The 144,179-nt window shown below is 40.8% G+C and overlaps 2 protein-coding genes across 8 annotated transcripts; one reads left to right on the top strand and one right to left on the bottom strand.

The window, feature by feature from the left end:
• Positions 1 to 16,417: 16,417 nt before the first annotated feature.
• CRYL1 (crystallin lambda 1) lies at positions 16,418 to 81,309 on the bottom strand. The gene is made up of 8 exons (XM_086481805.1): positions 81,278 to 81,309; positions 78,386 to 78,493; positions 64,100 to 64,226; positions 50,605 to 50,766; positions 46,354 to 46,548; positions 36,374 to 36,479; positions 18,566 to 18,672; positions 16,418 to 16,531 (listed from the first exon to the last, which is right to left on the bottom strand). Exons 1-8 carry the CDS (start codon positions 81,307 to 81,309, stop codon positions 16,418 to 16,420), a joined length of 951 nt encoding a protein of 316 aa, XP_086337931.1.
• Positions 81,310 to 90,402: 9,093 nt separating this feature from the next.
• IFT88 (intraflagellar transport 88) lies at positions 90,403 to 141,132 on the top strand. 7 transcript variants are annotated; one of them, XM_086481806.1, is made up of 26 exons: positions 90,403 to 90,428; positions 90,603 to 90,696; positions 91,726 to 91,788; positions 92,521 to 92,577; positions 94,342 to 94,395; positions 96,278 to 96,341; positions 96,418 to 96,487; positions 97,496 to 97,586; positions 102,048 to 102,152; positions 103,348 to 103,450; positions 104,122 to 104,236; positions 104,336 to 104,567; positions 106,178 to 106,248; positions 106,704 to 106,790; positions 109,335 to 109,434; positions 113,948 to 114,034; positions 114,674 to 114,860; positions 115,445 to 115,553; positions 116,978 to 117,128; positions 118,292 to 118,407; positions 121,827 to 121,879; positions 123,734 to 123,799; positions 125,599 to 125,705; positions 131,353 to 131,407; positions 140,403 to 140,498; positions 141,011 to 141,132. In XM_086481806.1, the coding sequence occupies exons 1-26, from the start codon at positions 90,403 to 90,405 to the stop codon at positions 141,130 to 141,132; spliced, it is 2,481 nt and encodes an 826-aa protein (XP_086337932.1). The 7 variants fall into 7 exon arrangements, with proteins under 7 accessions (XP_086337932.1, XP_009946028.1, XP_009946029.1 ...); XM_009947726.2 differs by lacking the exon at positions 90,403 to 90,428 and adding an exon at positions 139,882 to 139,892 and having other exon boundaries at positions 90,607 to 90,696; positions 131,353 to 131,417; XM_009947727.2 differs by lacking the exon at positions 90,403 to 90,428 and having other exon boundaries at positions 90,607 to 90,696; positions 131,353 to 131,413.
• The last annotated feature ends 3,047 nt before the right edge of the window (positions 141,133 to 144,179 follow it).

Here is a 144,179-nt window from a genome sequence, read left to right on the forward strand (position 1 = left end):
TGTGGCAGCGGGCAGTGGGTGCGGTGGCTGCCCCCCCGGCACCAGCCAGCCCTTCGGGGGGGGTTACATAAAGGCAGTCAAACACGTCTGTTCAGGGCGCAGGCAATGAGGCACGGGAAGAGCGGATGACTAATGGCCCCAGACTGGCCTAGTTGGTGCCAGGGCGGCTTTGCTACGTGACGCCCTGGCCGGTCCCCACAGGGACGGAGAACAGCAGAGAAGGGCCACTTCTTGCTGGAGTGGAGAGCAGGGTGAGGAAAGCCTCCCCTCCCGCGGAGGTGCTGAGTGGGAGTCTCCCCTCCCCTTCACACGTGGGGAGGGCTTAGGTTTTGCATAGGAAAGAAAGAACCGGAAAATACCATTGCAGCATGAGAACTGGCCCTTCTTCTTGCACAGCACCTTCATACAGAACTGTCTCAAAATTATTAACAAATGCCAAGCAGAGGCCAAGGCACAGCTGTGCGATGCTGTTCATGTGTTTGCAAGATTTTACAAGTGTTGGCTGATGAGATTCTTTCTTTGAAAAGCCAGGGCTGCTCGGGTCACCTGGAGTATGTGAAAATCTCTGCAAACACCACAAGCAATCAGAAGATGTCAAATCAAAACCAGCTCCCACAGTACTTTTATAATCCTGTGGATTGTGGCTAGAAGAAACATAAAGTCATCTTAAAGTAGCTAAGTGCTCTAATAAAAATAATTAATTAAAAAAAAACCTAATGACAACTAACGAAAAGTGTTCCTGACAATAAAAACCCATGTGATTTTTACACCAGGCTCCTGATTGTTTGATGCCCCTGAGCTGGCAGTACCGGAGTGGTGCCAGGGTGTGTGCACCCGCCTTCCGATTGCACAGCAACTGCAGCGCAGCCCGGGCAGGGTCCGTCCTGCCCCACGCGCAGCTCGAGCGGGGACAGGCACCGGTGGAGAGCATCTCTCAGTGGACAGCTTGCAGGTTTGAGAGGGAACTCCCAGTGGAATGCTATGGCCAGAGACGTGTTGTATTTAACACTTAAAAGCTAAATTGTTATTTAACACTTGAAAGCTGAAAGCAGAGGCCAACTCCTCAGTTGGCCTCTACTTTCAGCTCCGTGCCTTTGATATTAATGCAACTGTCAGTAAAATGAAGTAGTGTGTTTAAGCTTTCTGTGCTATTATCCAGGCCAGAAACAGTACCTTTCTGTGGGTTTGTAAGTGCCCACACTGCAGATCCATGCTATCTCAGCTCTCCATCAGGTATGACAATGATTGCTGCTTTCCTTCAGATTTTTTTGACCCATTTTTAATGGGTGACACAGAGGAGAGCAGGTCTCATCTGCCAGAAAAATGGGAAGGGAGCATTGCTGCAAATGGGGCCCTGTCTGTGCATCAGCGGCGGATATGCGCAGTGAGGGAAGGTTTTTTTCCCCCACAAGCATGGGGCCGAGGCCTTGGCCATAGCTTGCATCCAGTGGGGAGCACACAGCTCCCAGCTCGGAGAGCAAGCAGGAGAGGAGGGTGACTCACAGCCCAGCCCAGGCTTCCCTCCGTGCCGGCCACAAGAGAGGAGGAGGCCAAAGCCACTTATCATCCGCTCCCTGCCCTCCACCCATTTGCTCTCTGCTCATCTAGACAGGGCTGAAAATAACAGCGTGCAAGAGCAAGGGCGATAGGTGCAGGCAGCCTGGGCAGGAGGTCTGTGTGAACCAGAGTTTGGCTGGGATCACCACCGAGGCCGGCATGGGTTGCCCTGGCATGGCAGCAAATGGGTCTGAGAAGGTCTGGGAGAACACAAGTGTTGTCTTCACTCCTCTAACACAGGAGTGAGCATCTATTTGGTGTGATTTAATATACACTAAGACCTTTAAATGAATTAACTGGAGTGCTGGGTCCCGGTCTGGGTATGGTGCTTGCAGACCTGGACAAAGTGAGGACCATTCAAAGAGCACAAGAGTTATATAGACCAAGGGATTTAAAAGGAAAAACTGGGGAACTTGGCTCATTTAGTCCAAGAAAATAGTATTAGGAACAAAGATGGAAACAATCCTCTAACACATAAAACCTTCTTGAGGAGATGATCATTTTATACTACCCGTAGACATGAAGACAGTTTTGACTGGCTACTAGGGAACACTTACAAGATGTACAAGGCGTGGAGCGTGGGGAGAGGCTGGAGAATCCAGAGAGATTTTGCAGGAGTCCTTAGACAAAACTTCCCATGGTCTTGCCCTGTGCCGAGGGTGCCTGTGGGCAGGGGTCCGGCAGGGCTCCCTGGCAGGTGGAGGGTGCCTCAGTGCAGAGGGGGGACCCAGTGATCCCACCAGGTCCCTTCCTGGTTTGCACTTCATCGCCTGAAACGTGGCATTAAGTATTCTTGGCAAGAGTCATAACTTGGCTTGAACAAGCATTTGAAAAGATCCATGAAGCTAAACACCAATTACTGCTCTATAAGAAAGTGTTGAGCACCAAGTATGCCCCACTTTCTATGATCTAAACCACGTTAATTCTCTAAGAGCAATTCATAACACATCTGGAGCCAACTATTTCCATCTACTTACGGACAATGTTAAATGAGGTACTGTTTTAATTCTGCTGAGCCAGACAGAGATAATATCCCCAGGAAACAGATTAAGTCTGTGAAAAATAAAAAGGACAGCATAGGTTGCTAAGTGATAACGATTCGCAAAACATAAATATACAAATGAAAAGGAAGTGATTAATTCAGGACGTTCTTTACATATCACCTCTATAATCTTTTCAGCTGTAGCCCATTATGTACCTTTATCTCACAGCATACTCTCTTTATTTCTCTTACAACCAATTATTTTAATCTGTGTGGCTTTTTCAAACATACATCTCTAATTTATTCAGTTGCTGCAGCCATCCTCACTCTGTGGAATAACACCCATGGACCCATCGCACAGATTTGCACTTCGACACCAAAGAAAGGTTTGAAGAATGGTTCCATGTACCAGTGTCTGTTCAACACGGGTGGCTGAGCCACATCTCCATTTGCCGTTATCCAGGGAGGAGTTAGTGGTGTGGAGTCCAGCTCCTGTGAATGTGGCGCCAACCTGTTCTTTATTAATTCCTGCTCCTGCACAGCAACATTTTGCCCAGTGCCTTAGATGAAGACCTTGAAGATAAATGGCTATAAATCCAAGCTGGCAAAAATGATATTTGCAGGGCGATGGAGAGTGTTGTCACTAATATAAATATGACTGCTATTTATACTATGTTACCTACAGTGACCAAGGAACAGCATTCAGATGTTCCACAGGAATACCTCTCCCAGCCCCAAAATGCCAAACATTTGCTCACAAAAATGGTGACAAGCACAGGAGCTCCACAACTCCTTGGCTGCCATTAGCGCTTGAGCTCAAATAGTGGCCTAAAGGTTTGCCAATTCTTGGAAAACTGCAATCACATCATTTTTTTTTAATGACAGCATTGTCTTTTGAGTGTCTGCATGATTTATTGCTTTCCCTGTAAGGTGCTGCATCCTGAAGCAGATGCCTCCTGCAAGGAAAGAGTACGACCAGCCCATGGCATCCCCAGCTCCCTGCTTGGATCTTGGGGGTGACTGGCTCTTCCTTGCTTCACTGCTGCCTTTAGACTGATGTGAATCCACAGACAGCCACTTTCAGCAAGGCTTCTTTCAATACCAACTCCCATCATGCCCCTAAGGAAGCGTTGAGCTGACCCTCCACAAAATCAGGAAAGTGCAGTGAAACCTGCCAGTTGGTACCTCTTTGCACTCTGCCTGGTTTGGGAGATCTTTTCTGGTATTTCGGTGGCCTTTTCCCACTAGCTGTGCAGCCATGTCCTGCTCTGCAGCTGTTTCCCTCATCTGTTCCCTCAATCTGTCGCAGCCTCAGTTTTGACACCGATCCCTCCCGACAAGCTCCCTGGTTATTTCAACACACCGGTGCTTATGTTGGGATGCACTGTATGGTTCAGTCCTTCACCTGAATGCACCTTCACCTGAATGCACTCCCTGGACCTTCACAGCATTTGTTCCCTTATGACTAGTGTTACTGACCTACATTCATGTGTCTTAACTTTATTTCCCATTTCCTTCATGACTTCCCCTTCCTAAAAGGTATGAGTATCCACTCTTGGTGATTTCTTCATTACTTTGTGCAATGGCGATGTCTCAGCAGCCCTGGCTTATTCATACCTTTCGGGGAATTATTTTATTGTATTGCTTGCACAGGTTTACCATATTTGCTTACTCCTTTCTGTGAAACCTACCACCATGCTATCTTGGATCGCTTCCTTGAATATTTATCCTGTGGTTTCCAGAGAGCTTTTTTTTTTTTTTTTTCTTATGATCTAAAATGCTACCAAAATATCTCTTTGGAAACCAGCTTCTCAGAGTTGGAAATGACCTTCTCAGAGCTAGCCTTTACTTATTTTGATCAAGCGTCACCCCACCTTCTTCTTTCTTTTCCTCTTGGCCTCTCTGTCAGATAAACTAATTGTTGGCTGCATGAGCAGTGGGTGTATGGTTTTAGTAAGCATTGGGCAATGTTGTATATTTTAATTGTTTTTAATTTGCATGCTTATAGGGATGAAGGGTTTCTGATTTGTACTAAGTGTATCTGCATCATCTCCAAGAGATGTGTATCTAACCTTCCCTCAAAGAACTCAAAGACCTTTGCAACTGCTCTAAATAGCCTGTTTAGTTGCTTAACTGACACTTAGGAAGACTTTTTAAAAAAATCTAAGATGTGGATCAAACTCTCTTTGATGCTTGTATTTTCACCTAGGATGAACTTTGTACAACCTTGTAAAAGCTTGAAAAATATTTTTAAATTTATTTCATGAGCAGTGAGCCCAAATGTACATAAGCATGTGAAGACAGTCTCCATGCCCACAGAAAGGAACAAAGCTCATGACCGAGTGGACAGTTAAAATAACTGCCAGCCAAAATCGTGGGCATTAGAAGGAGGTGTGGAAGTACGAGCAGCAGGTGATAAATGTGCTTGGCTTATCGCTGCCTTAGGGTGACAGGGGTTCAGCCCCCAGTCAGGCTTTTCTGACTTGCCACGCTCAGGGCTGAGACCCTCAGATCAGGCTCCTGGGCAGCCCTCAAGCAGTTCCCTCTGCTGTCTCCAACCCGCTTCCCCTGGGAGGGCAGATGACCCAGATGGTCGCTGGCCTCCACTGAGAGCTGCTGCACTGGACAGGAAACAGGAATGCAAAGAGGCAGTTGAGCAGTGAGTGGGTAGCTGAAGAATTAGGGAGATTGTAAGGGACCCCCAAACAGGCATGGATTAAAAAAAAAGAAAAAGATGGGGTAGTAGGGCAGGAACTGTATACAGCCACAAATGCAAAAAAAGGGCTGCTAGGGGAAAGCACACTGTGTGGGAGCAAATGGTGGAAAGAAACAACGACGGTGGGCAAGGACCATTGCCCATCTTCCTGGGCAGTGAAGGGGGATGCTGACATGGACCTGAGGATGACACAGGGCACGCTCCCACCGTCCTGGGCTGTGCTCGGGCTGTTTGGCCCTGTGCTATCTGCTGTGCTGCCTGTTAGCTTACTGACAAAGGTGAGAATGTACTGTCATAAGATTCTCCCTAATAAATCTACCTTAATTAAATCATCTTGCAATTTAGTCGTGGAGACTATACTTTCTCCACCCAGCTACCGTGGTTTTCCCAGGCACGTGAGCTGGGTATTTAAACCAAGGATGGAGTTTGTGTGACTGTAGCAGGTTCCATATCCGGACTGAGGAAAAAGTAGAAGCATGTATCAAGCATTTCATAATGTCCCCACAAAAGGAATAAAAAAAAAAGGAACAGGTGTCATGGATTTGCTAAAGATAATTTTCACCAGGGGAAATTGAAGGATATACCACAAAACCGACATGAAAATAATAGTTCAAGTGAACAAAAGAGGAAGGACCTCCTGAGGAAAATCATGTTTGGAAGGACAGTATTCCCTGAACAGGCCTGGAAAGCAGCAAAAATGTATCTCATGGATGGAGAATGTAAAGAAAGAATATGAAGTGTGAGCTGGAGGGAACAGAGGCTCAGAGAAGCTGCACCAGTAAGAGTGATAAAAGCCAGGGCAGTGAGCAGCAGCATGGTGAGTCCACCACACGTGCCACCTGCGGAGGGGTCTCTGCTGCTCAGGGAGGACATAAGGAGTTGAAAAGGCAACTAACAGGAGCCAGAGGGTGGAAGAGCTGCCCTGGGAGCCTAAAAAGGGGACATAACATCCCCCATTACAGGGACCATGCTTGCCACCAGGGTCCTGCTTTTACCACCCTGTGCCTTCTAGGTCCAAACATAAAAACTCTGTGGTACAAAAAGGCCTTCTGCCAATAACTTAGTTTTAAGGCTCACAGATCTGTTGATCACCAATGATCTCAGCAGGCACCGAGTCGACAGATAAGTACTGAGTCAGCCATAAAATAGGGAGCTTCATCTTGGAACATATGATGAGATTGAATCAGAGAAGTCAAACATCACTGTCAACAGAGAGGATTATGAAAAGGCTGTGTTTGGCTCTCCACCACCAGCAGCACACGGCACTGTCTTGTGAGGAACATGAGTCAAAGGAGTTGCTGCCAATGGGCAGCTGGGCTGTGCATGGGGAACTGCAATGTGCTGCTGGGGAACAATCAAAACAGGCCCTTGAGGCATCAACGATGATCTAGCAGGGTCCAGATGGCCAGAGGTTCGTGTTTGGATCCCATCTATTGAGTGAAAAAACATCAGTTGTCACCACAAACTTCATTTGCCTGTAGAGGCTGAAGTGGCAGGTGGGTACAACATCTGGGTGGTAATCAGTGTGTACCTTTGAAATGAAAGATGATCCTCTGAGCAGCTGAGAAACATCAATAATAAACAAAAGGGTCATCAAAGGAGACTAATGTGGAAACAGAGGTGGGTAGTAAATAGTGAATGGACAATTCAAAGGTTTAAAATAAAGGAAAAAGAAGAAATATAAAGAAGCACGATATATAACCATATGGCATATGAGCTTGGAAATCATGCAAAGGATCACATATTAAAACAGAGGTGGAAAATACAAGGTCCTGCTTCCCTCAGAGAAACTTCTCGAGGAAACGTACCCCAAAAGAAGCAGTTATGAGAAGCAACCAGAGTAACGCAGTTCCAGTGCCACCATTGAAAACAAACTCACCAAGTGTTACCAAAAGTAAGAGACAGCTATGGACGTAATGCTAGCCAAACCAGTCTTCCCATGGCAGCTGAGTTTTATTAGTTTGGGTCTTTGTGCTTTCCTACTATAAACAAGGTGATCATGTATTGTTCTCAAAGTCTCTCAACACTGCCTTAATTAGGCAGCTTCCAAATGATCTCTGTTGTTTATGCCATATTATTCATAAATCATGACCATGGTCATATTCAAGCCCTTATTGTAGGCTCTAACATCCAGTGGTGATCACCTCTGCCTTTTAATACAGGTTTCTGAGCCTTTGATATGACCATCTGAAGAAGGTCCTACAACATGTGTTGGCAAAAGAGCCAAATGCTGCTAAGATGAGCATTTGTCTCATGGCAAGTTCTCAAGCCTTCCTCGCACTGAAGTAATGCCATCAGATGGGTGGCAGCTGGTGGTAACCTGCGTTAGGGAAAATCAGAAAAGCTGCAGCAGGGATCATGGAGCAGAGAGCCTGGACCAGCACAGAGCTGGAGCAGATGGACCCTACTTAGCTTTGGCGGGTAAATTATCTTGGAAGGAAAAAATTGATTTTACATGTGAATAGTCCAAGCTTTTTAGCCTGGAAGACAGTGAATGAGGAAGAGCTGTTAACATCTGTTTCTACCTATGTAACAGGCTTCCTATGAGCTGGACTGGGCAGACTGGTCTATTTAAACATTAGAACCAGAACACCTTTGCTACAGAAAGAGGGCAGCAAGCCAGGCAGGATGCCAACACATATATCTGGCCTAAAAAATGGAGCAAAACCCCAGACTGTGAGCAAGGCTGCTCACATTGCCTGTTTACTGACCTGCACCAGCACGGCCAGGAGCTGGGTGTTGGAGGAAGGTCCTTTTGTTGACATTCAAGAAACTCATCGGCAGGTTACAGGAGAGGTGGCAGCTGGAAATTACACTTTCTTTTGCTCTGCATACACGTGGGGATGGGATTGGGAACAGGGTGGCCATGGCAGTGACTACCTGATGCCACCATCACGGCAGGTTTTATGTCAGCCAGTGCGATGAGTTGCTGGGGCAGCGCTCTCCCGAGGCAGCACTCTGCAGCGGAGCCTGGACTGTAATTTTTCTAAGAAGAGACTTGAAACCAAAAGCTATAGCCAGACACAATAAGCACTGTTCACACAGTGTACCGGGGCAATACTAAAAAACACATGGCTCGCTTTACTGATGGTTAAATACAATTGGATTAATCACTATCTAATGGTTTTCCTTATAACAAACTATTCAGATACTAAGGTCAGATTAAAACATAAGATCAGGTTATTACTTAATGAAACAGGTTTGTATTTGTAGTAATATAAATAATACCTGCATCTTGTTAGAAAATTTATATTTTATATTTTTCTCTGCTGTCATATCCTTATTTTTAATAGCTTTTCTTTTGTAAATGACAGACTAGAGAAGTATGCTGTTGTCTCATTCAGCAACAGAAGCTATATTCAAATTAAAAATCAATCAGACTTCTGTAATCACCCTTTACTATGAACTGATACAGATTTTCATGGGGATGATGTTAGTAATTAACTTTTCTTCTTAAAAAAGGAAAACCAAATGCAAATGCAAGAAATGTTTCTGGTTTACAAAATTACACAGTGCGACTTTGCGCTACTCCATCAGCTTCTGTACGATACGATCAGGCACAGGCACTGCCCGTTTGGGTAAATTGCCTGGTTATGCAATTCGCTCTTCCCACTACCCCATAGGTTTGAAATGGCACAATTACATCTTTCCATTACTGCATGGGTTTGAAATGACACTGATGAGTAATATCAGAAAATCTGTTTTTGTGGTCATAAGGTGCTGTGGAATGTGGAAACTCCGCACTTCTTGATCTGCCGCCTTTGTGTTACAGTGATAATTCCAATAATTGGTTTCTTACTGCACAGAAATACTTTCTGTATTACTGCTAAGAGCTCACTATACTGACAGATTGCACCCCATTAAGTTTTTAAGTAGAGCTTAAGAAGAAAAGACAAGCTCCACAGCAACACAGCTGGGAGTAATGCTGACCAGTAGCTTTGCTATACGAGTGCTGCTGCTGCTGCTGCATGTCGGAGCAATGCACGCATTATGAACGCATCCGTGCTGCATGGAAATGGCCAAGGTGTTCACTGGGGCAGCTGCTGGAGTGAAGCACAAGGCAATGGTAAACCATTTCCACTGGTAGTGCCAGGTTTAATTTATGTATAAATGCTTACTGAGCAAGACAAGGGGAAAAAAAAATCCACAAAAAAAAAAAGATTTCTCTTTCAGAAGAACCAGTTATGTCATGACAGTTCCCAGAACTCCAGAGTGACAGAGAGGATTTTGCAGCCTCATCACTTTCTCCCTGTGCTGCAAAAATTGCCTCCATTGTACTCCTTAGGTCTATTACCTGTTAAAGCCGACCAAGAACAAGCAACTGTGCCTTCATATGGAAAGTATGTACTGTTATGATATTGGAAAAATTACTGCAAGACCTGATGTTAAAGTTTAAACACTGAATGCAAAGGAAGGTTTTCACAATGTTTTAAATTACAGAGGCTTTTTAATGTCTTCTGTTGGAAAACATCTCCGTTTGTTGTGCCAACACAGAGGTGTTGGACCCTTATGGAGGCCTTGGGCAGTACGTTAACACTATAACAGTAGTCATCATCTATGCTTAAGCTAAACAGATCAAGCATCCAATTTAGGGCAAATTTACAGCTCTATGTTATAGAATCTTTTAAAAAGTAAGTTCAGCTTCTGCACAAAGCTTTCCTATATCTACATGCAAGTATGGGCTCTTGACCTTTACATGTTAGACTACATTTTGCTCACAGATAAAAGAAAACAAGTTTCTGGATGATTCCGCATCTTACACATCTCCACTTCTTGTGAATGCAGGTCTGAAATCCAAGCAGCTGGAAGAAGTCTACAAAGTGATGTGTTCAAATCCCCATTCCACACTCGGGTTCAAGAAGAACCCTCATGCACGCCAAGTGACATTTTATTCCAAGCGTCCCTCCATTTCAGTGTTTGGTGAAGGGCAGTCCATCCTCGCTGAAGGAACAAAAACCCTCAGAGAGAGAAGGGAAAATGCTGAGGGATGTGCAACCCCACAGAGCATTTATTTGAATATACATTAAGAAAATAAGTCACACAGTTTTCTAGCAAACTAGAAAACAAAGTGGTTTGATGTATTTCAAAGGTCCACTGAATTTTGTGGAAACAGTGTGTACTTACAAACAGCTCTCCTTGAAATTTGCTCCGCTCCCATAGGAGTGGTGCAGGCTTTTCCCTTCAGCCACAAAGATGCTGGACCAATTTTTGATGAGCTTTTGTACATGGCTTCACTTGCAGCTGGCTTGCAGTCGGAGACAGCTGAAACCATCCTCGGAGTGTTTCACAACCAGGTATCAGCACGTGCAAACCGGAGCTTCAGAGCAAATTCGAGGGGAGAACAAACACTCAAGGTTGCCTTGTTTTGCCTCAAAAGGGCACTCTAGCATCTTTCTTCCCCAATTCTTATGAAACTCTTGATACAACAGCATTTCCTATTTAAATTGCTAGTTTATTTTTTGACCTCCCATTTATAAAAGCCTGTGCAGCCATGGCTTTGTGCCTTATGGCATCACATGCAGCCATGGAGGATGCGGGCACTCACTTTTCCCAATGGATAGCTTTGTATGGACATAGCAGTGAGGAATCAACCTTTCTACTGGTGTGCTCCCAGCACATGCCGTAAGTAACATTTAAGCCTTTGTGAGTATTAAGATATGCAGCTAAATCTTGCCATTTGAATGTTGCTTTTGTATGATTAAATGTACACATGCAAATGAATACACCAGATTTAAGCTCCTGTCTCTCTGCTATTCCTTATTATAAAAAATCAGTATTTATCATTATTCATATATGAATATTAGCTTGTATTCGATGGTCAAATGACTCTTCCAAATTAAATTTGTACAACAAACGAAAAAACTCAGAGGGGAAAAGAAAGTTCTACCTGAAAAATGAACGATATGAAATACCAATCAATGGGTAACTCTCTAAGCAGTGTGCTCTAAGCTGCATCACCCCTGAACTCTGAGTAACACGCTGAAGGGAGGAATTCCTTTCTCTTTCTGAAATCACAGAAAAGAACGGAAAGAAATCTTTGGCTGTCGGCTTGAGACAAAGCCTTACCAAATCAAATGTGCATTTTCCCCTGGGCTCAGTTTTTGTCTTTCCACTGACTTTGACTGATTTGCAATAGTGCTCGCACGTGCGTGCACACACACGAAAAATGGAAGGCATGGGCGAGTGGAGGCTGCCCTGCCAGCATGACTGGAGCTGGGGGGAACGGGAGCAGATGAGCAGGCAGCTAGAGCAAAAGTATTCCTTTACACTTGTTTACTTTAACTGGATCCAAATTAATTTGTGGAACATTCCCTTTGGGCCTGGTAGGCTCTTGAAAGCAAAAGACCATTTGTTTTTCCTACTGACACACTAACTGCTAGGTTCGCATCTGCTGGGCTTCTCTTCTCATGGAGGGCTCCCATCCTCTGTATCTCCATCTCTGCAAGGGTACCACAGCTACATGTTCTCAAAGATTTTATAACTCCATACTATGGCAATGCAATCCTGACATCTAACTATAGAAGCACTGGCAGCATATCTCATCAACTGAGACTGACAATGACATCATTTTGTCTCAAAAGGATTTTTTCTGTTTTTATAACAACCACCACAAGCATGATCTTGCTTCCCAAACAAGGCATAGTTCATTTTTTGCCTAAAAGATGGTATAGATAGAATAACACGATTTCGTAACACCATGCCAAGTAGATAATATGGCAATGAGAAAATACTCACATTTTAACTTTAAAAATATCATCATGAATAAACAGAAGAATAACTACAGAGTAGGGAAAGTAAATTCACATGGCTGCTTTACAAGCTGCAGACTACTTCCATTACACTCAGAGATTTATGAAACAGAGATATTGGACTTCCCTCGGGCAGGCAAGTGAGTATTTTACTGCATCTGCCCTTTCTTCCTCATCTTACACATAACAGGCGGTTTGATTTCCAATAGCATTAAATCGAAGGCTTTGGTATGAACACATGGGACTCTGCTTCCAATACGCAGCAGTAACTAATAGTAAAGCACATGAAATAAGGAAAACAATAAATATTCCTAAAACAGAGAAAAACGCAGTGCAACAAAGACAGGGATTTAGAAAATTCTATAGGTGTACCTTGATTAAAATAAGACAAGGTTTTAAAATATGCAATTATGTAAAAAAGACACTACAAGATAAATTCTTCCAAAATATCTCATAGTTTACCATAAAATAGTTGCTTGAATATTCATATTGCTTTTTCTCCTGAAAAAACAATCAAACAAAATAAAAATTTGACCATATCTGCAATAGGTCTGCAACTTTGTAGGACTGCTGGTGCTAATTCCAAGAGCCCTCTCTTTCAGGTGCAGTCTATCACAGGATGTCTATTGCATTTGAGGGAAAAATGTAATGGGATAAAAGCAGTAAGACAAATTTGAAGAAAATAATTAAACCAATTAATTCAACAGAACTGGAATTTGTTTGTATCTTACAAGCTCTGACAAGTTGCTCCCCACAAGGGATCCTTCACTGTCCAGTTAGCAAACCTATTAGCAGTTCTGTCCAAATTGTCAGCTAATTACCCTGGAGGAAGTCAGTGATGGCCTATTACGAGAACCAAGAGGGAAAAGTAATGCAAAAAAAATGAAAAGGGAGAGAGAGAGAGGGGGGAACCTTCCCCTCCTGGCAAACCCTGCTCCTGCCAGCAGCCACAAGCAGTGAGATGCTGAACAAGGTGAATGCAGCATTTGTTCATCGTCAGGAGGGGTGGATCCTGGGCACCAACAACATGGGATTTGTGGTGGCTCAGACTTTTCTATAAGGAATTCTTTATATGTGAAAAGTTGTGACAGTTTAATGACATGTTAATCTGCCCAGGAAAATGCATGGAAAAACCTGAATGCAGATTTATTTACACCTGTTCATACCATCCTAAATCTCATTTATGATTTAGGTTAAAAGTTGTCTTGACAATTTGAACTAACCTATATACATTCTTTGGAGTTAATTGTCTTAAGCCAGAGCAACATTTCTGATACAAAATAGGCCAAAATCAAACAGAACTTGGAATCAGGCTAATGCAGGTCATGAGGGAGCTCAGGAGGTCCTTGGTGCAACCTCCTGCTCAGAGCAGGCTCAGCTCTGGGGTCAGACCAGGCCACTCAGGGCTTTATCCAGTCAGGGCTTGAAGACCTCCAAGGATGGAGACTGCACCACCTCTGTGGACACCCCGTGCCTCTGCCTGACTGTCCTCATGGGGAAAAAAGTGTCTCCTTACATCCAGACGGAAACTCATGTTTCAGCTTATGTCGATTGTCTCTTATCCTCTCACCCAACCCAGTCTGGCTCTGTCTCTTTGATGACCTCCCCCAGGCACTGAGGGTGCTCGTAGGTCCCCCCGAAGCCATCTCTGCTCCAGGCTGGACAAGCCCAGCTCCCCCAGCCTCTCCTCGCAGGACCAGTGCTCCAGCCTCACCATCTCAAGGGCCTCCCCTACCATTTGTCCAGTGTCTTTCTTGTAGCCCCAAGCTGGGCACAGGATTCAGACACAGTCTAACAACAGATGAGTAAAGGGGGTTAATTGTGAACAGGGTACAGGTCCCTGGGATGAGGACAACCCATCTCATTCCTTTAGCTACCTTTTCCTAATGCTGTCCAGTTGTTGTTGCATCTACCAACTAACAACTTTGTGTGCTTCAAACCCTAAGCAAACGCCAGCTAAAATACATTTTTTCGTCAAGCATCTGCCCCGCAACTTGTAGCTGTGAACCTGGATGAGAACTGATGCTCCAAGGCGAGCTTTGTTGTACGCCAGACCCTGCGGAGGAGTGCTCACAGCACAGAAGTGCTCCGACTCTCCAGAGCGCTTCTCCCCCCACAGAAGGCCATTCCCCTACAGCAGGGCCCCACATCTGCAGCAACTGGTCACCAACACATGAACTAGAGGAGAGTGCACATTATTGCTTGTCTATTTACTCCCACAAATTATTCTACCAGGGCACTGGTTTCTAAAGACGTATTATGTAGTGCTACCAATAGAGCATCACACTGGAGCATAGAAGTTAGTATCTTCCTCATTAAAATATTTTATTCATAAGCAAATAATAAAAGTGGCAGCAAATATTTGGTGACATGATTGAGTTTTAAAATATCTCAGAATAAACAGAAGCAATGCGAGCTAATTGGTTATGACAATGTCATATGCTTATAGCAAAACACGTCTCATCCTGAAATTGGAACCTCCTACGGCCTAGTCTGAAATACAAATACATACATAAAATGAGGAAATCGGCCCCATGTTTAGTTTACTATTGTTTAATAAGGCATCGGGAGTGAGAACGGACCTTCCCAACTTCAGATGTCTAAATGCAGGTTGAGCCAGTCACTGTGGCAATAAAAAGCAACAGAAGGAACTGACAATTCTAGGTCTATATTGGGATAAAATAAACTGAGCTTACAAATTTTCCTTTTTCTCCACTGATACAAAGAAGCATAGGACAACCTCTGCATTATGCCTCCCATCCCGTATTTCACATCCAGAGGTGTGTTCTTCGCCCACCACTTGTGTCAAGCAACACAATTTACCTTAGGTCTCTTTTACTGTGACCTAAGCAGAAATAAGTGGTATTGGTATGTTCATGCAGACATTTCTGCTGTTCAGCTCAAAATGGGAACTATCTCAGTTGCAGTAACCTGTTTGTGTGCTGCATGCTCTGTGAAAAACAAGAGCATTAGCAAAATGACAGCTTAAAACTTCTGCATCTGTGCTGTGACTGAAGTTGCATGACCAGTTAGCACAAATTCAGAAATGCTTAACTCAAGCAGGGTGCGTGCAATGCACTGTTTCAAGTTACTCTTACTACCCATGTAACAATAATGCCCCAAGGTTCCAGCTAAGATCAAAGGCCAGCGATATTACAGGGTGCCTACCTTCATAAGAACACTTTGTCTGCTGTGGACCAAAACAGGCCACTGCAGCACCTGAGGATATTACTGCTTCCAGGTGCACACTGCATCCTTGAGGTGGGGAGATGTGGTGTCTCCTGTAGGAAGGGGAGCAGTAGAGCACAAATGCTACATCTAAGCCACTGCATCTTTCCCTCTGTAGGGCAGCAAAATAGCAGATACCTGGGGTCCCTTCAGCTACAGCTGTTAATTTCACTACAGATGAATCCCAAAGAAGCAGTTCTTGCTTCAGATAACGTACAAAATAGACATGGCAACAGAGCGGTGAACTGGCTTCCCAAGATCACTCAGATGGTCAGGGAGTAGCCTGGGAGAAAATCCAGACCGATCCACTACACCATACAGTCTCCCAAACTAGCTACTAAATCAAAATCTTGTATTTCTCATAGACAAGTCTTAAAATGGGGCACATATTTATGCAGCAATGCCAATGGCCAGCATCAAACATCTAACCTAAGTTGGGGGCAAAGCCATGGTGTATCAAGTGCATGGTCTTAAAGACCGAGTAGGTCTCTGAAAAGTCTTACAGAACCAGGGGTAGGGGATGAGGGGGGAATTCTGCTCTATTTTCTCATACTTAGATCATCAAACAGGTACAGAAGTGCCAAAGGGAGGGAAAGGGGGAGTAATTCTCTCCCCTACATTGTGCAACAGTTACAGATATAAGGTGAAGTGACCCTTACTGCTGTTGAGGTCTCAGCTCACCAGCCAGTGAATCTACTCTTTGCTCAACACAACCTTCTCCTATCTACAGTCACTGCTTTACAAATTAACCTCGCTGTCGCAGCGACTGGCGGGTGAGGGCTTATTTTCTCCACCGACAAACAACTGATGTTTGCCTATTTCAGATCCCTGCATAAGCAAATATTGTTTAAGCGCTGAATTCCTAAGCAAGCTGAAAAATGCATTATTTAAAAAATGATTGTGTTCCAGCATTGCACAATGTTCATATTGCTAAAGCTACTTAATGCTTACACATCTAATGCATATATGTAGTAATTTGATACATTTTAACTGAACTTTTTAATAACTATTTCCAGTTATTCGTGAATTATACCACGACAAACTTGGACCAAGTGTTTCATTGGTCTCTACATTTGTGCATATCATTGGTTGCACATTCAGTCTCCTCTTCTGTGCACTCAAAAATTTCTACTTTTTATGAAGATCTGCTCTTCATGTGGTCTCTCCTGCTAGACAAGGTGCACCTCAGTCAGACTTCATTTGCTTTTTCAGTTTGGCAAGACCAGTGAGACATTCATCTCTCCATTTTCTCCTGGCATCCAGGGCTTTTGGAACAACTGGAATTTTTTCAGACATTGCCTGGAACAGAAAATTTAAGATGATTAAATCTCATGTTTTGAGTAGAAAGTTTCTCACCAACACTGTTTTTCTGCTTTCCCTGCATCGGACCATGTAACCATCCACACAAACTGTAATTTAGTCTGTTAAGTCACAAGTAATAGGCCACTAATTCTTTACATGGGTGACTGGAAACGACCTAATCTGTATGAGAAGAAAAGTGCTCGCACTTGGAGAACGCTGGCCTGAATATGGCAATGAAGGTGCCTACAGAAACAACAAAGCATCAGCCTCTTCTCTCGGCTTGCCCCACACAATCACTCTCTAGTCTCTTTGATAATAACCTTTGATAATTAAGGAGGAAGGAGGCAACCTGGCCATTTATGCTGCTGAAAATGTGCTCTAAACCAAATTCCTCTGTGTGTGTGTTCAAAGCTGTGATCACTCTTCTGGCTCCTAATAAACGTAATGAGGGATACCATGTTTATTAAAAACATTTTGTCTTAGGAGTGACAGTTACAATCAAAATGACAGGGGAAGACACATAAAAAACCCAGAATCATTATTTTTTTGTTTATTGGAATATGGTGAAGAGAAAGTACAGTACTACTTGAGGACACAAAAAGTTACCATGCAAAAATGATATTGAAAACAAAATGTGGAAAATTTCTGAGTGCACAATCGAAGTTGTTTTAGAAGTGCCAGTTAAATGTATCACTGAAAGAAGGAGAGGTAGTAAGCTCTGGCCAGGTAGTACATTGTAACAGATTTTCTTTCAAAGAAAAACAGCTGTTTTGAGAGTGCAGGTAGAGATCACAAGGTTATCTTTGCCAAAATAGCACCTGAGATCTTAGGTTTAAAAGGCAAGTGCTGAGAAACTGGGTAAAACCTGGACCTGCTACCAATGACTGGCAAGCTGCAGTCACTCCAGAAAAAAATCAAAGGGAGGGACAGAGGAGTAAGATAAGAAATGTTTAATGTTTTACTCTTAAGAGAGGATTCTTGCAAGCCCATCTTTGGTATTGAAGACTGAAGATAAGAAAGAGACAGAGAAACAGATGTTGAAGTGGAATCCAGCTTTCTATAAAGAAAACCAGACTGTTTCATATCAATTAAAAACTTCTAATCGTGAATAATTCCACAATTATTATTGGTTGTTATTATAAGCAGTCTATGTTGTTTAACCATAAAGGAATCTCCTTCCCTTTTAACATAGCTGATGTTGCACTACCATAAATAGGAACAAAAATGCTATCTTCCAGACAGACTGCCTCCATATTTGGAATTAATCTCTGACAGCCGATCTGGAACAATTCAACACATACATGTGTTCTTTAGTGAAGCATTAAACAAGGCAACTATGAAAAGGCAGGGTTAGGAAATCACAATACTTCAGTTAATACCTATGGTTGTACAAAATAGCCTATAAAGTGAGTATAAACAAATTCTGGGCTTAGAAATGTTAATAGACAAAACTAGGTCCCAATCCAGCATAGCACTTAAACACATCCTATCTTTAAACATGCAAGTAACCTTACCAGACTGCTCACGTGCTTAACTTAAACATGTATCTGCGTGCATTACAGACTGGAGCTCCAGTTTGTAAGTACACAAAACCAAGAAAAAGAACAGCAAGAAGAAAGAAGCTACAGGGTTTATGCAGGAAGATGGAGTAGGATGAAGACACAGGGAGAAAAGTCATGTAGGAAAGGAAGCCTGGAGCTCTGCGTATTACGTTAGAGGACACAGGACAGAAATGGTAAGAAATACCACAAAAGATTTCATGTCAACAACCCATAGTTGTTAGCAGTTGACTCCTCTGCCTAGTAATAATGTTACTCAGCTGCTAGATCACTTTCCCTTGATGTATGTCAAAGTGCTTTGAAAAGGGACTTACATGCATTCTGTACCGATCTTTTAATTTAAAGTACACAGTCACACAAGAAATACAGACTATGAGCACCTCTAACAGTAAACTGAAGCAGTACAAATATTAAAATAAAAGCTAACGTTCTTTGTTCTGAATGTCACTGCATTTATCAACTCCGTATTTACCTGACTGATTTTCTGCTCAATTCCACCCGAAAATTCTGGAACTGGTCCAAAGGCATTCAGAACAAGTCTCATACCTTCACGGTATCTTTCACAATAATTTGAAATACCTAAAAATAAGAGCGAAAAATTACATTTCAACAGAAATTCCTACTCAAGTTCAGTAAGGTTTACTGTGCTTAAGCACTATCTTAAATCAGAGTCCAAAAAAAAAAAGGTGCGCTCTTGTGCTTAAGACACCCAATTGTCATCAAAGGAAAACGGATTCTACCCACCACATTTCCATTAAGGTTAATGGAAAAATCATTTAAGATATGCCCTCATTGCGAAGCCAATTAATGTCACATACGAACCAGCAATGCTACGTCATGAGGGGCGTAGTGCACAACCATGGATATACTTTGCTTTGTTACTTGAGACCAGAAAGCTTCCCCAGCCAGTGTCCACGAGGCAAGTGCTCTCACCTCTCCTCTCCTCCTGTTTCATATGTGTCATATCAGTTGAAGCATTCCTGTTGTTACTTTTATTTATTGACCTGGAGTGTATCAAAAGCCCAGGGGGAAAGGGTCAAAGGCATGGAGACCCAGGTGGCCCCCAGTGAATGAGGAACGGATGGATCTTGCAGGTCAATACCTTGTATTGCAACTGGGGTTAACAGCAGGGATTTGTTTTTTATGACCACAGGACCCTCTTTGACAGTTGAGCACTGCTAGGGGGAGAAGAGATCCACCTGACAAAGTGGAGAAAAAGCATCTTTGTCCAAAACCTGGCCAATCTGGTGAGAAAAGCTTCATATTAGGAACACTGGAAAAGTGAGACTGTAACCTGTAGTCCAAGTGAGGAAGGGTTGCACAGGGGTGGAAAGAAAAGAATGAAGGGTAACAGGTACACGAGAAACCTCAAGAAAGTGTAAAAAAAAGGCAGAAGTCCATGTCCAGTGTATGGGCGCAAATGCATGCAGCCTGGGAAACAAGCAGGGGAAATAAGAGCTCCATGTGTGGCCACACAACTACAACATTGTTGGAGCAACTGAGGTGTGGTGGGATGGCTCGTGCAACTGAGTGCTGCAGCGGACAGATACAGACTTCAGGAAAGACAAGGAGGTAGTGTGCTTTCTGTCAAGAAGCAGCTCAGATGCACGGAGCTATTCTATGGGACGGGTGACTGGCTGGGTGAGAGCCTGAGGGTCAGCACCAGTGGAGAGGCCAGTAATGGACAGCATTCTCCAAGGGCAAGAACAGTCCATCCTGATATTCAGGAAGACAAGTAAACGTATCAGAAGATCAGCTTGGATGAGCTCCAGTGCAAAAAGGCAGCATACAGGAGGTGGAAGCAGGGACAGGCTGTAAATGAGAAATTTAAAAACACTGCCTAGGCATGTAGGGCTGCTGCCAGGAAAGCCAAAGCTCCAGTTGAGACTTGCAAGGATGTCAAGGGAACAAGAAAGATTTCTGCTGTTACCTTAGTAATAGAAGGCTGAACAAGGAAAGTGTGTTGCTGAATGGGTGGCTGGTTTAGCGACAGGAGAAACAAGTAAAGTGGAGTTACTTATTGCTTTCTTTGCTTCATTGACAAGGTCTCCTATGCCTCTACGCTTAGAGGCAGGGTTCAAGGAGAAGAGCTATCAGTAGTAGATGACAATTCAGTCAGTGACTATCTGCAATAACTCATCCCCACCGGAGACCATGGGATGAGACAGATCGTATCCAAGGATATGAGAGAAATGGCCCATGCCCTTGCAAGGCTGCATTCTGTCCTAGTTTAAAAACCATGCCAGTCAATGCATCAGTGCCATCATTTGAGATGCCCAGACAACTGAAGGCAAATATTGCACCCATCTTCAGAAAAAGTTGAAAGAACAATCTGGGGTACTATAGGCCAATCAATCTCACTTCTGTCCCTGAGTAAATCAAGGAGCAAGTCCTCTTGAAACAAATTCCTGGGCACAGGAATAAGAAGAAAGTGGTCGTGAGAGCCAGCAGGTCATCACCAATGGGTACACCATGGTGTAAATCATGTCTGATTGACCTTGTTGCCTTCTGTGATAAAATCATTTGATTTATGGAAATTAGGAAAGTAGTGGATATCATTCACCTCAACTTTTGAAAGGCATTTGACACTGTCTCCCATGATATACTTTTATCAAAGTTAGGACATTAAGGTCTGCATACTTGGACAACAGGTTGGATACTCAGATTCAGAGGTAGCGGTTAATGGGTTGTAATCTACCTGGAGGCCAGTAAAAGTGGAGTATTGCAGGAATCTATCCTGAGACCTCTACTGCTTAACAGCACTTGCTCACAAAGTTTGTGAATGATACCAAATTGGGCGGGGGTGGGAGGGGCAGGGGCGTAGACCAGCTGATACATTGGAGGACCAGGCTACCGTCAGGCTGGAGGAATGAGCCAATACAAAACCTAAAAACAATTCAACAAGGACAAATGCAAGGTCCTGCACCGCAGAAGAAAGAGCTCCTTGCAACAACACAGGCTTGTGAACACCAAGAATTTCTGGTCCTGGTAGGCAGCAAGCTGAAGGTGAACCAACAGTGTGCCCTGGCAGCAAAGAGGGCCAACAGCACCCCGGGCTATGTTAACAGCACAACCAGCAGACTGAAGGAAGTGATTACCCTCTTTTACTCAGCACTCACTAGACTGCATCCAGAATACTGCATTCAGTTTGGGATCCCCCAATACAAGAAAGACACTGACAAACTGGAGCAACTTCAGCAGAGGCAACCAAAATGGTGGGGGCTGGAGCATTTGCCCTGTGAGGAGAGGTTGGGGGAGCTGGGCTTGTTCAGCCTGGAGCAGAGATGGCTTTGAGGGGACCTGACAGCAGCTCCTCAGTGCCTACAGAGAGGTCACTGAACAGACAGAGCTGGGCTCTTTACAGTTGTTGCATGGCAGGAGGACAAGAGAAAATAGGCACTATTTGAAATGAGAGGTTCAGACTGGATACTCCAGCACTGGCACAGGTTGCCCACAGAATCTTCATCCCTGGGGGTTTTCAAGACTGGATGAAACCCTGAGCAGCTTGGTCTGACCTCAGAGCTGTCCCTGCTGTGAACATCTTAAAAACCATGTGGTCAGAGAACCTGAGAACCAGCTAACTGGTAATAATGGGTAAAACAGCAGTCAAGTACCTTGGCTGAATTAGGGAAAGGTCCAACTTCCATCAGCTCAAGTAGGAATCTAAAAAAAATTACTGTTGAGGCACTAGAGAGTAACTGGAATGATAAATGCACCAAAAAGAGAAATTGGTCATTTAGTCAGACACATACATCTAGCAGACTTTTTAATGCTATTAACTACCACATAATCAAGAAAGGGTAAGGCAGCCTTTCCCACTGTACATCAATCAAGAAGTCATGAGCTGCATCACAGCAGTAAATGAGCAATGCTTGTCTGGCAGTATGAGTGTGAATATCCTGATGAACACCCTAGATCTGAGAAGAGAAGTTCTGAATATCCACTAAAAGCTGGTGACAATCTTCCTTTCCTGAGAACCAGAGAGACTGAAGAATTTCCATCCTTAACTCATTAGCTAATTATTAAAGCAAAGAGGAGAAAGCTGCAGAAGACAAAGGCAAGCAGTTACAGTCACCAACTCTTTCACAAAGGCTCAGGAGATCTTATAGACTGAGTATCATGAACCTGAACTGCTCACGGTCTTATCCAACCACAAAATGCAGGAAATGTAAGTGGGGTGGCCTGACTACCACACAAAAGAATGCAACTCAGGTCAAGAGTCATTAAGCAGTCTCTTTCCTGAACAGCTTGTAGACAGTTCCCTGGAATGCAATACTGTGTGATATCAATACCGTAGAAATCACACCTGTCTAACCCTAAATGGCTGAGGTTGAAAGGTGGATGAAGGAACAGAAACCTCTGATTACTGGCAACTATGAATCATAACTACACCACTTATACTGCTCAACATGCCTGAAATCGCTGAAGTAAAGGTTTTCCAAAAGGCTTCTGAGGTCAGTAAGACTATGGAGAATACTCTTGTTTCTGGACCAAAGACAGAAGAACTTTCAAAGGACAGACGCTTAAGGAAGTATTAAATTTCCCTGAAGAAATCAGCACTCTGAAGTCACAATGACCACCAGATAAACAACTGAAAGGACACAACGGGAGAACATGTCCATTGCATGACAGCAACGTGGAGAGATTTGAGTGTATTCAACTCTCTTAAAAAACAGACTAGAAACATTCTCCAGTATCTGAAAGAAGGAGGTGCTGAGAAAAACATCAGCCTTGTTAAGTAGCTCAAACCTATATTTGGTGCCAAGAGTGTGCCAATCAGCATTCAGTCAGCCTGTTTCCTTGTGTTATCTACCCATGGAGCACATGTGTTCCTAGAACACACTCTGGGGTGTTCTGGCCTTCTCCAATGCAAAAAGGGAGGTCTGCTGGACATACAGGTATATTGGTGCTCCAATGATATGAAAATTTACTATTTTGCTCAATTTTCTTGATTGACACACAGCCAGAAATGTTAAATTGCCTGGTGGGTTCCAAAACACCATTGGCAGGAAGTGAGATTCAGGAAGAGCATCGTTACTGTGGGATGTGGAACAGGCTGTGATACAATTCTATCACTTTGTTGATGGAGTAAGCAGAGACCATCCTCCTCTGTAAACACTCTGGAAAGGACCACTGGTTATCAGGGTTTACTGACGATACCCTGACATTAGCATAACTGCTTGCCTGTTACATGTTAACACCTGGGCTCACAGACTTTGGCACCTGAAGCCAACCCAGATCAACCTACAGGGGATATGCTATCCACACGAGCAACCTTGGGAACACAAGACAATTCTGGAAGAGGATCATGCACCAACCACAAGACAATATTTACATTTCACGTTGCTCATGTGAGCTTTTTCTTCTAACAGTGAGGAGTCTAGGCAAAAAGTTTGCCCCCACATCACACAACATCATCGAAAGTTCCCAGATGTAGAAGTAGAAACAACTGACGCTGAAGAGTGCAGAACTATATGGACTTGGGTACACCTTGCTAACTCACAACTGCTGGCAGCAGCTGTTGCCAGCTGGACAATCACAAAATCAAAAATAGCAATTCAGTCAAATATGGAAATTCAGTCAAATACGGCAACTCAAGCAAATCCACATGAGCAATTGGTGACTGAAGGAATGGTAAACAGAGCAGTGTCAGTTACCAGTTATTCTGGTGCTTATCTAGCTGACTCAGGTCTATGACATCTAGATCAGTGCTGAATAATTCAGCTTTGGTACTTGTCCAAAAGTCAAGGAGAACCTCTCAACCACCTCGTAAGCTTGTGTTATAATACCATATATCTGAGTAGTTTTGATTCTGGTACAGTCAGGAGAAGGTAGAAGAGACAACTGTGTGCCAGAAATCTTTTCCATGAGCCTCAATCTAAAGAGATAACATTAGTATCCTGGGAAAGCTGAATGCTTGGACACAGCTGATCCATTTACCTGGCGAATGTGAACTCCTGAGCTGGAGATGGCCTTCATAGCTCACTCAGCCAGCTAGTCCTGGAAACTGAGTTCCTACTGGAAGCTCACCTACAACTTGAATGAATCAGAACCATTTCTGGGTGGGTGTAGCTCACCAATGCATCAGAGACATGCCAAACACAGGCTAGGTAATACAGTTCACTCACTGCATGCTATGTATGAATGAAAAGAAGCCTTATGCAAAGTCAGCAAAATAGGAAGAGGTTAAAAAAAGTTACGAGTCTGGAGAAGAGCAGCAGCATTAGCATAGTTGATCTCAACATTGTGATTGAAAGGGCAACATGCAAGCATGTATCCTGCATGCCAAGCAGAGGGTAGACACTGCAAAAAAGAGTCTCAAGTGAAGGAAATACACCGAAAGTTAGAATACACAGATGGTCTCACTCTAAGATTAAAAAAAAAAAAAGTTTCAAAATAGCTAACTCAAGATAGCACTCCCACTGTGAAATGTTGGTGGAGACCAGTGCAATCTTTAACTTGGTTTAAGTAATCAAGATCAACCCTATGCTGCCAGCTTCAAGAAGGCACTTGAGCAATGGTGAATATTGCTAGAAAAATCACTTTGCTTTTCAACTGCAAACTCAAAACTGGCAAATATTTGACTCCAGGCCTTTAGACTTAGGAGTCCTTTGGTTCAAAGGTCAGGGCTATTGGAAAGGTGGATGAGAAGAGCACTTGACTGGAGCACAGGGACAAGAAGATGGAAAACAAGTGTGACAGAATCCCTTTAACTTTAATCCTTGTTGATACTGCCCGGGGAGCAGCTTAAGCTGGAAGAATTAGCATCTGTAAACAGTGTGAAACAGACAGGGCAGCACCTAGGAGCAGGAGAAACAGGAAGATGATGGCAAATGGTGCTATTAAAAACAATCAACATCTCTCCTTGCATGCAGTTGCTGTGCCCACACTGTGCCCCACTATCTCCAACTGGAGAAAAAGAATGAAAGATGCAACTGCGACAGAGAAAGAGGGGAATCCACTCACAGCACAGGACTGACAACAGTTTCCTCTTGTCTATGTGGTTTGTTGGCTCTCTGTCTAAACATCCATCTTCCTTGTGCACTCACCTCATCAGTGTTGGAGGGAAGGGGCTGTGGGAGAAAGCAGATGTTGTAGCAGGCACCTCAGAACCATGAACACAGAACTGAAATACCTCCAGGGAAGACAGGAGTTCCCTGAATCTTCCTTCCACCTCATGTTTACAACTATGGTGGAAAGTGGAAGAAGAGGAATGAATAATAAAATGTTCTAAGGCAGTAGTGGATACAGGATTATAGAGATGAAAAGGGGAATAGTCTATCTTCCTTGATAGTCCCAAACCCACCCAGCATTTCTGGCCTGTACAGTATAGTTACAGACACATGTTATCGCAATCTAGATGAGGGCATTGATCCAAAGCTTTTCAGCTGCCTGTATGTATCTAAGAAATGCAAGGCTCTTTATACTGCCAATGAAGGAAGAATAAGCTGCTGCTTATTTAGCTTCAATTAGAGTCCAGGCAGTTTCCAAAATAGCTGAAGAACTGTCCCACAAGAATTTGTTCACATAACTACACTTTGGGTTTGCAGGCCCTTACCTGAAGGACTTGCACTGCTGTGGTGCGAACATGGGTATCGGTGAAATGCCTCTAGTTGCATCATCAAGATGAACAGGGCATTGATAAAGGAAAAGGAACTCAGGACAGATATTTAGCTTAGAAGTACACGTAACACGCTTCAGTGCCCTGAAAAGACCTCTTTACAAGTGAGGTTCATAAGCATAAAGGTGATGGTAGTAGTAGGAAAAAGGAAGGGAAAACATGACAGTACAAAATGTGGTCCGTTCATGCATTATAGAATGTAAGCATCTTCAGGTATCTTAGCTTCTTCTATGTTAAGTCTCATTCCTTCCTCTTCATAAGAAAAGACAACAGGCATGAGGGCTGAAGGATGCAAAGCAGGCAAACTTGGTAAACCAGTCTGGCAAGGACACTACACATGGGGCAAAACAAGGAAGGTACCAAGATATTTATGACAGAAAACAAGAGACAGGAGCAAGTGTTACTAGCAAGGACAGGGAACACACCAAAGATAGAGGGTGCCTTATGTACCTAGTATTAACTTGATGACTTTGAACCTGAGGAACAGCATAATAAGATACTGTAATGACTCAAAAAGAGTAGGCGAGATGGTCAAGCCACTGATGTAATAGCATCAACAATTTGAAGAGACCAGGGTGGGGCTGATTTTAGCAGGTAAAATCTAAGGAGAGGCTGCACTTGGTAAGAATGAAGATGACTATGGATGAGAACAGAAACGAAGAGGCATATTTCAGGAACATCATGGAGGAATCTGTCAAGGATAAGTTACGTTCAGAGAAAAAAAAAAGTCCCGACCTCTTTGTTTCACTGATAGAGAGATGACATTTCTAGACATCACAGCTCCAAGGAAATCTTTCTAAATGTAACCCTATCTTCATCAAGGGTGTGTCTGAACACAGATGCATGCTCTTAGTTAGGGTGTGAATTCACAGGACACTGGCTACTCTGTATTAATTCCCATATGAATTCACTTAGACTGTAGTTGCATGAATACTTTCAACTACCCTAATACAGTGGTAGCACCAAAAATTTGTGCAGGACTGCTGTGAGCTGGATCAAGGAATTAAACTGAGTTAATATGAACCACTTCTTCTGTTAGATCAGTTTCAAATCTGTGAAGAATTCCTCAGTCTGACCACTTGGTGACCACACATATTCTTCATCAGCCCAAGGGAGAAGGATGCATCAAGAGATGTTCTTTAAAACACATCTATAATGGCTTGAGCAATAAAGAATCACAGAATCATAGAATGCTTTGGATCAGAAGAGACTTTAAAGATCATCCAGTTCCAACCCCCCTGTCACAGGCAGGGACATCCTCCACCAGACCAGATTGCTCAAAGCCCCATCCAGCCTGGCCTTGAACACTGCCAGGGAGGGGGCAGCCACAGCTTCTCTGGACAACTTGTGCCAGTGCCTCACCACCCTCACAGTGAAGAATTTCTTCCTAATATCTAATCTAAATCTTTCAGTTTAAAGCCATCACCTCTTGTCCTATCATTACATGCCCTTGTAAAAAGTCCCTCCCCACCTTTCCTGTAGACCCCCTTTAGGTACTGGAAGGCCGCTAGAAGATGGCCCCAGAGCCTTCTCTTCTCCAGGCTGAACAACCCCAGCTCTCTCAGCCTGTCCTCACAGGGGAGGTGCTCCAGCCCCCTGATCACTTCGTGACCCTCCTCTGGACCTGCTCGAGCAGGTCCATGTCTTTGTTGTGCTGGGGGCCCCAGTGCTGGACACAGTACTGCAGGTGGGGTCTCACCAGAGCAGAGTAGAGGGGCAGAATCACCTCCCCCCACCTGCTGGCCACACTTCTCTTGATGCAGCCCAGGATGCAATTGGCTTTCTGGGCTGCAAGTGCACATTGCTGGCTCATACTCAGTTTTTCATCCACCAGCACCCCCAAGTCCTTCTCCACAGGGCTGCTCTCGAGCCATCCATCACCCAGCCTGTATCTGTGCTTGGGATTGCCCCGACCCAGGTGCAGGACCTTGCACTTGGCCTTGTGGAACTTCATGAGGTTTACACGGGCCCATCTCTCCAGCCTGTGCAGGTCCTTCTGGATGGCCTCCCTTCCCTCCAGCGTGTTGACCGCATCTCACAGCTTGGTGTCATTGACAAATTGCTGAGGGTGCACTCAATCCCACTGTCCATGTTGCTGACAAAGATGTTAAATAGCACCGGTCCCAATACTGACCCTTGAGGAACATCACTCATCACCAGTCTCCACTTGGACATCGAGCTGTTGACTGTGACTCTTTGAGTGCAACCATCCAGCCAATTCCTCATCCACCAAGAGGTCCATCTGTAAAATCCGTGTCTCTCCAGGTTAGAGACAAGGATATCATGTGGGATAGTGTTGAATGCTTTGAACAAGTCCAGGTAGATGATGTCAGTGGCTCTTCCCTTATCCACCAATGCTGTAACCCTGTCATTGAAGGCCACCAAATTTGTCAGGCACAATTTGCCTTTGGTGAAGCCATGTTGGCTGTCACCAGTCACCTCATTATTTTCCGTATGCCCTAGCATAGTTTCCAGGAGGATCCACTCCATGACCTCACTGGGCACAGAGGTGAGACTGACTGGCCTGTAACTCCCCAGGTCTTATTTTTTTCCTCTTTTTAAAAATAGGGGTCATGTTTCCCCTTTTGCAGTCAGCAGGAACTTTGCCGGACTGCCACAACTTCTCAAATATGATGGATAGTGTCTTAGCCACTTCATCCACCAGTTCCCTCAGGACCCACGGATGCACCTCATCAGGTCCCATGGACTTGTGCGCCTTCAGGTTCCTCAGACGGTCTCGAACTTTATCCTCTCCTATAGTGGGAGGTTCTTCGTTCTGCCAGTCCCTGCCTTTGCTTTCTGCGACTTGGGCAGTGTGGCTGGAGCACTTGCCAGTGAAGACTGAGGCAAAAAAGACATTGAGTACCTAAGCTTTCTCCATAGCCCAGGTAGTTAGGTCTCCCATTTCCTTCTGGAGAGGGGTCACATTATCTCTGATCTTCCTTTTATCACTAACGTACCTATAGAAGTTTTTCTTGTTGCCCTTGATGTCCCTCGCCAGTCTTAACTGATCAGGGCCCTGGCTTTCCTAACCTGATCCCTGGCTGCTCGGACAATTTCTCTGTATTCCTCCCAGGTTACCTGTCCTTGCTTCTACCCTCTGTAGACTTCCTTTTTTTGTTTGAGTTTGTCCAGGAGCAGCTTGTTCATCCACGCAGGCCCCTGGTTCTTTTGCCTGACTTCTTTGTCAGGATGCATCACTCCTGCAGTTGGAGGAGGTGATCCTTGAATACTGACCAGCTATCTTGGGCCCCTCTTCCCTCCAGGGCTGTATCCCACACTACTCTGCCAAGCAGTTCCCTGAAGAGGCCAAAGTCTGCTCTCCTGAAGTCCAGGCTAGTGAGCTTGCTGTGCACCCTCCTCGTTGCCCTAAGGATCTTGAACTCCACCATCTCATGGTCACTGCAACCAAGGCTGCCTTTTAGCTTCAGGTCCTCCACCAGCACCTCTGTGTTGATGAGAATAAGGTCCAGCATAGCACCTCTCCTCGTTGGCTGCTCTACTACTTGGAGAAGGAAGTTATCATCAATGCATTCCAGGAACCTCCTGGATTGCTTGTGCCCTGCTGTGTTGTCCCTCCAACACAAGGACCAGGGCTTGTGAAAGTGACGCTGCCCCTATCTGCCTATAGAGGGCGTCATCCGCTCGGTCTTGCTGGTTGGGCAGCCTGTAGCAGAGCCCCACTATAATGTCACCTGTCCCTGCCCTCCCTTTAATCCCGACCCATAAGCTCTCAGTCGGTTCCTCTTCCATCTCCAGGCAGAGCTCCATGCACTCCAGCTGGTCATTGACATAAAGGGTGACACCCCCTCATCTCCCTTGCCTGTCCTTCCTGAAGAGCTTGTATCCTTCCATTCCAACACTCCAGTCATAGGAGCCATCTCACCACATAAGATCAATAAGATCATAGCCCTGCAGGCGTGCGCACGTCTCTAATGCCTCTTGTTTGTTCCCCATGCTATGTGTGTGCGCATAGAGGCATTTAATTTGGGCCCCCAATGAAGCTGACTTACTGGCTGGAATTTTTTTGTGCTGCTCTTCAGGTGCTCTCCTGCTGACCTGAGATCCCTCTCCAGGCTCTGGGCATCTATTGCTGGCATTGGCATCTGACTGCTAGGAGTGGGGTGGATTGAGGTTCCCCTCCCACAGTGACTTTAGATTAAAGCATTAAGAATTCCTGTGCAAGTCATGTGCTTCTTTCAGAAGGTGGAGGGAACCACTTTACACCTAAGAGTCCGTAGAAGGAAACTGGTGCGCAGCAGCCAACAGGCTGAAAAATTCACACCTCTGCTTACTGCATGCAAACTTCTTCATATAGAAAAGCCCTGCAGCTGCATAGAGGCAAACAGCAGTTCTAGAAGGACTACAAACTGCTTTCTTCAGCCTATTAGGAAGTGAATTGAATGTGTATAAACATGTACAAAATAACTGGTGGGTTCATGAAAGAAGAGGGTTTTGTACGATTATGTACCACTGTGATATTTCATCACAGTAGTACCCTCTTACAATTACTCCTCAATTAAGTCGAGATATTGTCCTAAAATGTAACACGCGGGTTGGACAGAAATGGAGGTAATCTTTCTTTTCTTAGATTACACTACCTTAACTTAGAGATTCTCACACCTTTTGCTTACTAGCTTGTGGTGCAAAAAGCTCCTGAACTGGGTTAGAACTTCGATTGCTCCCTATGTGGCGGCGTTAAAGCAGCGGCCGTAGCAATGGAAATAATCTCTGCCTTTGAACAAGCCACCATGCCTGCCTACAGTAATTGTTAACACACATGCTTGGCTATGTTATGCCTAGCCAGACAAGAAAAATTTCCTTCTTTTGAACTATGCCTTATGATTCCCCCCTTTTCCTTTCCATGTTTTGTGCTTTTCATACAGCACAACCATTCTGCTCCTATCATCCAAAACCAATTAATCTGGCAAGTGCTTCCAAGACAAGCAAGCATTCCAACTTCCAGCAAGAGAAACACAATGTTGACCATGAAGACTCATTCCTAGCTTATCAGATATCTGCACTTATATTATAGGGGCTGTACATCAGCCCAAATTTCCACACAACTCCTGTAGACACCTGTATGAATACCACAGTGAGTGACAGGTAGAATACGATCCTGGAACTGTGTTTTTATAAATGCAGGCAACAAACTAGCAACCGAGATCCCTCAGCCTCCCCCTGTCCAGCTCTTCTGCCAGTATTAGCAGCTTAGATCAAGATTACATTCCAACTATATCTCACTAAATAAACCACTAATAAAGTAACTGATCCAAGACACCCAAACGTGAAATCCATACGAAGAACTTTTGCTGCAAATATGTAAACGGGTAAAATTACTCTAGTGAAGTCTATTGATGTTCCTGGTAACAGACAACAGCATGTGCTGTTGTGATGCTGCCATATGAAATCATAAGATGACAAACTCAAAAGACAGAGCTTACTGAAACTGCAATCAACATTAATTTTATTTACTGAAACCACCAATCAACCCCAAAGGGTTTTCCTTCCTGTCTGTTGCAATTCAGTTCTCAAATTGCTGTAGCTGCTTCTGCTCCCCTTAGTGACTTGATGCTGTCAGTTTATTCCATGTTCAAGGCTGTTGGCTCACTGCCATATATTCAAAATTCCTAATATTCATGCATGGATTAATGAGTTATCTAAAGTGGCCTAGATAATAGCTTTTGATAGGACCATTTATGAATACAGAGGAAAGGATGTAAGAACTAACACAGGGGACACCTGGCATTAGCACATAGGAAGTTCCTGGGAGGAGCTTGATGTATGCATCCCACAGAGAAAGACATAATACTGATCTCATAAAAAAAATAAATAATTCAAATAATATTCTTTCTTGAAAACCAAACAAAAATATCACATCACCCTTACAAAAACAAACGAACAAACTCTCAAACCCAAAACTTCTCCATCTTCCAGGACCTCCCACAAATAACACTATTTTTCTTTCATACGCTTCCTCCATCCCCAATATCTTTCCTTACCGATTAGGAGAGAGTTTAAGATCGTGGCTGTATCTTACGGCTGTAAAGAAAGGCAGCTGCTGCGGAGTTGGCGAAGCTGCTAGACAGGCTAACGAACAAGGAAGAGGGGGCTTCAATGTCTACCTCCACTTCCCTCTACTGATAAAAACCAGACACTATTAGTACAATGCATCAGAGTGGGTTGTCCTGGGCAATCAAGAGGAGGTCCCCACTATGTGAAGTAATACTGGTCAACCAAAGAGAAGTTGGCACAGGTATGGAGCTGTGACCATAAAGCCATCACATGTCCTGACATAAGCAATTTTGATATAAACTGTCTCTGATGAGAGCAATAGCCTGACTCAACCTGCCAGCACACAAACAGGAGCAGTTCTAGACTCATCTGCAAGATTGGGAATGAAGCAATACAACTCATGAACCAAGTTACTGAACAAAGCAACAAGGTTCTTTTGTGTAAGTGGCCCAGTCCACAAGTGTACTAATTATGTTATTTTGGAGTTGATTTTAATTGAGAATATTATATAATGTTAAAATAACTCCACAGGTATATTCTGATTTTGTATCTTGCAAGCACACCACAAGACTACTCTTCTGGTTTATCAGTCTCTTGGATTATACTTCATAATTGTTCTTCCTCTGATTGGAATACTAAAATTCCTAACAGAAGGTAGCATTAAACCTAGAATCTGGATAACCTCTGCCATGAATAAGCAACCTACCAGTTGCATATGTTACCTAAAACTGGTTTGAGATGGGAAATTTCAGAAATGTTTTTGTAACAATGACTACTGCCTGATGGGAGGAAGGAAGCTAAGCTGGATCATGATGGAACATCAAATGCCAGAGGGCACTCCAGGAAGAGCATAAAACCAACCCAGATGACTTATATGATTCCACTCACGTCAAGTAAACATTATTTTAAAATCAAGAAGTCTAAAACATGGATTAAAGAAAAGCATTCACAAATATGATGTGAGCTCTAAAAAGGATTAATTTTTTTTTTGGTATTCACAAACATTTTGTTTTGGTTTTATGTTTTAGCAGAGGCAGTTCAGCATGCTACTCAGACAGAAGAGCTTGTGCATGGATGGTTCCTGCAGAAGATGGCATGGCAGCTTAGTGGAGTGGTGGGGGCAAGATGGGACAATCCTGGCCTGAAAGACTCCAGGTAGATTGCTGTGCTTAAGGCTAGTACTACGTGCATCTGTTCAGTTCTATACAAAGAATGTATATGGTTTACGGTGAGTAAGTCTAAATTCACTAGAGAGGTCTGGAAACTGCCAGATATTAATAGATCAGAAGAGGGAAACTTTTAGGAAGGTGCCTCTATTTAGAGAATGGATGCTGTTTACCTAACAGTGCACAAAAGCAAACACTTTGTGACATTTAATTTACTTATATACAACCAAAGTGACAAGCTGAAAGACTGGCAGAAGATCCACAACTCCACATTCATGCCAAAATTGTTTAGTTAGCCTTAAGATATGCAAGTTTCTGCCAAGTAACTAACCAACAGGTAGACATAAAATAACACTTTAGTTGTGCACTGTATTTTATGATCTTTGTTTCTTATTTTTATTTTATTATTGTATTATTAGGAATTGTAGGAGTGCCTACAAGATCCAGTAACAGAGCAGCGACCTACCATGTTAGGGACAGCACAAAACCAGAACAAAGACACAGCCCATAATATAAAAGGCTAAAAATGTATTTAGTTGATAGTCACTTCTTGAAGTTTTCACATTTTCTTAAATTAATTGCTATGTAATATTTATTTCATTTTATGCAATTCACTTTTATTTAGCTGGGATTCATGTATACTATTTCAAAAACATCTAAAAACCTGTCTTGATTATGCAAGACATGTCGAACAGCTACTTGACTGCTTTGTCAAGCCAACTTTGTACGCACAGTATTTTGCGGACGGAAGCAATTTTACTTCACTCAGGATCTAAGCCAATTTAAAGCAAGCAACCTCCAGCAACATTTACAATGAGATTTTGCTACAAATTCTGAGGGGAGGGAGAAAAAAAAAATTAAAAATGGCACTCATCTATGAAAAGTGAGTTTCTGTTGACACTGGATTATTAGACAAACTTTTTTAATACTTTCTTTTCCTGACACTCAACATAGTCCTGAACTATGGGTACAGCACCATTTGCAAAGTACTGGAAAAAACACTGGAAAAAAGGAAGTACACAGCTAGTGTTTCAATGATTTGTCATCTTTCATCTGATCACTTACAATAGGATAGTCAATATCCATTTCCTTCCACATGACCTCAAGTTTTAGATAAGTTTTCCTTTTCTTATCATTACAGTAAAGAGAGACACGAGTCATAGCTGCAGAAATCCTAACCTGGTTTGTTATATAGCTTTTCTTGAGTCTTCTGCAACATAAGCCTTCCCTTCATCTCACAGAAGCACATCATATCATACAATGGTTTGGGTTGGGAGGGACCTCAAAGACCATCTAGTTCCAACCCCCCCTGCCATAGGCAGGGACATCTCCCACCAGACCAGGTTGCTCAAAGCCCCATCCAGCCTGGCCTTGAACACTGCCAGGGAGGGGGCAGCCACAGCTTCTCTGGGCAACCTGTGCCAGTGCCTCACCACCCTCACAGTGAAGAACTTCTTCCTAATATCTAATCTAAATCTCCCCTCTTTCAGTTTGAAACCGTTACCCCTCATCCTATCACTGCACTCCCTGACAGAGTCCCTCCCCACCTTTCCTGTAGGTCCTCTTTAAGCGCTGGAAGGCCACTGTAATGTCTCCCCAGAGCCTTCTCTTCTCCAGGCTGAACAAGCCCAACTCTCTCAGCCTGTCCTCACAGGGGAGGTGCTCCAGCCCCTGATCATCTTCGTGGCCCTCCTCTGGAACAGCTTGAGCAGGTCCATGTTCTTCTTAGGCTGGCAGCTGCAGAGTTGGATGCAGTACTGCAGGTGGGATCTCACCAGAGCAGAGTACAGAGGGAGAATCACAGAATGGTAGGAGTTGGAAGGGACCTCTGGAGATCATCTAGTCCAACCCCCCTGCCAGAGCAGGTTTGCCTAGAGCAGGTCGCACAGGATCACATCCAGGCAGGTTGTGAATATCTCCAGGGAAGGAGACTCCACAACCTCCCTGGGCAGCCTGTTCCAGGGCTCTGTCACCCTCAAAGTAAAGCAGTTCCTCCTCATGTTCAAGCGGAACTTCCTGTGCTCCAGTTTGTGCACATTGCCCCTTGTCCTGTCACTGGGCATCACTGAAAAAAGCCTGGCCCTGTCCTCTTGACACCCACCCTTTAGATATTTATAAGTGTTGATAAGGTTCCTCTCAGTCTTCTTCATGCTAGAGCCCCAGGTCTCTCAGCCTTATAGGAGAGATGCTCCAGTCCCCTCATCATCTTCACAGCCCTCTACTGGACTCTCTCCAGTAACTCCCTGTCCTTCTTGAACTGGGGGGCCCAGAACTGGACACAGTACTCCAGATGTGGCCTCACCAGGGCAGAGTAGAGGTGGAGGAGAATCTCCCTCGACCTGCTGGTGACACTCTTCTTAATGCACCCCAGGACACCATTTGCCTTCTTGGCCACAAGGGCACATTGCTGGCTCATGGTCAACTTCTTGTCTACTAGAACTTACAGGTCTTTCTCCACAGAGCTGCTCTCCAGCAGGTCGACCCCCAGCCTGTACTGGTGCATGGGGTTACTGCTCCCCAGGTGCAGGACCCTACACTTGCCCTTATTGAACCTCATTGGCTTCCTCCCTGCCCAACTCTCCAGCCTGTCCAAGTGTCACTGAATGGCAGCACAGCCTTCTGCCATGTCAGCCACTCCTCCCAGTTTTGTATCGTTGGCAAACCTGCTGAGGGCGCACTCTGTCCCTTCAACCAGGTCGTTGATGAATATGTTGAATAAGACTGGACCCAGTACTGACCCCTGGGGAACACCACCAACTACAGGCCTCCAGCCGGACTCCGCGCCACTGATCACAACTCTCTGAGCTCTGCCCTTCAGTCAGTTCTCAACCCACCTCACTGTCCACTCATCTATCCCACACTTCCTAAGCTTACCTGTGAGGATGTGATGGGAGACAGTGTAAAAAGCGTTGCTGAAGTCAAGGTAGTCAACATTCACTGCTTTCACCTCATCCACCCAGTCAGCCATGCCATCATAGAAGGCTATTAGGTTGGTCAGGCATGATTTCCCCTTGATGAATCCATGCTGACTACACCTGATAATCTTTTCCTCCACATGCTTAGAGATAATAGCCAGAATGACCTCCCTCGACCTGTTGGCCACACTTCTCTTGATGCAGCCCAGGATGCAATTGGCTTTCTGGGCTGCAAGTGCACATTGCTGGCTCATACTCAGTTTTTCATCCACCAGCACCCCCAAGTCCTTCTCCACAGGGCTGCTCTCGAGCCATCCATCACCCAGCCTGTATCTGTGCTTGGGATTGCCCCGACCCAGGTGCAGGACCTTGCACTTGGCCTTGTGGAACTTCATGAGGTTTACATGGGCCCACCTCTCCAGCCTGTGCAGGTCCCTCTGGATGGCCTCCCTTCCCTCCAGCGTGTTGACCACACTACACAGCTTGGTGTCATTGACAAATTGCTGAGGGTGCACTCTATCCCACTGTCCATGTTGCCAACAAATTCATATCAGTTTACCTACCTTCTGCATTAAGATGCATGGTTTCCAGAGGTCCAATAAATGCGTATCGCATTCCCAATCCATCAGACATCACAAGGTCTAAATCAGTAGGAGATACTACTCCTTCCTAAGTAGCAAAAGTAGGACAGGAAGAAAGATTTGTGAATGTTTGGTTTCAATACAAACCTTTTTTTTTTTTTTTTAAAAAAAAATGCTTTCTGTACATAATTAAAAAATTGAAGTGGGAATAAAAAGTAAGGCTAGGAATAGCAGTTAGCTTGCAAACAGAAACACAATTGTTTGCCAGAAATGCCCAGCTATTATGCAAGCCTTCCTATGGTTCAGTATAAACACTCATTCACATCTCTAAGATTGCTGTACTTCGTAATCCAAACACACTTTGACAGTATCTTATTTTTAAATGTATAAATTAATACATTTCTTCACACAATATGTATTATTTGTCCATACTAGTTTGCCTGATACTTATTATTTAAAATAATTCACGTACCAAAATTAAACCGAGCTGTTTATGTTAACCACTATACTTTTTACTCAGAAAATGAGAATCCGAGAACTCGGAGCAAATGTGACACTTTTAATAGCACATGACTAAAAGAGTTTATATGAAATCCAAGTACTATACCAGCCCTTTTAAATACAGGAGTTTTGGCTAAATCTTACACCTCCCTTGATATTCTCTTAGTGCTGGATTTTTGGGCAGAGTCACAATTGGCAGAACGGGGGTGCAGCAGTGGTTACTACTGCTGAAGCCACTTGCAAAAAAACCTGGGACCAAACACGCAGGCAATGCAGCTGCCACTCCCTCCCACAAAACTCACTGAACACTCAGCCTATCCAGCCTCAACCTGCCCAGGTTCTCGAGTTCATTGCCAGCCTTGCATCTCTGAGCTGGCAGGATATGGAGCATGCAAAACGAAGCATTTCTTCTGTTAAAAGGTGAGCACTGCTGTTCCACCCACATGGTAGCACATATGGGAAAGCCAACGCCCCCATCAGGTTAGGGCAAGCTCACGAAGGCTTGGGAAAAAAAAAAAAAAAAAAAAAAAAGACTTAACAGTTCATTACCTTAACAGATTTACTTGAGAAGAATAATATTTATTATACGAGGTTGTTTTCCACCTACTAGAAAGACAGGAATTAACTAAGACATGTTCTAACTACTTCCATCAGATAAAGCTTGGTTTCAAGAACTTGCCGCCTTTATTCCCATAGACAGCAGGACATTTCCTTCTAGTTAAGAAGGTGGAAGAGGCGCTGAACTGCTTCTAATCTGTCTCCTCACCCTACCCTGAGATGTTCTCCCCACTCAGTGCCTCTTTCTCCACAAGCCCTTTGAGCTGCAGAACACAAGTATGTATACTCATCTGCTTGGCCAAAGACACGTCTTTTTCTGTTAAATTTCCCTCTCGCAGGGCCCTGTCTGAATGCTCCTTCATATCACACAGTGATCAGCTAGAGTTACGGGCATGCAGGACAGCTCTCCTGACCTGTTGTAGACATCGACATCTGAGCTAGACATCTAGACTCTCTTTATAATCACTAGGGAGAAAAAGGAAATCAGCATCCTAAAGCACACATCTAGAATAGGTAAGATGAGTTGTGTCCTAAAAGGGCCTAATTCTCCTCACTGACTGAAAGATGAGTAAGGAGCTTGGATGTCAGTGTCTACATTGTAGAAATCCCATCTTAAGTGAGCTGAATCCCACCCACTGTCTTCCCGTGTTCACCAACTATATCATCTACTGTTACTTTAAAAGGAAGTTACAAGCCAAGGACCAACATAACTTCTACAGCTGGCCACAGACATCAAGTTTCATCATTTCAGGCTTAAATAGAGCCTTTCATAAGACTCAGCCTCAAGTCTCGATCTGTTAGCAGGCATTGCTCCTATCAAAAATAAGCCTGGCTGAATCCCTGTTGCAGGTGGATTTTGAACTCTGTCTTGAAAAGGAAACAATAACGTAACTATGAAGATCTACCCATCATACATGGAACACACAGCTCTGGTAACAATTTAATCAGACATAAAATGAAAGGGATGAGGAAGCATTATTTTTTTCAACTTAAAGGTACGGCATAGGCATGGTAAAGTAACACACCTAGAGGGAGAGAGGAAGGTCTGCATAAAGACAGGACTAAACTAAACCTCAGACAGCATTCGGACTACAGACCAGCATCAGTGTAACTAACACAGGCACTATACATTCTGTGAAAGTTTTTTCCCCTGACATGGCAACACAACTTCTCTGAACGACATCAGCAAAGTCAACAAAAGCACTCTCCTGTCGGGAGTGCTTCATCCAAACAATGGGTTGTGCTGGTAAAGCTGTGCTTGACGACTGAATTTTTTTTTCCTGGTTGACACGGATTTGTGGACAAAAGATTAACCACAAGTTCCAGACAAGCATTTGAACCACAGCGGCAGTTAAAAACTGTAAACATAACGTTTAAGAGCTAACGGGCTCTTGAAACGCTTCAGAATCATTGCAATTAATTTTCAAATTAAAACCCCATTTATTTCTTTTGATACCACAGTCCTCAGCTTCGGTACTGACATTTGAAGACCAAGTGCCCTCAGAACCATGAGATGAGTGCTTTGCTCTGGGCCTTCTGTCTATAGCTGTAATTTTATGGTTACAGCTGCTAAAAGGCAAAAATAGCTGCTACCAGAAGGAAAACATGACAGATCCCTCCAGCTGAGGGATGCATTATTCTATACATACGAGCTCTGTTTCTCCTCAGCACACAGACCCTCTTAAAGAAAAGCCTTTTACTTTTTCTCTTCAGAAATGAGAAACACATAAATGAGAAACAAGCTAGACCATCCTCCCCTGGGAAATAACCCTACTCCTCCTTAAGGAGATCGGTGGAATGATTCAGCAGGGTGGGTGCAAGGTCAGCAAGGTGTCTTCCACAAGGATCGGGGTTCATGCTAAGAAGTAAACAAGAAAGAGTTCCAACCCAGTTTCATTAAGTCTAGGTGTGAAACAATCTTCTCAAGGGGATTTTTCATCCTCTTCATCCTGGGTAATCCTTCTTGTAAGCCTTCCCCTCAAGCACTTGTCAGAGGGAAAAGGAAGCGTGTTAGAGTTCACCAGAAGCTTTCGCAGCTACAGAATTAAAATCTTCATTTAAAATAAACCCCACCAAAATCCTCAGTGACCCCAATAGCCAGTCAAATTTCAAGATTTAGACTAGCTCAGGATCCTCCACGCTCCTTGTGACACTATTTATACACCACCATCTCATCTTCCTGGAGATTTTGATCTCCTGGGATGCCGCAGTATTGTGCTAATGCTCCTCTGGTATTTTATTAGTGCTTCTCACTATGCAGGGACCCTTTTCTGCTTTCCAAAAACCTGTGGGGGTTCTGTAGCCTCCACCTTTAGGCCCTGACCCAACCTGCTTGGTTTTAATCAACAGTCTTTACATCTGTGAGTCACATCCACATTGCAACTTCTGTCACTGACTTGATTTGTAATCGTATTAAATGTGACATGGCCAGAAAAACAGTATTACTTTTTCTCATACTAACGACAGATCACGTTCTCCTACTCACTCCAGTCTGTCTATAGAGTCATTTTGGACTACACTCTGGCCTGGACCACATACTTTCTTGTCTCCAAATTTGCCACTTCATCGTCCTTACCTCCCAAATTCAGTTGTTTTTTTTTTCTGATTGCCACTAAAATATGCATTCTCTCTCAGCAGCACTTGTTAACACCCTTTTCTTCACTATCACTTTAATCAAGTCACTTCAATCCACATCCTGATGAGATCTTTTTCCAGTCCTGTCATTTTGAACATACGACGTTTCTCCTAGATGCCTCTACCAGCTCCATCTCATCATGTTTGAGAAACTTGTTATCCTACACCCTTCACACCTCCTTACTTTGCTGGACTTTATCTTCCTTCTGCCATGGCACCCTCACTCACCTTACCCTGTAAGAAACACTTAGTATCAACACTATTTTTCTCCCTGGCCCTTTAAATGTCCTTTTATGATATCCCCCCTTTTATGGGGCACTGTAACTAGATGTTTAACACTCTACCTTATCTTTGATCTTTTGGAAAGGTCCTCTGGATAACACTACAACACAATTATTAATAATAAGGAATTTGGAATTTAAAAAGTCTTGCCAGCATGTAAGGACTGCCAAGCTAGTCACCTGAGAAGGGAGAGGTCCATAAATTAGGGACTGAAGCCAATGCGCCTGATTGCTGTGAAAATGAACTAAAATGGACACATAGCCAAATCATGACTACTTATTTTCCAAAAGATTAACAAAAATGGCAGGGTTGCCCATTCTTCTCATCTTACAATGACTATAACCTAAAAGAAAACCCACTTTTAAAGAAAAAAATTAAGACAGTATCAAAAGCTCATAAAGAGAAAAATACAGACTCTAAAGACACTTATCATAAGATCCATCACACAAAATAGTTTTAGCAGGTTCTTAAAAGCAGCTGAAATTCCTAAATTAGATCAGGGCTGAAAAACTGCCATGTTCTACTCACTATCTCTGCTGCTGTATTTCATGACCTCCTTGCAAATTGCAGGTGACGCTTAGAAAAATGTTTCACCAAGATAAGCTTTCACTCAGTAATCCACTCAGTAAAAAGACCGTGCTAGATGTTCAGAGTAAGGTTTGAGACTTCTCAGTTAAAGCATTGGTGAAACTGTTTGGTAGTTATTTTCTGGATGAAGTCAACCAAAACTTTACCTTTGGAACAAGACTAAGTCAAGCTAGTTAACTAACATTCTTTTGCAACATAATCCCAAGCTACCGTAGAATGTATTAGTACCGGTAAAAGTACAAAAGTAATAATGTCAGCAGTACACAGGGTTCCAAACTTACAATATCAAAGTTCAGGCTTGAGAAGAAAGGAATAAGGATCTTCAATGTCAACATCTCACAGTACATCTTTTATACTCTCATCATAATGAGCTTTGTAACACTTCTACCAGAGACCTAAGAATTTAAAACATAAACAAGAAACCAAAAAGAACATCTCTCACACATGTTGTATGGTTCTACAGAAAGTTCTCAGATTTTTCTCAGTTATATGACCCTAAAGAGACAGACTGGAGTGGTCCCAGTATCTGCATTTTCATTGAATAAATGTGGAGCATCGGCAGACAGAGCTAACTGATGCAAAAAGTTCCTACGACAAACACCTGCATTGCCCAAGTGCTCATGACTTGCAAGTCAAAACAATGTTCAAAAAGACATCTTGTCACACAGACTAACTCAGACCCAAAATGAAACATCTCATTGTTGCACTCTGCCTCAAAGGTGAGCTCTTGTTCAAATTCCTTCTTTTAGGCCCATAAATGAATTGACGGTCTTTGCTTCTAATTCTTGTAAAGTCAAACTTACGGATCCTTAAATCCACGTTCCTAATTATCCACATCGCCAAAGTTCTCAGCACCCAATTGTATGTCCCCAAATGAATTTTCATTCTCCTGCTTTCCATCAAATCAGGATCTCAACCTTCAGGCCTCCTAATTTTTCACCACCTTAGCTCTGCACTTCCCACTCCCAGTCCTGCATTCACAGCACTCATTTTGTGCTCAGCTTCAAAATCGTAGCCTCCCTGTGTATGCTCCTGGGGACCCAAGCACCTTTGGCAAAGACAAACTGTATCCCAATATCCACATTTCTCATTGCTACTTTCATCACTTTGCCCTGAATTATGCTTCTCTCTCTGCTCTAGCATTGATGCCCATATACAATTTGAGCACCATGTGGAGTCTGAGCCTGAACCCAACCTGCTGGCACGGCCTTACCTCAGATTCCTGGCTGCGTTATAGCCTCTGCTACTTTTGGACCCACACGGTGGAAGCTGATGAGCCCCACACATCATCCAGCAAGCAGCTATATTTCCCACATTGCTTTCCATAGAGCCCCATGGTCACGTTCATGCTCTGTAACAGAGCCCTTCTCCCATTGAATGATCCCTGTCCACACCCAACACAGCACTGCTGAAGTAAAAAGAGACACTGGCAGGTCATCAGCTGCCAAGCTACAACTAGGAACTAAAATGTATCCTGCAAGGTGTTCAGTCCATTTGTGATAAAGTTTTCCAGATAAATGTTAGTACACCGGTAGCTGCATGTCTGTCCCAATGCATTTTTTAACAGCACATTAATACTTCCACCAGAGAAGCTTCCGCTACTTTCTTGAATGAAATAAGCAACTGACTGAAAAAACAAACCAAAACAAAAAAGACGGTCCATGCAAAGGTGTCTGAACTTGGACTTTGGTAACAGTATATGTGTACATGAGTGCATGTATAAGATCACTTTGCTGCCATTACTATAAATATTTTTGAGGTGATGACACAGATGAGAACTTTCAAGCTTGCATCTCAGCAGAGTCCTCAAAAAACAAGACAGTTGTTTACAAAAAGGGGCTTTTAAGTTTTAAGATGATTTCAAGGGGCTTCAAAACACTTGGAGACTGCTGCTATGCTTCTCTCCTGGTTCACACATAGCGTTTATATCTGGAATATTTATGTCCTTGTTATGTAGCAGTGAGCTGATACACTGCACTGCAAATACAACAGTCCAGCAACAACACAGATTTTTGTCAAGCACTCACCATGTTAAAACTAAACAAAACTTATAACAGAAATAGGAGCACTGATTGGTTTATGACATGTAACAGCAGGCATACAAAGATACTTGTTCAGACCTTTACAACCACCAACAAAACAAGTAAGCTTGAAATTATGTTTTATAGTTCTGTCTCATTGTTCTTTTACAATAGTCAAAAGCAATATACAATTATTAGCATAATAATACCACAATGTTCATAAGTAATTCCATAAGAACATCTGTGTTCTGCATCCACACTGACTTGGATTGCCTCATCCAATACATGCAATTTACATATCTAACCACAAAAGGATTAAAGCAGTCATTTTGGACAGGAAAGCTTTATTAATATGTCCCTCCTAATATTTATATGTTCTCTTCCACTCCCAGTGCTTCTTAGGGTACTGAAAACTTTTATTACCAGAAGGAATCAATGTGAGTAAAAGTTAATTTTTAGGATACTCTCAGACTGCGAAGTGGGGAGGCTGACGCTTTCAGTATTTTAACCCTCAACAATCAAGGACTGAAAAGTGACTTAAAAATCAGAAGCAAGAAGTATTTTTTCCCCAGTTTGAAAGTGGAAAACACCAAAAGAAAATAAATAAAAGGCAATAAAAATTACTAAGTTGGCAGCACAACAGTAGAAACACAGAAACTGCCCCAGGCCTGCAGCTCTCGCCTATGTGTAGTGATTCTCCTCCCATCAGAGGCAGCGTGTTGCCTGAAGTCACACAGCTGACACTGCACACCTTTGATACCCGCTATTTGTCCAGGCTTTTGGAATGGAAATACAGCCATCAAAGCTGTTAAGAGTTTAAATCAAGTACATATACATTTGAAACACAATGAAATTATACAAAACCAAAACAACTTGGAAACTTTGATGATGCACAATGAAAGCAACTTTCATTACCCTGGTGAGGCCACAGCTGGAGTACTGTGTCCAGTTCTGGGCCCCTCAGTTCAAGGGACACAGGGAACTACTGGAGAGAGTCCAGAGGAGGGCTGTGAAGATGATGAGGGGACTGGAGCATCTCCCCTACGAGGAAAGGCTGAGAGACCTGGGGCTCTTTAGCCTGGAGGAGATAAGACTGAGTGGGGACCTTACCAACACTTACAAATATCTAAAGGGCGGGTGTCAAGAGGATGGGGCCAGGCTCTTTTCAGTGGTGCCCAGTGACAGGACAAGGGGCAACGGGCACAAACTGGAGCACAGGGAGTTCCACCTGAACATGGGAAAAAACTTTACTCTGAGGGTGACAGAGCACTGGAACAGGCTGCCCAGGGAGGTTGTGGAGTCTCCTTCCCTGCAGATATTAAAACCTGCCTGGATGCAGTCCTGTGTGACCTGCTCCAGGTGAACCTGCTTTGGCAGGGGGGTTGGACAGATGATCTCCAGAGGTCCCTTCCAACCCCTGCCATTCTGTGATTCTGTGATCTGTCAGTGCTTCGAGCACTATTTTAACACTATTCACATACCACCACCCACACAAAAGCATCCACACAGGTTCATCCTAAAGGTTCACCTCAAATCAATACCTCTTTTCCAACAGTAGCCCATGAAGGGTTCTTACACTCTTTCCATAACCAAAGACCAAATAGAGACCGATACTTTCAATGATATGTACTGCCTCAGCTCCCAGCAGTCCAGTCTTTTGAGACTTCAACAGCTGGAGGTTGCTTCTGCACGGTCTTCCTCCAACAAGAATGTGTCTAAGTGTTCCCTGATCCCATTCATATTTTTAGCATTCTAGGTTTCTATGGCAGAGACTTCCACAATTCAGTTTACGCCTCTCAGAGACACGAAAGAAGCCTAGCAGATTTTTGAGGCATTACTTCCCTGGCTACCTGTGCTGACCAAGGCTATTGTATCAATATGCCTATTCGTCATCACACTCACTGGTCCACAACAACTTTTTGAACTCTTTTAAAAGAGCTAAGGTGTAAGTGCTAACTTCCATTTCTGCAGTATTATGCTAGTTGGTGTGTAAAAAAGGTGCTTAAATCAATATTTCATCAATATGATATGAGTTTTGGGATTCTTGGATAAGTTTCACTTCTCCTTCACAGTCCGTCATTACTCATTTACTCCTTCCTCCTCCAAAAATCTTGTTCTTAGCACAACTTGTTCTACTTCCACATTAGTTCCCTTTCTTTCAAGGAAAGGTTACGGTGTGGAAAACCTCCTTAGCAGTGAACATCGCAGTTCAGCTAGCTTTTTCCCCACGAACTTACCTTCCTTGTTCACATTTTTAGTAGTTGTTTTTACATTTTTATTCTCAAAAATCTTTTAATCAGTGTTATTACAGTTTTAAAAGTAATTTAGAGGTTACTATACTTTCTATCCTGTGTCTTTCAACATGACTACAGCTTTCTGAAGGGGTTTTTCTTATCATATATTTCAGACTTCATATTAACTTTTTTAATAACAGAAACCTTTTTTTTTTTAAATTTAAAGAAACATCTCCAGTAGAAGATCAGCTCCTTCCTAATAACATTGTTCTACTTATTATTCACCACCTCCTTCATATTGTTGTATTGTGTTGCTAGTGGAAGCTGACTACAGGTAAGTAAAATCATTCAGCAACTATGTTCAGATACTGCTTTGGAAAAAGAGTTGCTTTGTTTACGATAGGTTAATATCACTACCTTAGTTTTATGATCTTTACTTATATTTGTGTGCATGGTTGTTTTAAACAGCTCGAAAAATCAAAACACTCTCCATGACAAAAAAGTAAGACCTACTCAAACCCAGCTGAATCTCTTCTCAACAGAATAGCAATAGACTCATAATTCACCTCTTCCTGATGAAAGATCAGACTTTGCAGCGCAGAACAGGTAACTGTGGGAAAAGCTGAAGGGACACAAACAAATGATTCTCAGCTAGAAGACTGAATGGGTAGGAGGAGAAGAAATCTGTCTTTACCGACAAGTATCAAATAACTGTTGAACCTATGAGTGCAATTCCTGAAAGGCCAAAGAGAAAACCATTTAAAATATTGTCATAACCACTGCACAGTACAGCAACATTCAGAAAACAAGAGGAAATGATGAGACAACCTAAAAAAAGAAAAATCAATATTTTGAATTCGGTGCTTTTAAGACTGTTCTTTTGATTGTCCTGAAAATGACAGTATTCTGCAAAGAAAGCAGGACAAAGTATAGTGGTTATGATCATATCACCTTGTTTTTGTCAGTCTTTGCTATTTATAACTGACATTACTTCTTACTCTTTTTAATTTATATGTTAATATATATTTCACATTCATAAGGGACAGTTTAACAAAGATGACAGAAATTTAAATATACGATCTTGCTTGTCACATCTACGAAACTGTCAGTGTGAGTGTAGAAATTGGGAAAAAAAAATACATACACCCGCAAGTCTCCAGGCTTCACTTATCACTGCATACTGGAGCCGATTCAGAACAAACCCCTCAATTTCTCTGCTTAGTTTGACAGGAGATTGACCAATCTTCTTCATCAGGGCATACGTTCTCTCTGTAGTAGAAGGATCTGTTTCTGGATGAGGAACAATTTCAACCAACGGCACAAAGTAAGGTGGATTTACCTCAAGAAGAAACATAAAACAAGAATGTCAACTATCAACAGATCAACAGAACAAGTTATAGCTTGCTACTAGTGTGGATATTTTCCAGTGAGCACAGTAAGCCTGATCTTCAGACCCTGAAAGGCTTCAATCCAATAAAAGCTGGCATATTAATTCAAATTTTAAAAATAATTAATCTTGCATTAAATATACTCTGTTTAACCCCAGACAAATTCATGGAGCTAGACTAATAATGCCAGTACTCAAACAGTACTAGAAGACTTTATACTGACTGGAGTAACTGATGTTTTCTCAATATTCAGGCTGTTTGTTGTTGTAAGACATATGGTCACCACCTGTCCTTCCAAATGAAGCAAGGCATTTCCTTTTAGATATTCAGGAACTTTATAACAAAATTATTGCTGAACATCACCTGTAAGATGCAACACTTAATAGATAAGCTGATATTGGCCCAAGCCTGTAAATACATGCTAAACACAGTAACAGATATCACAGAAAACATACTTTGAAAAAGTTGCAGAACAGGCTACCTTCAATACTATACCTACTTTAAGAAAAAAATTACCTTTCCCTAACTCTTTCCAAATGTAATTTCTCATAAAGTCAAGACTTCTGTGTAATTTATTTTTGAAGTAATAAACAACAAATCTGAAGAACATCCTAGAAACAGCTACAGTTCTTCAGTTCATAGTGTTACAGGCAGTAACACTGCCTGCATGTTCTTTCCAAAAGCAGCAGTCCTTCAGCCATATTCTTAAGGTGTTACACTCCATGCTCTGTCTAGTTTCCAGGCAATAGTAGGAGCTAACATACCATAAATTACTACCAGAAATAACACTGACATTTAAAGAACAGTAATCAAATACTGATTCTTTCCCCGTGCTCCCTTATAGTCAACTGCTCTTAACTGTGCTCATGTAAATGCAAGTACAGGATTTAGTCACAGCAGCACATAAGCAGTCTTTCCTCTCCGCGCGTTCTTTCTTTTCAGTACTTTCATAGTTCCCTTTACTTCAGGGTCTGACCAACGCATAAGCTAATGTAGGTTACAGCTGCCCTAACTACTGATGTAACACACTTCATCCCCTTTGAAATGCCCTGTGTTGCAACATAACCTCTCTGTCTCTTCAGCAGTGCCACCACCAATGCTGAGAACAGCATGATGGGTGCCATCACAGGCGTGATGCCAGGCAATTTAGCAAGACCCTATACACTGCAAGCACCAAGATGTTCTCTGAAGGCTTTTCTAACCCTCAAGTATATCACAGGTTCCAATCAGGAAAAGGACAAGTTAATTGTTGAGAGAGACTGAGGCTACTATAAATTTCTTCCAAGATTAGTGTTGACAGTCTTCTTATTGAAATATTCTATTTCATGAACTTGGCATGGGGAGTATATGGGCGTGTTCGTGAGCACACTGAGGAGACTTAGGAAGACTTTTTTTAAGATTGAGATAATAGATGTTGGTAAAAACTAAAAGTGGTAAAGCTTAGTGGATGAAATTAGGGGTGGGGGAAGTTTTCTAAAAATGAGAAACCTTTCTGCAGGGAGCAGAACTTACCTTATTCAGCCTAACAAATTGAAAGCTAAGAAAACATATGACAAAGTAAACACAGAGAAAGAATTAAGCTACACAAAAGCTTCCGACAAACATCAAGTTGATTTTAATGGACTGTTAATAAGATTGGAACAAAAATTAGAAGACAGAAATAACTTCCATCAGGAGTAGAGGAGTTAAAAAAAAACAAAACAAAACAGATAGAGCATAATACATTTTTAAGGTGATTTGATTAGATGGTTTCTCGTACAGCAAGGGACTTCACTCAATGGCACACAGTCTCCTCTAGCTCCGTATCTCTAGCTGCGTGACCTAGCAGGTGTATACAGCACATGAGGAATGAATCGCTCTGCAGCTAACCTCTACAAATACGCTGCCTGAAACTACTTGCAGAGAACAGCTGTACCTACAAGTATTGCATGCACTTCTACCACACACCTGGGCTATGGGATTTAATTTACTTTTTCTAATTACTGAACCTATTGCTGTGTTAAGCAAAAGGATGCCCTTCAGGCATTTAATTATATTTTCCCTCAAGACGCTCACCTGTGCCAGAGGCTTTACAACTTTAGCTTTTAATTTTTCTGGTATATCAAATTCCACACTTCTTGTTTTCACAGCATCTTCCAGAGCTGCTTGCTTCCTGCAGCCACTATTTCCTATGTCCTACTGGTATGTTCAAGATGTTAGTGAGGCCATGGTTAAAACAAATAAAAACAACCCACCAAAAGCCAACAACTACTACAAAGCAAGCATGTTTCCCAATATAACAGATGCAGAAAGGCCCCTGGAAAAGTACACTCCTCTTTGAGTAAAGCTGAGATTACTAAGAAAATAGTCTCTGTTGGACTGCAAAGCCATTTCAGAACAATTAGACATTTTAAGGGGCTCCAGAGTATTTGCTTTGGAAAATAGATACATCCTTACAACATCAACCTAGAAAATGTTTACGCAGACACTAGCTACTTTTCCAGATCTGATAAAACCTGGTTTCAGAAGTGGCTCCTACTGCAGCTCCAACTAAAGAAGTCAACTGGTACAGACCAGCTTGGGAAAATAGTAAGAAAGAGTAATGTAAAATCAAAGACTGACAGTCAGAGAATAGGCAGAAGCCCATGAATTGGTTAAAAAAAAAAAAAAAATCATAGCTATAGTTACTTAATAAAGAAGCCTAGAAGAGACATTATTTCGTCTCTTGCACTACAGAAAGTTACAACCCTGGAAATACACAAATAAGGAACTACTGAATTTTAGACTGGAGACAGGCTAAACCGAGGCACAAATAGTATGACTTTTTTTTTTTTTTTTTTTTTTTTTTCAAATTAAAAGGGGTTGAAAACTATACAGAGAGAAACAAATCCTTTTGTTTCTTTTGCTTCCAAGTCACCTCAAGGCACAATGGTGGTAGAGGGGTGTTAGAAAAGGACCAACCAAATGCTTTGACACTGCAGGATTAAGCTACAGGTAGCTGTAGAGACCTCAAAGCAGTGCTGTATTTTTGTGTACACACTGCCACTCTTGAGCATGCCCAGGGAGCTGACATTTATTTTATACCCTGAGGGATGCCCTGGAGAGATGACATGTATTTACCAAGTTGCAGGCAGCAGAGCAAGTTTCTCCAGATACTGCAAACCTTCACAACGACAGTCCTCTTAACTGATCTCTCAAACACCAGACTAACATTAGGCTAACAAGTTCATTAGCTGTTGAGTAGTGGAAAACAAAAGCAGTAAGAATCCCAGTGATCAAGACAAAACACTCTTCTATGCCTAGAAGAGACGTGATAATGCTGCTGTCTGGCAGCCCCACACAGACCCCTACAGAGGCTCAAAAGTGCTCTTCAGCATTTTAAGGTTCTGCTGCCACCTCTAGTCATGCCATTTCTGCATCGCTGCCCTGCCCCAGCTGGTCACAAAACACGCAAATTCAGCTCCAAGTACAATTTATCCCATTTTATCCACTTGCTTTTCCTCTTTAGGTACACCGCTTCTTCATCAGAAGTCTGAAGAAACAAGAGTAAAAAGCTTCCATCTTTCATTGACATTACCTGACAAGCAGGTACCCTACTTCTACACATGCAGCTCACTGTTTGGATCCTTACTGTAACCCAAAAGCAGCTGAAAAAGGATACTAGAAAAGACTACGATGCCATAAGAAGAAAGTAGTGAGTTTTATAGGTTTGTCTTCAACACACAAAATTCCTACATTTTGAGAGCCAGTAGTTTGAGTAACACACAATATGAGCACAACAGCTTATACAGAATGTACCTTGAGCCAACAGGATGAAACATGCATACGTCCTCTCAATTTAGTAGATGCTGCTGCTCACAGAACGACCAAACTAAGCTCTTCTGATAAGTCAGGCCCTGCACACTAACAATGGCACACAAGCACTCCAAACATCCTTCTATATCTCTCAGTCTGCAGGGAAGAGTTTGGGATGCAGTCTAGTTAAACACCCGTACTACTACAAAAACAAAACATGCCATTATACTTACTGGATGTGACACAATACACTGCTTAACATGTTTAAGGCCAGTGAACAATTTGCTGGGTAAGAGACATGAGGTCGAGCTGCTCAAGATAACATTGTCACCAACAAGAAGGTCTAACTGACTGAAAATCTTCTTTTTCAGTTCCAGGTTCTCGGGAGTACATTCCTGGGAAAAACAAAACAAAACAAAACAAAAACAAAACAAAAACACAAAAATCAGTACAAGTCTTCTAGTTCAATAGTATTTATCCATATATTTCAGACTTCACTGATCCCACCTTGACACCTAGGAACTCGGCACAAACCATCTATTTTAATCGGCCTAGATATACCAGTGAGTCATAACACAAAAATACCTTCCCACATATAAAGAAACAGAAAGCCCAAGAGTTTCTCTATAGCAGAAGATGGACCACCACATACCACATTTAACACAAACCAAATTACTCTGCTTTGTCTAAAACATAGACTTCTACTCACACATACAGATAAGACAGCATGGAGGAATAAGACCTAGTCTCCATTTTTTTAAGAGAATCTCACATGAGAAAAGTCAGTATTCTCTCTCAGACAAGATGGAAATTATAGGTGTGTCTCATAAGAAGACAAACTTACGACCTCCAGAACTGTGACAGGAGATTCCAAGGTACAGTTCTGGAACCTGCACTGAAACACCTCTCAGTGATCCTCACACTTTAAATTCTCCATTCACTTTAGCTCTGAGAGATTTCTGAAGCAGAATGTGCACTACCAGAACTTCTCCCAAAGCTATTGAGCACATTCAGCTCTGCAGTATTGTGTGAAATTTCACATGTATGAGCCAAGAGCCACAATCTACAGTCACTAGAATTTCAAAGTTATCCTCAGGAGCTGCCTGAAGGAGAGCATGCAGAAGTCCACCAGTCTGGGAGCAACAAGGACACTGGAGAATAACTACAGCAGATCCCACAATCAACAGGAAAGACTTCAGTCTACGAGAAAAAAAAACAGGGGAACAAAGCCAGCTTGTTTTCTGTGGTTTTTTGAAGGGTTTAAAAAAATCCAAACAGGATCCCAAACTTGCAAACCCTCAACCTTCCCCTTAAAACACACAAAAAATACCTGCTCTCTTCCACCTCTAACCTTCTCCCACCTGTCAGTACTTCATTCTGTCCTTCCTGTTATGCTGAACCACACACGAGGGTAGGGAAAAAGACCATACATTTAATATAATCCAAAATTTACATTTAACACCTACTGTTTCAGACAGACTCTGTGGCAGGAATGCCCAGGGCCAGAGTTTTTAGCCCAGTAAATGCATTAGAAGTAATTTAAAGTCTTAAAAAATAAGCAAGTTGCATGTAACAGTACTAAAAGTTCCACAATTCAGAGACAAACAGGGTAATTTAAGAATTCCAGATAAAGCCTAAAGTAATACACAGCCTTATCAAAACAAAATGATACTCTGCTTATAATTCCAGGATCCCTGCTTGCTGGTTAAGTTCAAATAGTTTCTTTCAGTAAAGCCAAAGATGAAGAGAACTCTGCAGATACTGTTCAAGCTAGTAAAAGAGTTGCTCTGAATAGCTTTATTGTGAACTTGAAACTCTAAGCCTCCTCTCACATCAGATGATAATCAAAAAGGCAAACTCAAATCTGCTGGAAACTCAAACCTGCCACGGTTACGTAAGGTTTCTGAATGGGCTATTTGCTTGAAGTTTCTTGTATAGTGTCACAATTGTATTCAGATTGTTGGACCACTGCAATAAAGTTTCTGTCCTCATCAAGCACGCAATTATTTTCTCAGAGACACCAATTCCCTGAAGAACAGGGAGAAAATTAAGCTCTAAACAATCCATTAAACAGGAACCTCACTTGCTGTCAGTTATGGGGCCTGGAGAGGTCTGAAGCTATTCTGTTTACCCTGAGAAAGAGAAGATCAAACAGTGAGCAGATAAGATACAGTTTTAAAGCTACCACAGTCTCTCTCAAAGAGTCAGTGCACAAAGGTTAGCATACACCTCTACGCATTTTAAGTGACACTGTATATTTCTGTGCCCTTTTTGTAGAGAAGATCACACTTCTCGTTTGCAGTGAACAGTACACCTTTATTCCAAGGCCTCAATACTTGAACAAGGTTGCTACTAATCTGACTTCCAATTTAAACTTTATTAGATATCTTTTTTAACAGCCTGACTACAACATGACAGTTGTTCATTTTAAAACCCACCTCCTGAAAGAGCTGTATTTAATTAAAGGCTTAAGGGCAATAAGCATTACACTGTTCAAATACATGTTCAGAAAACACATAGCAGCTACCTGACCAGCCTGTGAACTCTTAAAGAACTACACAAAGATAAACACGTACTAGACGCTCTCCCTATCAGACAGCACTGATATCCAGACAAGGTGACTGAGGTCTAGTTGCCCCTAATTAAAAAGTTGACACAAGCCCTTGAATGCCAGTACATGGAAAGCTAGGGAGTTTTCCCTGTTTAAATCCAGTGTCTTCGTGGTTTTGTACAGCCCTTTCCCACCACGCTACCTAACATTTGTGCTCCCGCTCATCTACAAGCACAACTTCATTTACCTATATTTAAATGCTGGCATCTATCCAGGTTCTTCCTATCCATTCTCAGATATGCCAAGGGAGCAACTCACCTGTACCACCTTCTAGGAAAACACTATCTTGCAAAGTATCTTCTCCTTACACTAGCAATGGGAATCACTGACAAGGCCGCGGATTTATTAGCACTGGGAGGTGAAAGAAACAAAGCATGGCCTGAAGTAAAGCACCGCAACACAGTGGTATGGTCCTGAAATAAGTGGTATTGTCCTATACAAGCATGTCAGTATAAGATGAAAGCCAAAGATTTCAACTGGCATGTAGAAGGTCAAAGATTAGTAACCATTCAGCAACAAGCAAGCCACTTTTGTAAGAGCATCTAGAGATGCTGTTCCAAGGAGCAGCATCAAGCCCTCTCAATAGCAAGTATGGAGTCTGATGGGAGTCGCCAAGTATAAGGAACTGCTGAATAAAGAAGTTTGAAAGCCTTAGCTGCACAATGATCAGTTCCCACCTCCTGACCAGATTCCGTCTGCTGCATATTCAAAACATAATCATGAAAACATTTCTTCCCCAGCAATCCTAATACAAAGATTTATGATAACATAAGTTCCTGCAAGTGAAGATAGATCAATCTCAAGCTCTTCTAGATGCCTCTTCATTCTAGGACTGTATCCCATGCCATGAGATTCTTCCAAGCAGATTTTGGCCTCTACAGGCCAGTTTTCCCCCCTGAAGTCCTGGGCTGTGATCCCACTTTTTGTCTTGCTTCTCCTCTCAGGATCCTCAACTCCACCATTTCATGGTCACTGCAGCCAAGGCTTCCCCCTAACCTTCCCATCTCCAACCAGTTCTTCCTTGTTTGTAAGTATGAGGTCCAGCACAGCACATCCCCTCTCCTGCTCCTCAACCACTTGTGTCAGGAAGTTACCATGAATGCATTCCAAAATCCTCCCAAATCGTTTGTGCTCTCCTGTGCTGTCCCTCCAGCAGATAGTGATGTGGTTGAAGGCCCGCCATGAAGACAAGTGCCTATGACTGTGAGGCTTCTTCTAGTTGTCTGAAGAAGGTCTTCTCTTCCTGATCAGGTGGTCTGTAGCAGACATCCACCACAATGTCTTCCATATTGGTGGTCCTGTTAATCCTGACCCATAAACTCTCAACTGGCTCCTCATTCAAAGTGAGGCAGAACTTTGTGCATGCTAGCTCACAGCAGGCAGCTATTCCTCTCCTACCTTCGTCTTGCACCACACCTCCAAAACCTGTACTTCACTGCCTTGCTGCAGCTGCTACAGCAAGAGTGCTCTGTAGCCTTGCCCTAACCACAACTGAAGTTGAAAATTATTTCAAGAGTTCTGTGACTTCCCTCTTCCCAGTAAATTCAATAGGGCTTCAAGTAGCAGGTAAACTGTTTAGAAGCCATAACCACTTTGATTGCTACAAGGACACTCTTCGTCTTCCGCAGTTGAGGATCTCCAAACATGCCACAAACCCTGGCTCTGTTCCTCTATTTATACACATACAATTTACGGCATTTTAAGTGGTTTCAGTATTTCAGTGCTGCGATTTAGCTGACAATTTTGAGGCACTTCCGTAGAACAGTTCCCAGAGTCAAGTAACAGCAATCCTCTCCTCTCATAGAATGAAGCAGCTTTCAGAGCACCAAACCATCTCACAAGCTGGACCCAGCACTCCTGTGACAGGAACTCCATTACATCCAGCTTTTTGTGGGAATACAAAGATCTTCACAGGATTAAGAGACAGAGTTCTGAATCTCAGAAAAGCAGCTTTTCTGAAAGTTTTAGTGCCTAATCCATTTATACAAATACTTTCATTATCTTCTATAGCTATAATCCACTAGAAAAAGAACTTCAGGCGTAATTGTTCTATTTTCAATCTACCAAGTCACTTTAGAATGTCTTATTTCTAAATAAAGCCAAAGTAACATAAACCTACATAAAGCAGGGACCTGTGGATTTTAAACAGCATTCAGGTTATCTGTATAAAAACAAGCATTAAAAATACCTGAAAAAGAGACTTGGAAATTTAATTAAATGAAACACAGATTTCAAAGCACTACTACTATAGCTAGTGACTGTACAGTCAAATACAACTATTCAATATAATTTTACCACATCTAAATAATGATAATGAAAAGATTCTTGTAAAAACCTTGTTGACTTCAGAAAGAAAAAGTACATATGCTAAAATAATCTCTATGCAAATTAAACTGTGCAATTTTACAACCAATTCTGTTCCTAGCAAAGTTGAGGTTACTAAAGTTATCAAAGCAAGATTATTTGCTCCACTTGTGGATGCATACAGACTGCTGTGTTTCTATCATTACCACCATTTTATAGAATCCATATCAAACCCAAATTATACTTTAAATAAAAGTGTTTAAATGCTCACTACTGTCGTTAGTATTCCAGTGCTAATTATTATTCCTTCTATTTAGGCTTTTGTATTGACATCCTAGTTTGGCCTTCCCCTGCAGGGTTTACATCTGTATTTCTGTCCTGGAAGACTGAAGGTGCACCTTCTGTTAAGGAAACTGGAGCTTATTTCTTTCATAATTCATGTCAGACACTGATGTGCATTTCTACTCAGTAAACAAGAGTCATGTACACGAACTTGGGGAACTATACCACCTGCAATTAAAAAACGTGACATTTTGACTGTAGAGTTTGGGAGTTCAGATAGTGAAACAAGCAGAAAGAGAAAATGGTATTTTTAATATCAGAAAAAATTATTACATCAGAATATCAATTTGGCTTCAGATATTGTCAGCCATTATGATTTAGCTCTAAAATTTTGAATGCGTTAAATAGGTTGGTAATTTCGCAAAATTCAAAAATTATTACCTATTTCAAATGCAAGTACTTGACCAACAGTATTTTGGACTTTTCCATCATGCTCCCCCACAAAATGGCAAAGTAGTTTTAGATGCTTATTCTGATACACTTTAAAGATGTATAGTATGTGGATATACCAGTACATTAGGACACTAATTCAGACAAGGTGCCAAATAAAAATGCATCATTTCAAACTGCAAAGACGGTGGGGTGAAACATACTAGCTTCAGCCTCCTTTCAGAAAGTGTTACTACCCTCATCTGAGCGTAAAGGCAGGGACAGCAGCTGGGTAGGAGACAGAGCTGCTTGCTCACGGCTGTACTGTACCAGTTTGGGGTGGAGCACAGAAACATGACACACAGCTGTTACCGAAGGAGTCCCCAGGCTATTGCACACCTTTCAGTGCGGTGTCAGCATTTTGATCAGCTAAAATGAGGAAGATTAAAAGAAAAAAAAAAACAAAAACAACACAAAACCCCATACATAAGCCACCAACTGCACAGACTCTGACAATTGACATGATTATGTTAGAGCATGACTAGACCTCGAGCCCCCAGCAGCTAGTGCCACAGGGAAAGCAGGGGGAGCAACCTGGCTGTGCACCACAGCAGGCAGGTGAGGTTAAGTGGGACTGACCCTGAAACACTTGGAGGTGATGCAGGAACCCAAAGCATATGGGATACACACAAGGGAACAGAAGCTCATCAGGCTGTTTGCCCCTTTTCCCCCTGCAGATATTCATTCCACATATCTGAGTACACAACTTCCTCCAAGATAGTTTCAAGCACATGTCCAAATACCAGATCCTTAACAAAAATATGTTTGGCAACAAAAGACTCCTTAGACATAAACCAACTCTAGTTAGCCCAAAATAAGCCACACAACCTTGGCAACCAAGGCTTTATTTTGAACCAGAACAAGAACTGGTATCCTGTAAGCCAAGGGTAACAATTGCATGATAAGCTCCTTTAACTGAAAAGCAGACTGGCAATTTGTTAACAATGACAGGGCCACATTATTGACATTTCACACAATTATAAAAATATATAGAAATATATGCTCACATCCTGGGGCCTCAGTTACAGACTTTCTAAGGGCAGGTATGCACTGAAGTAAAATGTGCATTTTACCTCCACAGGGGAGAAGAAGGAATCACCACATGAGGATTTTAAAAACAGGTTAACCTACTTTTGACAGACAATTCTCTAGGTATGACTGATCCTGCCTGGACTGGACTAAGGAACCTCTGAAGTCCCTTCCAGCCTGATTTTGGATAATTCTGGAGTTGGTAAGGCAGCAAAGCTAAAGGTGAATCTTCTGATAAAGGTGGGGTGTTCTCATTAGTGCTCTGCTTCTCAGCAAAACAGCTTCAGTAGCAGGGTGGGTGGCTGGGTAGAACCCCCATAAGGGTTTAACTGCAATTCATAGAGAGTTTGAACTTGTTTAAATCTCCATTCAAAATATAGTTATAAGAGTAACATACAGAAAATCTACAAGTGCCTGGCTTTTAGAACAGTGTTAAGTTCATATTCAGAAAACCTTTAACAGAATTTGAATTCATCAACTAAAGGACAGTAGATGAGTAAGCTTATTACAGAGCAGTTGTAAAAGCCTAAGTTAAAACATCAGTACTTTCAGGCTAATTAATTTTTTTTTAAAAAGAAAAATTTAGGGCTATAACTCACTTCAAATCTAAAGACGTGATAACTTCTTAGTAGTCTTGAATTTATGAGCTCATACCAGTGTGAAATCTGATGTTTCTTAAATCCCCTCCTCTTGAGTGACATGAAAGACCGTTTACCACATGATAGCGTACAAGCAAATAACACTTTGGTAGGTGAAACCCAGCATTTAAATGGAAACATTTTGTACTTTCCTACAGTTCAGGAACATACCCTGTTAAGGAATTAGAGCAATAAAAATATCAAGTTACTGCCATTTTACACAGTTCAGCATAAGCGACTGTTTTACAAATGTCTGCTCAACCTTTAGTACAAAATACAAAACAGGATTTGAGGAAGTACTAGTTTTCAGAACTAGATTTTCTAAAATCAAACTCACTAATTTGGGGGCAGTTTTGTGGGATTGTGTGTGGGTTTTTTGTTTGGTTTGCTTTTTGTTTAAAACACACAAAGGAAGGCAAGTTTTGCTTCATCTAGTGTCAGTATCATTCCACAAAGAGATCCATCTTCCTCTATAATGTTTATGTGCCCTGCAGAACTTTCAAAAGACAGACAAGCTGATCAGGCTGCTACAGAAGAGATGAAGATCCTTTTTGTTCCCTTAGGACAGGGCAATAAGACCTCAAACAGGTTGATTGACATCCTCCTCCCCACATCCTTTCTCAAAGGATCAGGTCTTCTGTTTTCTTCTACTGTGATCCCATCCACCCTGCAAAACACAGGCAGTGATCTAGGAAAGACAGTGGAAATACAATACAGCTGTAGGAAGGAGAACCTGAAGAGCAAGATTAACTGCTAGTCAGGATGTCAGTTAGGGCAATGACAACTCCCTGTAACAGGGACCAAAACAGGTCTGTAAGGGTAGAACAACACCAGTTGTTATATGCACAGGATAGATGAGGAGTGAATGTTAGAAAGTTTGGAAGGACAAAAGTCCATTCAGCAGCTGTGACACTGCCAAGCTGTTTACCAAACATTGTCTTCTAGTTCAACTCAAACACTGACATGATAAAATATTTTACATTAAGTCTTTGAGAACAGACAGTTTCAAACCCTAAAATCAGGAAAAGTTTTCTCACAACCTCTACAAAGGCAGCAAGTCAGGTCACATGCTTAAAATCAGCTCCCTCAGAAGCCGAAACATAACTTTTCAGGTCAGTGTTTAAGATAAGTAGAGTAAAACCAGGCCTAAAGTTATATTTAACCAGCTGAGAGCAAAAAGACTCATGTTTGTCTGTCCAGTGCTCAGAGCTGACCAGCAACCAGTCCAGAAGCAGCCATCTTACTAAATGCTTGCACACTCTGCCTTCTAGCAGCTTTGTATTTACCAAGGTACATCATTAACACAGCTTCCAAACCAGAATGGTCATCTGTCCTACGAGCTCAGGGCAGCTGAAGACTCATTGCTGTCTGTGGATATTCTCTCATCCACAGAAGTAAAGGAGTTCTTAAAAGCCATCAGGAAAGTAAAACAAAAACTAGTGGCAGAAACTGGTACCAGACAATCAAAGACAAATTTTTATGACAGGAGACACGAGACACCTAGTGTCAAGGCTCCCATGTCAATGCTAGTTTCCCATTCTGAGGCACCATCAGCCTTTTTAAAAGCTGGTTTTAAGCTGGTAACACTGTTTTTCTAAATACTTCTAACTAGGAGAGATAAAAGAGCCAGTAAGATCCAAAAGAGATCAGGCTGAAGATCCATTAGTATTGTTATCACCAGTTCAAATGAGTTTGCAGGTGTAATTGGGAGGGGGCATGCCCTCTCTTTTTAAAGAGGGATGGGGGGGGGGGTTGGAAATGATACCATTCGAAGGCTTTTAGGCAGAGTTCCTTTCAAATGAAAAAAGGATAAATACCTCAGACCATGAGGTGTAAGTTACAAGCTTAATTTCATCCCCTTGCCAGTCTGCTTTGTCCCATGCCACAGCAGGGCTGACAGGTTTGGCGATCACCTCTCAAGTCACCCTCCATGGCCAGTTTTAACCAGCCCGGCCAGGCCTCATAACTCACAAGTGTACACAGCAGCTCAAGTGTCAAGAGTAAGATCTCATCAATAGTTAGTCATCCTCCTCTGAGAGCTAATAAACTTTATTATTCTGTTAGTAAATTGTTCCAAAGCAAAACATTTAAAAAAAGGTATGTTTTCATTTTACTAGCACTGTGGTAAGAGATCATACAAGTGCTGATTTTAATAGTGAAAGGAATACTAGTAAGTTCAGTACCCAACAGTCACAGAAGGACAAAAGATAAAAGCTGTCATATATTTATGCACGAAAGAGCACAGTATAAAGAAACATTTACCTCACTCATGATAGTTCCATGCCAGGGACAATATAGTATAAATGTATCCATTGATTTGTCTCCCTGGAGCTTTCACCTAATTGAAAAGAATCTTGCAGTGCACATTCAACTAAATGCTATAGGTTATGCACTGACTCTTAAGTAGCATAGGAAATCGCTATGAAGTGAAACTACCACTTCCATAATTTTCTTGGTGACTGTTCAGTTTTAGAGCAAAAACCAGACTGATTTCCTTCTGAAGCTAATGCAAAGCACATCAGTCAAGATAATTTACTTTATAAAAATGCTCAGGAGAGGGACTATGTAAAATAGTATGCATCAAGGCATACATTGTTTTTAAAGATTCATGACATTACTGTTCTGAATTTTCTTCTTACTCAGTCCTTCTAATTATTTCTTGCATCTTTTTCACTTTTATGTCTTCATTAATGCCATTTAGGAAGTTCCACTTTTTACTACTTCATCCCATTTGTTTTATGTCCCATGAAAATGGCATAGAAAGCAACTACCTGCAGATTTCATTCAAGGAGTGCAAACATCAAGGAAATTTTTAAAGCTTGAAGTGGACTTACTCTGCAAAGGCCAAATTTGAAAAGAAGTTAAGATTTAACCAACTGAAAGCTAGGGTAAAGAAACACAGCTCTCATGGAAGTCTTCTGACAAGTTAATCAGTAGGTTATACCACTAAGCAAGAGAAGAGAGTCCTCTATATCCAACTAACATTAATGCAACTGATGCTTTATTTTTTAAGTAATTAAAAATCAGTACACTTGCACTCACTGCAATTAGTCAATCTTGTCCTTCCAGGTTCCAAGCTGCACTAGGCAATGCTTCTGAAGTTTAATATGGTTCAGCAAAAGGTAGTCTGTTCATTGATGGAACAAGGCTGTGAGCCTAGAATTAAGATTCTTTTATATCCATTCTGCCCCTACCTTCCAAGAGCAAATTAAAGACTAGTTCAACTAATTTGCCCACTTACATTGTGTATTTTTTAACACTTTGTATCAAACCAGAAGTTGATGCTATGGTTTGAAACTGATGAACGGATACGAACATCCCCAACAGTGTTTCACACATATGATTTGTTACTCATGGGCATACTGCAGCTATTTAACTTATTTTTATTTATTTATATGCTAAACAATTACCTGTTGAGACATCAAAAGGGCTAAGGGAATATAAAACAGTACCAGAAAGCTTGAGTTATCTCAGATAGACTGTTGCTATTCAGAGACTATCAATGCAACACCGTTGTCCTCAGCTAGCTGAAGGGAACGCACAGATTCTTCTCAGAGGTCCATGCTGGTAGGATGAGAGTAAAGAAACTAAAGTTGCAAGAAGGGAAAGTCCAATTAGATATTATGAAAGAAGCTGCACAACGAGGGTAATCAAATGTTGTAACAAGTTGCCCAAAGAGACCAGAAGTGTTTATGCTTAGAGATATTCAAAACTCAACTGCACAAATCCTGAGCAAGCTGATGTAAGTTGGTCCTGCAACAGGCTGGACCTGATGATCACCACAGGTCCCTTCCAACTCAAAATTACTTTGATTCTGCAACATTTGCGCAATGACTGTTTCACAGACCAGCTGATGGGCAGGTAGAGAAGGAGCACGCAGGGCATTGTTCAAAAAAATCTTACTGCTGAAGAACCATTCTAATAGGAACAATAGCATATTATAAATCAACATCTCTGTCAGAGCAACAAGAGCCAAGAACTCCATCACAGCTGTGCTCAGCTTCAAAAGAAGATAGCAAAAGAAATGAGGACAGTAAGGAGATGCAAAGTTGGCAGTAAGAAGCATCAGATCGGTACAGGTAGCACACTGAGAAAGTAAAGACACCATATGGACACACCAGGTAGTAAGAAACGCTTGAAAGAGCAAAAGAAAACAGAGAGAACTAGAAGAGTCTACCAAACTTCACAAAGTTGACACAGCACACCAAATGAACACGGCCATGTAGTATTGTTAATTTGCCAAAATAAGACAAAGCAACGGAAACACCCACCACCACCACTCCCTCACAATTTACAGGAGGAGTAATTAAGAAAAATTTCCCTTCCTTCTTCAAAATGCATGGAAAAGAAGAATGCATAGGACCAACAGATGATCAGAGTACAGAGGGATTGTCTGGAAAACACACACACAACCGTGATTTCATTGCAACTGTTCTGTTTCTCCTTCTAATCCTCATAGAATACTGAAGCCTTAGTCTTGGGAACTCCCAGGGTCTGTCTCAAACTGAAAGTAGCTGAAGATGTCATAGAACAGAGGAGAGAGGAACCAGAACCACAGTACTGGGACATGTTTTGATAGGGTTGAAATACTCAACTCTGTTACAATGACATACAATGGCTCATGTGAAACAAAACTGAATGTACACTATTTTGGTACCAAAAGAGCAGAAGAGTGGCAAGCATGATGCAACTTCTATGAGAACTTCAGGAAAGATCTCAACAATAAGCCTGTAAGACTAATGTCTCTGTCAAGCAAGTTAAGAGAAAAGGGTAGCACCAAATGAGTATTACATAAACAGGGAAGAATCAAAGCAACTTTTCGGAGGGAAGTCCTGACTCACAGACCTAGTAGAATTCTCTAAAGGAAGCAGAAAGCACAGGCACAGGAGTTATGTAGCTGATGCAGTTGGTATGAATGCCCAGAAGTCTTGTAACAAAAACCAACAAAACCTTTCAAGGAAGTTAACTGGTCACATGTGAGATAAAAGGTCCTTTCATGGGCAATAACTGGTAAAGAAATAGTAAGCAGAAGGTAGCACGAACAGTCAGTTCTTACTCAGTGGAAGATGCTGACCAGTACTGTTTGACAGATAGCTGTGCCCTTTGTTATATCCATTCACAAATGACCTGAAAGTTAGCTCATAAAATTAAGATGGTTGTCATCATTACAACCGCAAATATTTCTGGAAGGACTTCACATGATTTAGTGACTAGACAATAAATTTTCAGATTAAACTCAGCAGAGGTAGGTGATACATATGTAAAAACAATAGTAGGAACTGACAAACTCTGAGGAAGGAGTAAGATATTGGGGTAACTGTATATAGTTTCATGATCTGCAGAAAAGGAAGTGAACACAAAATAGTATATCACTGTAAAAATCTATACTGTATTCACACCTTGACTCCTGTGTGAGGCTTTGCTCTGCCACTCATTCTCTCCCCTTCCACCTCACCAACTTGGAAGGAAGTAAAGGTCTAGAAATTTGTCCCTTTTTACTTCAATTTATTATTAGGGATGCGTTGCAGCTAAGCAGACTGCAGGATTTACAGGCTGAAACAGTATACGCTGTAAACTCTTGGGTGCAGCACATATATATGTAGACACAGTTAACAGTACAACACTGGAATAATACTGGGGGACCACGTAGGGTAGAAGATGGCGAGTCCAATGCAAACTCATCCATACTTTATCCCAGAAATGGTCCCAAATTCATCTATTCCCTGAACTATGCCCATGACAGTGAGCAAACTAATAGTTAAGCAGCCATAGATTATCAAGTCCAGTAATTCATCTTGTTCCCTATCCCAATTGTACTTAGCAGCATAGATTCCAGCCCTATTTATCAAGCCTGTTTTTAATACTCTAACACTCTGTGGGATAGCTGCTTTTGGCTACAGCGCTTCCCCACAGTCTAAATAGAAGTCACGCCTGGGCATAGCCATATTCCCTGCCTTCCTGAGGTACCTGGAGAAGAAGAAACACATTTTAGTCTCAGCACTAGAATGCGTGGTGTCCCCTAAGAGATAATCTGTCCCCCAGGAATCTACTGGCCACCTTCCCCTCACATTTGTCTTTCTAACAGGTACAGTCTGTTACACATGGAGGTCAGCAATTCTCTCTCAGCTTAGCTGCCAGCCTCTTCCAACATGACCCAGAAGAGACTTGCAAGGACTCTCAAGTAGGAGATCCTGCAAAAGGGCACAATCACCCATGTCAGGATACTAGGCTAGAAAGAACTTCACTTTTAATAAGCACAACTACCCTTATGGAGTCAGGATGTCGAACTAACTCTTCACTGCCCACCTACTGCACAGTACGGCTCTTGATCACCTTGCTAAACTCTTTGCTGGGAGTTGTCAAATCTTTGCTTACCTGAACGAAAGTAGCACCCTCTACTGCTGCCTTCAGGTCTGTACAGACGCTAATGAGAGCCAACTGCTCCTCCGCACTCCGAGCTCCTTTCAGGAATCCCGACTCCTCCAGATCTTTCATTTGTTTGCTGACAGAAACGACATATGCATTTAAGTACTTTATCATTGTTAAGCCACCATTAATGTCTTAAAAAGCTTCTTAACAAACCAGTAGTACTATGCTATTTGCCATGCCACAGCACATATTTATAATAAAAATAGAAACGTTAATCTCAGACATTTCTCTTTGCTCCCCCACCTTAGAATATTTTTTTCTTCTCTTCAAGCACAGACAACTCTAAGACCTACTCCTAGATGCAAACTTGTCACCACCTAAAATCTGTTTTCACTGGTGCAGGATCAGTAAGTACTCAAATTTAATGGGAAGGGAGGTCTCTAACATACTTCACCTAGTTTTACAAACAACAGCTCTTTTGTTATGAAGCCTCAATGTAGGAGCTCTGTTTAACTCTATAGAAATAAATACTTTCCACACAGCCAGGAGTCCTTCCTAAAAAACCCAAACCACTACACAGGTCATGACTACAGAGCATGTGGCAAAAATCTAAGTAGTTGAGTGGCCAGAGCTTTAAATGAATGTTCAATTATGCACCACTGCTGGGTCTGGACATGCCATCTTCTCAGAAAAACTCTCCACAGTTTGAAATCCTCAAAAGTCCAGAGCAAGCAAGACATTTTCAAAACTATTAAAAGTCCCTTAGAGGAGCAATTTCCACAGAAATTAAGTGGAATTAAACTATCTGATGATAATCATCCTGAAGCTATTTGATGTAGCCATTATCACAGTCAAATCTGTCAGCTCCCTCAAGCCAGAACTCCTCTGAGCCTTTGGATATTATTCAGCAAAAATTGCTCATCCTGAAGAGATGAGGAAATTGAGCTAATGATTAGCAGCAGGAAAAACAAACAATTAATCCTTCCTTCTCCCTACCAACCTAGTTCTGGAGCTTCGGCTTCTTTCTGCATGCTGCCTTACACTATAGAATCATTTAGGTTGGAAAAGACCTTTAAGGTCAAGTCCAACTGTTAATGCGGCACTGCCAAGTCCACCACTAAACCATGTCACTAAGCACCACATCTACATGTCTTTTAAACACCTCCAGGGATGGTGACTCCACCACTTCCCTGGGCAGCCTGTTCCAATGCTTGACTGCTCTTTCAGTAAAGACATTTTTCCTAATGTCCAATCTAAACCTCCCCTGGCACAACCTGAGGCCATTTCCTCTTGTCCTATCACTTGTTACTTGGGAGAAGAGACCAACCCCCACCTCACTACAACCTCCTTTCAGGTAGCTGTAGAGAGCCATAAGGTCTCTCCTCAGCCTCCTCTTCTCCAAGGTAAACAACCCCAGTTCCCTCAGCTGCTCCTCATAAGACCTGTTCTCCAGACCCTTCACCAGCTTTGTTGCCCTTCTCTGGACATGCTGCAGCACCTCAAGGTCTTTCTTTCAATGAGGGGCCCAAAACTGCACCGAGCACTCGAGGTGTGACCTCACCAATGCCGAGTACAGGGGCATGATCACCTCCCTACTCCTGCTGGCCACACTATTGCTGATACAGGCCAGGATGCTGTTGGCCTTGTTGGCCACCTGGGCACACTGCCAGCTCATGTTCAGCCAGCTGTTGACCAACACCCCCAGGTCCTTTTCTGCCAGGCAGCTTTCCAGCCACTCCTCCCCAAGCCTGTAGCGCTGCCTGGGGTTGTTGTGACCCAAGTGCAGGACCCGGCACTTGGCCTTGTTAAGCCTCATACAATTGACCTCAGCCCATCGATCCAGCCTGTCCAGGTCCCTCTGCAGAGCCTTCCTACCCTCGAGCAGATCAACACTCCCACCCAGTTTAGTGTCATCTGCAAACCTACTGAGGGAGCACTCAATCCCCTCATCCAGATCATCGATAAAGACATTAAACAGAACTGGACCCAATACTGAGCCCTGGGGAACACCACTTGTGACTGGACACCAACTGGGTTTAACACTATTCACCACAGCTCTTTGGGCTCAGCCATCCAGTTTTTAACCCAGTGAAGAGTGCACCTGTCCAAGCCATAAACAGCCAGTTTCTCCAGGAGAACGCTGTGGGAAAAGTGTTAAAGACTTTACTTAAGTTCAGGTAGACAACATCCACAGCCTTTCCCTCATCCACTACGTGGGCCAACCTTGCCATAGAAGGAGATGAGCTTGGTCAAATAGGACCTGCCTTTCATGAATCCACGATGACTGGGCCTGATCAACTAGTTGTCCTGTATGTGTTGCATGAAAGCACTCAGGATGATCGGCTAAGTAACTTTCCCCAGCACCAAGGTTAGACTGACAGGCCTGTAGCTCCCTCTTCTGGCCCTTCTTGTAGATAGGTGTCAACGTTTGCTAACTTCTAGCCAACTGGGACCTCCCTGGTTAGCCAGGACTGCTGGTAAATGATTCAAAGTGGCTTGGTGAGCACTTCTACCAGCTCCCTCAGTACCTCGGGTGGGCGTAAGTAAATTGCATGTGCATGTAGCTGGAGGGTAGAAAAGTTGTAGCAATCAGAGGAGCTGTACAGCCTGGAAAAAGTTAAGTGTATTTTTGTACTACACAAATCATATAACTGAATATAAAAATAACCAGCGACCCATCATGTGTTTCCTAAGTGACTGTGGCACTGGAGCACACATGACAGTGTTCATTAGGGGTTTAATGGGACAGTATGTGTTAAATGGGCAGAACTTACTCATATAGGCACAGATTATCTCCACTCCCAGCCAAATCTCAGTCCTTAATACACCTGCCCAGGCCCCTCCATGTATCCAGACAGTAGTAACACTGGATTTATTTTTGTATCGAGAGATCTCAGAAGAGATGGGAACCCATTTGTTTGTCACAATCTACAGCAGCCAGAGACACAGACACCTTCCTTAGTCCTTAGGAAGCAGGACAGGCAGCCAGCCACATGGTCAGGGTAATACCAGCCCCAGACTGCTCCTCCAGTCCAGCTCAAGCACTCATACCCTGGGGCAGCATTTCCTCACCCCCTACCAATGACTCTGCTGCAATCACCAGCAATCCTAAACACACCAGAAGGGAGCAACTGGACCCAGCACTCCGTTGCTGTGGGAGGTATCATCTATTTTTCAAGCAACATCTTAAATTAACTGAAAAGGGATAGGGATGTAGATCATACTGCCTCTTTTTCAGACCACGTGCTGAGCAATGTGCGATAAAGCACTTGCACTTTGTCAGACAATCTTTTTATTTGGAGCTCTTTCCTGTCAACAAGTATTGAGTCCATAAATCAAATAAAAACATCAAGGTTCCTCCTCCAGATTTTCCTAAACAAAATGAGTGGGATTCATCTCACCTACCCTGTCAACAAGCACATCGGAGACAATGATCTTCAGCTGTCTTTTAGAGAAGGGAGAACCAAGTGTCTCAGGTGCATTTGTCTGATTCTTTTTTTAGACACCCAAATATGCAATCTGTACTGTCTTATAATGGAAGTACCTATTCCCCTCTGCCCACAACAGAAAATAGCTCAGAATGAGAGGTGTAGAACACAGTATTCTGAAGTCAACAAAGATGAAAGTTTGCAGGGATTTATTTAAAGACAATCCAGTTCCTACTTAACTACACAGAAGCAACCTCTGCAGATTCACTGATTCTTTAGCTTGAACTGGCTCACTAAATCTAGCATTAACTTTCAAAGAATCAGAATTTTACTTCAGCATCCATGTAGTTGTGTCCAAGAAAACACAGCAAATATTTGCTCTATTAGTTTTATCGTGGTTTAGTAAGAGGTCATAAACATCTGCTGCTCTGCAAGTTACTATGATGTCCTTTCTCCTACTCTGAGTAGCAGAAAAGAAATATTTTGTTTCCCAGCAAACAAAATAGCTTCCTAATATACCTTTCTGACACCAACCCAGAGCAGCAATACCTCATCCTGGGATCAATTCCACTAAAAATCAAGGTAAAGAGCACTCGGTGGTTGCTTCGCAGAAGCCAAAAAGGCACAGAGCAGTTCTGCTCCTGGTTTAGCACAGCAGTCAACAGGAAAAAAATACCTTCAGATCATCATGGACTTAGTACATTAAATTAAAGTATTTCCGATAACTTGGGAGCAGGTAAGATGTCAACAGATGCTCTGTTTGAAGTTGGTAAAGGTGACACTGCACCTCCCAAACCAGAACATGCACCCATATTTCAGATTGGGAAGAACAAAACCAACAACGACAACTATCCACATGCATGCACGCACACCGTGCTAACTCCCACAAGCATTAACTTTCTCCTCTTCACTGAACTGCTTCAGCAGATAATCATTTCTGTACTGCAAGTTCTAACACTTCCTCTTTATTTTTGCCAGAGATTATCATGGACAATGACTTTTGGCTCTTTTAGGCAGAGCATGCCTGGGTAAACAGCTAGGCATTGCATTCTGTTCATATCGGACAAGAGCTTTGAAAAGGTTCAGTTAATTCTTAGCTAGAAAACAAAGCCAAGTCATATACTTTTTAGACACGGCTCAGGTCTGTCTTGTTTGCTTTCCTGAAGTCCCTCAGGCTTGGTGCTAAAATTAATATTTCTACTAGTTTATGCAGTCCAAAACTGATAACAAGAATTCTATTAATAGCTTTCTGCCTCTTTTCTCAAATACAGATTTAGGCTCAAAAACCTAGACCTTTCCTACCCAAAGCTAAACTAGTCAGAAATTCCTTTCAGTAAATTTTGTTTAAGAGCACTTCAAGAAAGAAAAAAAAAAAAATAAAATAAAATGTGCTCAAACACACAAACACAACACCACCACCACACCACCCCCCCCGAAATCGTCAGGAAATCCATCAAGTGTCTGGAGGAGTTCCCCATTTGGTTTCTTAACCACCAGCAAATGGACAGCTAGAAAACACAGACTTCTGCCTCTTGAGCAATCTGAATGGCAAAGGACAGAAAACAGGAAAATTCAGCTCCATTTTCAAGCTGCCAGGGTACAGCACAACTTGCTAAGCAGAAGCTCCATCCAAGACTGAAGGCTTCTAGCACACTAAAGGTGCCAGTGCTTCAGCTGTAAAGAAACAGGTGCACCTAAGCTAGAGCATCCAAACTTCTGGCTCCTTCACACTTTGTGAGGCGAGGTAAGGAATCAATAATTCTAAAGGTCTTAACCATCCATTCATCAGAAGTTCATGTCCCAAGTGCTCTTGGCCAAATCCAGCAGACTCTCTCTCACAGGCTCTAGATCAATTTTAAAACACAAAAGCAAAATTTAAGTTTGAAGAGACTACAACAGAATTATTTCCCTCTTTGAAGGAGAGGGTAAAGTTCTTGTTCACTTTCTGTGCAATACTACACTTCTCTCATCCTCCCTGGTCCTCTGAAATGTGAGTCCATGATCGGTAACAGAGGGATTCAAAAAGGCTACAGTCTTTGATTAAGATCTGACTTTTATTTTCCTTCCATAAGCTCTTACAGAAGTTTGCAGCACCTGACTCCTGTTCCACACCTTTCCTTCTCTGCCAGTGATGGCCATCCTCTCACTTATGCTTCTCTGTCATAAGCCATTACACACTACATTGTGCACTGAGATTAATTAACCCGCAAAACCACCATCTTCATCCTTTGGAACTTAAGACTGGACTGACTTTTTTTCCTTTCTAAACAAAAACCTTCCTGTTAACATCACCAGTCTTCATGTTGGCCATTTATTTAAACTAGTACGGTTATTTAAGGCATTCCCAGGAACAGGGAATATGTGCATTACTTAAATTTTGGTCTTCCTTCCCAGGAAATAATTCTTCTTTGGGCTCACTCACCAATATATTTATTGACATTTTGGTTGTTTTGTTCCACAAATTAATTTTAAGTCTTCCAAATGTCAAGCCCTCTTTATATTCCCCTGGGGTATTAGATTGCCACAAAAGCGTGGGCAAAGGAAGGGAGCATCCCCTGATACTTATTATACCTGAAGGCACAAACCAGACTGCTTTGTACATATAGCAGTGCACCACTGACCTCTACTGGATGACTTTTCATTGAAAGCAGCCTAGACTTCAGGGTGATCACCCCTGAGAATAACCATAGATTGAGGTCACTGCAGCCACATCCATAGCACACACCACAGGACTTTGCTCTGCAATTGTGTCATGTGCACAGCGTGAAGAGTTTGACTCAATACCCATAAGGTCTTTGAAGAATGAAGAATTCACGTCCATAAGAAAATGCTACCTGCTTTTAGAGCTCACACTTTGTCTAGCTCAGGAGTTTGACTGTTATACCTGACCGCCCATGCCAACACCACCCTGGGAACTGAGCCCATATTTACTTCAAGACAAGGCACGCAATCTATAGTAACACTCCCAATCACATGAACTGCCTGGAATGCTCTTGTTTAAAACTCCTACTCTAAGAGTCTTTACAGAAGACCTTGCAAGTGATGCTAACACTTAACCCATCTTGTCCACACTCCACTGCCCCACCTTTATCCATAGCTACTATCGGGCAGTCATAGTATTCACCACACACTGTTGCAACAAGCAACTACTTGCAACGTTGAGGACCAGTTAATCACAAACTTACTGCCCAAACCAGCAAGGAGCAAGGAGAAGGGAGGGAAGATAAGACCAACATTATTCTTCACAAGCTCAGCAAACCACCATTGCCCAAAGGCAAGGACCATTAACCAGTCATGACACTACTATCTAGTGCTCTCTGACAAACGAGAGGGCAGTTGGCATGGCAAAAAAACCCAAACAACACCAAACAGAGCCCAAGACACAACAGACCAAGTAGGCAACTGAAAGCCCCCGACACTGGGACCAGCTCACTGTCCACACATAAAATGGCCAAATAGTAAGCTCCTAGTATTGAGTGGCAATTGGCCATTGAAAGCGTTAGCAACCACTTTCCCTCTTCCTGCTTTCCCCAGACTAAAGATAAGCACACAACATACCACAGAAAAGCTATTACACATTACGTCATCTTGAAACAGCAATACAAGCTGGACCACAAGAGTATGTATATTTCTGTCCAGACAATAGAGATCCAATGCTGTCAAATGCACTTCATACATAGCAAAGGCAGTATATGAACAAGGGACAGTTGCACATCTGCTGCTGACACAGTTTTAAAGAGGCACAAAGGACTACAGAGGAGCCGGGACACAACATAAGAGCATGGTGACGCACAAAAGCAAATTAAAGCTCTGAGACCTCCTAAAGTTATCACACACACAAACTCTTTTCCAGCCATGGCACTCTCAGGATGTCTATACTGCCATTATATAAACGGGATGCTGCAACAAGAGCAAAGATTTTGTAAGAAGAAAATGCAGTTATGGTCATTATATTTTCCCATGGTAAACTCAGAGTCACAAATATTGTTGAGTCCGAGCACGGTCTGCAACTCATTACAAGTCACTTTTTAACCCTCAGAACATCAGTTCCAATGCTGTCTCCAAATCTAGTGAGCTAAGTAAGTTCACTCATTAGTTTTGTCAAAATCCTTTTGACATCTTGGCATCAGAAATGACAAGCTTATGTTGTGAAACCTTCCTGCTAGGAAGCACTTTCTATGGTTCTTAATTTTTGTTTGTTTGTTTGAAGTTTAGGTTCAAGACAGAATTTCTCACCAAAACCAAAGCAGGCCTACCTAAAACAGAGACTCACAGTTCACATCCCTGCTCCTGGCCACACACACCCAGCCTGAAACCCGCGTCTCCCACAGTCACAGACTCACTTGCTAAAAGGGGCCCTGGGAAGTCTCAAGTCCAGCTTTGCACCTTCAGCATACATATTGCTAATACCAGATTTGGTTAGCCTTGGTTTTTTTGTAGTCAAGCCTTGAAAGCCTTCAGGGATGGAGATTTCACCAGCTTTTTGGACAACGTGCTACTTCAGCATACCAAGCAAACGCCAACACCGTAATTGTTTTCAAAACACAGCCTTTGTAATTGCAAAAATCAGTCTTATTTAAATCATATATCCTAGCAGCCCAGGGGACTGGCTGCCACGCAGGAATTAGGTGAGAAGACAACATTTCCCTTTGGAGGTGTTTTCAACTACAGAATGGCCAGGCAGAACCTTTGGAAAGACAGAATCTATCACGTTCCAAAGCCTATTAACATGTTCTCTGGTTAGTTCTGCAATTTTCCCTAGCTAGTTCACTGCACTTTTCAATGGCAAGGGGGAGAGGGGGGCAAAGACAAAACTGAAAGGTAGACTCAAGCCTATGATTTAGCACAAGCTTCATGTGGCAGTGTCAGGCACTCAATATCAAAATATACTTCAACAAGAATTGTCTAATTAAAAATTGTCCCCTCAAAGGAGATACATAAAACTATCAAGGAAGACCAAAGCCAAGCTGCATTTTGCCCTTGATACAAATACAGTATTGATACAATACAGCACTGCAGAACAGAGACTGGAAGAGGAAGCAAGTTTGGGAAAGTATCTGACCACACAGCTTGGAACATGCCACGAGCTAGGAAAAGAGGGCAAAGCCTGCATCAGTGTATTGGGTTTGTATGGCAAGGTTTTGGTAGCTGGTGGGCTACAGGGGTGGCTGCTGTGAGAAGCTGGTAGAAGCTTCTTCTGTATCTGACAGAGCCAATGCCAGCCGGCTGCAAGATGGACCCACTGCTGGCCAAGGCCAGGCCCATCAGCGACAGTGGTAGCACCTCTGGGATAACGTATTTAAGAAGGGTGAAAAAGTTACTCCTCAGGAGCAATTGCAGACAGAGAGAAGAGTGAGAATATGTGAGAGAAACAACCTGGCAGACGCCAAGGCCAGTGAAGAAGGACAGGGAGGAGGTGCTCCAGGCACTGGAGCAGAGATTACCCCATGGCCTGTGCTGAAGACCACAGTGAGGCAGGCTGTCCCCCTGCAGCCCATGAAGGTTAATGGTGGAGCAGATATGCACCCGCAGCCCATGCAAGACCCCACACCAGAGCAGGTGGATGCCCAAAGGAGGCTGTGACCCCATGGGAAGCCCATGCTACATCAGGCTTCTGGCAGGACCTGTGGCCCCATGGAGAGAGGAGCCCACACTGGAGCAGGTTTGCTGGCAGGACTTGTGACCCCACAGGACATCCACGCTGGAGCAGTTGATTCCTAAGGTACTGCAGCCCATGGAAGGTACCCACGGGGGAGCAGTTCATGAAGAATTGCAGCCCACAGGAAGGTCTCACAGAGAAGTTCATGGAGGACTGTCTCCCGTGGGAGGGACCCCATGCTGGAGCAGGGAAAGAGTGTGAGGAGTCCTCCCTCTGAGGAGGAAGGAGTGGCAGAAACAACATGTGATGAATTGACCGCAACCCATTTTCCCCATCCTCCTGTACTGCTGAGGTGGGGAAGGAGGTAGAGAAATCATGAGTAAAGATAAGCCAGGGAAGAAGGGATGGGTGGGGGAAGGTGTTTTAAGATTTGGGTTTATTTCTCATTTATTACCAGTCAAATCAGAGTAATATAATTAAGTTCATTTCCCTAAGTCGAGTCTGTTTTGCCTGTGACAGTAATTGCTGAGTGATCTGTCCCTGTCCTCACGTTGATGCACGAGCTTTTCACTGTATCTTCTCTCCTCCGTCCAGCTGAGGAAAGGGAATGATACAGTGGCTTTGGTGGACACCTGGCATCCAGCCAGGGTCAACGCACCACAATCAGTGTACTACCCACACTAGAAAACCAATCCAGTTCCCCTTTTTTATATATACAAAGTGTAAGAGGTCACCAGGCAGCAAGAAGTGATTCAAATGTCTTTTCTAGAGACTAGTCTCCTCCTAGAACAAGAAAGATGATGAGCTTCAGTTACAAGGAAAAAGTCTTCCACAATCCTGTCTATTTCCTTGGCCTTGTGACCTGCCATACATTGGGCACTTCATGGCAAGTTTCCCCATTCACAACAGTACTGGATTCTTAAAGTACTTTACTTGGCCAGGGGTAGGGGAGTGCTACTTTTTTATAGCTCCAGCATCTTGTTCGTTTTTCATAGCAACTGTGCTCCTACAGCATGGAAAAAGTTAAGGTTGCGTAGTACAATACTGCACTTCACTAGATACCAAGTCAAATAAAATTCATGGTTAAATTAATACTTAATGAAGACAGGAAGTGTGCTATTCTGATCTCAAGACTGCTTGGCTCCAACTCTTTAAAGGCCTAACATCTTTGAATCATGCAGAAGAGCAACCTATAGTCAGATAAAGCTAACATACATGTAATTCTCACTGAACTGCCTCATTTTTGAGTTTAGATTCAGGACCATGCAATCTTAGCACCACACATCAGTTTTCAGAAGGCAGAGTTCTGTAGAAGTCCATTCTGGAAGAACGGAACTCAGTAATAATTTATTTTCATTTTTAAATAATTAAATTTATATTAATTTAAATTTAAGGGAGAGGGTCCCTATCATTTAATAAAAAGAGGGTCAATTTGCTTCCAACCAAATATTTCCATGTTTTGATACTACTATTGCATTTCGCTTGTATCTATGTAATAAAAGTAGTAACAGTAATTTTATGTGCCCATATGCCTAGATACAACTGCTACTACACAAGGTCAACTTCAATCTGTCCCAGAAGATGTTTCTACTTGGGCTAAGAGAAGAAAGGATCAGAAGACAGAAAAGAGCTTCTAGTATAAATTTACTGTTTAGCGCAGTTGCATATAATAATGCAGTTTTCAAAATAATCTTGTCTTTGTATCCTCGCAGAGACTACTTTCTGAGATCTTCTAGGATTTTTTTTCTGATGTTAGCTATAGCCTTTACGCATACAACTGTTTGGTTTTTATATATTAAAAACAGCTACCTGCCTGTGTCCTGGAGGAGATAAAAGCTTCATAACTATGTAAACACCATATTTAACCAGCACCTACTTCTACAAAGAAATCACAGAATGCATGTGCAAATATCCAAGTTTTAATGTCCTCTTCAGAGTCAGCTAAACTTTCTCCCCTTGCAATAGTCTTTCATTATACATGCACAAACTGTTCTATATAAAATAGGAACCAATTACATAGGGGAAAAAATACAGGATTTCCACTGTAATTAATCAGTCTTTATCAGCACCATAAATATGTTTAGAATAGTAACTATTTGGAAAAAGTTTATGTATTACAAGAACCGTGAAGGGTTTTTTGGGGGCATGCCCTAAAGCATTTCTGCATCATGTGCTTTAGGATTACTTTCAGGAATAGGGTACTACGTGTTTTTCTAATTCTCATTATTTTAAAAGTTTATCAATCTTGCATTCAAACCAGAATCACACTGACTCAGAAGAAAGCACACCGGATATGAAAAGTTACATTTTCCAAGGCAGGTTACTGCAGGGCGTATTCATTAGGTCAAGTGTGCCATAAAGCTGATCATTAGTTTGCTTCTTCAGGAGAAGTAAAGGTTGTTCCATTAGAGCAGACACTGGTTAATAATACCACTGGTACACCCAGTTCAACCCAACGCACAGTCATTTTGTGTGTCAGGCACTGACTGCCACGTGTCTGGCAACAGGTAGATAGGTAGTAAAATCCATCACACCATGTTAGGCCTTAGTAAACACACACTCCTTTTCTTCCTGCATCTTGTCTACTGATATTGTGGCAACAATAGATATTTCCACTTGTTTCAGTAGATCCAAATTCCACATTTTAATCTTATTTTTTTTACCCATAGCCAAGTGTTTTGAATGAATTTACAGAGTATGTTTCAGATTTCCCAGCAGCTACACGCAGGCTGTTGTGATCATCATAGGTCCATCCCAGACTCATTCCAGTCCTCTTGCAGGACTATGTGCCCCTGCTGCCCACCAGTTGTTGTGGGAGAGTTGAATTCATTAGGTTAATGAACCCTGAGACACCCTTTATATAAATTCAGAACGAGTTACAAGTCAACGCACTAAAAGTCCATCATGTAAAATAGTTAATAAATATTGAAGTATCATTTCTGCCAAAGGAGTATCATCTCCTTTCAGAAGTAAAGTGAATGTCGTTTACTCAAATCCCACTTTTGTTTTGTTTAGAAAAGGGAAACTACAAACAGTCCTCTGCACATTCCAGTTTCTCCTTAATACATATGAGTACCTCTATACACTAAAAGTTCGTGAACTGCAGACTAGAGATGAACAAATACTTTTCAATACTAAACCAAAACAAAACCACAAAAACCCTAAGCCTAAAAACTTCCCTAAAAGTACTGACTATTTGGTGAGAAAAAGGAAAGCAAATCCCAGCAAGTCCAGAGAAGTAGCCACCAACTGGCTTTGTCAGGTGCTTTCTCCTGCGAGCCCTCACTACCTACTCAAGCTCCAGCTTTTACACGAGTATCATATCATTAACTCAAGGAATTTACTGCAGGTTTGTGCTATGAAACCAGTGCAAATAAGTTCAAGTTTGACCGTATTTTGATAAGATACAATCATTAAAATACTGGTTGAAGAAACTGCATAGTTTGTATTCTTGTCACAAAAACTAGTGTCCTGAAACTAGACTTTTTAACAAGGATGTTACAACAGCCAAGATAACTCAACTTATAATTAACTTGTCTAAGAACACCTTACATAAAAGGTAAAACCTGCCTTGAACTCCTATGGGACAGCACATGCAGGCACAGGGCAGTACAGATACACCCAAACAGCACTCTACCCTATTACATGTGATATTCTGTGCTTCACTTTTCCAAGCTAAAAACCTTGAAAGGCTAAAGTCCTCATTTTGCTACTAGAAAAAGAAAAAAATTAGGGGTGACGTAGTAACGTAGACTGCAAAACTGCCCCCTCTGCCCTCTGCAGCAATCCAGAATCTCATCACAGCTACCGCCATGACAGAAATTCTGTAAAGCACCAAAGTGTCTGTCATCAGGTGTAGCAGAGGCGTTCAGTCTGACTAACACCTACCTGAAAGAAAAAAAAAAAAAAATTGTAAGAGGTAGATTTCCCCCGCTTTTGTTACCAAGCCTTTTTTAGCCAATCACACTAGATAGCACATACTGTTTAACTTCTGAACTTCTACAACTGAACTGGCCTACAAGGGGCTCCCAAAATCACTTTTTCTTGTTGTAAGCCTTGTTAGAGAAAGCAATCAGGATGCAACACACCACCACCCATTTTTATGTGCAGCTTATTCCCCATAGCAGCTGACAACACAGCAGCTCATATATTTCACTCCAAGGCATCATGAAGTGAGGGTTGATGCATTTAGGTTGATGCTGGTCATGAAGCAACATGAATTTCAACATTAAATCCTGATACAGCAACATAAGATTGTGCACAGAACTACTCTATAAACGCACTCTCTCTCCCACAGGCACACAAAAGCTTTATTTCCAGGACAAGCAAGAAAAGGGTGAATAGGATCAACCAGACACTGTCCCTTCTAACGTAAGAACTACGGGCCAAACAAAGCAACTGAGGAGCCAGGTTCAAAACAAACAAAAGGGAACAGGTCTTCACACAGCAAGCAGTAAACCTGCAGAATACAAAGTCCTTTGCCAAGGAGGCTACAAAAGGACTTACACAGGTTCAAGGGAATGTTAGAGAAATACTTCAAAGAAATCTAGTTAGATTTACTGAATACACAAGCACTGTAGGTTGAGGGAGGGAAGCAGACAGGCAGGACTTGAACTTATAGCTCTATCATGTACCAAAAGCACGTGGCTTTAGCCATAGTGCCATAGGGCAACAGAGAAAAGGGCTGGAGGACTGTTGGTCTGAAACAGCGCAATTGTTCTGTGTTCACACCCTTGAGTTTGCCCCTTCTAAAGATGCTTCCCAGACTCTACTACAACTGATCAGTAGTTGCACCTTTAGTGGAACTAGACACCTGTTCTTCTAGGACTCAAAAAATATAATTTTTTAAAATTCTTAAACTAATAAGATACTAACAATTGTAGCAGGGCTCCTCAGCAATCCATATTAACCTACTTCCATTTTGAAAGCCTTTCTTGTCTTTCTATGCAAAACCTCTCATGTTTAAGTATTTTAAGCTTAGCCTACAGGTAACTTAATCATGGTAAACATCATTTCAAGAATCTGGATCTAATCTTAAGCTCTTAAATCACTACTTCAGAATTAAAGTGCTCTTCAGAAGTGTCATTAAGAGATTTGGGACCACAGTTCTTCTGATCTTTACAGGACCTGTACTTCTAAGTTGAAAGTCTTCTTCCAAGCTTAAAATCTATGTTCCCTTAAATACCAAGATGTAGCTACTCATTCATAACTACAGTAATCCACAGTTTCATTACTGTCCCAGTCATTTCAAGTCAGGTGACCTACCGAATGTTTTCCAGCGCACTTGTTAGCTGTTGTTGTGCAATATCATAAAGTTTCACTTTGAAGCCTCCAGCAGCAAACAACATGGCCCAGCTGCGACCAATAAGTCCACTGAAAAGAAAATAAATATCAGCCAATTAATAAAGAAGCATTTGTTTTGGGGAAGGGGGTCTGATGAGCATCGCAAGAAGGAAAATGGAGCTTGGACCTTCAATATTTGTTGAAAAGATCGGTTACATATCAGTAAGAAACAAATCCCTCTCTAACAGAGTAATATCCTTTGCTAGCTGTGTAGCAGCTTCCCTGAGAGCTGGAAGAAAGCTAATGAGGAAGAAAAAGAGGAAACAGAAAAAAAGACAGCAGAATTCAAAACAGTAGTTCCCAATATTTTGGGACACTGGACTCAAGTATGAACAGTTTAATCTTAACGAGCAGTTGGTGCAAGTAATTAAAGAGGGTTGTTTTGTTGGGTTTCTTTAATTTTAAAATGCATCTGCTCAGTTCATAGTCTAAAGACAGACATCAGCCCACTGGTCAAAAAGTTCAGGATCCTGCTTCAGAGATGATCAGAAAACCTAAGGCCCAGCTACCAACATCATGGGTCCTGTACAATTCAGGAAGTACCACAAGCATGTGAAAAGGGAAAAAAAAAACAAAACCCACAAACATGGGTTTGATACTGCTTTTCCACCTACCAGGCCCTAGCACCACCCTTATCTTTAGACCAAGCACCCTACCATGCTGTAGGCGTGCAGGAACAGTCTGCCTACATCTTTTGGTGAAGTCACATTACAGAGAAATACATAGAGGAAACTTGCAGTAAGTGACAATTCTATCACATCTCTTAACACAGGTTTTAACTTAATTAGATTTATAGCAGGCATCAGCCTCTTCAAATGGAAGCACTGAAGAACAGTGTAGTGAGTTTAAATAACCAGAGATCACCAAAAAAAAAAAAAAATCTCCACAACAGAGAGAAGAACAGAACTCCATGTCCATGACTTAGTGGGGGGGTTGATAATTAAATGCATTTCCTGTCATTTCCAAGATCACTGAATTTGTAGCATTAAACTTGAGCAACCTCAGGCAACTGGAAAACACAAGGCTGCTAGGGCATCAGTAAAGAATTAAAAGGGGAGTAAGAGTCAGAGATAAAGTAACAGGCCAGATGAGAAAAGAAGGCAAAGAAAACAGGAACATGTTTAGCCTTTGGCTTAAATGTAAAAAAAAAAAAAAAAAAAAAAAAAAAAGGCGGGGGGACAAAGCAGGAAGTTTCAGGAAACAGCAGGAATCAGTGGAAATAACTGGAACAAAAAAGAGTAATGAAACTTTGCATTTAGTGTTGTTAAGTGGACAGTAAGTTCTCACTCAAAACTTACCATTTAAAACAAACACACATAACTTCACTGTAGTAACCCCAGATCTCAGCAGTTCTCAGGCAAACTACAGAACACGCACATTTATGGAAAAGGTAAGGTATGGGTCAAGGTTTGTTAGCTACTGTGGCCTCCTGGCTAACAAATATTTCTAAAATAAAAGCATTTGGATCACTTAACCTTAAACAAGCATATCTGTGCTACCAGTATCCTTATAAATTTGCATCACCTCTCTCAAATTGCACTTTTAAATTAAGTTTCCTTAAATCAGTGTTTGACAAAAAAAAAAAAAAAAAGTTTATTTTGATACAAGTTTTTAGGATTGTGGGATTTATTTTTCTTTTGAACTACAGAGCGTACAAAGTAAGTCAATGGTAGGTATCAGACCTTCATGGTTACTCCATTGCACAGGACAGCAACATTACAACCTGTTGTTAGCATATCTGACCCCAAGACAGTGGTTTTTGACACTTTTAGAACCATCTTTTGGTCCAGTGAGGAAGTATTAACAACCAGACCTGCTCACACAACTTTTGCAGGCACTACCAGAAACAGTTTTTCTGCCTTCAGTGCAATTGCACGACAGCAGCCAGAGTGAGAGCCCAGCTCTCCTGACCCTTTGCACACCTACAGTGAATACAAGTTTCCCAAGCACCACCAGGGAACAGCTTTGTCACCATCACACGACAGCACCGAGACACGTGTCCCGAGACCTCAAGTGGTCTTGCTGATAAAATTTGTTGCAGCCCACACTTCTAGCACCAGGTTACAGCGGTGTGCAGGGGGCTGTTCACGTCTGGCACGTGGTTTCTCTCCCCACGAGATTATTGTTCAAATAAAGACCTTCAGTTTTAGCTCGAGAAGAGGATGAAATGATGCATTCCCACACAAGTCAGAAATACTGCTGTATCTTGTGGTAACAAAGCATTACTACAGGAATGCCCGAGAGAAACTTCGGAGTTTCTTGACACAGCTGACAAACAGGACTTTAAAGCTGTGCTTGGATTTCTCCATTCCTATTGCACTTACACACACAAAACATTGTGATGGAAAAGGGCAGCAGCCTTTCAGAGCTAAAGGATGACTTACTTCGAGTAGAGATGCTGTGAATGCTTGTTTGGCTGTGGGGTTTTTTTTTCTCCTTAAAGAGGCAGAGAGCTGTCATGGTCTTGAGCAGACACCCCTCCTAACGACCCACACAGGAGCACGCCCCCCAGCGTCCCGAGTTCCAGCAGCCGCACGAACCCGCAGCTCCCCAGACCCCCCTCGCACCGCTCCCCCCGCCCCAGCCCCACTCGCCCCACCGCCTGCCCCGAGTTAGCACCTCGCTGCCCCGTCCGACGCCCGCAGCGGCGTGGACGCCTGCGGCAGCGCCCAACGGCCCGACACCGCCGGGACGGCGCCCGAGACCCTTCGCAAGTCCCCGGGCATCCGCTCCCAGCGCCCTCGGGGGCCCGAGCCGGGCTGGCAGCCCCTCCCCGAGGCGCTGCGCCTACCCGCGGGAGAGGAGAGACTTTACCTGCCGATGATGGCAACCTGAGAGGGCTCCATGCCTGCCGGGCCGGGGAACGGGCGACGGAGAAAGGGCACCCGCTGCTAGTGCCACCTCTGCCCTTCTGCGCGCCCGCCCCCACCCACCCACCCACGGCTCCCGCCATGTCACGGCCGTCCCCATTGGCTCCTGCTACGAGCGCTCCGATTGGCTCCGCCCCGCGCCCCTCAGCGGCCGCTCCCGGAGCCGCCCGGCGGCCTTCGCTTCCCCGACGAGGAAGGGCCCGCCCCCCAGGCGGCGCGGGCAGCTGCTGGGCCGCAGCGGGCCCCGGGCTCCCGGTCGCCTCGCCGACGCCTGCACGGGCACGGAGAGGTCTCCCCGCTCCCCCCTCCCCCTTACCGGCGGCGCTCACCTAGGCCGAGTCCCGGCCTCCTTCCCTCCCCACGCCCTAGAGGCCGCAGAGGGCACGGGCGTGACACCTTCTGTCGCGGTGTCGGCGCCGTCCTCCCCGCGAACTGAGCGGGCTGGCAGCGCTGCTTTGGCCCCGTGGAAAGGCAGGCCCTGCGTGCTCACCCTCGGGCTGCACCGAGGGGTAGCAGGCGAGGGTGGCCCTGGGCAGGATGAGGGGCTGAGGGCGGCCTTTGCCGGCACGGAGGCCTGCCTGTCATACCCATGGTGGGGTGGGACAAGGCCGAGGTTTGGCTAAAGGCTGAGTTAGACCCTGCCGTTAAGAAGGTAGACCCCTAGAGCCACATAATCAAAGGTGTTCAGGTGCCCCTAGGTGAGCTCCCAATGACACCGAAACACCTGTGGGAGTCTGGGCCTTGGGACCTTTGGAGACACAAAGACCCCACCACACTTTGGCCAGGCACAGCACATCAAACACCCCATTGCTCTTTAGTTTTTGCCAAGAGCACAAATGAATTTCAAAGTAAAGTTCAAATTTAAAACTAATTCCATAGCTTTTTTTTCAGAATAAGCAAGGCCTTATTATTCTTAAGAATACCTTCTTCTTGAATTCTGAATTAAAAAAATATTTTTGCTATCCTTGGGTTTCGTACAAAAACTTACTAAAATTGTGCAAAAATTACAATGTCAACATAATTATTTAAGCTGCTCTACAACATCTGCTGCTCCTGCTGGCATACTGCATCACTCATTTTTCCTAATTCTGTGTAGTTCCTACTCACGTGCATATTGCTCTGTAATGATGCTGGACGTTCCTGAAAAGAAACAAAAGTTAACATTTTAAATACTTACTTGTTATTAAAGATTACGTTACTGTACTCAATGGAGCTGAGAAATATTTGCAAGTGCCCTTGCGTTCCTAGCTTTCTGAATAAAAGTAAGTTGAAAATTAGTAATTTGTTCCCAGAATAAATGTTTCATAGTTACTAATTAAGTTCAGTGAGCCTTTGTTTGGCTATCATTTCTGCCAGTTTCCAAGAAAAAAAATAAAATAAAAGACCTACATAATCACTTTCTGTACATCTGTCCCCCTCACTAGCACTTTGCTATTTCCAAGCACATTCAAGAAGGAGACAGACATCTCAAAAGTATAAATTCCTTAAGGCCTCACAAAGACCGCTCAACGGACAGGAGGTGGAAAACCAAGCCAGCGTCTCCTTGACTTCCTGACCTTAACACCACCCCTGTAACCTGCCAGAAGCTGGGAAATGCAGGCGGAGCAAAGTGGCCATAACTGGGCCACAGGAAGATTTAAGGAAGTAGGACAGAAGGGTGCAGGATGCCGTGCCAGTTCTGCTGCTCATAGCTTGTGTAGGCTGGCGTAGAAAGCATTGTTTTGTGATTTTAGCAAGTACCAATTTAGGTGCTTTGAAGACTAATTCAAAATGGCATGACTTGGCACGTGTTACACACACAAAGACCTTTGTCTAGCCAAAGCATAACTGAAGCAATCAATGTATACTTATTCCGAGTACTCAAGTTTTTACTTCAAAGAGAAAAAAATTAAGCTCCTAGAAGATAAAACTATTGTCTCTCGGGCTTTGGAAACATAGTTTTCAGAACACGTTCACCATCATTCCCATTTGGAAGTACTTATCAGTTACTTTAATATTCTTTGACCTCCTGAGATTGGTATTTGTACCTTATGTTGTCTTAAGTAATAGGCTGTTAGACATAAAAGCCATTACAGATAGACAAATGGATTCAGCAGAATCAAAAGCTCAGTTAAACCGTTCAGGAGATGTTACTGAAGGGGTCTGAGAGCTAATCATAGTTGTGATAATAGCAATTACAGGGCCTTTAAGTTCTGTTGGTGAACAAAACAAGAGGTTTGTGGCAATGAAATCTCAAGTACATTATTATCATCCATGTATTAGCTGACAAAGCCACATAGCTCTGCGTTAGTTGTTTGATTAGGGTATGACAACAGCCATATTCCCCATTGTGCATGGTGACCAGACATGCTGATGAGTCCAAACTGAATAAATCAAAAGTGGAGAAAGAGAGAAGTCTGCAAGAACAAAGGAAAATACAAAGAATTAAATTCTCAGAAGTGTAAGTCAAGGGAAGAAAATACGATTAAAAAACCCCACAAAGTTTCATTTTTGTGTAATAGCATAAGAATTTTTAGGCCCAGTACTTGTAGCCTCCATGAATAAAGGACAGTGACTCTTCTCCCACTTCTGCAACTTAGATGGGAGGGACAGAAGGTACCCTAAGCCCAGAAACATCAAAACCAATAACCAGTAATTTGATGAAAGGTCCTGGGCTCCATTTGGGAATGAAAAGCAGGGCTTGTACTTGCAGGATGAGAGGCCCAAGTGGAGCAAATATGTACTCACCAGCGGACGTATTCTTTCTTGTAAGTCGAACAGCAGTAGGAGCAGACTTGACTTGTGTTGGGAGCTGCAAAGTTGATCCCTCCATGTTTTTAGTCTCTTCCTGTTGAGCATGCTCGGCTGCTGCCCCACGTGAGGAGCTGACATCTACCACTGGCTGCGGAGAGGAGGTGGGTTTATTGCAGGGAAGGAGCAGGATGGTATAAAATTCATGGAAAAAACAAGGGGAAACAACTAGCATTAACTGTGAGCCACAGGGAGGTGGAATATGAAGGAGATGTGAATTCCCCCTTGCAAAAAGTAAAGGAATTGCATGCTTCTAAAATACAGAGCGTGCTAGCCTGAGCTTTTGGACGTCCTCGCCTAAGCTTTTGGCAGGGGATGAAAACAGAGGCGTAGTTCACATTTGTTAAGTATTAGGTTGGTTTAATAGATTACTTGCTCACCACAGCAACCAGAAAGTACATTTCTTTTGTAATGGACTGTGGTACATTGCTACTATTATCCTAATGGTTCAGAAAACATAATGCCTTAAAATGAGAGCTTGACTTCAAGAACTTTTCCTGTTCTGTAGAGTTCTACCTTATAGTTTGCATACTGTCATTATAACTAGTGATTATACTAAAATTATGCTGCAATTAAACTATAATTTTAATTATTGCTAGCAGCTAATTTAGGTGGTCTTTCACAGTGTAAATGGTCTGATGCAAATACTACCAAATACTACTAAAATGCTGATTCCTAATGTCCTGGTTTGAGCTGAAACTGAACTAATTCTGTTCAGTGATTTTAGTTAAGTCTTTTCTAAGTAACTGCACTTTTTGAAATCACCTAAAGAAGCTATCTGCAGGAATCAGAAAGTATATAGTAGTAAAACAGATATTATAAAAACATGATTCAGCAAAACTAGATGGAATTATACCCTTTAATAGTAAAAATACCTGTTACCAAGATAATTTTCCTTTTGCAAATGTCTTTTAAACCCAAACTACAACACACACATTATTCATACCGTATGTATTATTCATAATGAGGCTCCTCCATTCATTTTTTTTGGTTTTCAAATTGTATATAAATTGCTTTATTTACTTGCTTTACTAAACATCGACTAAACAGTAAATTGATGTTCAGAGCAGAACTATATTTAATATTTTCCACCTTTAGAACTGTTCTGAAATAGCTCATTAAAAACTTTCAATATAACTCTATAAAATATTTTTACCTAACTAATTCCTCAGTAAGAACCTAACCCTGAAAACATTCTGATCCTTGTACTTATCATTGCATCAAGTAGCTCTAGAAACTTTATTTTCTAACTTGAATTCTCTTAATGTAATTTATATGTGTTTACACGTTATATATGCACAAAATCTCAGAGATCACAAATATAAAATGGATTTTTAAATCTCCTACAAAAGACAAAAGGCTTCTTTAACTTACTGTTTCTATGGTAGGAAACATTAAATGGAAGAATTTTATGTTAAAAAGTGCTATAGAGGTGGGTTTTTAACAGCACAGAAATAATAAGCTAGTATATAAAGATTCTAACACCCATACTGTTCATACATGTGATAACAGAGGAAAGTAACAAGCAATATAAATGAGCCCAGAGTATCAAGGCCGTAAAATAGACCAGTCAGCAAAATACTAAACAGTTGAAGTTTGAATTTTCAAGTATGGGAAGAGCATGATCTGAGGCTTAAATTTTTTATTTGTCTTAAAATAAATTTAGTTACCATTAAGTTCAATTACCATTCAACTCTTAAATTTTCAACTAAAAAAAAGAAAATATTTTGAGAGGTTAAATATTAGAAAGGCTTTAATTTTAAATGCATTCCATATTTTCTTTCCCTTCACTAATTCTCCAAGGCATGCTGATAAGATCCGTAGTGCTCAGAGGAGTAAATGCAGCTTCACCTTTTGTGGCAGTTGAGCTAGGTGAAGGGTCTCCGCATGACAGCAGAAAATTCTGAACTCCTGGTCCATCCAGAATTCAATGCTAGAAAATTACTTTTTAAAGATTATAATGGGAGAATTACTTTTTCAATTCAGACTGTTTTCTAAAAACACCAATTAGTGGTTGATCGGCTGACCAGTTAAACTGCCAGAGCAAGGGTAAGGTACACGCTAACAGTGATTGTAACAGGCAAATGGTGGCCAGTAACCCTGAACCCGAGTTAGCAGGTCCTGGAACGGTTCATCTGAGTCCTTCTATGCAATGATACCACTGCAAAAAGACAGATACACCATGGATTGAAATGGAAAGAAATATGTACTGTTAAAGAGTATAGCTTCATGGTCTCCTTAATCTGGCATAAATTTTGGCTGAATTTACTAGATGAGGTAATTGACATCTTGAAAGGTAAGTGAAGAAATACCTGATCAGATCTGCAGTTTGCTTCAGCTGCACAAGCATCTAACTCAATGATAGAGGACTGATCTGGGGCAAGAAGGAAAATCAGGTGAGAGAAGAATAGGACAACTTCATTTAGTGACAGTTGGCTTAATCCAATTTAAAATTATCAGGAATTCACAGCATACAATGTTGCTTGGGCTGTGTACTAAATTTCCCACTTTTTTTTTTGGCAGCTTCACATTACAGGTTGCCCTCTGGATTTAGCCAAAAGCAGTAAAGACAATTACATCATATGGGTTTTTTTCCTGTAACACGACCTTAGAAGATGTCTTATAATCACAGCCTATGAGTAGGGTCCCATGTTGCCACAAAGGATCCTGTGATTTTGGCGGGTTGTGTTAAATCTTCTTGCATTAAGGTCTAGTTATACCTCCTAGCAACAGAAAAAAAAAAAAAATTGTAGATTAACACAGCTTTTAGAAATATAAATAAAGTCTGTTGAGACTCCCATGTTGTGAGGATGTCAGCAGTAGTAGCTGGACTGAGAGGCCTAAGGAGCTGGGCCAGGGCATATTCCCAAGCTCCTGCCCCTGGTGCACGCTCCAGCGGTGTGGGCAACGTGCGGCATTGCCAGGGGCTGGACCAGGTGCTGGAGTCAACTGTCTCTGGTGTGAAAATAGCCCATTATAGTGTTAGTTAGTTATCATTCTCCCAAACAATTCCCAGTATGGGCAGGGACCACACAGGGCAGGGACCACTTACAATGGCTGGTTTGAATATGTACACCCAATTTGGGAAGGTAAGAAAGTTTGATAGTAAGAACATGGTCGGATTCCAGTGGTGCCTTGTCACTGTTTCATTTACAAGATAGATGCACTGCCTCCTTATAATGGTGCCTTCTTTCCACTGCCCTAGATAATTGGGCTAAAACATCAGAATATGCAGGGCATCAGTATGCCCAGGTCCTCCATATGGACACGCTGGGTAGCAGACCTAGGGCTCCTGCCACAGAATGTACCTGCTGCTCGGGTACATATGAATGTGTCTGGGGACAATCAGAAAAATCTAAAAACCGTAGGCTCAATTATATATGAGGAGTCACAGGCAGAAAAGAGGGGCTAGGAATGTATATATATTTCTGGTGCTGAAGTTCATAATTTGTGGCAAGTAACTCACCTGAAATTTTTTCCAGCTGATGTCTGTTGTTTGGTAAAATACTTGTATTCCAGAAACTTCAGGTATAAAGACGCTCATGTCCAAAGGCCTCAATTCTGAAGTTTCTGTGTGAAAGTGGTTCACGCATGGAACGTGAACAGGTTAATGCAAGAAGTGATAATGTCTTAATACTTCTTTACGTTATCTTTGTTTCTCTTGTTGGGAGCCAGAGTAGAAAGACCTTTCACTCATATCCTCTGTGCCTTATCTCTTCAGAACGGACTTTGAGGCTGAAAGAAGGTGAGCAGCAGAAAGCCCTGACATTGCATAATGCTCACAAACCCTGACGATAAAAAGGGTGTTCTGACTGACCCTGCACTGCATGCTGTCTTTGCAGCTTTCTTATGCTGTTAGTATAAGACAGTAGGGGCAGGTTACAGTTGACCTCATAACATATCTTCCCTCTCAAAAATAGTGTAGGCATGTTCAGAGAACCCTGCTCTATTCTGTTTCCCATTTAGGCATGGGAAACTTTCCCTGGAGTGTAATGATTTGCTGTGGGCAAATCAGCTGACACTCATCAGGGTTTCCAAAATACCAACTAAGAGAAAGTAGTAAAAATGGTAGTAGGAATCATCTTTTTCTGAGACATTAGGGCCTTTAAATTTTATTTTGTTTCAGAGACTATGGCAGATGGGAAGCTTTACTGGCTTTTTTTATTGAGCCTTTCAGTTTTGAGATTAGATTTCTCACTGGAAGAAATGGTGCAGCTGAGCCCCCTGAGAGCGAGCAGTGACTGGGATGAGGTCTCTACCCAGAGGTGGCTGCCTGAGAGCCATGCCTGCCAGTGGAGCCCTACCGTGCTCCAGGGGGCATAGGCCAGCAACAGCCTGGAGCTCCAGAAACACGCCCTGAAGTACTCTCATGTATAGAAGATATGCTTGAGCACAAGGTTTGACAGCTATGCAAGAAGTCATCTGCTTTTCTCTCACTATAGCATATCTATAGCATAAAATACCAATTTGCACCATAAAATGACAGCAGGTTGGCTTTACTTCTGGGAGGAGATGGAAAGAAATTTAAACTAGGTATAAGGATGGGAGAGATTTCCTGAGATCACTTCCAGCCTGAACTATTCTGTGATCCCATAATCCTAAATTCCCTGTTATGGAGAAGTCTAGAATATTTCCCCTATTCTGAATTGTAATTGCTATCTAATGTTTCAGAAACACTAAGTAATTTATTCTAATAATTTTCCCTTTAAAGTTGGTAAATATTATCCATGTCACAGAATTTTATTTGCATGCAGCAAAGCTATGTCTAGCAGACAACAAATATCATTTCCATTTGTGTTTTCCTTGTCCCATGGACTGAAAGTAGGCAGCCCAACAAATCTGCCATCCTTCACAGCAGTTTTGTCTTCCTCTTCCAGATGAGGAAAGCCTAAGGGGGAACTAAATATGTTTGTACATCCATCATATGATGCAACTTTTATTCCTTAGCACACAGGCCCCCATCTTGGAAATATGCATAACCTAACTCAGGAAATTAAGTGTATGTTTAAATGTTTGCAGGATCAATTTACAGTAAGTCCTAGAACAAGCAAAAAGTCCCATTTCGTTCGCATTTAGCTCAAGCTCAGTGATCAACACTAATCCACTTGAAAAATCTGTCTGGAAGAGTTCAGAGCAGTCGTTTCCCATCTAAAAGATAGAAATTCTGGGATTTGTGTGGGTTCCTCCCTGCAGTTATAGGTGTTGGAGAACAGAATTTCCTTGCTGTTTAATTTGTGGAAAGGAGATGAGGCCGCCTTTCCTTTTTTAACCTCAAGACTAAGCACTACCGAGCCGACCGTGGCAGAAAGCAGAGAGCGGCCGCCCACACTGCTCTTGCGCTGCCATTTGCCGCGGGAACGTCCCCTCATAGCGGACGACGCCCACACGGGGGCAAAAGCTTCGGCAGTTGCTCCGCGCATGCGCCAGGCACGGACGGCGCCCCGCTCCTCGCCTACCAGGCATGCGCGGGGCAGTCGGGGGCGGTGTCCGCGGGCGTCTCCCGTAGCAACGCGGCCCGGGCGGCGGCTGGCGGCCGGGAGCGGGCCGCAGCGCGAGGTGGGCGATCGGGGAGCGGGCCCTGTGCGCCGTGTCGGGGCGCGGGGCCTTGGCACCGTGGTGTCGGTGCCCGGAGCCTCTCGCCGCCCTGCCGCGCTCTGCCCAGCGGGAGGCAGCGGGGGGCGATCTGCGGCCGGGGGCAACGGGCCTTCGGCGGGGTGCGCAGCGGTTCGGCCCGGCTGAGGCCGGTGTGATGAAGTGCGAGTGTTTCGTGTTACAGCTGACATCAGACGTTACCTTCGTAAGTTTCTTGTGAAGACATGTACCAGGCAGAGAGAGACCTCCTCAGTGAGGGCAAGGCCGCAGGGCGAATGCGGGCGTAGCGGACACTAAAGTATTTGTGAAGAAAGACGCTGGGACCCGGGCTGCTTTAATTCTCCTTGTTCAAAACGACTTGAATTGAAATGGGGGAATTATGGGAAGAATGTTGCATAGAGAGAGTAGCTGCGGCTGTGTGGATGTAAGGTAACAGGTGGAGAAAGGAACATTTGAAGCTAGAAGAGAGCTCGTTAGACTAACTGCTGTGGTTTGATGTAATAAAAAAAAAGGCAAACTTTAGAATATGAGAAAATTATATAAAATCCAAATTATCTGAGGATGTAAAGATACCATTCTGAAATTAATACAGTTGCATGTTATGATCATTTGTTTTTAATGATAAATATCTTTAGAACAATTTTCGTGACAGTGGTGTCAGTACCTAACAAAACAGAATTGTGTGAAATGGTGCCATTTAATATTGTCTATAAGTGAACCCTAGTGTTTATGACTAATCATAGCTTGCTTTTAATTTCAAAGGCAGCAATTAAAAACTAAAATGAAGTTGGAGCTTTTTTGAACTTGTAAACCTTATTACTGTTTACATTTTTAAAGATTTCTATAAAGTCACTGAAATAATATTTGGCATGTTAAATATTTCACAGAAAAATGATGCAAAATGTGCATCTGGCTCCTGAGGCTGATGAAGATGATCTTTATTCTGGCTACAATGATTATAATCCCACGTTTGACACAGAGGTAAAAGCATTTGCTGTTTCCCGCCTTTCCCATAAGTAGGATTTTAAATTCTAGGTACAAGATAAGAACATGTGGATGCAGTAATGCACAAGTGCACTCTTGCTTTGAAGTTAAATTGTTTAGCAAGAAATAAAGTTTCACCAGGATCTTTTTGAATAGTTATTTTTTTTTATAGTGTTCTATTCCAGCAAAATACTTGTGTGCATCTCATAGCAGATCTAATCTGCTTTAATGGTTAGAATTTATGAAGTATAAAAGCCTAGTTATTTGAAGGCCATATTCACATTCAGGCACATTCACTGTGGTGTTACCCAGACAGTTTGCAGTGGCAAGTTTTCTGACAAAAGAGGCTACTTACTGGTCAATAGGTCATTGATCTCTTACTGTGCTGCGGATGGACATAACAGTAGAATGGAGTCCTGCAGGTCTCTGCAATCGGTAGAGGAACATCTGGGATGATGACGGTAACCCTGCAGACCACTGGTAACTGCTGGCGTAGTGGAATTGGAACAACGTGGGGGAAGTGGGGGGTGAGGGTGTGTTTTTTGGTCCAGACCCATTACTCTGCTCAAAGCAGAGCCAGTGTGCAAGGCTTGGCATCTTGTGTGAAATCCCAGTGCCAGATTCATGGGAGTTGCAGGGTGACCTCAGAGACATGAGATAGCTTAATGTATTGGCATGACAGGCATTAATGTTAAAAATTAGCAATAGTGCTAGTAGGAAGCTTTCAGACAGAAACAAAATTTCATGTTAAATTTTGTCACTAAAGCTCTCCTTCCTCAGTGTGTTTTTGTTTTTCAGAGAATAATGAATTTTTACATTTCCTAATCTAAAATACCAAAAAAGAGAGACCAAATGAAATAATTATTATTTATGTCAGTAAAACCTGTCATTCAGTTGTCTTCAAGACAAGTATTTTTGAAATAAGAATTGGGTTTTTTTACCCGTTCTCAGTAGTCATAAGGTTCTGGAGTTGTGGCTTTGGTTGTGGTTTTAAAAGAGTTGATATTTTTATTTTATCTTTTCTAGGATTTAGAAAATGATGTAGCTTTTCAGCAGGCAGCAAGAACAAGTCATGGTAGAAGACCCCCTGTAAGTACCTTTTAAAATACATTGCAATAGTGTAACTTTCTCTAAAGCCCTAGCTCTGATTTTGGCACTGGCACAAATGTACCTTGGGAATCTCTTATCTTTTTATGTCTGCTGCTAACATGAAGGTACAGACTTTAGTTATTTATGTGGAAAATAAGTAAAAAATTAGCAGAGCAGAAGTTCTATTAAGTTCTGGAGTTAAGCTAGAGCAAACAAGGAATTTCAATTGGAAATGTGTATTCTTGTTTGATAAAATGAAATAAAACCATGTTAAAGAGCAAAATTATATATTCTGAAAGGACTTTGTTTAATATTCTGCACATAGAAATACTCACTGACATAGAAGGTTAAGATACATATTAGACAGTCGGATTTAGAAAACTGTGTGTTCTGATAATTTTTTTCTCCATGTTCATGTAATTTATATTAATTTTCTTACTTTAATTTAGCTGTGACTTACTCTTGTATCAGTTTTCAAAACTAAATATAAAGTTGGCACCTGCACTTTAAATGTACGTACTATATGTCTGAAGAAGGGCTGGAACTGCCTGATTAATCTTAACTTCTTTGCCAGAATAATCAGGCTCTACAATAAGAATCCTTCCTATAACAATTGAAGCATTATTTCTATGAATTTACTGTAGAAACTATATAGAAAGACTGATAATTAACACATATGTTTGTTAATTGGTGGGGGTTTTTTTGGTTAGGTGGTTTTTTTTTTCCACCCAGGTGACAGCCAAAGTTCCTGGTACATCAGCTTCAAGACCGTTAGCTACTGGGTTTGGGGTACGTTTTTGTTCTGTTGTATTCTTAATGAAAAAGAGGTATTTACCAAAAAATACATTTACCATTTAATCCCTTGTACAAAGTGCAGTCTTTTTATCTAAGTATTTCCTTCCAGTGAACTACATGTATTCATTAATTTTAATTAATTCACAACTCCACACTTGGTCAAGGCATGGTTAGGGATTTTTTTTTTTCTTGCTCTCCCAAACCGTTCTGCAAATCAACTTCCGTACTGCACAAGGCAGTAGATTTCAAGGTATTAACCTGATTTTCTTGCAGGAGGAACTAGATGGGTAGTTATTTGTGCTTGGGTGAAATTAAGTCTTAAAAAATACAGGCTTTCAAATCACCTCTAGTTTAATCAGAAAAGTTGGTCATATTCTTTGGTATAGTTAGCCCATTGTAACTCATAAATAACTAACATTTTAACCTGTTTTTCTATGGAAACAGAAGTTATGCGCTGATGACAGACATCCACTGTCCCCTTATCCCAATAAATTTTCAACCTCAGCCTGTCGCAGTGAAATTTGAAAAGAGAGTGCTCTTCAGTGTAAAGATCCTGCAAGTTTTATGACAAATAAAGAAGGGATATCACATTGCTTTAGATCTCTTATGCAAGTTAGCTGGGTAACAAGTAACACCAAAATTCTTTATAAATCTTTGAAATACAACCTTTACTCTGAACCTTCTGTTGCCTGCTCTGGATATACTCCTTCTGAGACTGCCTTTTCTTGGCAGTTGTGTTTGCAGATGTTTAGTGTAGCAGCATGCTGTGACAGGATAACCTGCCTTGTTAAAGGAGCTCACAAAAAGGCACCTCCTAAGGATAGTAACAACTGAAATGTTTCTCTGCATTAGTAGAGCTGGAAACCTCCAAAGCATTGTCCAGGCCACAGTCCTACCTGCTTCACTCTGCAGATTTGCTTCTCCTACGCTACAGCCCTTGTTAATGTAATTCAGCCTTAGCAGAAAAAAAAAAAAAAAAACCACACACAAAAAAAAACAACCCCAAAACCAAAAAAACAACAAACAAACAAAAACGAAAAATGACCATAATGTGTGGTGGATAGTGGGTAAAATAGTACTAACATTAGTACTATTAGTGGAAATTAGGGGAATAATTTTTCATGGCCTGAAGCCCTTTATTTTTGTCTGTTTGCATATTGTAGCAACCTTTAGCTTTAGCTAAACCTTTAGCACTTGCTACTAAATATTTCACATTTGTTTCTTCATATTTTTAACACTACTACAGGACAGTGTGTATCATGTCAGCTAATGGAAAAGATATCCACTGGCAGTTTCAAAGTATAGCCGTGTTTGTTGTAATATAAATCTTTATGAAAGTATGACTTAAAATCTGCACCTGTATTAATCTCTTATCAGCTGTACTCAGAATCTTTCCGAAGTATTTTGTGTAAATTACGTGTTCAGTTTAAAGGCAGCAATTTCAATAATTGAATAATGGAAAGTACTGCTGCCTCAGATCAGTTTCTATGTAATATTTTTTAAAAGGTCTGACAGAAATATCCAAATACATAAAAGCCAGTATTGTGAATTTGGGCTAACGGGAAGTGTTCAACATCTTTAAGTCTGCCAGGCACTGGTGGTATATCGCATATGAGTAACATAAATGGGAATTTTGCTATGAACTTATGTGAGAGTTAAATCGACTTAAAGCTCAATGTTGAGAAGATTGTGCACAGCCTTAACAGGATTCTAATGCTTTGTGAATGCTGCTGTCAAACGATTTACTTATTTTTGTAGTCAAAGGCAACTTTAACTTCATCTATGGGAAGGCCAATGACAGGAGCTATACAGGTAAAAGTTTCAATATTTACATTTTGTATTGATTTGGAACAGTGAAGTTTTCTGATAAGTGTTGGGTTTGATACAAGTGTTTAAAAGTTCATTGAAATAGGAGAAATTATTAGTCTGTTTTAATTTGTCCTTTTTTGAAAATACTACTGTCAAAGCATGAAGGTAGTGATGAGTATTTTATTTGAGCACAGGGTTGGAAGCAACACCAGTGTAGTGCTTTTTAACACTTACTGACATGCAATGAATAGTTTTTCATTGATATAGGAAAGAGGTAGTTTCTGGTTTTCATGTTTTTCTTACATACTTAGACTGTAATAAGAATCTGCTGCAATTTACCAATGTCTTTCCCACCACCGTGCTTAAATGTGTGGATTTAATGTTAAATATATCTGTAGCCACTATATTTTTTCGTGTCCACCCAGGTGGGAAACAGGAATTATCAAGGAGCATCAAGAGTAGGGCTGATCCCCAAGGGAAGGCAATCCAGGAGCCTAGCAGGAAATCGCATGGCCAGCAGTACAGGGGCCTTACTAGCCGGGACCCGGTCCCACAATACCTGAGCAAGGCAAGTAGGATCCACCCAGAAATGGTGGCCATATCCAACCTAAAGCCCAGAACGCAAGGCAATAGCATGGTGATGAGGCAGGTCAAGATCAAGTAAAAAAGGAGCGCAGAGGCCAGAGTTAGGACCAGTGATGACTGGGCAGGTCCATAGTGAGAAGGCAAGGCTAAAATCAGTCCACAGGTTGAAATCTGGATCAAGGGACTCGATAGCCAGGCGTAGCTGTAGAAATAAGTAGTCCTCCAACGAAGCTCAGGTAGGGTCTGAGGGACCACGGTTGAGCTTAAATAAAGCACCTGGACCCACGGGTAGGGTGTGTGGCTGGAGGCCCCAGGTGAGTCTGGTCAGGACCATTATTAGTGCACTCTCTGTTCTGACAGGAAAGTTTAATTAGGTGGCATGGGTGGGGTCAGACATTCTTGTGTTGGGAGGCATAATGTTGCTTAATAAGTCACAAACACAAAAAACCCTGTAGTTTGTGCCTCTCTTGATTTAGATAAGTAAAACATTCTGATCCATACTCCCATAGGATTCTCTTTATTGTCAATAAAAAATTAAAAAGCAACTGAGTTCTGAAACAGCGTGACAGTAAGCTAGAGTACATTACAGATCTCAAGGCCAACGGTTCTTCAGAATTTTCTAAAAATAAAAGGTGTTTGAAATTAAGTGTTCTGAATACATATAAAATTTACACAAAGTAATACGTGTTCCTTTGTGTCAGTTAGAGTTTCCCGATAGTGTTTGCTTCTCTACTTTGTAGACAGTTATCACAGGATCATAGAATACCAGGTTGGAAGGGACCTCAAGGATCATCTGGTCCAACCTTTCTTGGCAAAAGCACAGTCTAGACAAAACGACCCAGCACCCTGTCCAGATGAATCTTGAAAGTGTCCAATGTTGGGGAATCCAGCACTTCCCTGGGGAGATGATTCCAATGGCCAATCGTTCTCATTGTGAAAAATTTTCCTCCTGTGTCCAGTCAGAATCTCCCCAGCAGTAACTTGTACCCAGTATCCCTCATCTTTTCCATGTGACCCCTTGTAAAAAGGGGGTCTCCATCTTCTTTGTACACACTCATTAAATACTGGAACATGGTGATAAGGTCTCCCCTAAGCCTTCTTTTCTTAAGGCTGAACAAACCCATATTATATGATGTATAATATTTGAGAAATAAAAACATCTTTTAAAAATATAGAGCTTACTGAGGTGGTAACAACTGCTTTTTGTATTTAAAGGTTTTGTAATATGTAACTGATGTCCATACTGTCCACAATCTATTTTTTAGGAAGATTATTTTAATATGTCTTCCTTTTATTTAAGGATGGGGTTGCTCGACCAATGACAGCAGTGCATGCTGCAGGTTACACTAAGGCAGCTATGAGAGGTATGGTTTGTAGAAATAACCAGCTGCCAGAGGGAGATTTTATTTTACAATTTTCAGTACTGTCTTAATTTTGCAGGTTCTTCATTTGATCCTCTTGGCCAAGCAAGAGGTCCTGCTCCACCTCTGGAAATGAAAAATTCAGAAAGGTTTGTTCAGTTTTGCATTAAATTATTTCAAAGCATTAACAGTGACAAAAAAACCAACCACGGGTAGAGGTTAAAGACATCCAGGCAGTTAGGAAACGTTGAGGGGCCAAGCTCTCAACTTTGTGGAATAATGCCACAAACATTTACGCATGCGGTTGGCTGACTGGCTGGAGCAGTTGTGCTGACTTTCAGGAATGCCTGATTTCAGTGACTTCTGGTTCTGACTGCAGCTCAACAACCTGGACGTAGTTGTTGCCACACAAATGCTGTGATACTTATATAGAATTGTGGAGGATTATGGACAGCGTGTGACAGGCAAGGAACACCATGATTCATGCAGCTCTCTGGGAAGAACTTGGGGGAATTTTGCCTGCTGTTTTTCCCTTTTCATTCTGACCTTAGCACTTGAGGTGAAACTGAGGTTGTGAAAGTTTTGCAGGCTACTGGGAACGTTGGGGAGTTCACTGAGAACAAGTCATTGAGCTTTTCAATACAGAAGTTATATTCCTCAAATACAGCTGTGTAGGAATAGGGAATCCTACTGAAATGTTTGGTTATTTAACCAAGGGAAAAAAAAATCTAGATTAATAACAACTGTTTATTAGAATCTGCATTTGCAAGCTATACTTTAAAGTTATCTATGCAAATGAAGGTTCGATTGATTGCTTTTATACAATATTTCATTTCACTAAGTGTTTGATTTGAAAGTTTTACTAGCCCATCTGTTTGTTCTGTCATTAATTCTCCTGCACAAATTTGGTCCATGAAATTTGCATGTCTGTCTTGTTCTCATAAGGGGATTTATGTTTTCTTAGGTCTCTGTTCTCAAAAGTGTGAATGTGATATCTTTGGAGGATCTTCTCTGGGCATTTCACATGTGTTCTTTGATAAGAACAGTTAGTTGTGACATGTGATACATCACTGTGTTGTTTTATTGAGACTATCCTGTGTAAAAGCTTAGTGTTTGCAGTTATGTTACTAGTGTTAATCCTTTTATTGTCATTTTAGTTCGGAAGAGAAGATTAGGCAGTTGGAAAAAAAAGTGAATGAACTGGTTGAAGAAAGCTGCATTGCCAACAGCTGTGGAGACTTGAAATTGGTGATTTTTCTGGATTTCACTTCATTTTTGCAATTATGTGAAATACAGTTTGTATAGATAGATGTTTCATACTGACTTGGGTTCAAATATTTCAAAATACTAAAATCATCTTAATTCTAACTTTGCTATGACTTCTAATCCAATGATACCTTGTATTGCCAAAAAAAAAAAAGTAGGAGCTGTATTTCTTGCATATATATTTGTAAGATTTCAGTGTTACAAAAACTTCCTTGGCCCTATCTCCATTGGCTGCTTCAAAAGGGTCTGATCATTTGCCCAGTCTAACCTATGGACTCTGTGGGAGTAGGTTAACCTTCTTCAGTACCAGGCTTATAGAATCATAGAACAATTTTGGTTGGAAGAGCCCTTCAAGATCATCAAGTCCAAACTTTGTCCTAGCTCTACTAACACCACTAAACCATGTCCCTAAGTACAACATCTACCCATCTCTTAAACACCTCCAGGGATGGTGACCCCACCGCCTCCCTGGGCAGGCTGTTCCAATGCCTGACAACCCTTTCGGTAAAGAAATTCTTCCTAATATCCAGCCTGAACCTCCCCTGGTGCAGCTTAAGGCCATTTCCCCTTGTTCTATCGCTTGTTACTAGGGAGAACAGACCGACCCCACCTCTCTACAACCTCCTTTCAGGTAGTTGTAGAGAGTGATAAGGTCTCCCCTCAGCCTGCTCTTCTTCAGGCTAAACAGCCCCAGAACCCTCAGCTGTTCCTCATACAAGACATGCTCCAAATCCTTTACTAGCTTGGTAGCCCGCCTCTGTACCCTCTCTGTCACATCAATGTCGTCCTTGTAGAGAGGGGCCCAAAACTGGACACAGTATTCATAATTGGCATCTTTCCAGCATTTGATCCTCAGATGCATAAGAATCTTGTCTAAGGGATATTCAGTTTCCTTGGTGTTGCTTGGGCTTTTTGGATAATGTAATTTTCATTCAGGACTGGTGCTTGGCACCAGAGTCAATCTCACTTAAGCCACCTTCACAGTACCCTTCCGTGCCAGGGGCTGTCCGGTGCTATAGCATGTCGTAGACACTATATTGCTTTTGTTGCACCGTAAGGGGTCAGCATCAAGATGAACTGTTTCATCTTCTTTCAGTCCTTCAGACAAGGGGACCTTCCCAGCTAAGCAAACCCTAACGTGCAGACACCAATATCCTTCATGGGACAGTGGCAATATAGCATGTTGATCTTGGGTTCCGGTGTGTCAAAATATTTTCTTTCTTAGGACCAGGCTTATGTTTTATTCCATATGCTTTGGACTGGCCAGCTCCAGCTCCTAATCTACTGGAGGCAGAGCAGACTCAACTGTTAGAATTAATGATATACATCAGGTTCTTAAGGACGTAGACCCTTTGTGCTCATCTGTTGCTCTCTCAAGTTGATGGCATCTCATCCATAAGGGGAAAAAGTAACTAGAGCTATGAGAGATGATGTTTCTTGTTCAGTCATCTGAGCTGCAAAATTTTTTAGTCGAGGAGTGTATTCTGAGGAGGTATTTTTAAGAGTACAAGAATGGGTAAAGCATCTTTCCTCACTGCTCAGTACTGATTATTATCACTGATCTGATACAGATCCTAGGCTAGATGGCGTTTGATTTGATCAAATTCTCATATTTTGGAGACTAAGAGCTCCAAAATTCATTACAAAGAGTGCAAATAGTCTGTAATGGTCTGAGCCTTGCTACAAATTGGGAAAACGGCACTGTTTGTCCATTGTACAGAACATCTATATTAGTGAATCAATCAAAAGGTTTGTAAATTGTAGCATGGTTACCAGCACAGTTTTGACCTGGGCTAACTAACATTTTTTAAACAGTTCCTAGACATGGTTGAAGGTTACTAGGTGTAAGGAACTATTTCCAATAGGCAGTTTGAATGTATTTGGTCTGTAGTAGAGGGTACTAGAGCAGTGTTGTGCAAGTTAGTAGTGGCTAAATAACAGACTCTAGCCCATTTGATTTACATCTAGAGTAGATGTAATTAATTCAAGCTGTTTGGAAAAGTTAGCACTTCTAATAAATGTTGTCTTTGTCTGGCACAAATATTTTTCCGTCTGCAGTCTGATTTAGATCCTTTCAAATGTCTCTTTAGATTTTGTGAAAAATGGTGGCTACAGCATCATTTAATCTTACCTCAGCTGTCTTAATGTAGGGATAGTCTTAGCTGCAGTTTGGATCTGTTAAGCAGCATATATCTTTTGATAGGTCATCTTTGTTCAGAATCTTTGTCTTTGCATTGAGATCTAGAATTCATTCAGCTCTCGTGAGCTGCACTGGACCCAGTGACAGTGACGGCTTTGTTGGAGGGACTTTATATTGTCCAGTGCTCTTCACACATGGTGAAGGCCTCCTTGCATCTTTTATGCAAGGTGATACTGTGTGCCTATGTGATACTTCTTGTCAGCCTACATAGGTTATCCTTACAATCTTACCTGTATTTGGCTGATTTCTTAAGTAGTAAACCTTTATTTGCATGTTTCAGGCCTCCTGTAGGGGAGATATTCCCTATTACAGTGTCAGGATCTGCCACTTTGTAGAGAAATACCTAGTGTTTCATTAAGAAGCATACCTGATTCGAGTGTTTCTTCTCTCTTTTAAGATAGCTGTTTACCTTTGGAACTAGTACAGCAAGATGTATTTTTCTTGTCAATGATTTTGTCATGTGTAGTGAGAACACTTTCAAATACAGACTGTGACTGGAAGATTCCAGTTGTCTTGAGGACTGCCTTTCAGGGTGGGTAACGCCCCATATCTTTTTGCCTACTACCACCAAGCAGCATTATTTCTATTGCTTTTGAGAAAAAAGCTGTCCCAGCTCTCTGAATACATTCTTGTTTCTCTGATCAAAAGGCCTGGTATATGCCTTGTTTCAGTCTGTGCAGCAATTCCAGTGATCCTGATCAAATTAAGACAAGATGGAACATTGATCATCTTGATTGTGATAGGTCTGCCTAGACAGTTCTGATACCAGGTTGATACTGTGCTGTGTGAGGACTGCCTTTATGCTTGTGCCTGCTAGGATAACCGTCTGGAACCCTGGTCTACCTTGGTCATATTCCTTTCCAATGATTTTTGGATTATCTGTTGACCTTGTAGCCCGATAGCTCCTTCGGAGAGAGGGATTTCACTTATCATATCTTTGCCTAGCAGCCCACAGTGTAGGGAGTTTTCATTCCTTGGGGAATTAAGAAGGCTTCTAGTAGTGAAACTCTGAGTCCCAAAGTAGGACTTAAGGCTGGTGTATAGACTGGATGGGTCTGCCCTTCAAGCCAACAAAAATCCTATTATGCTGCACTTTTGTGACAATTTTTTTTTTTGCTGCTGCTAGCTTTTGATCAGAGAGTATGAAAGAAGTTATCCGTTTATTGAGTTCATTTAGGATAAATATCCTTACAGACCTATCCAAACTTATTTCTGATATAATGTCTGAATTTCACCTTCCCTAGGAGATGTGCCAGTCTGTTTTGTTAATTTTTCTTGAGCCTCTTGCATATATGGCCAAGAATGTTCTTGGTTTCTTGATGTCAAAGGGTTGTTTCTTATGTAGATTATACCAGACCATTCTGAGGGTCCTCTAGGGTGGTTGTGTTAATTTCTGACCAGTCCAGCAGAATATCCATTTTCCTGCAGAAGTCATCAAAGTTGCCAAGTTGGATTTGCCTCCTATTAAAAGGACTAAGAATCAAGCTGTATCTTGAGAAGTACTTCCTTCGCTACTAGCTGCCAAACAGCTACCTCGCGTGCTAGCCATTGCTTTTTTAATCATTGCGCCCTTGCAGAGGCATACAGGGCTGCTGATGGTGTTTGTAGACCCATAGCATTACTTGTACAAAGGATCTTGACGCCAATCTGCAGATTATCTTCGGATAAAATAATTTTGGAGTTACTGAAAGTGTACATGTGAATGTACATGTAAAATACCGCTTGTGGATAGATAAAACAGGGAAGCAATTTACAGGCATCCAGAATTAGTCAAGGTATACGTAAAGCATACATTTGGGTAACATGCATGTTCCTGCCTTCATTTTCTTCCTTCCAATGTCGCCTTACACTGGAGTTCTGCAACTAAGGAAACATGCCAAGCCTAAAAGCTCTCTCTTTTTTTCTTTTTTCTTTTTTTTTTTTTAACATTTATGTCCAGTTTCTCTAGTGCACTAGAATAATCTACTAGGGTCACTATAATCCAGTGATTATGGCGTGTGTATGTGTGTGACTGTAACTCTCTAAAATTATGCAGTTAAGCAGACATAGGCAACTGTATGTCTGTATTGCTAATTAACACCTTTCTGTGGGTTATATTACGACTTTTCAGCCACTGGGTACAGTCTGTGCAGCTGAAGAAAATGGACATGAGTATATTCTTTTCATACTTGTTTTGAATATATTTTTGTCATCTTGGATTAGTGAGATTCAAGGCATTGCTAAATTCTAGTATTTTATTTAAGGCTCTCGAAAAAGCAAAAGAGGCTGGAAGAAAGGAAAGAGTATTGGTGAGACAACGTGAACAAATTGCTACTCCAGAAAACATCAACTTAGACCTCACTTACTCAGTAAGTACTTGGAAATCGTCAACGAGTGAAACAGGTTGGTAAAAAACCTCCTAAAGAGGCATTTCAGTGTTTGCTGAGTGTATGTGCATTGTAATGCTCCTAGCAGTGTACCAGATCAGATAATGGTCTATGTTTGGGAGTGGGGGAAGTTTATGAAGATAAGTGAATGGTTTCTTAAAGTTAAAAACTGAATATTGCATTGCAAAGATCAGTTGATATAATTGAGTCTGTTCCCTTGCAATCTCAAGTACCATAAAAACCACATAGTCAACATTAAGTGAAGAAGGATGCCCCTGAACATGTATTCCAGCTATCTACTTGCATGCAAACATGCATATCAAAATATAAGAGATGTAACCCTGTACTTCAAAAATAAATTGTCTGGAAAATGTAACATGTCAAGAAAAGAAAGGGAGAGAGATCAAGTTAAAGACACTGCCTTTAACTTGAACCATAATGTAACAGAGAATGTATTACATGAAATAGGGTATGTTAACATTCCTAAATCCTGAATCTTAAAGTAGGTATCTAAATTTACATTCTGGGTTTCAAATTAATATTGGACTTTTTTTAAAAGAAAGGATACAACAACCATAAAAATACTTAGGGGAATTTAAAGTTGTACTCCAGGTAGTGCTGTAGAGAAATTATTCACAATGAATACATTGAATTAGGCAGATGTAGTAATTTATTTTATGGTGAAGGTCAGAGTAAAGCTGGGGAAAAAACGTGGAGGTATTTCACCTGGCACCCACGGAACTTCTGTTTTGAAACAGCAGTTTGGAAGAATTCTGTCTTTGTAAGCTGAGTGACCACAGGTAGTAGGACCATTTTCCACATGTTGGGAGTCATAAATTACACGTAGTTTCCAAGAATTATCTTGTATGAATTTTTTTTAATAACCTTGCATTATAACGTTGTGTTTACTTAAGTCTAAGGCCCACTTAGCATGGCTTTTAATGGTAGTTATTTAAGTACAAAAATAAAAGAATTAACTGGAATAAGTAGATTTGGAACTTGTTTTCTCTATGTCGATGGACAAGAACAAGGGAGCATTGAAGGCAGGAAACTTAAAACTGGTAAAAGCAGTATTTCCAAGGTAAAATTAATCTGAAATTATCTGTTATGAATTAAAGTTTATTACTGTGGAGAGAACAATGTATTTTCTTGTACTTATAATTCCATTTTTCTATAGGTTCTTTTCAATCTGGCCAGTCAGTATGCTGCTAATGAAATGTATGCTGAAGCACTGAATACTTACCAAGTTATCGTGAAGAATAAGATGTTCAGCAATGGAGGTAGGTTACATTCCAAAGTGGATTAAAATTGGTATTCAGGCATTCAAATTGAGGACTTATTCTGCATTCTGTTGGCTTATGGAGATCTCCACCCTCGTGTCTGCCAGTCAGAGTGGATGACAGATACTCATGATTTCTGACTTGGTGCAACTTGATGTGGTTTGGCTCCTGGCTCATGAAGTCTTTTCTTTCCATAGGCTGAGCTAAACATAAAGCCAAATATGTAGTTTTCTCATGCCGCACACACGAAGTTGTCTACTTTAGCGCTATTTTTTTTCCTGTTTTTGACTCAGCTTTCCCCTTCCGAAAGCTTCCTGTAGTATTTTACACATCTTTGAGACTCCTGCAGCGCACTTTTCTCAAAGATGCTTATTTGCAGCTGTCTTCCTGGAGAACACTATAAAGAATCTCTACCTCATCCCTCAATTCACAATCAAAATCAGAATCCATCTTATGTGATGGTTCATTTCTAGGTTTCATTACTACTTCATCTCCTTCTGGGTGAAAATTCACAGAAGGCTGTTCCATGCAGTGCTTCTTTAAAGGGACACTGGTACCCTATAATGAAGACAAATTTATTAAGAAGTTGTTCTGCTCTGTCACTTTGAAACAATTTAAAAATACTGTAATTATGCTTTGAAAGGCTGTAACTCATTGACTTCTTTTGATAGGTAGACTGAAGGTCAATATGGGAAATATATATTTAAAACAACGGAACTATTCCAAAGCTATCAAATTCTACCGTATGGCTCTAGACCAGATTCCTAGTGCCCACAAAGAGATGAGGTAAGTTTCTGCTAGTAGGCATGGTTCTGAAATACAGGTTTTGGCTATAGTATGATTTGATAGTTAAAAATATAACCTAATCCTGATTTCTTTACTTAGGATTAAAATAATGCAAAATATCGGAGTTGCATTTATTAAAACCGGCCAATACGTTGATGCCAGTTCTTCATTTGAACACATAATGAGCATGGCCCCCAACCTGAAGGCAGGCTTCAACTTGATCCTATGTTATTTTGCTATTGGAAATGGTGAGCAAATGAAAAAAGCCTTCCAAAAACTGATTGCAGTTCCCTTGGAAGTGGATTATGATGACAAATACACTTCACCAAATGTAAGTTTGAACAACCTAAACTATGTATGTTTGAACAAAAGAAACTGTCTTTACGTGGTGAATCAGGAGAAAGGGGGAGAGACATTGAATGCTTGGACTGTACTGAATATGTACATTTATATGTATTTATGCATCTAAAATAACTTTTACCAGCATGAACTTAGTGTGGCAGTACTACTCAGAAGTGTAAAATAATGTTGAGAACATTCAAATCCTTTTTTACTCAAAAGATATGATGTACATAAAATCCACACCGCACAGTTGTCTCCATAATGATTTTGTTGAAATTCATCTGGGCTAACTTACATAGCTCGGATACTGCTTTACCTCCTGTAATTTATACAAAATTTTCATAAAATATTTACAAGCTAAAATAAAGGGAGCAAAGCAATGAGTGAGTTAGTGCAAGAGATCTCAAATGTGGGCTAATAAAACTTGTAATGCTGTAGTGTTATTTTACAGAAGAAACTTTCAGTAAAGTTTACAGATGCTTATTTTAGTTTATTAGACTTCGTTGGAAACTGGACTTCCTTTGTACTGTGAAACCAGCAGCTCATGATGTTAAAGACAGGAAAAAGTAATTCATAGGTTTATGGTTCCCCCTTCGAAAGATCCTCTATAGAAAGATCAAGGCACACCCCCTATGTTCTCTTAGCAATCTTCTTTTCAGTGATGCAAAGCTTCCATTTTCAGTCCTAAAGATCAAAGATATAATTAGTCTTCAGACTATTTGCAGCTTAAGAATAGCTGTTGCTTCCTATTGTCCACACATAAACAAATAAAATTTAATAGATGAAGCATATATATTTATATTTATCGATAAATATGCATGTAATTTCTTATCTATATATTTATATATAATTGAATACATATATAATTTTTCATATTAGAAATTATGTAACAGAAGGGGTTATTAAACACTTGAATTAATTGCAAGCTAAGATCATTCATTGGAAGAAAAGGTTTAGACTGGAGATGTTCCTTCCAAGGAGAGGCAAGCTATAGTTTTAACAGACATTCCAACTTCTGTATTTTGCTATGAAGAAGTCAGAGAAAAAATCACAGTTTCCTTCTGGTCTTTATTTTTTATAAATCTATGATCTGTCCCAAATAAATAAGGAAGGGTGGCCACCCAGCATAGCTGCGCTAGTCCTTTTAGAACTAACAGAGGTGTGTGATAGAAACCACAAGATGATCATGTGAGTTACTGTAACGAGAAGGTGGCACAAGTCCTCATCTGTTGAATATCGCTACCTTTCAGCAGATGCTGAAGTGTGCTCTTGTTTTTAAGCATGTGAGTATTCTCGCTGTGATTTGTAGCCTTCCCAGTCTGATACACGACATTAACTACACCTGTTAACAACCCTAATGTGAGCTATGACCACATACACGGGCAGAAAACCAGGATTAAAGTAGTTCTAGTGCCAAATTTCAGATTTTATGGTTAGAAAACTGCTTAAACTGAAGCTAGCTTCTTGAAATGTGAAAAGGAAATAACTGACATTGTAGACAATGTAACTGACATCAATTTGTTTACAACCATGTTGTCTATAAAATACTTAAAATGCATGTATACTGGCATAACTTGCAGTTGTTTTGTCCCCCTCCAGGATGACCCACATACGAATCTACTGATTGAAGCCATTAAAAATGACAGCTTAAGACAAATAGAACGTGAGAGGTAACGGTGGAGTCTATTCTTCCTTGACTGTTGTGGCCAGGAAAGTATTATCGGTCATCTTGCACGTCCACAGCTCTTGTTATAAAAGTGTCCTCATAATTCTTAGGAAAGAGCACACTTGGAAGAACCATTTGGATCACTCGGTGTACTGTACTGCACTAAAGTAGAATATCCACCCCAAATGCTGTAGGTCACACTGCTTAAAACTTGCAGCATTGTTTGTTTTGTTTTTTTTTTAAATACAACTACAGTGTGCAGTGAAAAGAAAACAGAAAAAACTTGAGAGCTTTATCAAGTTACAGGGCAGTGGTGGTAGCAGGGCACTGGTTAGGTGGAAATCTAAGATTGTCCTGAGTGCAGGGAGTAGCAAGAACAACATTTGATTATTTTTTCCATATACGTTTTTGAAGTAGTGACATGTTTGTGTGTTGGGTTTTGTGTTGTTTTTCTGTTAGGAAATCCATGGCAGAGGAATACATCATGACAGCTGCTAAACTCATTGCACCAGTAATTGAGACATCTTTTGCAGTGGGCTATGACTGGTAAGAGTCAAGCAGGGCTTCTTGTTGTCTAAACTATATGCCAGTGTCTCATGCTGGTTATGAAATCAGATTCACAAACAAAACCAGTCTAGGAAACACTGCGGCACATCTCAAACACAGCGTCAATGCTATTTTCAGGTTGCCTCCATAGTGCTGTGTAGAAGAACAAAACAAAGCATTAGAGTCTGTTCTCTGTTAGATATTAATTTATCATTGAAACTCAACTGGTAATTATACGTTTTGAGCTGTTCCATATTAGCACAAAAAGATCATCTTGATGTTCTGTCGAATTTGAAAATTGAAGAAATTTTAGAAGGGCAATGATCGCTGCTCTTTACTGTAAGTGTGCATAAAACATAATGAAGACTTGGGGTGCCCTAAGAAGTTTTCATTGCTCCATAGAGTCATTATATAAAACACTGGAATCTAAATATTATTAGAAAGGTTTATTTGCATTTAATTTATAAACTTTAATGTTTATAAATGTAAACTTAATCTACTATTTCTTAAATATTTATACAAGTGTATACAGTGATACTTTGCTGACACAGTTTATAATTTTGACTTTTGTATCCACTTTTTCAATTTACAGCTTAGCTTTTGCTTTCTGTGGTATTATCTACAGCAGAATACTCTTCTTTAAAACAAAACAAAATAGACACACTTCCTCTAAGGACAGTATAAAAATGATTAGTATAACTTTTCAAGACATACTTTTAACCAGTTTTTAGTTTTATATTATAAAGACTTTGATATTTTTAGTATTTTTAATAATGTTATTGGAAAATGTGCACAAATAAATGTTGTTTGGCCATACCCACAACATTACTAACAGGTATGTTTAGCGTTTGGGAGGTGAAGGAAGTTTGATGGGAAAAAGAGAACTTTCCTTTACCTGTTTGGGTTTTTTTTTTTGGCCAGTTAGGATTATTTTCAAATTTTGCAGGTCCTATAATTATAATTTACTAATAAAACTGTTTACACTAACATGCAATAATCTCTTACACAAGACATGTTTAGTCTGCTAGAGCCCACAAGGTGGTGTTTGATGGTTTAATAATCATTATAACCTTAAAATATCTCTACTCTTGCCACTCTGACTTATCAGAACTTAAACAGTATGTCTTGTGAAAATTACCTTGCTGCTTTATAACTTCTTAGCATGAGTAAGTCAGACTTGTTTGCTCTTGTGTTTTTGTTCAGAAACTGGAAAAGGTTGTCATATTCAGTTTCCTTAGTGCTATCCACAAAACATTTGTGATGAAGTAAACCACTCTGATCTGTTCTGGCTAATTAAAAAACTTCTGGTGAGATGTGTGGGATTTGCTTTCTGTTCTTCTAGGCTGAGGTGTTCAGGCCCAGTGAAGAAGTTTAACCAGCAGTTTGAGCTTGGTTTTCCAGATACTCTGCTTTGCTATGAGTCCTCTGAGTATTAAACGTGCTTTTAATCAGATTAATGTTATTTACAGAGATAAAGTGGGGATAAATAAGCTTCAGATTTCATAACTTCTTACTTAAAATGTGACATAATCTTGGGACTGTTCTTTCATAGTCCATAAGGAACAGTTGGATAGTTAGATCTCATGGTTAAAAGATCTTAAAAGTAACAGTTGAAAACTGGTTTTTGACTTTTTTAATAGCAGATGTCTTTGCAGAAATTGCTATTTTTTTCAATATATTTTTTCCACCAATATCAAAAGGCATTTTTATACTTTGTATAGAGACTGTTCATGTGCCTACCAATTATAATAGCAAGCAGTTTGTTAAATTAAACTTTTGTTGGCAAATTAGCCAGCTATTAGAAGAAAACAAAAAGGCCTTCCACCAGTTTAATCCCTTCCGCTTTTTTTTTTTTTTTAATAGAAGCATCCCAGAAAGTTGTTCATTTACTGTGCTTAATTCCAAACAGTTTGAGAGAACAGTATATGCATACAATGAATAAAGGTCTGGCTTCAAATGATTAGGTAATTTTAAAGTACACCACATCAAACCCTGGAAGATGGTGTCAGTGAATTGACATCTGAACTGTCTGCTCTGTTCTGTTCTGCCCTCATTTTGCAGAAAACCCTAAGCCAAAAGTAACTCCAGGATGACCAGAAAGAGGTTTATTATTATGACTTTATTATTATTATTACATAGCTCGGGGACACAATCTGCAGCCTCTGGCTTTGTTCACTAAGCTGGTTTATGGGTGTGGTACTGTATGCAACAGGAGATCAGGTTTGATAGAGTTTATCCAAAGAAAATGGTTTGAAAAATTATCTTAGTCAAAACCTGACATCAAGTATCACTCAGTGTTGGAAAATAACATGGTATTTAGGCAGCTGACTTAAAAAAAATCAGAGCAGAGATAGTAATATTAAGGTAGGTTGTGGGAATAAAATGTTCTTTCAAATATTTTTAATCAAAGTGCTCTTTGCCTCTGTAAAGAAAGAATAGCTAAGAACAACTCATTTTGGAAAGCGAATGGCTGCCTCAGTGTGTAAAAAGTGGCGTTTGCACAGATGCATTTTGTTTATCTTTATGGCTTGCTTTCTGTTGCAGGTGTGTTGACGTAGTCAAAGCTTCCCACTATGTTGAGTTAGCTAATGACCTGGAAATAAATAAAGCCACTACTTACTTGAGGCAGCAGGATTTTAACCAGGTATAGTAACTTTTCACATTACTGCTTTTTAATACTGTATTGGCAAAGGTATCTTTCTTAGCCACAGCGTAGTTGTCAGCAAGTGAAAGAATGATTTATGCAAACATAATAATTGCACTGATGCTGCTCAGTACAATAACTTTATAAAAACACTGGTAAGAGATGAGTTTAATCTAATTTCTGCCACAGAAGTAACAGTGAATGCAGTTCATGTCAAAATTAAGACACCTCAATTTAGTTACCTTCACTGGGTGTCCAGGCTGCCATTACAGTTAATAGAACTGCAGTCCGTGCGGTGAATGGAGGCTAGGAAGCACGCTGCCAATCAACGTGGAGGTGTTTTCATTTAGTATGAGCTGAATCTTTCTCTCGGGTTGACTGTAGTACCAAAATACATGCAGATGCACTTCATATGTATCATTGTTGTTAGGTATGGTATTCTCACTGTTCCCTATGTACTACAGCGTTCCCTAAAATACTATAACCTGACCTTGAACTTCAGTCAGCCTTCCTATCCTTCCATTGAAATACAAACTGGAATTAAATTAAGCATCTGCTCAGGAGCTTGGACAGTTCTGCATCTCTCATAAAAGATTGCCCCCCTGGAGGGCACAGCGGGCTAGGATGAATTGCTGTTACTGAAAAGATATTACAGCAGTTTAAGCCACAGTGTATCTTGGCAAAGGAGGAAGGTCATAGAAATGACACAGTATTGGTACTTCCAAGTAAAAGTACAGCTCATTGCTCAAAATTCATTAACTGGAAGAAGTTCAGAAGATATACCAAAATCTTTGTGATTTTACAGTTTTTATCATGCATATTATTACATGTTCCCTTTTCATTGTTTTGTTATATTTTTAAATGTACATGTGAAGTAACTTTTGGCTATGTTGAAATTATTTATGTATGTTTGTTTACGTGGGTAAGATGTCTTTCTGCAAGTGGCCATCCAATCGCTAGTTAGACAAATTTCTGCTGATGACTTTTGTGCTGAACTGCCTTCATGTTAAAAATCGTCACCAATCTCTTGCTAATAAGTGCAGCAGGCTGTTAAGTGCAGCAGGCTGTTAACTGTAGCTTTCCTTTTCTACACATGTAAATTGCCAATGTAGGTGTATAAATGAATACCACAACTTAACTATGTTTCAGTTTTTGGTGTTATCTAAGTGAATGTGCAGCTTCCTTGTAATGTTTTACTTTAAGACAAATGCATTTTTTTTCCTGTTAATCAAATTTTTATAAGTTGTGGGACAATTTATAATACCAAGTTTTTGTCAAAATTGGTATGTCATCTTCTGCCTGTAAAAAACAAACAAACGAACAAAACAAAAAAACCCCAACCAAACCCCCCCCCCCCAAAAAAAAACCAACCCACAAACAAAAACAACAAAAAAACCTGCTTGGTTTGAAATGTGAGCAGTTGGAGAACAGCTTTGTCTGAACAGAAAGGAGCTCAGGTATCTGACAAGATTCTCTCAATTTCCTTCTAACATGCACTGTTTGGTACATTCAGTGGTAGGAATATTGAATAAATAGGAAGGAATATAGCAACCCCCAGGTTTGCACGAGTGGCAGGAATTATGAGAGATCATATACTGCCAACTTACAGCTGAAGCTGAATACCTCTGTCATCTTCTAAGGTCCTTCACCTTCCCATAGCTTGGAGGGATGCACACAGGGCCCCATGCTTAACTTTAGCCCACTTTGCCTTCTCATGTTTAAGCTCTTCTGTTTTCCTGAGCAGTTCTTGTTCCTTCTGTGCGTCCTGTCCTCTTCTCCTTCCCTGTAGATATAGCAAGAGAGTTATCCTTTATTGTACTGCATGTCTGACTGATAGCTTTTCTGAGATCAGGAGGCAGCTTGAGAGTTTGAAAAATTTTGTTCAAATCTAGTAGCTTTATTGATGATAGCTTTTGAAGAGTGACAGTGTTACAGGTAGGTAAAGTCATATGATCTCAAGAACTTACTATTTTGTTGGTAATTTTTTGTGATTTCCAGTTACTATACAGTATACATTTTTTTAAAAAAAAACAAACCCAACACAGTTCTCAGAGGTAAAATGGGATACAGAGATTGTTGGTGGTGTTTCTGTGGAGTACTCAAATGGAGGGAGAGGAGAGGGTGTTGGAAGTTAGGAGTAAGTAGAGAAGATGATCTTTTTATTGTGATTATGTGGTAGAAGATCTTTAACCTGCACTGGAACCACTTAATAGTAGAGTGGGACTGCAGAATGGTGATTGCAGAGAGTCTTTTTTGTTGTTGTTGTTGTTCTAATAAAACTGCAGCTGCCTCTTACTCATCCTGTCTGCCTGTTTTTCATATACTTACTAACTCACCACCTGCTCAACACACCTTTGGCTGAAGAACAAGAATAGAAACTTTTTGAAATACTCAGTTTCAAGGCTGAAAGTTTTATTGTGTTTCAAAAAAAAGAACTAAAATAGATTTCTGCTGTAACTATAATGGACTTAACTATTTGCTCATCATAATGAAGATGTTATTTTAAAACAGTCCTTGAAAAAAACATTCAGGGTGGAAATTACCATGCTATGTCTAGATTGTATTTTATTAGAAAGGGGTTTTGTGTATTAGATGTTTTGAATTTGTTCTTAATTTCAAAGAAAAATTTTGAAAATTAATTTAAAACCAAAATTCTGCAGATTAGCCATGTAACTCCTTAACATTCTGGCAGACCCTGCTTTGAAGTTTGACTTCTGTAAGCAAATAATGTAGGCACATTGGAAACATGTCACAAAGAGTAATTTGAACAATGTATTTCGATTGTTGAATCTAATCGTTATTGTTGGGATTAAAAAGTTAGAAGTTAGTTATAAATATATAAATTCAGCTGATGAGACAGTGAAAGCATTTCTGCTTGGCAAGGACAAAAGGAGTATTGCTATGGATTTTTATCCTAGGGCTCGTAATTGCTGAAATGGTCCAAGAGATCTACAACATAATTCACCAGTACACGAAGAGAGTTCAGAGTCATACAAACTTTCCAGTATACATGAAAAAGAGATTGCTTCTACTCTAATCTTTATTGTGAAAGGTGCCAGTAAAAGCAAGGTAAACAAATCAGCTACAATGGGAAATGGCTTTTCCGAAAGTGACCGAACGATGTAGCTCTAAGTTCACCAAAAATTAATTCCATCAAGAAGCAAGTCTTTGCTTAAGAGTAGGGCCCCTCAGACATAGTAGTGTTACGTCTGTAAATACGTGGGACCATTCCCTTTTTGGAGAGTCACAAATAGATACAAAGCTTAAAATTATCATAGTCGAAGTCTTACATTTCAGAGACCGTAAAATCTAGAGTCTAACTTTTGAAATGCTTTTCTTGATTGAAATTGGTGTGTTTCTTTAGAGAATTTCTATTATTAGGAGAACACTGTGATCTTTAGTAGTTGATAGTTCTTGGGTGGAATGTAGTTGACTAAATCAGTGAACTACATCTAGCTGTATATACTTTGTCATTTTACACATCATTAGTACAGTCATGGGTTTTGTGTAAAGTAACTGTAAAAACCTTATGTATGACAGACAAACAAAACTTGTTTCCTTTATGCTTGTTTTGGCATTCCACATACAGCATCATGCATTCACTTTGATATATAAACAGCAGCTTATAGGTTTCATGTAAAGGAAGAAGCAAACTTTTGAATTCCTAGTGCTAAACTGAGGTTGTCACATCTGTGTTGTAATAGATGACGGAACTGGGCTCACAGTTTGTGTAGTTAATATAAATATTTAGTGTAAAGCAGCCAGATTTTCTCAATGATTTAGTCTACGATTACAAATATTATCCCATAGTCAATGAAAAAAAAAGCTGCCTTTTATTTCAAAGTTTCTTTGATAGTTTATTAGCTATAAATTTGTTTACTTTGTCCATAAACTTCTTTATTTTGAAGCTTATGGAATTTAGTTCTCATGTAAAAGTTTAAAACAAAATCTTCTGGCCTCAGTCTTCACGTTTGAGTACTTCCTAAACTTAGACAGGTGTCATCTTCTTATGGCACAAACCAACTGCAAGTTGAAATCCAATCCTACACTGTCTTGCGTATTTTTTTTTATATAGGTGTACTTTTTTGGCTTTTTAGTGAGCAGAAAAGGACTGACATTAAAACTCTGAAAGAACTAGAAAAATAGGTATAAGAATTTCAATTAGTTGATTAGACTAAAAGCAAATAATATAAACTTGTGTTTTGTATGTATGGAATTGTCAGATATCTCTGTACTTCAAGGTAGCCATATCTAATCTAAATTTTGAAGAAGTAATAAATAGCCAATACTATTAAAATTTTGTGGTCAAGATTTATATTATGTATAATATAGATATACTTCCATGTGTACATGCTTACAAGCATGTGTTACAAGCTGTAGTAATTGTCATGTGAGTGTATGAGTTGATAGCTTTAGCTGTTTGCTACTGTGAAGTTTATCAATGCTTTCTGAAAGAATTGTGGTGTAAGTTTTTGCTTCAGTGGGAAGTAAGTTGTTTTCAAATTACTTCTAGGCACTGGAGACTTTGAAAATGTTTGAAAAAAAGGATAGCAGAGTAAAGAGTGCAGCTGCAACAAACCTTTCATTCCTTTATTATTTGGTAAGTATTCGCTTCAACAAAACCAGGTAGAAACTGCAGTTTATGTAGCAGCTTCTGTATCTGCAGCGATTTTTGTGTCTGTCTAAATAATCTCTGTAAACAACAAGGAACTGCATGTGGAAGGAGTTACTCTGGAACACTCGTTCTTGGCTGTAGTTGGATTTTGGAGCATGTCCTTTGTATACTGTTGCTGGGAGGAAGAGTGAGATTGAGCCCCAGGCCAGGGAAGGACGCCTGCAGCATGATTTGTGCAGAAGCTCAGCAGCTGTATTTAAGACTCGGGTCCTGAAGACCCTGGCTGAACTTCAGGAACATATGAAGTTTAGGCCAACGGGTTTGTGTATGAAGTTTGTAGGGTATGGGGATTTATTTTTGTTTTTTAAAGAAATGCTAGTTTGTTGCAACAAAGAAAACTTCCAGAATGGGGCAGAGTGGCAAAACACGCCCTCAAGTGTTAACTTCTCTGAAACTTGAAAGAGATGATCTGCCTCATGCAAATACATAAGGAGTATTTTAGGACTGAAGAATGTATTAATATTTTCCATCCTCAATCTTTTGAAATCCCACTATATTAACTGTAAGAAGCCACAGCTGCAAGAAAATTGACTGACTAATACAATGTTTGTTTTGTTCATGTAGGAGAACGAATTGGCACAAGCAACTAACTATGCAGATTTAGCTGTAAATTCTGATAGGTACAATCCAGCAGCTCTAACTAACAAAGGAAATACTGTTTTTGCAAACGGAGACTATGAAAAAGCAGCTGAGTTTTATAAGGAAGCTCTCAGGAACGATTCCTCATGCACTGAAGCACTTTATAATCTTGGTAAGCCAAAGGTGCTTTTGTGATTTAGCTTTTGTTTAAAGGTAACACTAGTGTTTCATAGAATCTGGCTTTCAAAGTTTTCTTGTATAGAAGTATATATTAATTATTATTACTTTATTCAGTAATTTCTGTTATAGCAGGGTATTTGTACTTCTTATCTTTTCTGCCAAAAACTACTGATGTTAGCAATATCAACTAGTAATTGCAGATGATTAGGTCACTTTGAAGATAAAAATTTCTACTACTACCTACTAAAGACATGCCATTTTTACTATTAAACCATCAGAGTCATTCCCCTCTAAAAGCCCTCCCTTTCCCTCATTTGTCTGGTTCAAAAAGTGAGATTACATGTTCTTGGTCTTCGATTAGGTTTGTGTTCCTTGTGTTTATCAGTATCGTAAGTCATACTAGCTGGTGAGAATTGTAAGTGTGGCCGTCATGAACAGAGTCTGTCAGTGTCAAGGCAGTTACACTGCCTCTGAGTACAGTGTTCCTATTTCATTTTTCTTGGTGATTCTGTCAGTTAACATGCTGAAGTCTCATTTTTTTCTCATTGCATTAATACCATAACCTTTATTTTTTAGGTTTAACATACAAGAAGTTAAACAGAATAGATGAAGCTTTGGATTGTTTTCTGAAACTCCATGCAATCCTTCGAAATAGTGCCCAAGTCCTTCACCAGATAGCAAACATGTATCCTTTTCTGGATTAGGATAAGGGATGGTGGTTTTAGTAAACTCATTTAATCTGCAATTAATCTGTATTTCCATCATGACACAACGACTTAGAAATTTACTGTGGTGTCCACTGTAATTAGGATGACCACGCCTGGGTTCATTCTCTGATGTTTGTGGAAATGAGAACAAGATCTTAGAACCTTCTTCGACGTTTCCAGTGAAGCAAATGAAGAAATAAGACTGTTCACATTGCAGGGAATACATTTACACTCAGTATTAAATTGTGTCCTGGAAAATTAAAAAAGCTGCTGAATTTTATTATGAAAATAATGTGGCAGATGTAAGCACAGTTGTGTAAAACCTTTAAGAAAAAAATAATATAGTTAATGAAAGTGAAGTTCTGTTCTGAAAGCTGTTTTCAGATTAGTTAGTCTATGTGTAAGAAAATAATTGTGTCCCAGCACTGCAAAAGCTCAACAGATTGAAAAGCTGAGGAGGAGAGGGGTTGGCTTTGCACATCACCAGCGATGTTCTACACTATGAATTTCTTTACTAATGCTTCTGAGGATGTGCAATCCATAATAAAATCCTCCCCAAGGCAGAGCAGATTCTAGTTGCTGTACCACACTTTTAAGAATAGTGAAGGTAATAAAAAATATATTTTAGTCAGTAAAATAAGTAACCTCCAAAAACACAGAAGGGCTGTGATCTCTATTCCTTGTGTAGTCCCTTTACAACAGCACAAATGACTCTCCAGCTCCCATTTCCCATCTGGGGGAGAATTTCTTTGTTCCACTGCTGTATAAAACTGCTTTCCACCAATACCCTTCATGGAAAAAGCTTGTAAGGTGCAGCAGAAACTGAAAAAGTGTGTTGAGCAGTAGCTTCAGCTCACATTGCTGCAGACGTCTGAGCCGTGCTGCCCAGGGGTGGCTGAGGAGGGGAGAGCACGCTGCACGCCTCATCACAGCTCAAGCTGCCCCTGGACCAGAATCTGACGTTGTCTGTTGTGCTTCTCGGACATACAGCAGAAAATCTCACTGCGGGCAGAAGTCTGTTCTTGAGGATAGCAGTTTTACCTAATCACTTGCTTTAGGACAAAATTAAGTATTACAAAAAACTAACCAAGTTGTAAAGGCTACAAATAAATGGCCTGCTCCTCACACTTCATTCTTGATTCTATAAATGAGGCAGTCAAAGTAAAATTAGAGAGAGGGGAGAACTGAGCCCAAAGTTCTGTTGAGCCCATAGTGTTTTTAAGGTGAAAAAGCAGCCAAAGCCTCTGAATATTTCTTTCTTCAGCGTAACAAAAAACCAAATGAAATTAACGACAGTGACTGGTGTATCTGTCCAGCATATCGATTACATCGTGTAAAGTAGTAGGAGTTCTGAGTAAATCAGAATGTCATCGGCATCAGTCCTTGACTGAAGAAAACTCAGATACGAGATCATGGAAGATCCCAGTCAAGCCATAGAGTGGCTCCTGCAGTTGATCAGTGTAGTACCAACTGATCCACATGTACTTGCAAAGCTAGGGAGATTATATGATAATGAAGGTGATAAATCCCAAGCTTTTCATTATTACTATGAGGTACTTGCTCTTCATTGCTTTTCCAATGCACTTTGTCATAACTAAAGAAAATTTTGCTATAGGTTCCTATATCAAAGTAACAGTCAATTCATTTAAACTTTTAAAAAATGTCATCCAAAAAAGGAAAAAAAAAAAATAAAAAATTGGGGGGGAGAGAGAGTTGACAATATCTTATTTTTTGTAGTCAGATCCTAAGGAAATACATAACTTGTGTTTCCACATGGTATCTCACCTTGGACTTCTGTTTTTCATATGGTTGTTGTTTACATTAACCCCTAACAATTTCAGTTTCAAATACAGTCTGAGAGGAAATAAAAAATGGATATAATGTAATTTTAAAGGTGTGTAGCATGGCTGCATTGATTGGATATATCTGTATAATGGATATGGAGATACATAGATAGAATGTGATTGTGTTTGTAAATTTCTGTATATGTTTTTAATGGTATAGCTACACATTATGTATGCACAATTGCCTAAAGACAGGCACCCTCTCTCATTTCAAACCAGCTATAGTATTGTCTGTGGTTCGTAGAGATTCTTCTGTTTTAGAAACAGGAATAAGACAGAAAATTGCTCTGCTGCAATCTGAGAATTCTTTTCATCTGTGTAAAGCAAGGATGACCAAAGGCTGTGTTGCAATCTAAATACTAGTGGAGTTGTTCTTGATGATAATTTTGCTGCTTGTTTCAAGGGGAATGTCTAAAAATCCGAAAATGTTATTTACGTACATATGTGTTTCATAGAAACTAATTACCTTTAGGTGAGTTTTCCAGCAGACTGGTTTGCGTGTGGAGTTGTACATGTATTGGTTAGCGTTGTTTAACATTTTAGGTAACTTATTCATAGGTAGACGTGATCTAAGTAAACATTTTTGCTGTTGCAAACTATTTAAAATAGTATTTCAAATAAGGCAAATAAAGCTAGGTGGAAAATATTACAGACTTATCTCGGGTAACTTCCAAAAAGCATTCTGTAATTAGAAAACTTGGCATGCTTTTTTTTTTTTTCCCCAGGATTACTTAGTATAGCACACTACTTCTATTCATATATTACACATCTTTGGCATCTGGAGAATTAAAGACTTAAGTAAGATATTCCAGAAGTAACATAAAGATGTTGTTTATCACTAAAATTGTGTTTCACCTTTCCTGTTTTGTCAGTCATACCGGTATTTCCCTTCAAACATTGCGGTCATTGAATGGCTTGGAGCCTATTACATTGACACCCAGTTTTGTGAAAAAGCCATTGAGTACTTTGAAAGAGCAGCACTTATCCTGTAAGTCATCATTGGTTTATGCCTACTCAAATATTTTGTGATTAGACAGCTGTAAGTATACCTAGAGATAAATTAGTTGGATAACTTTGATACAATAAGTAAATGCCAGAGTTAAGAGTATGTGGGATATTATTTAATTTTCTCAACTTTCTGTTCATTTACAGCGTGTCTTTGCTCTTACTGTGCAATTTCAATGTTAAGTATGATCCTCCATTGGGCCCAAGGTAGTATTGGGTATTAGAATCTCTTTTCTCTATCCTCTGCAATTAAACACAGCTATGAAGTGGGGAACAACTCTCCTAAGCCATTAAGATCTCCTTCTCTATGGCTTTATGTGAAATATTTCCTTTCTGTTATTTTATCATGCAGTCAGGAGTAGATGAATGTGCCTTTTAGCAATTCTTGCTGCATTTCTCCTTTTCACAGAACTTCTAGTTCCATAAAAAGGATATTACAAATAAGAGACGTAAGCAAAAATCTGCAGTGCAGAATTAACAATGGTCAGTAAAAATAAGTTGACAGATCAAATTCATCCTAATAGAGATATTTGAAATATATTGAGTTCAATTCAGCATCTTAATTGCTGCAATTTTCCTTTAGCAGGATATGGTGCACTTAAGAACGTGTATAGGCCACATATTTTATTTTAGATCAGAAAGGGAGTTTATCAAACAAATGGTTAATAAACAGAATGTAAATCTGTAATCTAGAGTTCAAACAGAATTCTAAAAAGACATGCATACAGCCTTTTTATGTGGAAACAAATATTTGTCTATATGTTCATGAATAATTTTGTGTTAATAGACAAACTAAAGTTCACTCCAACAAGTGTGGATTTCTCTATTTCGTGTTTTGGGAAACCTATCAAAAATCAGGCTAAGCAAAACTCAGTTATTGCTTGTCCTTAGATGATCTAAAATCAGACATTCTTCTTGTTCTGTGAATCTGAATGAACAAGAGAGCTTGTGAACAAAAATTTGTACAATATTATACAAGGAAAATTATACTGCAAGTAGGTTGTTAGAAGTTCAGTAAAAATACTAATTCTGGTTTTGAAATGGCTTGTGTTAGAGTAGACATTAATTATAGAAGAGATAATTTGAAGTTTAAATAAGGAATAAAAATTGACACAAAAATCAATAGAAAACCATAGACCTCACCCAATTGTGGTATAATTATAAAAAAATAGAGATGTAGATTAGATGAAAATACACACGAGACAGTTCACAGAAATCACAGTTCACCAGTTTGCCAGTATTCTTTTTAATGTAAATACTGGCCGCCTTAATCAATTATATTGTAGTCAAGCTGTGAGATTGCATATGCTGGCATTCACGGCTGCCTTAGAAACTTGGGAAAGAAACAGCTGAAACTAAAAAGCATTATTTCAGTCTTGTTTTGGCAAAGATCTATGTATTTTATGCTTCATGTTGCATAAATGAACAGTCCATGTTTCAGTCCATGCATGAAACATGAAGTATGTGGATTGTAAAGTACTTATTCATCATTGGCATATGAAAGTCTTCATTATTATTTGCAGTTATACTCTATCTGTAATACAGGGAATTATTTCTCTGTGGGGTGAGATTGTTATTAGTGGATAACAGAACATAGATGTTTTGATGTTTATTTGGTGTTAAAAATAGAGTCTAGATATGCTAATTCATAAATGAATTTTGGGTTATAAATTGCTACTAACTGTAAATAAAGTTACATTTATATTAAAGTTATATATTTATATTTAAAGTTACATTAAAGTTATATTCAAGTTATTTATATATAAAGCTACATTAATTATAACTTTATTTTAACCGTGACCAGTATTTTTTAGTTTAACATTGTTTAGTGTATTCAGTGTTTTAATCACAATAATTACTTTTTAAATTGCATTCTGAGGTAACGTTAGACAATGAATTGAGAAACAGTTTTACATTATTTCACCAGCATGCACAAATCAGTAATGAAAAGGGTTGTGCAGCTAATGCTGGCTGCTGACAATTTGCCCGCTCTAGAATTTTCATACTGAACTGTGTAATGAACTGTATTACGGTGTCTGCTTGGCTGCCTTTATGGTTTGCAGGAGACATACTCAGCTGAAACTAAAAAACGTGAAGCAGCTGTCTTTCATAAGCTTGTTGGGCAACTAGCAGGCAAGCAAATTATTTAGAGTTAAAAATGGCCTGTGCCATTCAAGGAAAAACTGAAGAGAGTAAGTATGAAACTATTTTGAAAATGTTCACATACAGTGCTTTTGGGATGTGCTGCTGTTGCATCGTAAGCCACGTGTGCAAAGCGCTTTGGCCAATAGAGCACCATTACATTGTTAGCATGAAAATTTCCTAATTTTCACATTATCTTGTTAAGAATGAGGAAAGAGTCCAACAGTTTTGTTTTATGTGTTCAAACTTCTCCAATATTTTCTCTGACCATATCTGTCACCATTATGTGCTAAAATGAGAAGGACAGGTAGCAGCCAGAGTTCAAAGCTGTAAGTGAGGAGTGTGCTTCCTGGCAGGGATCACTTGGGCGTGCGAGGGACCCTACTGGTACTACTTTTGGACCCCTCACTACGAGAAGGATGTTGAGGTGCTGGAGTGTGTCCAGAGAAGGGCAACAAAGCTGGTGAAGGGCCTGGAGAACAGGTCTTACGAGGAGCAGCTGAGGGAACTGGGGTTGTTTAGCCTGAAAAAAAAGGAGGCTGAGGGGAGACCTGATCGCTCTCTACAACTACCTGAAAGGAGGGTGTAGTAAGGTGGGGGTCAGTCTCTTTGCTCTAATAACAAGTGATAGGACAAGAGGAAACGGCCTCAAGTTGTGCCAGAGGAGGTTTAGACTGGGTATTAGGGAAAATTTCTTTACTGAAAGAGTGCTCAGGCATTGGAACAGGCTGCCCAGGGCAGTGGTGGAGTCACCATCCCTGGAGGTGTTCAAAAAAATGTGTAGATGTGTCACTTCTGGACATGGTTTAGCGGGCATGGGGGTGTTGGGTCAACGGTTGGACTTGATGATCTCAGAGGTATCTTCCAACCTTAATGATTCTATGAGCCTGCGACACTGTTTCCAGCTTCCTCAAGAATACAGTTTAGCATTTTGTTCTACCCCATTGTTTGGTTCTGTACCTCAGACAAAGATCAGTGGTTCACATGTCAGATCTGCTAATGGTGTCTGGTGCGCAGAAGTGTGAGCAAGGAGAAAGACTCACACAGGACTACAAACGAGTAACATCGAGGCCTGAATACAGGAGCATGACACGGGTAAACTCTGTGTGAACTGAGGAGGCTAAATCCTTCCTGGGAAGGCATATGCTAGGTGAAAAATTTTAAGAGTACTTTAATAGTAAGTCTTTACCAATGCTGTGCAGATTATTTTGCTTATTCATTGTTTGGTAGTGTGCATAATCTTGTTTTGTTTATATGCAGACCAACACAAGTGAAGTGGCAGCTGATGGTTGCCAGTTGCTACAGGAGAAGCGGTGAGTTCTGTAACTTTTTTTTTGTGGTTGGTTGGAGGTTTGTAACACTTTTTTGTAATTAGTTGGAGTGGTTCAGCCTGGAGAAGGGAAGCTTGGTGGGTATGTGAAGGGGGCTCGTAAGAAAGATGAAAGACTTTTTACCAGGGCCTGTATTGACAGGACAAGGGGCAATGGTTTTAAATGGAAAAGGGATAGACTTACATTAGACATAAGGAAGAAATTTTTTAGAGTGAGGGTGGTGAGGCACTGGAGCAGGTAGCCCAGAGAAGCTGTGGCTGCCCCCTCCCTGGCAGTGTTCAAGGCCAGGCTGGATGGGGCTTTGAGCAACCTGGTCTGGTGGAAGGTGTCCCTGCCCATGGCAGGGGGGGTGGAACTAGATGGTCTTTAAGGTCCCTTCTGACCCAAACCTTTCTGTGATTTGTTTTGTTTTGATTGATGTTTTGATTTTTTTTTTCCTTTTGATCTTTCCTGTCTCATGTAAATACTAGACCTGAAGTTCATTTGAAAATTCAGTTACATATTATTTTGTTATGAATTTTCTGTGTGTATTTAAGAAAACATGACTCTTCTTTTAAGTCCAGGAAGTGTGCCTGCATTGATTTATGCATGAAACACTCCTTGTGCTGTTAAATAAGTAAAATAAAGATGACAGTACAGCATAAATGATCTGATAGGTTTTTTTAAAAGAATTATACTACCATCTGATCCAACATAAGTAATTCGATTTTAAAATTGCTTAATTCCCATTCCTTTTCAACAGCAGATATAATTTTTCTATATTAAAATAGTATTTGTGTTACACATCAAAAGATAGCCTTCATGTGCTGTATTTTTTTACTGGGAATGTAATACACCAATAAGCAAAATGGAAAGAGTCTAATCTTTCTGGGGTTTTTTCATCACCTATAAATGCGTTCAAGACACCTGATAATGTAAATGATACTCTTTTTTCTTGCTATCCCATTTTGTGACTCTCCTTTATGCTTCTTTAGAACTTCACAGACTTCTATAATAAATAAGTGCATTTTCTCACTCTGCTCAGTTACTTAATACAACAGTGAGAAAAGGAACAGAACCTAGGGAAGTCAGTGAATTAAGAACAGTCAGCACCACCCAAAACTAGACAGATTAACTGTTTTCCCAGGAAAGAAACAATGGGTTTGGCCGTTTTTTAGATCATTTATGATTCATGAGCAAAATTCCCAGCTTATCGTGTTAACACATAGCAGGTCAGTTTGATCTCTGCCTTGCATTAGGAAAATAAAAGGAGTAATACCTCAACACACTTTTGTGTCAGATTTTTTATGGATATGAGGTTTTAGATTCACAGGGTCTATCAGTCCTTTTCGTAATAATCAAGCTGAGCCAAAATTGAAGGCAAAATTCTTAAAGAATAATTACTTTGCTACCAGATCTGGGCAAAGGAGAGAAATACAGTTAGTATTCTGATAGAAGGAAGGACAGGTAGCGCTCAGCTGTTTCACATTTCAATTTGACCAATCCATACATTTGCAGCCTCAGGTAAGCCCTGGTATGTTTCATACAGCTTGTCTAGTAGTTGTGCCATAGAACAATGGGGTCCTAGAGGCAGGTCAAAAAAAGGCAGAAATCAGGAAACTCCTCTTCATTAATTCTGTTACTTAGAGAGTAATTTGGACTGCTTTCAGATGCTCTTAATTTTTACTATCAGTAATTAAAGAATGTTAAGTTTGGTTTTATCAAATTTAGTCTTATAATATCAAATCACGTACTCAAACTAAAAAGGTGAAGTGATTTTAAACTGTATCAGTTTCTCATTAGATATTATTTTTTATGTTTGGATACGTGCATAGGAGATGTTTGCTTTGTTTGCAGGTAACTACCAGAAAGCTTTAGAGAAATACAAAGTCATTCACAGAAAATTCCCAGAGAATGTTGAATGTAAGTTGTTTCATTGACTGGTACAGCTATCAAAGGAGACTTTGTTACATTGAATATGTGTTAGTAGTTGTATGATGTAAGTATTTTTCATATGAAAATATTTTCATGAACTAACATTTTATTCATGCTAATGTTGCATGTTTTCTATGACAACATTAAAGTGTGATTTGAGAAGTAGTAAGGTCATGCTGAAGAAGAGAGACGAAAGTAAACTTTAACTGTAGAGGATTGGTTGAGTTCTTTCTCATATGTACTTCCTAAATTTTATAACTGTGTTACTTATTTAATCTTCCTTATGATAAAATATATGTATCTTTACTTCTAGTCCCTGCTAGTTGAAACTCCTGCTGTAAGTTTCTAGATATGAGAAAATCTTATTGTTAAGTTTTACCAAAGCCAGGCCTTCCAAAAGAATGTAGAGGGTGAGATTTTGTCATTGGGTTTTTAAGTGTAGTTGGTTGACGACTCTGGAAAATCCGTAGAGAATTTCAATCTAAACTACAGGAAACATAACTTTGAAGAGTAAGACATTTTGCAGAAACAGTCACACCTGTACTCTCTAAGTGAAAAAGCCCTGTAGAAAATAGGGGTTGTCACTGGTTGCAGAAACATCCTCTTACACCCTACACTGTGCCTCAGTGATTCCAAAACATGAGGTTGTTGCCAACAAGCCTATGCTTTTGAATGTGTGGGAAGACATTCACTGTATTTTAAAATAAAATTGTATCATTCTGCTTTAACAAACGTACTGCTTTTTTAAAGAGGAATCGTACAGCTCTGTTGCACAAGAGAAATTCAGTATTACGACTCCTCACCGTTATATGCAAAATGTCATGTTCATATTGTTCACATGTATTTCAGAGGGCTAGAGTATTTGGTAAACCTTTTAGAATGCTAATAGTTTTCTGAATGTGGTTTCTACAGTTTATGAAACAGAGGCAGGAGTTAGACAAGACAATTTAACTGATTTGAAAGTTTTCTGCTGCTGAAACAGGTTTTTTTCCACTCATCACTTCCTGGCTCTGTGCTCCCAACCCATCTCCCTTATGCTTGTTCTGATGCTTATCTGATCCCTCAGTGAACCAGTTCAGCTCCCTGAACCAGCAGAAAACTAATTTGGCATGAAAAGAAAATAACATATTTGTGAAAGCAGTCAGGAGAGTAATGGATGATGTCATACGTGTTCCTGCTTCAGAGGCAGTTCTTTCAAAGGGATGTTGACAAACACGTAGGAATAGCAGCAATGTTTTCAGAGTTTGGTATAGCATCTAAGAGACTGTTTTGGGGGATTCTTTTGGTTCTATCATACAGTTATAGTTGGTCTTGGTGTCTGGTTTTGAGGTTTTTAATTCTATAAATACTAATCTTTAAAAAATCAACCACAGCAACAGGAATAAAACCAAATTGTTCTGATTCACTTGGCATTTGTAAAATTATTTTCAACAGAATGCTATTGATAGTGGCTCCCTGGTAATAACTTAGTATTGTTATTATGCTTTCCAGTTTCCAAAATATTTTGCAAATGTCAAGAGTTCTGAGCCGGAGGAGTTAGTATGTCTTGTGCCTTCTACATATATAAATGGTATTTGTACTGTTCTTGGATATAGACACTGCATCACAGAAAACCTTGAATTATTTGCAAAATATCACAGCTTCCATAGAGATACTGGACTAGAGTTACCTTGATTTCACAGTTCTTTGCATTGTTTGCCGTTCTGTATGTCCGGTTCTGTTAGGGTACACCTCTAGTTTGACCTGCTTGTCAGCCCTTTTATAACAGTGTTTTGCTTTTCAATTAGGCCTCCGATTTTTAGTTCGCCTCTGCACAGATATGAGGCTGAAAGAAGTCCAGGAATATATGACAAAGCTCAAGAAGGTGGAAAAATTAAAAGAAATAAGAGAGCAGGTAAGCTTGTTTCTTTCTGTGATTATACAGTATCACTACATGCATAGATGAAGCTAAAATAGTGTTTATGATACTTGAAGATAAAATGTGTATTAACTTCCTGGTTTGGGGAGGCTTGTGTTTTGTGTTTTTTCAGTTTTTAGCTTTAAATTACTGAGCAGCTTTACATCTGTCTGAATGGTTTCTGAGCACTGGACTTTCTGTGATTGTAAATACTAGTGAAAGATGGGTTATGTGGATGTGATGGGAATGATGGATCCACCCGCATAATTCAATGTCTCTGGAATGTCGTCTTTCCTACTTATTTGCCAGGCTGTGTAACGTGTATTTATGAGCCAAGTAATAGCGCAACTACAGGGAGAGAAGGGGTGCCTAAGAATTTGTCCATGTAGTAGAACTCCTTTTCGCTACCTACAAAGCTGCACAATTGACAGATTACACACGTAGAAGTGAATTATTCATGTTAGTGCCAATTTTTAAATGGAAAAGAAAAATTCCATGGAAAAGCCACAGGCTGTGAAAGGTATGAGGTCATAACTTGTGCCCTATTTAGAGGAGTGAGTCTGTGTGTGCGCATGTGCATGCGTCGTTTTCTTGATAATCCTGTGATAAAATAAGTTTTTAAAATTAAAATCAGCTTCTTGTTTGGAAAGTACTATCCGTGCTGTTGACCTGTGAACTGTTCAAGCTTGCTTTTCCTGTCCAGTGAATTGCCTCAAAGCTATATAGTCACATTAGGATACGTTAAGTCTTACCTAATTTACTCTGCTCCTAGTAACATTTACTTGGCTCCCTTTTGGTGTCAGATAATTGTGTAAATGCATCCTTAGTTACTTCACTTTTACTTCAATTCCACAGTCTGAGTATGCACATGTATAGTAGGATATTTTAAAAATGAAACTCACAAAGGGAAACACTGATCAAAGAATCCAAATTTATGCTACAACCTTATTTTGGGGGGCTAGTTGAAGTACATTGGTTTGGATTTTCAGTAAATGTGAAATTTAAAACACTTGGAAAAAATGGACAAAAGAAAGCAGTCCACAAATGTAGTGGGGCTAATATTCCTCCATGTCTCCCCCATAATGGTAGCAGTAAGCAAACCAGGACCAGATACAACGTTCCTGTTCTGTAAAACTTGTAATTAAGGTATCTCTCTGAAGTGTGTTAAACAGGCTTTGCTTTGGTTTCTGGGGAATATCAGTTCAGTGTCAGTGATATATATAGTTCCATAGATCAAATACCTCAGTGGTTTACTGAAAGCTCAGAGATGAAACCAGTTAAAACTGGATTATTTTATAGTTGGTAAGTGAGAGAGAAAGGTCCCTGAAGATGGAGAGGTTATCTGTTTCCTTGCTTATAATAGCAGCATTTTTTACACTGAAGGTGTTAATTATGTACCATAGATCTGCAAATGTTGAGTATTCGAAGGAAAACACTTTTACTTTGAGAAAGTTAATGTTTGAATATGTAAAAAAATTTTTAAAGAATTTGTCATATCTCTTCCTGTTCATTTTATGTGTGAAGCAGGAGCTTTCCTGAATGTATTTCTGTACTTTCTGGTAGGGAAAAAGCTACCAGTAAAATATTTAAAAGATTAAGTTGTCCAAGTCATTTAAGATTTTAGTGACACAGAAATTACGTTTAAATTATGTGGGTTGTTTTTAATTCTGACTGCATTGTGTTAAGGGAATTCATCGAGTAGTACCTGAATGGCAAGGGAATCCAGCACAGATGCATGGTAACACAAGTTATTGCATAGCTGGGTTGGTCTAGACTGTTCAGACTTTAATAGCGATCATAATTTGGGCATGACACGGAAAGCTCACTCTGTATTAACCTCAGTGTTCCTGTGTAAGAGTCAAGTGACTCTATCCTGTCACAAAACTAACCTTGCAAAGCAGAGTCATAGAATGGGTTGCATTGGGTTGGAAGGGACCTTTAAAGGTTGTCTAGTTAACCCCTTCTAACACCTTCCACCAGACCAGGTTGCTCAAAGCCCCATCCAGCCTGGCCTTGAACACTGCCAGGGAGGGGGCAGCCACAGCTTCTCTGGGCAACCTGTGCCAGTGCCTCACCACCCTCATCATAAAAAAATTTTCTTTCCTTATGTCCAATGTAAGACTGGCCTCTTGCAGTTTAAAACTGTTGCCCTTTGACCTGTCACTATAGGCCTTGGCAAAAAATCTTTTCTGAAAATCTTTCTTACGGGCCCCCTTTAGGTACTGGAAGGCCGCTGTAAGGTCTCCCTGGAGCCTTCTCTTCTCCAGGCTGAACAAACCCAACTCTTTCAGCCTGTCCTTGGAGGAGAGGTGCTCCAGCCCCTGATCATCTTCGTGGCCTCCTCTGGACCCGCTCTTAACAGGTCCATGTCTTTCTTGTATTGAGAACACCAGATCTGGATGCAGTACTCCAAGTGGAATCTCATGAGAACAGAGTAGAGGGGAGAGTAAGGTATCTGTGATGGCACTTCTAATTATTCAAAGCATTAATGTAGATCTGCCCAAATATTTTCCTATAGCTGTTGCCCAGAAAAGAAAACAGGCTTTTAAATTCAAATAAGCCTGATTCTATTGTAATTTAAACTAAACTGATTTTCTTTTAAACTGAAATGCAGGAGGCTTAAAAAAAAACCAAACAAACCCAAACCAAAACAACACCCTTGCAGCTCCACAACACCAACAGAAATAAAACAAGTTTCTGGTCAGCTCTGTCAGCTTCATCCCTGCAGGTAGGCCCGTACTTGCAGCCTGAGTAAGCTCAGTGAGTTTCTAAATGGCAGCAAAATCCTGCCCCTGTGGTTCCTAGTGCATTCCCTTCTGACCCTCTGAAGCCTGATTGGTTGCTTTCTGCTCCTTCTTGCAGCTCCTTGTCATGGAGGGACACGCTCCCATCTCCCTCTTCTGGCTCTCTTGTCTGCCACACTCAAACATCTCCCAAGTTCCGTGTCTCCTCAAGGAACAGAACAGCTTTTTCTGCCCCCCAAGGAACCCACTGACCCAATTTTCTTAAAAATCAACACCATCATAGATGTAAAGGAACAAAGACTCTAAGAAAAGAAAGATGTTACAGAGTGCGCTGCAGTGCAGTGCACTGCTGTCCTATGTTACAAGTTGAGTAGCTTTCTGTGACAGAATCTCAACGTCAATGCTGTCTTGCAAACAATAGCCCTGCAGTTCCTTTTTGCTATTGATATTACATCTGGGTTCTCATCCCCTGGTTTGGGGATTTTTTTGTTTGCTTCGTCAGTTTGTGTGCGTGTGGTTTTTTTAGTCTTACGTCTACCATGTGGCTTTGGAAATTACTACGTATTTTTGTCTCAAGAAATTCCTTCTGTCATCCATGAGCATATAGTCATAAACTATACTTCCAAGTTCTAAAATGACCAAATTTTAATATTTCACCACCTAAGTTTCCAATAGAAACACTGGTTTCAGTTAGTAATACCAGTTATAGTTCAATTCCTGCTCCCAGACTACCCCATGGCTTCTTGATTGCACTCAGTAAAGAGAAAATAGATAATTGCTAGTGTGATATACCTACATTTCAAAGTCTGCAAACAGACTTTGTCTTCCTGTAGAAATTTATCAAAATTTGCTATTCTGGCATTGTTTTTCCAGAATAAGTATATCCACATGGAGTTTATACCAAAATAAATATTCTGGAGTATTTATTTCACTCAGTTCTCAAATACGGACAAGTTGTTAAATGCTTCCAGCCAAGAATCTGGGAACATCTGTGGGGTTCATTCCCTGTAGAAATTTGTCTCCCTGCCTCTCACAGCATTGGATTTCTACTGGAGCCTTCATATGTTGGTGGTTTTTTGGGGGGGGAGGGGTATTGGTTTTTTTTTGGTTGGTTGGTTGTTTTTTTTTACTGCATTAATCTTTCTTTTCCATGTTTCAGTTTAAAAAAGACAGGTAATAGTGTAAAAGTTTATACAACCTTCTTGGTACTGATAGATACACACATTACTATTTATTTCCGTTAAGTGAACTTAATGACTGAAAATGAGGGGGTGATTGGGTGTGGTGTGAAGCAGTGATGATAGGTGCAAACACTGGGGCAGACTTACTGCCTTTACCTTCAGGCATCTACATCTGGACTAATCATCCTAAATGTCTTTTGCAGTCTTGGGAGACAAATAGGCATTTTTAGGATGGAAATCATTGGACCTGTTTTAAATGTCTGCTTTTAGTATGGGATGGCTTATAAACTACTCTCTTGGAACTTTGCAGGAATTAGTCATATGCTTAAGCTGTAGTACTTCACAGTATCTTGGAAGTTAAGTCCTAGGATGTAAATGCCATGAGCACACTATCATATAGGGACCGCTTCTCCTGGGCAGACAGAAGCTGAGCTTCCACTGGCAGACTTGTCAATCATTCAGCATTTGGAGAGTCTGAACGTGCTTCCTAAAGGAACAATATATGCTGCTTCACTGGCCTGTGAACAGGGTATTTAATCCAAAATTCATAGAACATATTTTAGACTTGAGGATTTCCCAAATTAAATAAAAAATATGAGAAATTCTGGTCCCAGACTGGATCACTCCAAGCCCATTGCTGGTTTCACGCTTTCACTGCTTTCCTGTGAGTTTTAAGGGTCCTTCCTTTTTCTGTTGGCATGAGTCTTGAAAGTTCTTTCACTTCTGTGTCATTCCAACTTTGCCAGACTCCATGAGGGTTTTTTTCTGATGAAAAATAAATGAAGAAGCTACAGTAATTGACCTGAACACATGGTTCGGTAGTGTGCACGTGTATTTGAATCAGACCCTGAATTTATATGTTGAAATAAGATTCAGAGATTACTTTATTAACAGCTGAGTGCTTTAAACACCAAGTTTTTGTACCTAGCCATCAAAAAAGTCCCTCACTGAGATGTGCCTTCTAGTAACTGAGGAGATATATGCATGAGAAATTTGGTGTTTTGCCAAATCTGTGTGTGCTACAGAGGTATTGCTTTGATAAACTGTTAAAGTTTTCAAACAACACTACAAAAAACACAGCTGGGAGACGTTTATGGTACCTGCCTCAGTGTGAGAGAGCTGACTTTCTAAACACGGCTTTTAAAGTATTTACCTTCACCTTTATCTTGCATTTAACACTCAACAGCAAATTAAATTTTGCTGTGAAGTACAGTGCTGTGCCAAGTATTCAAAATTTAAGATCTATGGGGTGAATAGTTCTTTTTATAGATTTCCCTACTTCCCCTCCTTGAATCTTTACAATAATAAAACGCTTGTGGGATTTACAAGACGTTAATAGGCAGAGGCTACTTTGAACTCCTGCGAGGAGGGCTATGTTGCCTGTTTTTTCAGCTGCACTGTACAGAGGTACATCTGAACTATTTTTATGCACATTCCTTGTATAAATTTTATCTGATGAAAAATAATTCATTGAGATATTCTCTTTGAATTTCATAGAACTCTTGTTTTATGTAAATACTGGATTTAACACTGATTTTAAGGACAATTTTGTGCATTGAAAAAACAAGGTTTATTAGTGACAGTATAGTAAGCCTAGTTTAAAGTTGTTCTACCATTTTATTAATAAGCTAATTTGAGTTTTCAATAATTATCTCTAATATATATTACTAAATGGGAGTTCTGTTCTGTTCCTTTCAAACCTTTTTCACTGTTCTCCAGCGCATTAAATCTGGCAGAGATGGCAGTGCACGTAGCCGCAGAGAAGGAAATGCTGGTAGTGGTAAGTACTTAATGCCTCTGCTTAAATACCAGATTTGTCAGGATCCTAAAGCAAATAGTTTTTCTTAAACTGTTTGTAAAACCTCCTTACATTCCGAAACGCACGCAAATATGCACTGAGTAATATCGAAGTACTTCCCAAATTTTGTTTCACACTTTTTGATTATCTCATTGCTGTATGAAACCTCAGCCAGTGTAGTAGCATGGATTTGGTCTGATTTGTGCTTTATATACAGATCTCAGTCAGTTCCTAAAGCTAAATTTCTACTTGTTTTCAATACTGTGGACTTGAACATTTTCATCCCGTTAACTCTGGAGTATTTACTATATGGAATCATTTGTTATAATAAAACAGAGCATGTAAGCCATGAAAAGCAGGACTTCATTGTGTCTTTATTTAACATGGAGGAAAGGGAATGTTGTGCCCACTATCTAGCCTGTACCATTAGGTGTTTGTTACAAGTTTGAGAGGCTATTTTGTGCAACCAGCTCTGTAATAAGGAGAAGACAGCTGTACTGTCTTTGAGCCCCTTCTTCCCCTTTTCCCAGTATAGCAGCATTAAAGTATTAAGAGTCCTCCATAGAGGAAAGCTTGTTCTCTGACTCCTAAGTCTCTCTGCTCTCTAGATTTACGATGCTGACTTTCATAAATGTAAAACTCTATCAATGCAAGTCTGGAAACTGGCCTGCTTTGTCTTTTCTGCGTCTTTTCTGCACTAGGTAGTCTGCGTATTGCAGAGCTAATGATTTTTCCCTCCCATTATTAAATCCATGAAATGTTAGTAATGTTAAACCTAACTGTTCCCTGCTGCTGCTCCTGTAGGGAAACTAGCAGACTTCAGGCTACTTCAGCCACCTGGGGAAAAAAAAAAATCCCTATTTTGACCCAAAAAGGAAATGGTTTCTTTGTATTCTGCTTTTGGTTTATCTAGTCGGTGGGTCTTATAAAATGATAGCCCCTATAAATTTTTGCCTCTCTTCCCTTCCTTTTACAGAGAAATAATTTATGGACTTATTTTCTTATTTGGTAATTTTATTTCTCCACTGACACAGCAGATGCTTTACTACATTTGTCCAATTCTGTAGGGTCGTGAAAAGTCATAGAAATTACTAGTGTAGTCTTAAGATGACTGTAGAATGCTGTTACATTTGAGGACTGCTCTCCTGGGTTCTCTAAGGGTTAAGAATGAGTGTTGGATGCTTAAGTGAGATCTTACTCCTTGTTCAGCTCAGTAGTTTCACTAGAGAAGCTTTTAAATCACTTCTAGATATAGTCGAAAAAACACCATTCACCTAGGATTGAATTTTACCTGTTCTGGGCCTCAGGCCAAAGTAATTCTTAGGGTGAAATTCCTTATTTTGGTAACAGAGAGGGATGGAAACATTTCTGGACTCTCCTTTCTTACAGAAGCCCTGTGATCAGGCAGCCAGCTGGAGGTGCCAGCAAAACAGCAGCATGAGACAGCATCGGTCCCTGTTTTCTGTCACACAGTGGAGATCCACTTTGGCTTATAATAAACAGAAATGAAGAGCAGCAGTGGTAGCAGGCAAGGGTGTACAGGCAAATGGCACAAACAGTCTCTTCTCTTACAGCTACATTTTGTAATTATCCCTCCCCTCATTAGTGAAAGAGGGGTATGTTATTGGGAGAGAGCGAGTCAGTAATTTAGCAGAAGAGGATATAAATAACGATCAAGCTGGAAAGATGCTAAGACATCATTAATCCCCCAAATTACCAGTTTGTCAATACTTCTTTTAAAGACAGAAGTATCTCTGGAAAGTTTTCTTTTTTAAAAAATTAAAAAAAAAAAAAAATCCCTTCCCTCTGAAGTTGACCACATGAGGAGCTTGACTGCAAGCTCTAGTAATTCCAAGGTATTACGCTTTCCCCCCATAACCAGAGTCATGGGAGAAGAGCAAATGCAGACATTTAGGATACTGACATAAAGAGGATGAGAGGGTAAGCAGGTCAGAATTGACCTAGAATTTGTCCTATCAATAATTCTTAGATAATTGCTCAAGATATTATGTCAAATTCATGAAAGAATGGGGGTGGAAAACAAAGAGAGTTTGGGAACGAGTCTGTGTCAGAACATGCTTGAGAAGTCTCTGTTATACAAATTCAGTGCCAGAGACCCAACCTTTCTGGAAATGACTCTGCAAACAAGCAGAGGTACAAAGAAGGTCCTGTATTGAGCCTGGAGGTAACTTTCTGCTGGGATTCCTAAATAAGAGTTGTGATGAGATGTACCACTTTATATATTTTTAGAAGGAGTCAAAGGCATTACACATTTTTAACTAGTAACGTTGACTCTGGGGAACCTTATCAGTGAAGAAACTGCACACTCACAGAAACAGATGTTAAGGACTATGTTGTGGTTTGTCTTGTCTGTCACTGAGAATGACTGAGAGAAGCCTGAGGACCCGAACATTGTTTATTCACATGGGTTATGAGTCTGAATTTTGCAGTTTAAAAAATTTCTGTACATGGCCTATGAAGTATAAACGTGGGTTATTTTATATCAGAATCTTAATGCACTTTTGATAAATTAATAGCTTCAAAATAAATAAGAAACATTTGTATACATTTTAAGATTAGTCTTTTCCAGTGGTGTTGCCAAGACCAAAAGTGACCATTTTCCTACACTATACGAGAGATTTGCTATCGTTAACTGAACCCAGTGAAGTATGGAATCCTCCTCAGTTTAGTACTTACTAGCTAAATACAGTGGGTATGCATTCCCAATATTTTAAGTATAATGCATGTTTTATTTCTTTCCTCTTACCAGCTCAATGTCCCTATACTTGCTGGCATTCCTAACAGATTTTTTTTCCCCCCAAGTATGTTGTCCCTATATAGTTATTTATATTAGGAATAGTAATAATTTACTCTTCCTTGTTTTAGGAAATATAATCTAAAATTGCTTTTAAAGAGGAAGCTAAGAGGAAAGATAAATAAGTCAGCAGGGTTTGTACTGCATAGGATGCCTACTACTTTGCTGATATATAAATTAAAACAGAAGGTGCGTGAGATGCACCAAAGCATAATTTGAAGAATATGATTTGTGTACCGACAGAATGGAAAACGGGAGACCAAGCAAACTGTCATCTATATCAGTGTCAGTTAGTCTGCTCTTGCCTTGTGAGAAGGATAACCATGAAATCTAAAATGCCTGCCCAAAATTGAACACATTTGTTCACTCTTATTATAAAAAGAGTGAAATTTTCTTCTCCCCACAATTACCAGATTTACGATTTTCAGTGGTTTTGATTCTTGTTGGAAGCAGATGGCATTGGTACACTTCCTTAAAAGTCTTCTTTTTAATTTAAAAAAGGGGAAAGGAATAAAAAAACCTCAAACCTACAAAACCCTGAAGGGAGATAACAGTACATCTGAGTTCAGGCAGTTCTCAAAGATTTCCTTTCCAATAATAGTTTCTTGTTTTCATACTGACTTTTTCGTGTTTGAAGAGATGTGATAGTAACATCCAGAATTTGGAAGTTAGGGCACTGGGGGGTTTACTACCCAAAGAGATTTTTCTGTTCAATAGCACAAGGGTTTTCATAGATAAGGGGAAGTATGACTTGAAGGAACACATTACCATAGCAGTGTTTACTTGGTCTCTGCATTCGCCCTGCTCTCTGAATGGGGAGTTTTGTGCTGCATGAGAGAGGAGGTTTGCGCTGGATGAGAGGAGCCGTGCAGTCTCGGACAGGAGCCCAAAGAAGCAGTGTTGAATTCTGAAGATGAAAGGCTGTGCACTTTGCGTTCTCCTTGTTACCTAAGCCTGTCCAGATGAATTTGGGAAGGAGACCATGCGAGAATAATTGAGGTGTCTTTTCCCTTTTTCATTTCACCTGTGACTATGTCAGTGGCAAAATGGGTTTGTCCATCCCAAACAAACATCCCATGTTTAAACACCCTTTACCAGCCCATAGGGATCTCCTCATATAATATGGAAGCACATTACAGAGGTTAGGGCTATAAGCGTCCTAAATAATCTTGACACTGATAGAGGCAAGAGATTACCTTGTCACCTTGCAGCCAGGATTTCACGATCACTTATATATTCTAGGCTTTGTGTGTTGTTGATGATGCCTCATTAACTACAAATGGTTGTGGGACAGTTCCATTGGCTGTGTGTGGGGAAAAAAAAATTGTTTTAAATAAATGGATAGGGAAAATATCTGAGCGAAGAAAACATCTTTATCTGTTTTCTGCTCCTGAACTCGCCTAAGGAGTTAGTTGAACTGACACACCATAAACAATTTTCATTCAACAGAATTTCAAACCGAAATGAACTGCAGTGGAGTTAAAAATTGCATCTGCTTCCCACGCCAGTCGTGACATTAGTATGACATTCTGCGGCTATGCTGAATTTACTGTTCTTTTTGGTCAATCCAAGCCAAAGCGCTCTCTTCTCCAAAGATGGTGTCTTCAACCCAAATATGAAAGACACACAGAGCTGCATTTAAACACATTTTGGGTTTAGTGAAGCATCTGTAGTCTTTAAAAGCATTAGCCCGCTATGCACTTTGTTACGTAAACATTTTGCAGAGGTGGCAGATTACCAAACCACCTTACCCTTTATATCTTTTCCTGATGAGTAAAATGGTACTAAGAATTCTAGTTTATGTCCTTTGTGATACTGGAGTAATTTCTAACACAGTAATCTCATCGCTGTAATTGCAACTAGTGAGATTCCTTTAAAAAATAAATATAAATGTCATGGATTTTATGGGTTGAGGTGATACACACAGAGGTATCTTGCCAAGTAGGAAGTAGAGAAACACTTAAAAAGATTTAGAATCTTTTTTGCTAGATACCACCAGTTAAAATAGGATTATTCCAAAATAAGAACACTTTTGCAATACGTTGCTTTATTCATTATTCTGCCATATAAAATTAACCATTTTTTAAAACTAAGTTTTAAACATTCTTTCCCCTCTGCCCCCCCTCCAAATTGTATGTGGAGGAATTAGTTCAAACTAGTTGTTGTACGAAGCTGAACACATCTGAACGAACAGAACATGTTATAATACAATAATGTAAATATCCTAAATAAACTACCAAAAAAAAAAAAAACCAACGCTTTTCATCCAGAGTTTTTATTATTATCTTTTGTCCCAATGTTGGCTTTGTTTTCTTGTGTGTATTACTTTAGTGAAAGTTAGTTTCATTCCTATAATCCAAAAGTTGGAATGTGTATAAAATCTTTTTCCTGGATTGAGAGGGGGTGGCACAGGGAACAGTGAGTAGAAACTGTAAAACTCGCCTCCCAAAAGTATGGATGTTTGTGATAAAATGCTTTAAAAACAATTCCTCCCGTGAAGTCCTCTTCACTGTAGGACACCAAAATCCTGAAGTCTACAGCAAGCTTATATTCCTTAACATTGGCTAAATTATGTATGTACGTGTACTGAATAAAAACACATAGATGATTTATCTGCAAACAGAACTACAAAAAGTAATTTCAAGATGAGATTTAAACTTCTGGCAGATCATGTTATATGGTCAGCAGAACTCTTAATAGCTGCCATATTGGTAGCCAAATCCTGTATCCCATGGCATAGTGTCAAAAAAAGCCTTACCCCAAATGGCTCAACAGCTAGGGCACTCCTCCTGAAAGATGAGACTGTGTGTTTGAACTCCCTCAGGGAAAGGAAGGCATTGAAGCCAGACCTCTTGCTTCCTGAGCTGCTGTCTGACATCTCCATGTGAGGTAGATGGTGTCAACCACCTCTTACTCTCTTCTAGATGTACTTTAAAATGAAAGAAGCTGCTCTTCCACGTTTTTAGGTGCGCTCAGAGCACAGTGCAGTCCACGGAGACTTGATGTGAGTTTTACATATTAGCTTAATTTAAACTAACTGTGGGCTGCTACCAGAAGAGATGTTAACATTCCCTTCCCTCTTGCTGTAGATACAATAGTCATATAGAGGTAAGGTGAGCTGCGTTCCTTTGCTGATCCACTTGAGAAGAAGTTTTCTTTAGGTTAGTTTTCAATGTATTGGTAACCGCTCCAGCACAGCCTGCTGCTACTTGACAGCAGGTGGAGGGGGATGCACTGCAGGGCGGAAAGGGCAGGGTGCCCCTTTCTGTGGGGAAGTGGGGCTAGATTGGTAGGTCCATAGTAAATGAAAAGGTGGAACTCGTTACCTCAGGTTGTTATGGATGCAAAGATTTCACAGGGGCTCAAGGGAAGACTGAACAAGTTCTTGGACAATAAATCAACCAATCCATTATGAAATATGAAAAGCTGCCCCCTTCCCCGAAACGCATGCTTGATTTACAGATTGTTGGAGGTGAGGAAATTATTCTTGGAGAGTTACTGTATATGCTGCTCTACTTATGATGCTCTTCCCTAAGCATCGTTTTGTTCTTTTGTATGGACAATAAGCCAGTTTAGATAGGTCTTTAATCTAACCTTGTAAGGCATCCGTATGTTCTTCCTGCCTAAGTGTGAAGAGGACACTGTGCCCACAGACACTTACTCTTCATAGTTTTCTCCAGGGTGCATTTAGTAAAGGTGGGACGTACTGATCCAAGTAACTTGCTGCTTCTGGAAACAACAGTCCAGCCCTTCTTGGCACTTTACATTCCCATTCCTGGTCCTATGCTGCTGCTTCTCTTGCACTACTTCCAGCATTAATTTAACACTCTGGTGAGCTGGTTTAGTTCATTAAATGCAGTAAATAATGTGTTTGGGCAACTGAATCAAGTCTGAAGCGTGAACAGCTACATTTGCTCACTCACTCACTCACAACAGCACTCACAATTCCATTTACTGGCTCATAAATGGAAAGGGGAGCTTAGGCACCAAGGTCGCATGCTGAACATCCTGCAGGCATGTTGCTGCTCAGGATGGCCATTTTGGGCAACTTGATCATAGCAATAAGCACTTAAGGAACTTCAGAGCTATGCAGTGAGGGGCAGTTGGTGAGGTTTAGGTACTGCAAGGGTTGGATATCCACTAGATGGGGCGAGAAAAGGGGGAAAAATTTGTCTTTGAATTTTGAACTTTCTGCTTCATTCCCTTCCTGGATGTAGCCCTAATAAGACTTAAGGATCCTAGGATATCTGAGAGCGCTTCTGTTTTCAATTGCTTGGTTTAGGGCAGTAAGATGTACAGGTAGCTTGTGGGTATTACATTTATCCCAGCTACTTTGGTTTGTCTACCATCCTTTTTTTTTTTTTTCTTCTTCTTCTTCTTTTAGTTAATATAAAATCTTTCACCTTCCTCTGGTAGTGTTACTAAATCCCATGTGTCTTCCTCCTTCAGAGTTGAAAATCTTTGATAAGCCATCTTCTTCCTCTTTTATTTTCATTACACACAGTTCTTCCTTTCTGGAACCAACCAATTAAACCTATGGAGATTCTTTGACTAGTCCAGTCGTCCCCTAGTGTAGTTTCTGCAATATCATTCCTGTCTTTGCATCTCCTTACAGCTTCTTCCAACTTTATTATTTTGTAAGTCACTTGTTTTCCATTCCAGAAGACTCTATGCCTACTCCTATCCTACTTTTTCTTTTCCTGTTAAACATTTTGTATTCTCCTCTAAACTGCCCGCAAACTGTTTTCATCCACACATGTCTGAAGCTCAGCACTAACCTCCTTGTTGCGCAGGCCTGTCGAAAGCCCACTCAATTCAAGAGGGGGCCCTTTTGTAATTTCATAGCCTTTTGGTTGAGCTCCCCCAATCAAACCCATTGATTTCCCTCAGTTTCTTCAAATCCTTCGTTAAGCATTCACTTCTTCCATGGAACCTGTCAGTGAGAGCTGATCCAAGGGAGGTCGATGTACATTTAAGTAGCTTCTTATTGCTTTGAAGTTTCAGCTGTAATCTGTCTCTTGTAAACATATGAACTGTCTGACCTGACTGTATGTATTCGATCTCTCTTGGAGCAGAGACATTGTTTTCCAATTCAGGGCTGAGCAGACTGAAGTCTGCAGTAGTACTTATAGAGAAAGAAACGTTTGTCATCTTTGTGGAAGTTTTGTTGTTTTTTCTTGTTTGTTTCTTTTTTTTTCAAATAATAACAATATTTATAAAAAGAACATTTAGAGTAAATAAGACAATGGAAATGTGTCGCCAAGTCCAGACTTTGTAATCAATCTTTGCTGAATGAAACTCATTTTTCCTCCTTACAGATGGAGGACTTTTAATAACAACATTGTTTCATGTTGTAAATGAGCATGTTTGTATTTGGCTGCGTGGCATGTCCTGCCTTGTAAATATACCAAGCCAAACATGAAACATTTTCTCCTAGGAGAAAAAAATTGCATAAATACGTGTTGTAGCAGACAAGACTGAAAGCTTGCCATGAATGTGGAAAAGAGATTTAGAGGTGAACAGAATATTTAAAGTCTCTGGAATACTGCTGTGGCAAGAGAATATTAATCTGACGTCTGGGCACAAGGCGGCCCTCGGAGCCGACACATTCCTTGGGGCCCCGCTGCAAACTGAGCTGCCAGCACAGTGTTTACAGCAAGATGCAGGGCCAGGATGGTCTGTATGCATGAGCTGTGCCTGCTGCCATGCAGGCAGCACGCGCCAAATACACCCTTCTAATTAAAAGCCAAGTTACTGTTGTGTTTAACTGTGACAGCATTCAACAGGTGGATCATACTAATATATTAGTAAGCACACAGGCATATGAAATGCCCATATACATTGTGACAGTGTTTATATTTATCATGCTTATTTTAACTCCAAAATGTGACTGTAATTTATAAGCAACTGAAATGTCAGCATTTGAAGCAGAAATATTTTAATGTGTTTACTCCAAAGTAACACACATATGTGTGGACACAGCATCCATTGTGTTTTAAAGACCACTATTACAAATGAGTACTGTATCCATCATGAAAAGATGGTTTCATCCAAATCTTGTTTGACAAATAGTAGCTGAATTTATGTTGTTCTTGTATCATGATTTCACAGAACATAACAGCGTGTTATTTGTCTTCAATTTTCCCCCCCCCCCAGATAGCAGTGGTACCAAAGGGGAAAGAATGAGCGCCAAACTAAAAGCTTTGCCTGGAACAAGTGAACCCTATGAAAGTAGTGGCAGTAAAGAAATAGGCAAGTGGCATCTTATACCTTCTTATTTTCCTGGCCCTTAAAGAGTGGGGAGATGGAAAAAATAAGTTACTGGAAGAGCATGTAAAATGGGACTATTAGGAAAACATTTTCCTCATGAAATAAATGTGAAGAATGGCTTTAGCTTCATTGTTCAGAGCTCACTATAACGTAATTGTAAATATTAAGAAATGTGGCCCATGTAAAAATGTATTACTTTCGATATCTGTCTGCTGCATCCTTTAGTCAGTTCTTGTGGTTCTGCAGTCGTAAGTTCTTCACTAAGACTGAATTTTCAAAGGGGTTTAAAAACCCAGATCCGTGGGGTATGTGGTACTTCCTAAAATGCCCTTCCTTAACCAACTCATGTTCATGTGCTCTTTCTGGTTTGCATTTCAGACACACCTTACAGATGTGTAATGCTAAAATCACTCTTGTATTTGATTGTATATGTCTGAAACAAAGCTAAAATTACTTGCAGGTAACTGTTTCAAATGTATTTATTTAAACCCTAGACGCCTCCTACATAGATCCACTTGGCCCACAAGCAGAAAGACCAAAAACTGCAGCAAGAAAAATAACCGAGGAAGATGACTTTGCTGATGAAGAACTAGGAGAGGATTTGCTTCCAGAATAGCATATGCTCCACTCACAATTTTTTATCCTTTTAAAAGTTTTAGCAGAAAAATTTTCATCCATGATGCTTTTGTAGTCTATTTTGATAAATTATTTGTGAAATACTTTGGATATGTGGTATCTTACATTAAAAACACGGATTTGAAGTTGCAGTGTCTTTTATAATTGATTTTAAAAAAAGTAATGCTGAGGTTATTTTACTTGTGCATAAAAACTACACAGGTATTCAAACCCCTTGCAAACTATATCAAATGTGTAAAGCTTTTGCTTTCAAGAGATACATCCAATGATAATATGAAACACAGAAACCTCTAAAATTTCACCTTTCAATGCGAAATACCTCAAAGCAATGTTACAAGGTTGAAAGTCCCATATCCTTCATCCAAAGCCAGAATTTATTTAAGGCCTGTGAGTTGACTTTCTGAAAATGCTGGGTATGTCCTTGGTCATCTTTAAGGCCCCAATTCAGCAAAGCATTTAATAGCAATACTGAAGAAAGCATCTTAATTTTAGTCTATGCTTAGCTGAACTAGGGCCATTTGCAGTCTCTTGGCAACCCCCTGGGTATTTTTGCAATTACAAAGATGAAGTTTTTATTTTTTTTATTTCGAATGGTCGGAGTGGACAGGATTTCAGTCTAGTTTGTTCAGAATTGCTAATTAGATTTCAGCTTTTGAATATATATGTTGGGGATTGTGGCACTGACTACACAGAGGTAGCATTCTACAGCCTAGGTTGAGTATGTGCAAAGATGTTAGTTACACAGGTCACCATTTTGCTTATGAACTGAACAAGTTTGATCTGAAGTCATTGAGACATGTTAAATAGGAATGTGATTTATATCGCTTTTCAGAGATAAAAATATTAGTCAGGTGTTCAGAACTTCCTAATAAATACATGCAAAACTAGTACACTGGGGTGACAGGGACTTAATTTTAAAACATTGGTGTGAGTTTGCTGTAATAGTTAGATTTTGGTTATTGCACTTTGAAATGTGAGGATTCAGTCTTGTAAAATTTCTAATGCTCATTCTCAGTGTTGGTGCTTAGACTGTTTCCCAGCTAGTGACACTGGAAATATCTTCATGAAATGTTCTTTTCAGGTTTTAGAAACATCTGCCCGTCTTAGAGGATGTCTCTGCAAGTGGTCAGAAATACTTCTGTAATGGCACAGTTGTAGGAATGTAGCCCTGTGGGGTTTCTGGTACAGTTAATGAACTGCTTTGTACGTCACATGTTTCCCATGATACTGGTGCAGCACTCAGTCTAGGACTGCACCAGCTTCTGATTGGTGGTATAAGCAGAGCACATTCAGCGTGATTTATGGAACGTCCTGAGGAGCTCACCAAAGGAGGAGGACACGGTAAGCTCGAGGGCCTGATCTTTCTAGAGGATGGAAAAGAGCGTGAGAAGGAAGTGGATGCTGTCCTCTTATTTCTGCAAGTCCTTCCTGTGCTGCAGTTCTCTTAGCAGTGGGACAGAAAGGAAAAAGAAGATGACCTCATCTGCTGCAAGTAGGGACAGAAAGGGAAAGAATGGATGGCTTATGTGGCTAAAGAACCTGGATACCCCACTGCAGCGCTAACGTGCAAGCCAGAGCAGTCTTTGGCTTTTTGACTCTGTTCAACTCAGCTGAGGAGACCTTCCGTGTTTTTTAGAATGAGAAATACAGAAATGTGTTGCCTCTTTTGTCTGGTGAATCCCTAGTTTCACTGCAGACTTTGCCATTTTACTTTTTTCCACTCCTTGATAGTAGCCTGAAGATGGTGCACACCTGCCAACACATTGTCTGTCCTTGGACTGTTGTCAGCTGGGTGTATTCTAGGTCCAATGCAGAGCCAGCAGGAACTTGCTGTCTCTGGCATTGGGCAGCCCGGACCTCTCTTCATCGAGGCTACCCCTGCAGCCTCACCACTGCCAAACCCTTAGCACTGACACCCAGTACAACAGTGTGTATTTTTAATAATTCAATGAAACTTCAGTCAGAAGGCCAAAGGAGGGCAGACGGAAAGGCAATCGAGTTGATCAGTTCTCAGAGGACTCAGGCAGATGACACCTTATGGTCACACTTGAGACCCAGCTTTCTCTTGCCTGTTCTTCACTGCTGCCGTACCTACTGCTCTAGTTATGGGATGGCATGTTGCTGGATACCATGGTAGTTCTTTTCTGTCAGGCTTACAGTCTTGGAAGACCTGGAGCTCCAGGATGCAACGTGTCAGGCAGGAGGGAGCATTTTCAGCTACAGACTGCAGTGGAGTGAAGTATCTGACTAATCACAGTGGGAGAAAGTGTTTGGGACCATGGCAGGGAGCATAGGTAAACCTGTGAAGCACTCCAAAGGAGAAGACAGGCAAGATACTGTCATGGTCTTCTAACACAGAACCATTTGAGTAGAGCATCTAGTCAAACACTGCAATTGCGTAGATATGTCCATGATAAAGTGGCATGAATTACTAAGAATCTGGGATATGGTTCATGACTTAGTCCATAGAAACACTCCTATGGACATCAGAGGGATTTTGATCAGCAGCCGTTTCTTGGTTCGGTTTGCCCAGAGGCCTAACTGCACGTTGTGTAAAGTTCTGTGTTTTACAAAAAAGAATTGCACTGTTCCACTCCTTCACAAACTTCCAGGAACTTCTGGAACATGTTGTTTCCTGTGGCATGAGGATCTGATTATATAATGCTCTGCGTTACGATGTATTTGCATGTTATTTTGCAAGCACAGTTGAGCTTGTTCTGAACTGACAGAAAGCCATGTGATCCAGCTCCAACACCGGAATAGTAAGTCCTGCTGACAGTCAAAATGATTTATCCCAGGTTCATTGCCTTCAAAACCACGTTAACTATGGCTGGGTCTCTACTAGAATTGCAACATTGCCAGGGCAGGTCCAAAGCAGAACAGCTGATGTGTTGCTATCTATACTTGAAGACCAGTAGCACACTCTCCAGTACAGTTTTGGCCCATAACTATTAGCAATCTCCCAGACAATTCCCTTGCATAACCCAAAGGTTAGCCTGGGCCAGGAACAATTGTTCCTAAGCAGGT

Source organism: Leptosomus discolor, chromosome 1 (assembly GCF_034619465.1).
Source record: "Leptosomus discolor isolate bLepDis1 chromosome 1, bLepDis1.hap2, whole genome shotgun sequence".
NCBI lineage: Eukaryota > Metazoa > Chordata > Aves > Leptosomiformes > Leptosomidae > Leptosomus > Leptosomus discolor.

Coding starts and splice junctions, on each gene's coding strand:
- CRYL1 (XM_086481805.1), bottom strand. CDS start 81,309: ATGGAGCCCTCTCAGGTTGCCATCATCGGCAG. Junction 50,767..64,099: donor AGGGTGCTACTTTCGTTCAG/GTAAGCAAAGAT, acceptor TGTTTTTCCCAG/GAATGTACTCCCGAGAACCT. Junction 36,480..46,353: donor AAGCCTGGAGACTTGCGGGT/GTATGTATTTTT, acceptor TTTGCTACTTAG/GAAGGAGTAGTATCTCCTAC.
- IFT88 (XM_086481806.1), top strand. CDS start 90,403: ATGGTGCCATTTAATATTGTCTATAA. Junction 102,153..103,347: donor ACTTAGACCTCACTTACTCA/GTAAGTACTTGG, acceptor ATTTTTCTATAG/GTTCTTTTCAATCTGGCCAG. Junction 103,451..104,121: donor TAAGATGTTCAGCAATGGAG/GTAGGTTACATT, acceptor TTCTTTTGATAG/GTAGACTGAAGGTCAATATG.